This window comes from Betta splendens, chromosome 22 (assembly GCF_900634795.4).
Source record: "Betta splendens chromosome 22, fBetSpl5.4, whole genome shotgun sequence".
Classification (NCBI taxonomy): domain Eukaryota; kingdom Metazoa; phylum Chordata; class Actinopteri; order Anabantiformes; family Osphronemidae; genus Betta; species Betta splendens.
The window spans coordinates 1,660,676-1,786,798 of NC_040900.2; the positions used below are offsets into that span (position 1 = coordinate 1,660,676).

The 126,123-nt window shown below is 50.9% G+C and overlaps 12 protein-coding genes, 1 long non-coding RNA gene and 1 pseudogene across 20 annotated transcripts; 2 read left to right on the top strand and 12 right to left on the bottom strand.

Annotated features, from left to right (window-relative positions):
* Positions 1 to 83: 83 nt before the first annotated feature.
* Positions 84 to 13,567, bottom strand: cep170ba (centrosomal protein 170Ba). The gene is given in 19 exon segments (XM_055505945.1): positions 84 to 1,606; positions 1,679 to 1,730; positions 1,802 to 1,895; positions 2,212 to 2,300; positions 2,384 to 2,509; positions 2,593 to 2,725; positions 2,822 to 3,065; positions 3,506 to 5,074; positions 5,191 to 5,329; positions 5,933 to 6,413; positions 6,415 to 6,841; positions 6,920 to 7,405; positions 8,011 to 8,139; positions 10,230 to 10,374; positions 10,544 to 10,600; positions 10,916 to 10,996; positions 11,651 to 11,740; positions 12,515 to 12,652; positions 13,204 to 13,567. Coding segments are annotated over 18 exon segments (4,674 nt in total). The 5' UTR covers positions 12,620 to 12,652; positions 13,204 to 13,567; the 3' UTR covers positions 84 to 1,379.
* A 3,412-nt stretch (positions 13,568 to 16,979) lies between these two features.
* Positions 16,980 to 36,905, bottom strand: akt1 (v-akt murine thymoma viral oncogene homolog 1). Of its 3 annotated transcripts, none has more exons than XM_055505950.1 (14): positions 36,766 to 36,905; positions 33,821 to 33,981; positions 25,618 to 25,746; positions 24,207 to 24,318; positions 23,784 to 23,910; positions 23,358 to 23,489; positions 23,118 to 23,183; positions 22,717 to 22,785; positions 22,475 to 22,600; positions 21,113 to 21,241; positions 18,459 to 18,673; positions 18,301 to 18,388; positions 17,983 to 18,085; positions 16,980 to 17,200 (listed from the first exon to the last, which is right to left on the bottom strand). In XM_055505950.1, the coding sequence occupies exons 2-14, from the start codon at positions 33,864 to 33,866 to the stop codon at positions 17,118 to 17,120; spliced, it is 1,425 nt and encodes a 474-aa protein (XP_055361925.1). In that variant the 5' UTR covers positions 33,867 to 33,981; positions 36,766 to 36,905; the 3' UTR covers positions 16,980 to 17,117. The 3 variants fall into 3 exon arrangements, with proteins under 3 accessions (XP_055361925.1, XP_028995692.1, XP_028995693.1); XM_029139859.3 differs by having other exon boundaries at positions 36,647 to 36,784; XM_029139860.3 differs by lacking the exon at positions 36,766 to 36,905 and adding an exon at positions 36,590 to 36,728.
* A 1,453-nt stretch (positions 36,906 to 38,358) lies between these two features.
* zbtb42 (zinc finger and BTB domain containing 42) lies at positions 38,359 to 46,294 on the top strand. 2 transcript variants are annotated; one of them, XM_029139852.3, is made up of 2 exons: positions 38,359 to 39,956; positions 41,006 to 46,294. In XM_029139852.3, exon 2 carries the CDS (start codon positions 41,020 to 41,022, stop codon positions 42,613 to 42,615), a length of 1,596 nt encoding a protein of 531 aa, XP_028995685.1. In that variant the 5' UTR covers positions 38,359 to 39,956; positions 41,006 to 41,019; the 3' UTR covers positions 42,616 to 46,294. The 2 variants fall into 2 exon arrangements, with proteins under 2 accessions (XP_028995685.1, XP_028995686.1); XM_029139853.3 differs by lacking the exon at positions 38,359 to 39,956 and adding an exon at positions 40,470 to 40,762.
* Positions 46,295 to 49,353: 3,059 nt separating this feature from the next.
* Positions 49,354 to 50,906, bottom strand: siva1 (SIVA1, apoptosis-inducing factor). Of its 2 annotated transcripts, none has more exons than XM_029139873.3 (4): positions 50,703 to 50,906; positions 50,247 to 50,432; positions 49,838 to 50,045; positions 49,354 to 49,527 (listed from the first exon to the last, which is right to left on the bottom strand). In XM_029139873.3, exons 1-4 carry the CDS (start codon positions 50,821 to 50,823, stop codon positions 49,479 to 49,481), a joined length of 564 nt encoding a protein of 187 aa, XP_028995706.1. In that variant the 5' UTR covers positions 50,824 to 50,906; the 3' UTR covers positions 49,354 to 49,478. The 2 variants fall into 2 exon arrangements, with proteins under 2 accessions (XP_028995706.1, XP_028995707.1); XM_029139874.3 differs by having other exon boundaries at positions 49,838 to 49,991; positions 50,703 to 50,904.
* Positions 50,907 to 51,219: 313 nt separating this feature from the next.
* Positions 51,220 to 54,487, bottom strand: adss1 (adenylosuccinate synthase 1). Its single transcript, XM_029139861.3, has 13 exons — positions 54,253 to 54,487; positions 53,670 to 53,772; positions 53,541 to 53,603; positions 53,424 to 53,474; positions 53,287 to 53,353; positions 53,051 to 53,158; positions 52,901 to 52,982; positions 52,707 to 52,833; positions 52,483 to 52,637; positions 51,961 to 52,085; positions 51,769 to 51,866; positions 51,528 to 51,677; positions 51,220 to 51,436 (listed from the first exon to the last, which is right to left on the bottom strand). The coding sequence occupies exons 1-13, from the start codon at positions 54,439 to 54,441 to the stop codon at positions 51,384 to 51,386; spliced, it is 1,371 nt and encodes a 456-aa protein (XP_028995694.1). The 5' UTR covers positions 54,442 to 54,487; the 3' UTR covers positions 51,220 to 51,383.
* Positions 54,488 to 55,744: 1,257 nt separating this feature from the next.
* LOC114848924 (inverted formin-2-like) lies at positions 55,745 to 61,631 on the bottom strand. Its single transcript, XM_041069275.2, is given in 18 exon segments — positions 55,745 to 55,861; positions 55,863 to 56,679; positions 56,840 to 56,992; positions 57,078 to 57,180; positions 57,331 to 57,495; positions 57,571 to 57,691; positions 57,773 to 57,843; positions 57,919 to 58,026; positions 58,093 to 58,163; positions 58,231 to 58,331; positions 58,783 to 58,868; positions 58,939 to 59,041; positions 59,119 to 59,180; positions 59,262 to 59,407; positions 59,473 to 60,006; positions 60,078 to 60,210; positions 60,550 to 60,691; positions 60,893 to 61,631. Coding segments are annotated over 17 exon segments (2,916 nt in total). The 5' UTR covers positions 60,640 to 60,691; positions 60,893 to 61,631; the 3' UTR covers positions 55,745 to 55,809.
* On the bottom strand, positions 60,889 to 65,761 carry inf2 (inverted formin 2). Its single transcript, XM_029139867.3, has 5 exons — positions 65,547 to 65,761; positions 62,546 to 62,947; positions 62,010 to 62,125; positions 61,680 to 61,839; positions 60,889 to 60,926 (listed from the first exon to the last, which is right to left on the bottom strand). The coding sequence occupies exons 2-5, from the start codon at positions 62,940 to 62,942 to the stop codon at positions 60,889 to 60,891; spliced, it is 711 nt and encodes a 236-aa protein (XP_028995700.1). The 5' UTR covers positions 62,943 to 62,947; positions 65,547 to 65,761.
* A 248-nt stretch (positions 65,762 to 66,009) lies between these two features.
* LOC114848948 (uncharacterized) lies at positions 66,010 to 69,525 on the bottom strand. 4 transcript variants are annotated; one of them, XR_003784521.3, is made up of 4 exons: positions 67,903 to 69,525; positions 67,543 to 67,637; positions 67,416 to 67,433; positions 66,010 to 67,128 (listed from the first exon to the last, which is right to left on the bottom strand). It is a non-coding gene; the product is annotated as an uncharacterized LOC114848948 (long non-coding RNA). The 4 variants fall into 4 exon arrangements; XR_008693728.1 differs by lacking the exon at positions 67,416 to 67,433 and having other exon boundaries at positions 67,903 to 69,509; XR_003784520.3 differs by lacking the exon at positions 67,903 to 69,525 and having other exon boundaries at positions 67,543 to 67,654.
* Positions 67,674 to 89,022, top strand: dnajc17 (DnaJ (Hsp40) homolog, subfamily C, member 17). The gene is made up of 11 exons (XM_029139866.3): positions 67,674 to 67,815; positions 71,712 to 71,781; positions 73,026 to 73,084; positions 73,173 to 73,260; positions 73,476 to 73,552; positions 74,189 to 74,309; positions 74,560 to 74,606; positions 75,808 to 75,885; positions 77,297 to 77,377; positions 77,914 to 78,033; positions 88,777 to 89,022. Exons 1-11 carry the CDS (start codon positions 67,735 to 67,737, stop codon positions 88,900 to 88,902), a joined length of 948 nt encoding a protein of 315 aa, XP_028995699.1. The 5' UTR covers positions 67,674 to 67,734; the 3' UTR covers positions 88,903 to 89,022.
* LOC114848941 (cdc42 effector protein 3) lies at positions 80,598 to 88,384 on the bottom strand. The gene is made up of 3 exons (XM_029139868.3): positions 83,972 to 88,384; positions 83,746 to 83,872; positions 80,598 to 82,524 (listed from the first exon to the last, which is right to left on the bottom strand). The coding sequence occupies exon 3, from the start codon at positions 82,404 to 82,406 to the stop codon at positions 81,807 to 81,809; it is 600 nt and encodes a 199-aa protein (XP_028995701.1). The 5' UTR covers positions 82,407 to 82,524; positions 83,746 to 83,872; positions 83,972 to 88,384; the 3' UTR covers positions 80,598 to 81,806.
* A 1,410-nt stretch (positions 89,023 to 90,432) lies between the features above and the next one.
* Positions 90,433 to 91,860, bottom strand: gchfr (GTP cyclohydrolase I feedback regulator). The gene is made up of 3 exons (XM_029139877.3): positions 91,532 to 91,860; positions 91,080 to 91,174; positions 90,433 to 90,730 (listed from the first exon to the last, which is right to left on the bottom strand). Exons 1-3 carry the CDS (start codon positions 91,565 to 91,567, stop codon positions 90,601 to 90,603), a joined length of 261 nt encoding a protein of 86 aa, XP_028995710.1. The 5' UTR covers positions 91,568 to 91,860; the 3' UTR covers positions 90,433 to 90,600.
* Positions 91,861 to 102,322: 10,462 nt separating this feature from the next.
* LOC114848721 (cytochrome P450 1B1-like) lies at positions 102,323 to 104,536 on the bottom strand (annotated as a pseudogene).
* On the bottom strand, positions 103,979 to 106,577 carry LOC114848931 (cytochrome P450 1B1-like). The gene is made up of 2 exons (XM_041069280.2): positions 104,710 to 106,577; positions 103,979 to 104,637 (listed from the first exon to the last, which is right to left on the bottom strand). Exon 1 carries the CDS (start codon positions 106,313 to 106,315, stop codon positions 104,735 to 104,737), a length of 1,581 nt encoding a protein of 526 aa, XP_040925214.1. The 5' UTR covers positions 106,316 to 106,577; the 3' UTR covers positions 103,979 to 104,637; positions 104,710 to 104,734.
* An 8,939-nt stretch (positions 106,578 to 115,516) lies between these two features.
* LOC114848929 (adhesion G-protein coupled receptor G5) lies at positions 115,517 to 120,554 on the bottom strand. The gene is made up of 17 exons (XM_029139850.3): positions 120,198 to 120,554; positions 119,983 to 120,057; positions 119,858 to 119,899; positions 119,613 to 119,771; positions 119,419 to 119,436; positions 119,266 to 119,331; positions 119,066 to 119,153; positions 118,837 to 118,990; positions 118,632 to 118,760; positions 118,454 to 118,564; positions 118,340 to 118,379; positions 118,165 to 118,262; positions 117,962 to 118,080; positions 117,632 to 117,897; positions 117,444 to 117,534; positions 117,094 to 117,374; positions 115,517 to 117,014 (listed from the first exon to the last, which is right to left on the bottom strand). Exons 1-17 carry the CDS (start codon positions 120,265 to 120,267, stop codon positions 116,896 to 116,898), a joined length of 1,926 nt encoding a protein of 641 aa, XP_028995683.1. The 5' UTR covers positions 120,268 to 120,554; the 3' UTR covers positions 115,517 to 116,895.
* Positions 120,555 to 126,123: the final 5,569 nt, after the last annotated feature.

Here is a 126,123-nt window from a genome sequence, read left to right on the forward strand (position 1 = left end):
GTTTTTGAGTTTCATTTCAGGTTAAATCTGCTCTAAAAACACACTACAGTCTGTGAGCAAAACAGACGAGACGCAAACAGCAGTAGTCTTTATTTAGTTTTATTTTAAAGTGGAATCATCATCTACAAATCATACATGTCAGCTAACATTACAACAAATCATTGTGTGAGGGGCGCAGGTTAAAGCTCAGCTCCTGAAGGACTCCAGCTTCAACTTAATGCTCCCAAAAAGATGAACAGCAGCAACAAACAAAAAATAAACTAAAACATTCATTTAATGCTCAACTTTGTAAACCACCGCTGCGCTCGGCTGCAGGAAACCTCCCAATAAAGTACGAGTGGACAATCTACAGCAGGAAGGAGGGAAACTGACAGCGGCGGGTGGACTGGAGGGGCAGTTTCCCTGCTTCGACCTCAGCAGCATCAGATACGTTTACTACATTAGTGCAAAGACACAGTTGAGAGGTACTTGGTAGCATATATATATATATATATACACACACTGGACAGAACTCGGATTACATGGTCGGATTACATTACACACCACACAATCTACTGTCATGTGAGCGTCTGTGGCGACCTTGTGACTCGAGTGGCTGAAGAAATGTAAGCGTCGCCTTTAGTGCAGATCAACAAACAAGCGTGTGCTGAGCTCAGTACAAACTGATAAAAGGAGCCTCATGATTGTCTTTGGCCAGATCCTCAGAGGGAAGTGTTCTCCAACACCACCCAGCGCAGGTTTCAAGCCTGAACCCTAGTGTTTTACAAGGAGCCGAGCTGGTGGTTGCCAGGTTGGAACAAGGATTTAACACTTGGGCGTGTTCCTACCATGGGAAATACCTGAATAAATACTGTACACAGGAAATGGCTGCAACCGTGTGATAGAAAGAGGATTTGACCCATGACTAAGGTACCAAATCTCTCCTAATGCCACCAGTGTCTCAGAGCTTCATATAAATACGTTTACATTCATCTATAAAGCAGGAGAGACAAGGGATCAGCAGTAACTAGATGCTAAGGATTTGCCGTACACCAGGAAGTCAAAAGAATCCTTTGCCTGAAATGAATAAAACACAAATATTTCCTCAAACACACGTCTGATTCATTATAATAATCCCTGAGTTCTTTAAGCTCAGGCTGGTTTTCATTTAAACCAAGTAATTAGAGTGAGCTTTTAAAATGAACAGCGTTGGTCACATCATTGGCAAACAGAGAGGAAGTGAATCAAGTAAAGCTCTGAGGCCTGTCAGAGGTGAGACGACTCGTCTGTGGGCTCCCGGTCAGCACAGGTTCAAAAAGCACAGCAGGGAACAGTTCAGTCTCGCTTCCCCTCCACCTCGGTTCCTTTTTGCGTGCAGTGGTCCGTGTTCGTGTCACACCTCAGACTAAATATCCCTCCCTGAGGTCGTCAGGTGTCACAGCTGCTCTCCTGACGCCATCTCCGGGCCTCAGGCCGCCGCCGCCGCGCTTGGACACAGAGTGGACGGTGCGCCAGTCTCTGGAGGAAGGAGTCCTGTTCGGCCGAGCTCCAGGCCCCGCGGGCGAAGCGGAGGCTGAGGGTCTGGAGGCCTGAGGCTGAGCTCCGGGCTCCATCACCGTGTTGATGACTGGACAGGAAACATCGGCTGTGAGCTCAGAGTTCAGGTTCAGCTTATTCTACTTCTCTAGTCTGGACTCACCTTCAAGTTGGTGCTGAACTCTCTTCAGTTCTTTCAAAATGGTCATGATTTCCTGGAACACAGAAGTCTGATTTAGCTTCAACACAAACCTTCAGTCTGAACATCTGCTAAATATTCACGAACCTTGTTTGACGTTTTGACAACAGGAGGATCAACGTCACATTTAACCTTCTCCTCCACTTCATCCCAGACATCCAGTCGGTCCTGGAACAGAACCCTGTGAACAGAAGGCGGTGCTTTATCCTGAACCACTGACACCACTGGTTCCTCTGGACCTTTCATTTCTGACAGTAACTCGTGCTTGTTTTTGTTTACAGCTGGAGGGCGATGTCATAAAACTAAACTTATTGTGCATCTAATCCACTGAAAACATTCTGTTGTCTCAGCCCCACAGTCACAGAATACGGGCTCTGTTTTAATGGGATTATGGGCTCAGTGCAGTCTGGCCGTCAGACAGGATCAATAGGTTTGTTCATCAAACCCAGATTAGACGTGGGAACAGAGACTGCTCCAGTGTTTGCTCAACATCTTACTTGATTTTTTCAGCAAGCTGCTCCGTGTTTTCCCTGATGGTCACGATGATCTCAGACACAGGGTTCAGCAGGAGATTGTCCTTCAAGACCTGGAGGAAACAGAATCAGGATCTCATGAAGACATCTTGTGTTCAGCTAAAGAAATCTTACCATGAGGTGAATTATTACAGACCTCGTCTTTGCTCTGGGAGTGTTTCTGTTCTGGGTCGTTCGAGCTCTGATCAGCTTCATTTGGAGACGTGGAACTTGGTGGGACTCTCTGATAGTTTAATCCAGCCTCTGGAATACGCTGAACCAGCTGAGACACCATCACAAATAGAGTTAGTGCATACAGTCTGCATGGCTGCTGTACAGCAGGACGGCAGATTCTCACTGACGTACCTGCTCATGGGCGGTCACGGTGGACACGGGTGAGCTGCTCTCCAGGCCCGGGTTCTGAGCATCACCATCACCTGCTACGTCGTGGATTTCTCTGGCCAGGATAGCGAGGTCCTTGGCCAGGTCCTGGCTCAACCTAGTTATTGGAGGGACGGGTTAGGAAGACGTCGGGCACAGATGTGTGCGTCTGGATGGACTGTGGGGGATGGACCCCTCGCCTCCCCCGCCTCACCGTGCAATCTCGGCGCTGTGCGTGGACCAGTTGTGGTACGTGTCCCGCTCCGGGTTCTCGTCCTCGGAGTCTCGGTGGCCTTTGAGGCGCAGCGCCACCACGGGCTGCGGCCGGGCCTGGATGCGGGGGCTCTGCGTGGCTGAGGAGGGTTGGGAGCGTTTGTGTTTAGGGGTGCTCTGGTTTGAGTCGTACTCCTCGTCGGAGGTAGAGGTATAGTCAGAGGCTTTCTGTCGTCTCCTGGAGCCTTAGCGCCGTGAATTGGTTTGAGTTATGAAGAAGTGAGGGTGAAAGAGAGAGAAAACCGCTAAGAAAAACACCACAGGCTGTTCAGACGTGAACCCTTCCCAGGAGAAAGGCAGATCAAGTGCTGTAGAAGTCATCAACAACACGTTTCAACTGAGCCGATGACTTCCACAGCACAACAAGGAAATCATTTCAGGGTTGTGTCCCCACAGATTACACTTCACAGGATCTGTACCTGAAGGTGTGTGGTTTCATGTTAGTGGAAACCTGATTCAAGTTACCCGCGTGTTACTTCAGGAAACGTAATCAAACCGATTCACCGCTTTGACGGATCCAGATGATCCTGATTCCAGTCCAGACCAAAACTCCTATTCTAACTTTCTACAAGCTGCTGAGTGAACGGCAGTACGTGCTTCATGTGCGTGGCCGTGTTGTACTCACTTGCGGTGCTGCTGGCGTATTTGGCGCTTCCCGAGCGCATGCGAGTGACTGGCAGCTTGTTGAGCGCTGCTTTCTGGGGCCGCTCCGCGGGCTTTGGTGCCGGGGCCGAGGCCCTGCGAGCGTGGCCGCCGCCCAGCTCGCCGCTGAGGCTGGAGAATCCCCGCGGGGCGGAGGGGGCGGGGGGGGCGGAGGCCTCGCAGTCGCTGGGCGTGTGGAAGGAGCTGGTCCTCTTGCGGGGCATGGCCAGCAGGTCCAGCCGGGACAGCTTCCTGGGCTCCTGAGGCTTGGCCGCGGCGCCGGCGCCGTCCTGCAGACGCTCCCGCTCCGCTCCTTCGTTGTCCGAGGCCTCTTCCAGGCGAGCGCGGCGCAGCATGGACGCCCTGGTGGGCCTCGGAGCAGACAGGCTGCTGGTGCGGCTCAAGGCCTGGGGCGTTCGCGGCGTGCGCCCATCCTCCTTCTGAAGGGGCACGGTGAACTTCCTGCGGCCGTTGGACTCCTGGTCAGAGTAGGGGAGGCTGTGGGGGTCATCGCTCAGGTCTGTGGAGGCGCCTTTTCCGGCTCCAGGCCGGTGTCCTGCTGGTCTCCGGACTGACTCGGGCTTATTGCTGTCCGTTCTCTGAGAACGGTGGTTCGAGTCCTGACTGGCTAAACTCCCAGAGGACCTCTCCCTGTTGATGCCGCTGGCAAACGTCTTCTTGTTCAGCGTGCTGGGCTTGGTCTTACTGCTTTGCTGGCTCACTGTACTGGAGGTGTCCACGTCAGACTCCCCAGACAGGGAGTCCATTATGGGAGATGGAGTCGTTTCTGGATGAGCTTGGAGTTTGGCCTCCAAAGCAGCCAGGACATCCTCCGTCTGCTTGAGGTATGAATGCGTGTCCTGGTTGAAGGTTCCCTGGAACAAGTCGGGGTTTGGCTGTTTTAGAGCAGGGAGGCTGGAGATGTTGGGCAGTCGGTCGTTGCTGGGCCGCTCCTTAGTGAAGCTCTCCTGTCTAATCAGGGACGCTGTCATCTCTCTGGACTCGGGGCTCTGGGTGATGGTAGGAGCCGACACGTTGGGCCTGACCCGTCCGGAGTCCTGGTTGCCTCTGGGTTTGGTGAGGGTGGCGCTTGAGAAGGTTTTGGCTACAGGCACCGTCGCCGCCTCGGCTGCGCTGGGTTTGGAGACGGGCCGCTCTGCTTTGGGTGCAGCCCCTTCGGACCCGATGTAGAACGCTGTGGACTTGGCTGAGGATCTGGGCTTTCTCTGCCTCTCCTTCTCCTCGGTGTCCGACAGCGGCCGCCTCCTTTGCTCTACGACGGAACCGTCGTCCGACTTGCTGGCGTCGCTCAAGCTGTCGGGCTCCACGTCGTCCTGCACCGACAACCTGTGAACGGCGTCCTGGGAGCTGGGGTCCACCGGGCTATTCTCTTCTACGTCAAATGTAGAGTGTGGGTCATAATGAACATGGATGCAGGGGGTGGATACGCTGTCCCCCGTTGGTGCCTGGGGCAGGACGCGCTGAGCTCCAGGGGCGTCCATGCTGTCGTGGCTGTGGCTCAGACTGGCCTTGTGGGTGGTTGGGCCTCGTGCTGAAGTGAAACAGGTTTAATGCATATTAACCACACATACCAAACAGAAAATCATTCATATTCATCAGGACTCTCATTATCATTTCAAATAAACGGTGTCTCGTCAGGTGGCTCACCCCCTGCTGACAGCTCCATCTGCGACGGCATGTCATAGAGTTCAGACGAAGGGCCGGACTCCGTGTAGCTGTCTGCCAGGCTGGCCCAGCAAGACATCCACCTAGGGGCCCCCTGTAACACTGCACCTGCCGAGTGAACCTGCACCAAACACCAGGCAACACATTTAACATCCTCAAGATCTTCCATCTGCAGCTTTTAGAAGATTCAGGTCATTTCCTTGGTAGGAAACCGAATTAGTTCAATCAGCATAATGTCTATTTAATTATTCAGTAAGTTAATAATACAACAGACACATTAATTTCTTGCATTTGGTTAAAATAGAAAACTAGAACCCAGAGCCTGCGAGGAGAGATAAAGATAAATCAGTTTCACAGAGAAGAGTGAAAAGCAGAGCTTTAATGAGCCAACGCACTAGTTCACTGTCTTTAGTGATTCAGTTAAAACTATCCATCACTACACAATCACTGATCCAGGAACATTTACCTTGAGCAGACCCTGTGCCTGCTCCCCACTGCTACCCTGCCTACGCTGAGCCCTGCCCTCAACAACAAGCGGCCTAAACGCTGATGAGGTCCCTGCTTCACTGTGGTTCACGCGCTCTGGGCCCTCGACACCAAACACCTGTCAGGACAAAGTGTGTAAGACCACGCAGCGTGCCAGTGTAGTGGAGCAGCAACCGAGGACCCGCTCCCTCAAAGCCACACCCCGGGGTTTGAAGCCGTAGCACCATTTGATACTTGCCTGGTCGATTTTGCTCCTTGCCTCCTCCAGCTCCTTATCCTGCACATCTGCTTCAATGGTGTAGGTTCCTGCATCACTCAGACTGTCATCCTCTTCATTTCTACCTGCAGGGGGGCTCTTCACTGCTAAGCTGTGAGACAGAGGCATCACAGGGGCCTTAAGGGGAACAGGCCTGTGGATGGGAGAGGACGTCTGTGGCTGGAAGGACGCAGTAAATGGGGGAGAAACACACTGTGATGCAACCACTGCCTCCGTTTTAGCCGCTGTAGGGGGACTGTGTGCATTTGTGTCCCGGGATGAGGAGGTGACCTGCTTTGACTGTTTCAGATACTCAGCAGTAAATTCCTGGGCCAGCTTGGACCTTCGGCCCACGCTGCTAAAGGGTCGTACAGAAACAGAAGTGGAGGAGCGTGAGGAGAAGCTGGTGCTGATTCGGTCCTCGGTCTTCTCTCGTCGCAGGGAGCCGGCTCTCTGGGGGCCTGTGGGCGGCGGGGTCCTTTAGGGGGATGGTGTATCGTTGAGTTGCGGGAGTGGTGGAGGCCTGTCTCTCCCCAGAGGGGCTGGAGCTTTTCTTCATCTTTTCCAGCTGAACCTTGAGGCTCGAAGGTTCAGACGGAGCAGTGTTATTGGTGAAGGACTGGGAGCGCTTCTTTCTTGGGTTGTCATCATAGAATTCAATGACAAAGGCCTGTTGAGGGTCAGACTTGGCAAAACTAGGGAGCGACTGGAACTCTGTGGTGGAGGAGGACAGGTGCTCCTCAGAGTCTGGGGAGGCAAAGCGCTGTGGAGGGGAGTCTCTGATCGGCTGTGGACTCCCTCGGGCCCCAATCTGAGAGTCTGACTGGAGAAAAGCATTCCCACAGATCACAGGATCTTCTGAATCGCTGTGGCTGCCATCTTGATGGTTAGCTAGCAAGAAAAAACATCAAGTTAGTCTGTCTGTCAGTACATTTCATTACGCAGACAGTGTTTGACTGAGTGTCTCACCCTTCATCTTCAGAAACGTCGGGTCACTGTTGGTGCTGAGCATGTCTTCAGCCTGTGGCCTCCTACTCATCATGCTGGCGTTGCTTTGGACCAGCCAATCAGCAACCTTGCTCTCCGCTGACATCACCTCAGCAGGTGCGGTCACAACCTCTGTGGACGGGAACTTGCGCTGCTGGCGGAAGGAGAACTTGGTCACGTGATCCTTGATCTTCATTTTTCCCGGCGTGCAGTCGTCAAACTCGATGGTGAAGGAGGCGTGGCTTTGCACCACGGGGGGCGTGGGGGTGGCGGGGAGGGAGGGATCCGGCACGTCCTTGGTTGGAGCCTCGTGAACCTGTGGCTGGTGCTTTTTAACAGGCCGCTGCTGAAGCTCCTTTGTTGGGATCTCAAAGTAACTGGCCTCCCGTCTGTAGGAGGAGATGGACTTTGACTGAGCGTTGGTGGGCGAACCGTTGACGTCATATCTGGACACGTCTTTACCAGGTTCTATTAAGAATACGAGGGCAGAGGAAAGTGAGACATACAGTCACAGTCGTTTGAGTATTAATGATCAAAAGTATACGAACAAAAAGGAAAATCCTTCAAAACCAGCATTTATACAGTAGCTACACAGGATGCACACCATGTTATAATAAGGGACTTTTAGATAAACATGAACGCTAGCAGGATAAAATGAAAATTATTCCAGCTGTTAAACAGGAAAACCACATCATTCCACCATCACTGCCCAGCAGAGGGCAGCTGAGCAGGAGTAATCTGCATCAGCCTGGGTAACATGAGACACACAATCCCTCTCCTCCCCCTCCAGCAGCTTAGAGAGTCATAATCCATCACAAGGCAGACCAACACTAGCCCGGCCCGGCCCAGCTTGGCCCGGCCTGGCTGTCAGTCCACAGCTAGCAGCCAGAAACCTGCCTCAGGCTTAACAACATCTATCTCTGACCCACAAAGGGCATCATGTGGCACAGACCATGTCATTACAAATCAGGACCTAATCCACACACATGGGAAAATACAAATAACACAATGACAGTACACATAACATGGCCTGTGAACGTAGTACGGAGGCGGAACAGCAGACATGTTCTGACCTGGAGACTCCTGCTGTGACGGCTTTTCGTCCGCGCTCCGCTTTTTGTTGGCAGACTCCTCATCCTCCCCCCACCAGGACGGCTGGCCGTACAGAGGAGTGGGCTTGGAGATGGGCGCATCTGTGGCACCTAGCAGATAAACGCACAAACACAAGCACCACCACAGACACACACACACCATCAGACACATGGACCTACGCTAGAGCAGGGAGAAATGAGAGGAAAGGCGCTGAGCTCAAACAGCCTGCTGTATTTATGAGGCAATAAGTCTATGTAAGCCACGGGAAAAAACTTTGTTGTGTCTGGGTTTAGTCTCGCAACACGTTGCACAACGCTGCAGTGTTACGATTGCAGAGAGTAGTGAGGGTATTACACAGAACACCAGAATAGAACTCAGGAGTCCAGACAATCAATAATAGAAATGAAACAGAACCTCTGTATAGAAAGCACCACATAAAGAGTCTAATGCTGTTTTTGATGTTTGCAGCCAGCTTCATGACACTAATCAGATCATCTAGATGCTGCTTGATCCTGATGACAGAGCTGCATCAACACAACTTCACTCCTGTTGCCTGGACACACACACAATGAGACATCAACACAGCGACGGAACCAGAGGGCCACGCTACCAATTCCTTTCCCTTTAGTCAAGCCTCTGGGTTTAGCTACGACAACATGGGTGAGTGTGAGGAAGACGTGGATGGAGAGCAGGGCTCAGTTATGATAAGTTAAATATCCTGTGATAAGTTGAATATCCTGTGATAAGTTAAATATCCTGTGATAAGTTAAAGATCCTGTGATAAGTTAAATATCCTGACCTCCCAAAGCAAACCTTAAGATGAATCAGACGTTGGTGGAACCTGTTTACACGAGACATTAGTGTTTTGTTTTGTCTCAATACGAAAAAGTGATAATACGAACTGTAACCTTGTGGTTTTCACTGTAGTGAGGCCTGTGAAACCATCCATTTAATGCCCTTTTAGTACATTGTTCATAGGCAGAGTTTGTGGCCTGCAGACAGCTGAGGCTGACACACTCCACATCCTCTACAGCTGCAGGAACACACACACACACACACGCAGAGTTTCCACAGGTTCTGGGGTAAAAGGGCTCCATATGAAGGCCTCTAGTCAAACAACTTCAGCCAAAGAGAATCTATTTGCATGAAGTCACCAGAGCCCGTGTGTGGACTGAATCAGGCTGTGAGGAAACAATCATTTTGCTTAAACAAACTAATCGCAGGAGAATAAAGTCTACTGTTGTGAAGAACGTCTATGTTTGGCTCCAACTTTTGCAAGAGTGACAGTGAGGCAACACGTTCTCCAACAATCTATTAGTGTGGGTAGTTGAGTTATTATGACATATGTAAACACACACACACACACACACACACACACACACACACACACACACACACACACACACACACACACACACACACACACACACACACACACACACACACACACACACACACACACACACACACACACACACACACACACACACACACACACACACACACACACACACAGCAGCTCTACGGCCTATTTGACTGGAGGTTTCCTTCATCACTTGGTTTAGTTTAGAAACAACTAACTTTTCCAAACTTCTGCAGCTGAATGAGAGGTTTCTCGGGCTCCGTGAAGGATTCCAGTCCTATTTTAAGCAGTAGCTCACAGGGACAATTACAGAGTAGAAAGCAGCTGGGACGTGTCTGGCTACTTTGAAAGCGCTTCCTGCTTCCTTCCAAGGGTTTATTTACAGCGTTCACGGGAAACACGGGCGAAAACAAATGCACCACCGCAGCACAGACACACAAACGCCGTCAGTGACGTCATCGCCTCCAGCACGTGCGCGTGGCAGCACCGCACCTCCTCAGCTGTCACGCGTGGCTGACGGAGATAAGGCTGCTTGACCTCAACCTCGCGCCTGTCAAACCCTTTCTAATGCACCTTCATTCTGCCAAAGCTCTGCGTTTAGCGGCGCCGCAGCTCGGCCCCACAGCTCACATGGCATCCTAATCCCCCACCAGGGGAGCGCTCCATCAAAGCGCTACAGCCGCCTTATCCAGGATCAATATCCAAAGTCATGCAGCAGATGCAGACACAAAGGCTTCCTCTTCCTCGTGTGTGAAAGGGTATTCAAATCCTCCCAGGCCTCAACAACAACACCCCCGCGTCCCTGCTAATGTCTGATGATGGAGTGATGTCGTTCACCTGTGAGAGAGCTGGATCTTTGCTCAGCCTTGTCCTGCACTTTGACACCGGAGAGAGAGTCTTTGCTCGGACTCTGGAGCTGCGGTTTGTCCTTGGCCTCCAGGGACTTTATGCTGAGCTGTAACTGGCTGGTGTACTTCTCATGCTGCAGACAGAGGGAAAGAGAGATTAACTAAAGGTCTGCACAACGTGACCAGAAACATTTGTTTAAAGCCCGTTCAGCTCATTAAAATCTACAAATGTTAATAAAACTGCAGGAAATCCTCCTAAAACCCACTCAACACATGGAAAAAAGGGAAACAGGCATTTCTTACTTTCAGAGCTTCCTCTGGGACCTTGTGTTGACTCTTTTCCAGGACGTAAACATGAGCATGTGCAGGAAGAGTTAAAGTCCACGTCCACAGTGAAACAAACTGCTCTAATATTCACCGACGCATACAACATCTCACACATTCCTCAGTATTTCTGTACTCGACATAGTTTTCCCTTCTTATCCGCCATTCGTGTGTTTTCTGGTCTTGGGGTTAAAGGGTGCAGGAGATTTGAGCTGAGCCTAATCTGAAAACAGTAGAGGATTAACATGCCAGTGGAATGAACAGACCACAGAGGGAAACGAAAACACTGGTCACAACCGGCCCGTCTCACTGCGGGACACGCTGTGATCCAATCAGAGCCACAAAAAGGATATCGTAACCAAATCGAATGACGTCAGACAGCTTCAGGGTGATGTACGTCTGGTCGGGGATTCGCAGGTCATTCACAAACGTCTGCAAAACAAAGAGAGGCCCGTCAGGCTCCCTGTGTTTGTCCATCAGAGTGAAAGTGTTGAGTCACAGGTGACCGGATCCTCAGCTCCTTCTGGCTCAAACCCAGACACCTAAGGTGCTTTGCAAACGGCCCTTTTCCAATTGAAAGTTAATCCACCGGGACATTAAAACTCTGATGAGATTACGTTGCGTAAAAGCGGCGCGGTCACAGGTGGGAACACGCGTCCATCAGTGTCTCATCTGCTCCCAGATCAGTAAACGTGACGAGGTTCTACTCGACTGAGGGACGACTTCAGCTCCAGGTCTCTGCTCTGTTCTGCTCCAATTACTTTGGAAACCAAGGCCGAAAGAAACACCCCGAGAACAATGAACGGCCTCTTCCACTGCTTAACTCTGCATTTTACTGGGATAACGGTGCAATGAGGTGCAACAGAGTAGTGAAGGGAGGGAGGGGGAGTGAAGAGGGATGAAAGAAGGGGGTCCGGAGGAGACGGGTCCACTACCCGGCTCCCGTCTGGGCCTAAGGAGCCGGGCCTGGAGCCGGGCCTGGAGCCGGGCCTGGAGCCGGGCCTGGAGGCAGCAGCCTTCAGCGAGCCGGGCCTCCGACCCCTGTGGGTCCGGCAGGTATTCTGGCGCTGGACGGGTCTCACTCACCCCGTTCAAACTGCCCAGGTCCTTCACCATGTGCTCGTCAGCGCGCGGGTCGTAGTTGATGACGGCGTGTTGTTTGTCCACACTGCGAGACTGCGATGGAGCAAAAGCAAAAGTTAGAAGAGCTGAAACAACAACAACTGCTGGAGGACTTTCATTCAACAATGAGCTGGGCTCTAAATGTGCCTTCATCAGTTCAGCACAAACAGTGGTTCACACGCTCCCGCTCATTAGCGACTGGGCCTCGTCGTCAGAACCACAGCGCGCGGAGATGAGGCCAAACTCAATTAGCAGCGTCGTTGTTGTGAACTGTTGTAAAGTGAACACACATCTGAACCAGCGGTAAAACACAGTCAGTGTAATTAGAGGAGGTCCATGTTCTGATTACGGGTCGTAGAGGAGACGCTGATCGAAGGACCTCAACTTCCACTTCTCTCATCAGACGCTGGTCTTAAGTTACAAACATTCACCTGATGTCTGAATGCAAGTGAACAATAAACGGCTTCAGACATTAGAGGTTTGTTGGCTTTGCCCACTCAGGGACGCGTGACTGTGGCGTCTGCATCGTTCCACGGAGGGAAGATGCTGAGGTTCGACGCCCAAAAACAGCCACGAGCCACTGCTCAGTGTAACCGGGCTGCGGTTGGCTGCGATTCTGTGTCTCAGGCCACTGGACTGCAGAAAGTGCAGAGGGCGGAGGAACGGACGGCTCTGCGGCGCGGAGCAACAACACGCTGGAATGTGTCCTTTCTGAGCGGCCGCTCCAGCGGTCGGACACAGCCAGACGGGCGCGCGCACGCGCACGCGCACGCAGCCTCTGGCTCTTGCTGGTGTTTGCCGTGTAAACGCGCGCGCCGGGTCACGCACCTGCAGCATCAGCTCGCAGTCGTCCCGCCCCACGAAGATCATCTCCCGGGGCAACCGGTGGCGCGTGCCCGAGCTGCTGACCAGGAACCATGACGTCACGCTCATGTTGGGGCCGCGAGTCAGGATCTTCTTCGCATCCTGAAAAACACAGCAACGTCACACAACAGAACGATGAGGGACCGAACGGGAGGCTTGAAGAGAAGTCAGTGATGAGAGGAGATCAAAGCCTGCGTTAATGCACAGATTACACGCTGCCCACGTTGGACCTGTTCATCCGAACCCGCCCGGTCCGGATGCGTTCCACCGCACCTGGCGGCCAGGTTAATACAGGAAACAGTCCTCACTAATACAGATTTACCCATTAGCTTTGAACACGTCCATTAGCCGCTCGTGTTTGATTAGCAAGCGGCGAAACCTGTTGCAGCGGAGCGCGTGAGCCGTGAGTTTGGCCAACAAACCGCACTTCCAGCCGCCAGGTCTTCACTTCCTGTTGCCACCAAACATCAGCAGCGCAGAAACAGCAGCAACGCGTCTCCGGGGCTTCGACCCCCAGTTCGTTACTGGCTATAACTACTCTGAATATTGACTCCAGTGTCACACGCGCGTTCGCAGGTAGTTTGTCCCCCAGCGGTGACCGGAACCCGCCCGTCGCCGTGACCCGCTCCCGGGCGGGACGCGGCGGTGCTCACCTTTAGCGCCTTCTCCGTCTTACGCCTGAGTGAAGCCAGCGTTTGACGAAATGAAACTCGAGCGACGGGTTCGGACCGGACCAGCAGCAGGTGACACCGGACAGGTAGCTGTCGGTCACACCCTCTTCTTCGTGCGGGAGTGACAACAGAGTGAAACTCCTCGCGACTCGTCTCCTGCCGACACGGTGACGTAGCCCGACGAGTCCAGTCCAGGGCTTTAGGGGTTGGAGCAGAGATGGGCGGCAGCGGAGGGAGGGCTCACTCTGTCTGTTTTAAACGAGCGGAAAACGCTGAGGTCAGAAATATAGCCACGCCCATCTCCACTTTCACGCTTCAACGTTTTTGGGGGATATTTATTTTCTTTTTGATGACCATCATGTCTCTCTTGACGATTCTTTTGTTTGTGTTTCCTTTTTGTATATTTCATGTTGTTGTGGGTTATGCAATTATTAATTGTAAACGCTAGTCCAAGGTTTAATATATGGTTGTTATATTAAAAAGTAATGAATGGGGTATAACACAACAATGACATCAAAAGCACCATGAAAATGCAAGTGTACAGAGCATGCGTGGCAAAAGTTAGACAAAAGTTTTAAAAAAAAACTAGTGGTGGTGCATCGTCTGTTTATAAGATCTTTGTCTCTATTCATTGTCGGACAGGAATGGGCTTATGCTGTATTTCAGGTTGACGCCGTTGAGCGGGTCAACGTATTCCTGATGTAAATTGGTAAGAATAATTGGTTTCGTAGCAAATAGTTAAAATAGAAGGTTATATTTATATTAACAATATCTAGTTAGTTTATGACCCAGTAAAGTGCAGTGACAATCTGAAAATATGATTGTTTATTTAAATATAATTGGCATGAGAACGTTCATCAGAGTCTCTGATCAAAATAATAATAAATTAATTCACTACTATAGTATGGAGCATTAATCCCAACAGCAACACTTTGTATAGTGTCAATAGACGCTAGATGGCGCTACAGGTCCAGTTATTACCTGCAGATGTGGACCTGTCATGACAGTAGCTATGGTTATCAGGCAAAATACGTTAATGTGTTGTCATTTATTATCATTCAGTAATACATACCTTACAGTTAGTAAATCAGAAGTTGACAAATGAGAGCGCAACGCCATAAAAGGTCATCACATTAATCTGATTATTTGCTGCTAATCAATCATGTGTGCAGTGATTGTGTGGCCTAATTGCGCCGTTCTAAAATAACTTCATTTAACATATGAAAAGTTCATCATAGAGAGTGAGCACGTCTGCTCTGATGAAGGAGCTCAGTCACAGGTTGGTTTGATTCCATGCATCTTAAAACGCTGAGCATCCTCCACCAGGATCACTTAATCAGCAGCGTGATCAAGAGAGCATTAATCATCTATCGCCACAATCCTTTGTGATAAGATTGGATTAAAATGAAAGAAAAGCATTGAAAGGCCCTGTTTATCATGTGACTTTGATGTCAAGGTTAATATTTTAAACAGGGCTTTTTTCATCAGGAATTTTTAACTTCAAAATTAATGAAAGCCCTGGGTCAGACTGCATCCATCCTCTTTAGCATAATACTATGAACCTTTGCTCTGATCGTTAGCTATCGACAAGACAGCAGGAACAGTAGGAAGCATACATTAACATTTCTAAGTAATGCTAAAAATAAGTAGTCTTATAATGATATGAGTACTGTATATTCAGTTTAGTACAATAACAGAGCATATTGTTGCAGCTAGTACACACAGTGGAGACGCGCTGGCTTGCAGGCTAAGTGTGAATGACACCTTTTCCACACAGCACAGCACCACTCGCCCAGGGGAGGCCAGTGGCAGAGCTGCAGCAGCAGCAGCAGCCCTGCAGCTGGAGCCAGGTGAGGAACAGTTGTCAGGTGAGCAGCGCTGGTCCAAACCTCAGTGTCTCTGTGGCACTGCGCGCCGCAGCTGGCCCAAACACAGGCGGAGAGACCTGGCTGTCAACATCTGCTCCAGAGACGTCCCATCTGGCCGGGGGCCCGGGGGGAGCGTCTCTTCCCGTCTCCGAGCAGCTGCAGAACCGCAGACGTGGACCTGAGCAGACCTGCAGAGGAGTCAGTGAGGCCGCTGAGCGCCGCAGCATCTGTCCCAAACGCTTAGCTTTATTCTGTCTGCAGGGTGTGATGTAGGGGGCTCTACAGAACCCCCCGCCCCTCCACTCGCTGGGGAGCGTAAGGGCACAATTACTGCAACTTAAAGAAAATGAGCTGAAAATCCTGGATGCACTTTTGTTTTTTCAGTTAAAATGATGTCAAATTCAAGTATAACATTCAAACAGATCAGTTATAACGCTACAATAATCACGATCCTAGAGTACTGCTCACTAGGCCTCAGCAGTGACTTTGAACTCACTCGTTTTTCAGTTTTCAAAAAAAAAAGATGTTCCGCCACAGTTTTTTGTTAAGACCTTTTATTTCATCAATTTGAAAGAAACAAGTAAAAACAGTGTACAAAGTTTATATTAATTGTTTACTAAAGCTGGTGTCCTCAGTCTCAGGAATATGGGAAGGCAGGTAAAAAAAAAACAAAAAACGATGAAATTAACAATAAAAGGTATAAAATAAATTTCCCTATTTTCAGAAGAAGACAGCAAAGATGCGAGTGTGCATAGAAACAAGCAACAATCAGATTCAAAAACCGAAAAAAAGATTTGCTGAAGTGAAAACATGATAAAAACCATTACATTCAATAAGGTATGATGCACGTTTGAGAAATGATTATTATCTTAAAAACACTGAAATGCTTCTGGGAACCTCATAGTACACTTTGAAATAGAAATCTTTAGTTCCCAGGAGACGTTTCAGTCGAAGGGTTGAACAAATTCAAACAAGCAAATCCTGCTTCATCGGTTACAAAAGGAAGCTTCAGTCTTCAACCCTAATAACAAAACAAGAAGCCAAATATAATATGTCTGGACAGCAAAGTGCTTGTCATTGGCACAGTCAAACTCATTTTAGTCATTATTGGTCTCATAAATAAGTCAGAAGCGTGTGAATGGATAGAAGTTCCCTGAAGAAGGAAACCAGAGGACTGCACGTCCTCCCCTGAAGCCCAAGTCCTAAATAAGTATTATGTGACCTCACTGAGGCAGCAGTGACTGCACCGGGTGGAAAACACCCAATACTCAACTGTACATGGAGGAAAAACCCAGAGAGAGAAGAGCTTCTGACGGGTCGGTGCCGACCCTGCTCAGAGGGAAACCGGGAGGTGTTGGCAGCACAGCATCGAGATAAGAAGGCATCAGGAATGAAAAGCACTTATATCGGTTGGGAGCGCGGGCGGGATTCATGATCCTGACAGGAACCTGGGGTCCGTCAGTGCCTCTGGTGCAAACAGCAACAGCAGGAATCTGAGCCGACCAGCTTCGACTGGAATGATTAATCCCTGTTAATCACTATTGATTAATCAGAACCATCGCGGTGTGACGTGATAAACACTGATTGAGGATCAGCCACGCGCTGCGACTGTTAGAAACATTGACTTGATCCATTCAGGGTTTGGGTTGAATGTTGGACTTTAGGATTGTTCTGAGAGGAGACACTGTTTACACCCACTCATCAAACAACACACTCACAAGATGTTTTGGTCCAAAGTTTGTAATATTGGAAATGATTGGTTGATGTTTAATTGCTTATGTTGAATACAAAGTGACCCTCATTCATGGTATGGCTGCATTTCCCCATTCGTTACGGCGTACGGATGCCTGCTCTGGATACAACATAACAAGCAGGAAATGCAGGCTAGTGTTAGCGCTCTGTCCGTCGGTCCTCTGAGCGCCCGTCTTCGTTTGGTCTCACGTTTGCTTCCTCTGCAGCCGGCGCCGAGAGGACGGGCCGCGGCCCGCTCTGTTTGAGAGTGCAGTCAGGTGGTGGGGGGGCGGCGGCTTAGGCCGTCCCACTGGCAGAGTAGGAGAACTGGGGGAAATGGGGCCTCCGCTCGCTGTCGAAGGACTCCATGCTGTCGTCGGCTGAAAAGAGCAAAGCCAGAGGTTAGTTCTGCTTGAAGCTGGTGGAAAATGAGCAGATGAGCCTCAACTACGACAGCAGTGCACAGATAAACAGGCTTTCTCAGGGAGGTCCTTGGTCTCAGCAGCTGCACCAGTGGCAGGAAATGATGCTGGTGATTTTATGGACTCATTAGATTGTTTTGAAGGAAACAGACTTCAGAATTATGAATTAGCGTTAGCGTTCATGTTCTTCCAGAGGACTTTTTGAATCTCACCATCACTAAGCAAACGCATCAACGCTGGTGTTTGCTTAATGTCACAGCTTTTTGCTTTGTAGATGCAGCTGATGACTTCGTGAGGCGTATTTTATGGCGCTGGATCTCCAGGAGATGGCAGACTGCTCCTAAGGGAGCCGCTGCCTGCCTCCAAAACCACCTCTAGTCTCCCTACACTGCTCCAAGTTCTGTCCAGAGGCAAACACACAGTGATTCCTTTCGAAGCTTGAAGCTCCACGCCTCACGGTTGAACCTAAACGGTGGCACCAACCCTTAACTTTAGAGACTTAGCATTTCAGTATCGTGGCTTGTTTTCCTCTTCAAAGTGTAATTTCTCATTCTTAATAACGTCTCACAGGAGGCGGAGGGGAATTCATCATACAGTAGTAGTTAGGAGGTAATTCATCTTCACAGTCCACCAGGCTGCTCAGCATCACGGTCACGTTCCGAACACGGCTACAAAGCATCACGTCATCGCTCAGGCCGTCGTGGACCGTGGATTTGATACGACGCAATACGTGTCCTTACCTTGTCCAGGCGGTGTAATAGTGATGGTTTGCGCTGTGAACTCCTCGTCGAAATATCGAGTGTCAATCTCCGAGGTAACTTGGGGCTTAAACGGTGGGACCAGCTGTTAAAGCAGAGCACACAAACGTATCAGTACACTCGGCCCATTTGGTACCAGTTGTCATTCTGATGACAATCTGCAGTGTTTGCGGCGGCGCTTCATCCCACGTGGCTTCACTGATCCTTCAGAGGAGCTGCTATCTGAGACGGGCGCTCTGTCACCGACAACAAACACAAGACGATGAGGGAGAAACACAAACGTGAGCCGTACACACTCACCTTCTTCTCATAAACATCCTGCCATTCAATCGCAGCGAAGAACTTGTGCTGCATGATCTCCTTGGCATCATCGGGTCCGCCGCCTAACCTGCAGGGCAACACAGGAGCATGAGTCACGCGGCTCAGGGCGTCAAGGCCTCCACCCACAGGCTGCTCACCTCTGCATGGGGTCTTTCTTCAGGAGGCCGGAGAGCAGCGAGCGGGCCTCCGGGCCCAGCGTGCGGGGGAAGCGGATGTCCTCCATGAGGATCAGCTCGAACAGCTTCTCGTGGTCCTGGTTGTAGAACGGCAGTCTGCCGCACATCATCTCGTACATGACCACCCCCAGGCCCCACCAGTCCACGGCGCGGCCGTAGTCGTTGTCCTCCAGCACCTGGGAGATCACACACACGCTGTGGTCTGGCTCATTTCAGGACCCGACAACGCCACCGTTTTACGTGCACACACGTCTTTTGAGCAAATAAAAAGTTGAATTCTCATGGAGAAGCCATAGTTACTGTATATGAAGTCAGACATTAGACACTTCTTTAAGATGAATACACAGCCCCGACAGAACCAGCGCTCCTCCCTCTGCGCCGGGTTCCGAGGCAGCCCCAGCCAGCACCGACTCTCATCTCACATTAGGAGCAGGGATAGAGTTTCCCCTGGAGCCCTGCATATTTAATCACCAGAGGCCCGTCCACACATACAGAGCCACAGGCTGCAGAGGTGTCGACCACCAAAACCAGCAAACGGGGGCAAAGCAGCGTCCAGCTGAAATAAAGCTGGAGACGCCAACGGGAAAATATTTCTCTAATCTCATCAAAGACAGTTGTTAATGAGACAAACTCCCCCAGAGTGGAGCTCACTGGACACCGCAACCTGTTGCATGACTAATGTGCTGCTGAGCAGAGTTGTTCCTCTCGGGGCTCTGGGGACATGTACTGGATTCTACCTCGCCAGGCGGATGTTGAAGGTGAAATCAAGACAAGGAGAACAGTCTGTTCTTTTAAACTGCCAGCAGCGTGATGCTCGGCGATTCAGACCCAAGAATAGAAGCTTAGCAAAAAGCCACGGGTGGATTAATAGACTTAGATATGGACACAACGGAGCGCGGGCTGAGGAAGAGGCTCCGGGAAAACAGACGGGCCGACGTGTCCGTAAAAGGAACAAAACGCCGGCGTGTGCGTGCGCACGCAGACGCTCATGTGTCGGCGGGCAGCGGGCCGGGTGCTGCGGTGGAGGACTGCGAGGGAGTAACGTGAAGCCGGCGCGCGGCTAGGATTACTGGGCCGTCTCTATTTCCAGCGCTGCTGTCGTGTGATTCACACCGTGCGACAGCTGGGCCAGCAGCTGCCCCATATATGTAGAAGAGCGCCACAGCTGTGAAGCTGCCAGGAGCGCAGGAGCCAAGCTCATCCCTCACACACGTAACCAGGACCGCTGCCTGCCTGCGTGGGCCCCCGCCCCAGACTAATACTGTTACACTGCCCCCGAGGAGCCCAGCTAGACGGACGAGAGAGACCCTCGCGCTCTGGAGCCCGCGTGGCGCACTTTTCTGGATCCTCGCATCAGCTTTTAGGCTTCTGAATGAAGAATGAACCTTAGTTGCAACATCAAACCTGTCCCCACTCCTCTGCACAGGTCGCCTCAAAGCCCGTAATAGCTTTGTACCTAATAAAAGTGACAAAGTAGATTTGTCCCACTGCTTCCTCCAGAGACCATCAGCCAGGTCTTTGCAGATTCGGGCTCCCTCCCTCTCGACCCCCTTCGCTCTGGGTGGAATATTCCCAGACGTTACAGCATTCCTGTGCAGCACACACAACAAGGTCATTGTTTACTGCAGAACAACCTGTAACACTGCCTGGCCCGCGCTCCGCAGAGACGCTTGCCAGCGACCTCGTTGCCATGGCAGCGCCCCCTGATGTCTCGCTGCTCTTCGTTGCCGAGGCCGGTGCTGTCAGAGACCGGGTTTCTTTGTGGGGAAGCGACGTGAGCTGTGAAGCCTGCGTGACTGACAGATTGAGGACTCGCAAGGAGAAAAATTCCAAACGCTCAGCCAGCGAAGCGTTCAGTCCAGGTGTGAGGAGGTAAACAGTCAGCTGCGAGGGCAGCTGATGCTTATGGAGGAATGTGCTCTGTTGGGCTCTGACTCTACCCAGGTCAGGAGAGGCATCCTTCTTGTGCCACACGACAGCTGGAGCCAGGGTGATTCTTTTCCCATTACCACAAGCGGAAGCTCACGTTTCCTGAGGTGCTGCCAACCAATCGCTCCTGCTCCTCCCCGAAACAGAAAATTCCAACCAGAGGCTAAAAACAACGATACGGCAACTGTGTCAACACGGACACCCTTCTCCCGGAAAACATTTTTATGGCACCAGGCGAGGGGCTTGTGCAAACAGCCTCACACACACACATACACACACACACACACACACACACACACACACACACACACACACACACACACACACACACACACACACACACACACACACACACACACACAGGCCGCCCACGCTAACAATGCGAGATCGGGTTACGCCGTCCACTCCAACACTTGTCATACCTGCACGCAGCGGGCGGCGGCCACACCCGTCCACTTGCAAATAGCAAACATGAGAACGGCTGCCCTGCCCTGGGCACACTCATTAACTCCACTTCAGCTGGAGATTAGCAAGGCATTTCAGACAGATGCGCCATCTTCCACATGCTTCTCATTCACAGAGTAGACAGCAGTCATTACCAGGCACCACATTAGCTCCAAGTAGAAAGAATCTCCTGACACGATCTGGGACTGAAGGCGCCTTCACTGTGTTGTGACTGTGCTTACCTCAGGTGCCAGATACTCTGGAGTCCCACAGAAGGTTTTCATGGTGGCGCCATCTTTGATTCCTTCCTTACACAGGCCGAAATCCGTGATTTTTATGTGTCCGTCTTCATCCAGCAGCAGGTTTTCCAGCTGAGGGAATAAAAATAAAATACCCACAATTTAGAAGCAAAACTTCATATAATATATAGACAAGCAGAAGAGCTTTAATGAATTTGTTCGTAGCAAATATCTGAGACTCTGAATCTCTCAGCATCTGAAACACGAGCCCAACATTCACACAAATATACTGAAATAAACAAAATACCAAAAACCAGAAGGATGAGGAACAAGGCTGCTATTTAATCTTGCCTTTCACGGAAATTAGCATCTGCATGTGTTGTTTATAGCGAGAAAGGGAAGTAACATGTAGAGTGTGAGTGTCCCAACAACATGAATGTCTTTTCTGTACAGCAGAGTAAGGTGGCGAGTACCGTGACAGCACCATTACTTTAGCTCCTCTTTTTAATATGCCAACATTTCCATCTCAACTGGGACTCAGAATGATCAGAGATTCTCTGTTATGCTCAAGTTTTAACCACACACACCGTATGTCATGACAACAGTTACCATCAACATGCCCAAAGACGTCAGGATGAGCGCGGTGCATTGTCACGGCCGGATCTCGCCCGGCCTTTCAGTTTCAGCCTGTCCTCCCTCCCTCTCTCTCTCCGTTAAAGTCACCTGGCAGCTGTAGCTCACACGTGGCCAGCAGCACCCGGCCAGAGTCAGCACATCCTCCAATCCTGCTACCCTGGCATTTTCTGGAGAATCCTAGCAGGCTGGGAGGCTGCTTCATAAACCCAAGGGAGGAGGAGGGGAGGGAGAGAGTGCAGTGCTGACCTGGCTGCTATAGTTCTATCAGCTGGAAGTAGCCGGACTGCAACACGCACAGCCCCCTGCAGGCAGCACGTCCTGTCGGCCTGCAGCATCCACCCGTCCAAGGGTTTTCTTGCAGATTCATTCCAGGACCAGGAGATTTGCTTGTGTAATTGTAGTGTGTGCACTAATATCACTCACTGGGACGCTGTATGACGCTATAACGGGAGCAGCCAGTCCGCTCACAGATGACTGGTGGTTATTTCGGTCTAGCTGCAGTACACAGTGACTCTCTCTACAGCTGCAGTGAGGTCTGGAGACTTATCCGGGGGAGGCGAATCAATAAGCTCTAGCCACTGCCACTGCTCTGGATGGAGACAAACCCTATTTATATCCTGCCAGCAGAGGAATGAAGGGAAGGAAGGAAAAGACGGGCTCGAGGGGGAAAGAGACGATCGCAGCAAGTGTGTGTGCTGAGTAAACGCGTGGACGCCTTCGCGCTCCTACCTTTAAGTCTCGATAGACCACGTTCCTCTCGGCGTGCAGGTAGTCCAGCGCCGACACGATCTCTGCACCGTAGAAACGCGCCCGCTCCTCTGAGAAAACCCGGTCCCTTGACAGATGGAAGAAAAGCTGATGGGGAAAGACGGGAGGCGGACGAGGAGACAGAGGACAAACGACTCAGTCGATATTTAAGAATTCTGCTTTAATCAGAGAACTGGAGGCTGAGTGATGCTAACGCCGCTTACCTCACCACCATTTGCATACTCCATGACAAAGCACAGGCGGTCATGTGTCTGGAAAGAGTACTTCAACCCCTGCAGACAGAAAACACAACACGTAAAGCAGAACTTGGTGTTTCCAAGTGAGTGAGGAGGAAGCTGGCATTTAAAAAGCAAGAACTGTGGCTAAACACATGTCCAATGCAAAGACACTGAGGACGACTGCAGCACGGCTGAGTGGAGCTGCTGGAGAGGCTGTTCAACACAACCCACCGCAGCTGATGGGAAAGTTTACTGATGTAAAAGTTGCTATAGGACATCAACTGGAGCTTCTGTAAGGACATTCCTGGTGAGATGGTGAGATGCCCAGTGTTCTGAATGGGCCTGAATGGGCCACTACGCGTCCATCTCACATAACACAAACTCACCGTCAGGAACGGATGCTTTGAGTTCTGGAGGACTCTGTTCTCTGTGAGTGTGTGCGCCACTTCATCCTGGAAAGACACACACACACACACACACACACACACACACACACACACACACACACACACACACACACACACACACACACACACACACACACACACACACACACACACACACAGTGTTACACTGGCCAACCACTCAGGTATCAGTCAGAGCTCCACTCACCAGCCTCCACTCACTTTTGCTACGATCACCTCCTTCTTCAGGATCTTCATGGCATAGTAGTGTCCTGTGGCCTTCTCCTTTACCAGGATAACTTTGCCAAAAGTGCCTTTTCCCAGGAGTTTGAGGTATTCAAAGTCGTGCATAGTCTGCAGAGCCAGAGGAAAGAAAGCGGCATCTGGTTACAAACACGCTTTAAGAAGCCAGAGCTCCAACAAGGCAGGACACACAATCCCCTCACAACAACACACACCTACTGTAATGCTTTATTCTATATTTGGTTGTGTCTCTGTTGACCTTTGACCCCTGACCCTAGGATCAGTGCCAAAAGTGGTAGTGTGAGGGACTTGAACCTTTATATCACAGCATGCAGGACATGCTGCAGCTGGCGAGAGGCGAGGACTGCGGCGTTGCTGCTGAGTTTGTGTGTGACTGGGTCGTACCACTTTGTGTCTGGGTTTGGTCAGGTAAACCTCCATGTCCATGGGGTCCGGGGACGAGTCCATCCTCTCCTCCTCCTGCTTCTGCAGGCGGTCGGCCACTGCTTGGATGGCTTTCGTCCACTCTGCCCTGAGGGAGGCAGTGAGATTACATCAGCCCTTTCAGCATCAGCAAGCCCAGCAGCTCAATCACCGAAATGTCTCATCAACAGGAAGGCGATTGAAGTGTGACTTCTGCCAGTAGCGAACGACTTTCTAGTCGTACGGCAATGATGAAATGTGGACGTCTGTGTGTGAACGCAACCTTGTAAATACTAGCAAACAGAATGACGCCTAAAGTGAGAAACTGCCTCCAAACAAACTCTGCATGTGGATGATTTGTGTTTTGCCGCTCAGTGAGTCGGGAGGTGTGCTCCTCTCGCTTGCCTCTCCTCGGGGGTCTCCACGTGAAAGGTCCGCTCGATGACAGTGGTCCACTGCAGGCAGCGGATGATGAATGTGTTGGGCTTGGGCCGTTCCGTCTTCATCAGCTGGCACTCTGACCACAGCCAGGGAAACGGGGAGAGAGGGAGCAGAGGGGAGGGACAGACCACCGTTACAGCCATTTGTCTTTATCGTCACCCGCACAGACAACATTTAGACAGCGATTTGGAGGAGAACAGGTGCACATGGGGAGGAAGCACCTCTGATCCTAACCTGCCACATCCTTTTACAACATGCACTGTATGTTGGTGGTGGAAAATTAAAAACAACGAATGGAATGACCTCATTTATGCTTTTTTTAAACGGCCCAACTCAAAATGCTAGCGTTAAAGTCTTCCTTTTTATTATTGCACCATTACTAAAAGTCTTTTACATCTTTAATTCTCTTTCCTTTCATTCCTCCTCTTTCCAGGCAAACAGTTGCCTTGTAAGCAGTTTGCAAATCAATTACTCACAACAGTCTGAAAAGTGAATTTAGAAAGCTGAGATTTCCATCTGCACCTCCTTCGCATTAACATCTGTTTCCAAATGAAACATGTCAGCAAATATGTCAGAACGCGACACAAAATGGCCCCTGTCTGATAGATGGCGGACAGGGGAGTGGACCACCACTGAGATCCAACATGGCTCCATCAGGGTGGATGTGGAATCCAGCTGCAGCGGTCCCGTCAGCAGGGACGCACCATTTGTCCTCTGAGGCGGGGTCGCCGTGGTGACGAAAACCCGGAGCCGCCACTGATGGAGACAAAGCCTCAGAGCGGCGCCCAGATGAATACATGAGATCAGGCGGCTAATAGCCACGATAACTCAAGAGTGTCGCAGAGAAGCATTTTGTTAAACAAACAGTATGCTGTCTAATTGCTGTGTTCAGTCATCTGCACAGCTTATCACAGCAACTTTCTCCGGTGTGGAGACGGCGCGTGCAGGGTTTGGAGGCGGCTCTGGGCATTTCTTGTTGTTATTTTGTGTCAGTGAAGAAGACGTGTGGGGGGACGTGACATCTGATTTATTAACGCCAGGAAGGCGACATCTTGCGTGTGTGTTGAGCAGCAGAGCCTGCTTTGCCTCGGAGCAGTGGCCCCAGTCGCGCTGCTGTGATGACACCACGGCTAATTTGCAAATGTGTCTTCATAACTATTTAAAACTTGTGACAATCGAGAAGACGTTCAGACATTTAGACGTTCAGACGTTCGCGTCTGAGGCACGCGGGTGCGGTCAGACGACGCTTTTTCCAGATCCACAGTTGGGACGGATGCACAATCCAAACAAGTTTGTGAATGAACACAAGTTAATACAAGTTAGCAACAAAGAGACTCCTCTGCCAGGAACCAGCTTGTCTGAAGTTGATACTCACGCGCTACAGAGAAGTTGTTTAAGGGGGTTTCCAGCTGGTCAACATCTTGCGGTCGCTCCTTGTAGCCGATGAACGTACCGTCACTCTTGAGGAGAAAATACCTCGGCCTCCAGGTCTTGATGTACTCACCTGAGGAGAGAGAGCCCAAGGGTCAAACAACTCGTGACATGATGGAGGGTTTGTGTTCACGAGGAAACCTGAATTCACAAAACGCTGATCGGTGCACAACTACTGTGTTGTGGTTTACATTGTGGTGTCATGATTAATGCAGACCACCCTAATCCTTTCTCTTCCCTCCGGTCTAATTACCATGTTGTTGGCCATTGCTCCTTACGTCGACCACTGGGTCTTTCTTTTAGTGCAGGTCAACTGCAGGACAAACGGTGGCTCCAGTAAGAGTCAGGACACGTTGCTGATCTGTCTGTGCTTCCTGCCTTCAACCAACATTTGATCCATCTGGTACTAAACGTACCAACTTTAACTCAACTGCCAGGTTCAGATTAGCAGCAGCACGTGGCCTTGTTCCTGGGAGGACGGGGTCAGAGGTCAGAGGTCAGGTAGGCTTCCATCCAACTACTCCCCCAGTTTACCACCATCACGTTTCCCATGAAACTTCCCACTTTCCCCATTTTCTAGACAACAGCCATAACCTCACTCCATGCATGTCCATCTCATTCACTTAGACACACCAGCGTCACACAAATGAATCTCTCGCAGGCCAACGAAACCTAATTTATTCCGGTGATGCTCCAGGAAATGTCGCGCCAGATGTTGTGCAGCCGAAGAAAAAATAGCTTACATACCATAACAAGGCAGTGGCACACAGCGGAGTGGGACTTGAATATTTATACAGGAAAAGTGTAATTTATTTTTAATTACGGAGCTGCATATTAACCCCATGCAGAGCTGCAGCAAGCTGTCCTTAATTGCCCCATTTCCTCCAACACAGAAGTCTGGCGTACGCGCGTGTGAGCGAGTGTGTGTCTGTGGAGGAGAGGTAGGAGATCTGTCAATATGAGCTTCTGTTACTCTTCTTCAAACACACACCACTGACTGATGAAACCTAGAATATATCCGTCTGAGTCACACAAGACCGAACAACAGCGACTAACGTCTCCTCTGCTTAGCATGCGCAATAAAAAATATTTAAAGAGATGGAAAAAATGCGTTTCCCAGATCAATCACTTTTGACAACAAACGACTATGAACTTCCTCTTTCTACTTCATCTCAGTGAACTCTAATGGGCCGACCTCCATATGGCTTCCCTCCATCAGGACAAAGAGCGAGGAGGAGAGGAAGCGGACACTCCAGCGGAGGCCCACTGGCTCTGGCAGCGCTGACGACGCGGAGCAGGATGGAGCGATGTGGAGTCTTCGGATCCAAAGACAAAGGCCAAAACCCAAAACCCAGAACCACCTGATTTACTGTGACGGCAAGGTGCTGCTCCAGAGGAAACATCTGCCCAACAACACAATATACGTTGTCTACAATCCGCAGCAGATGTCCCATATGTTATTACATTTTTCATCATGGCACAGGAGGAGACGTCTCACCGTGTTTTCTGCAGACTAAGTGTTTTCACACCAAACATAGCTCATTTAGAAATTAGCTCCACTTTGTCAGCTGTCAGCCATTCTCACCGCTCTCCAATAAAGAGGAAGGAGTCGCTTTGGTGGATTTCCCTTATGTCAGGTTCAGTGATGAGCTGTTTGTCAGGTTTCAACTACAAGCCAACTTCCACATCAGTCACCCACACACACGCACGCTGGCACTGAGAGAATCCACAGACACAGGGCCGCTACCTGTCGTAGGACAGAATGAATGGATGAATCCTGCGGAATGACTGCATGAATGGCGGAGACGTTTAGGTTTGCAGTAAATCACCTCCATGTTTGGGAGTCTTGATGTGGGCAGAAATAAATGTGTTCCACTAATGCACAGCCCCAGGAGCAGAGGTAACGCAGGTGCTCACAGGTGAGACACGGACGCTGAGGTCTGACTGGTTTATTACCGTGAGAAGAAAGAAACCCGTTACTCTGACAAAAACAGCCACATCTGCAGCTCAGCCCTAAGTAGCACACGCTCTCTAGACAGGAGGACATCTACAACCACAAGCCGGGTCACGTGACAACCTGTGGAAGCAGCAGCATCCGGCTGTCTGCGCCTCCACCGCCGTGCAGCGCAGCCGTGCAAACAGTCAGAGTAAACAACACAGATGACCCTTGTCAGCTTCCTATTTTCACCCACTTCCCCTTCTACTTTTATTCTCTTCTACTTTTCACCCTGTGAGCTGCCGATCAGCTCGGAGGTGACGGTAAAGTGAAACTGGCAGCTGCGTGTTTTTAATTGTTGAGAGGAAACGCAAACAGAAGACGTTATTACTACAGCAATGAGGAGCCTGTGATGCTGAAAACCTGCAAAACTAAAACTCAATCTAGTTTCAGATTTCAGATGATTTGTCTTCAGTCTGTTGCAGGTTAGACCCCAAAGGCATCCTGTGCACGCTGAAAGACAATGGGCCCTGCAGCAACATCACTGCAGCGTTCAGAGAGCTCAGCCCTTTTGATGTCTACAAGTTCTCCAAAACAGGAAACTGGCCAACAGACAGACTGACCACGAAGCAGATTAGACCTGCACCGAGGTTCTAACTGTCACTGACACGACACACTTTGCTGTCAAATCACTAAAACCGCCAGTGTCCCAGAATCGGAGCCTTTCTAATAAAAGTGAAGTGTGACAGCAGACATGTGGCTCAACTCAGCTCAATTAGAGGAGGGACGGCGGAGAAGGAAGACTGATTCCACAGCAGATGAGCGAACTGGAGGGGATGCACAGTGTGCGAGGCTGCGATGAGCCGAGTGGTAGTGAGACAGATCACTACATATGTTCCCCACATATGCACGGCTGCAGGTGGGGGGTGTGAGCGCAAGCCAAGTGTGTACGAGCCATGCGAACTGCGTGCGTGCATGGGAGGAGCTGTCAGGGCCTGATAGAGTGTCTTTACATGACAAGCAGCTGCTGAGGTCTGGGACGCGAGCTGGGCAAAGTGGAAAATAATGAACGGCGAACCGCTGCCAAGCACAACAGAATTCATCTTTATTTGCCAACTGCTGCACGGCCCCGCGCGTGGACGGCTCAGGCGCCCGGCGCCGCGCCCTCCGGACCCTCGGCGCGAGAAATGCAGCGGAGAACGGGTTCGGCCGAACGCGGTGCAACGACGCCGCGTCCATTTGCATGATGTGAAGACGCGGAGGAAATGAAGCAAATAAAAGCATTTGCTGTGGAGCCCGAGGACGAGTCAGTCGCACAGAAGGCTGCAGAGCATCCTGTTCGCTCTGCATCTACCTGACGACCACAGGATACGACGTATGGGGCAGAAGCCGCCCGGACCGCGTGTCCACACTGAGCCTGGCACGTCCTGACCGCCGTCATCTGGCACCACACAAACCGTGCACACACGCTCACATTGAGCAGAAGCAGTGGTGGACTTCCTGAGGGGGCTGCTGTTGGGTTTTGTCCCTGTCTGGCCATTCATGGCTCGGGGATGAGAGGAAGGGAGCCAGTGGTAACTGGATGAACTGTGCATGTGTGTGAGCGGTGAGAATCGGATGAGAAGGGGGGTGGGCGGAGGTTGAGGATTAGGGAATTAGAAGTCCAAAGCGAGGGAGGAGGAGGCAGGGGGTGGCGCCTTTGTTGGTTTTTCCTGGGCCGCCCCCGCCGTCCCTTCGGCCCTTTTCTGCTGGGCTCTGCCTGTAGGCTGCAGCTGCGGCCTGCCACCCTGTGCCCTGCATCTCAATGAGCCAGGGGCCACCGCTCCAGAGGAGGGGGCCTTACTGCTGCAGAGGTCACCAGCGAGGCCCACCAACCACACACCCTGCCCAGCTCCGGCTCCGGCTCCAAGCCGGGCTCCTGGTGGCAGCCTGGACCCAATCTGCCCACTGTTCTGACATAAAGTAGCGCCAGGCTCGTTTGCTGAGTGCTGCTGAACGGTCGAGGAGTTCAGGCGCCTTTCTCTCTTTTCTTTCCCTGCCCTCCTGTCGTCCTCCCTCCTCTCCAGACCTCTTTTGTTGGCTCCAGTCGCTCCCATGCAGCTGGATGGGGGTCTCCATTGCCAGGGCTTTGGCAGCAGCACCAACAGGTTGTGGGGAAGGGCCGCCCCAGCCTCTAATGCAGCCCTCTCTGTCCCTGCTGTTGCTGCTGCTTCCCCAACAGGAAAAAAGCAAGGGGTGGGGGGGCACGACAGAGGCTGCCCCTCTTTCTCACGCTCGTAAGAAAGCCCTCACTTCTTCTCTGTGGTGAGTGACACCTGCTGATTACCATAGAGACACTGTGGGAAGTTCCCCCCTACCACAGTGGGGCTGAGATTTGCCCCCTCTCCCTGGCTAAACAAGCAGTCCATGGATTAGTTAACTAGGTTGCTGCACGGCAAACAAATAAACACACATTATTTAGAGCAAATTAGTGCCAGCGAGCTATGCAAGATCCAGCAAAGAATAAAGCCTTTATTTCTAGAAGGAGGGATTGTCCAGCTGTGAAACCCTCCGCAGGACACTTTCCTCCCAAAGGTATAAAAAAAGCATCACGCTCAAAATTAGATCCAGAATAAAGCGTGACACATATGCGCTCAGAGTCAAGTCTCCATGTGCAGACAGGTGAGCATCCCCTCGTCTCCGTCTCCCCCTGAAGACGTGCCAGTCATGTGATTGATGTCAGAGAATGGGAGCTTGTCGAGGGTCCATGGCCACTTCCGCCCCGGCTCCGAGTTGTTAGGGTCGTTATCCTAGCAACGGGCCAGTGGGAGCGGAGGGGAGAGAGAGCGGAGCAACGGAGGAGAACAAGGAGGAGGCCAACGCTGGAGGTGCCACCTCCCCGAGCTCCTGGCCCCCACCTCACACCCCCCCACAACGCCAGCCTGCCTGCCTGCCGACAGCTGCACCCCAGTCATTTACTTCTCTCCACCACATTTAGCAGGAAGACTTCCTCCCATTACCCGGAGCAGGGGGTCTGCGCTGACGGCCAGACACCCGACCAGAGCGCAGGCTTCCCGGGGAGACACCCTCTGCTGCTGGACCTGCCCACAGGGGCTCCACTCCCAGAGCCGCCTGCTGCTCCCGCTTCCAGTCCAAGCCCCGACCGCCGAAGTTGGGTTCTTTGAAATAACTAGTTAGTGGCATATGTTACATTTACTAACCTGTTAATGTAGAGTTCTATCCAGTAGATTCATGTTCTAGCCATAAAACCAGCATCATGGGACAGTTAATCAGGTGGGTCTGCACCTCTGAAGATCATTCACCAAAGCGCACATTCACCACATTCTCTGCCTGAGCTCAGTGCTGGCAGACTTGATGGAGGCCTGTTCACCAGATGCACAACTCATAGATATTAATACCGCGAGGAAACGCTTCATCGCCACGTCTCCCGCGTTTGAAGTTCCTAAAAGCCCACACATGCTTCACCCCCTCTGGTTCCCACCCTGAGCCTCATGTGCTTCGCCGGACCACCAACACCGGTGTCCTTCAGCCGCATGACCTGCAAAAAAGCCAATCAGCTGATGAGCTCCCAGCAAACCACGAGAGGCTCCGTGTGGCACGTCGCACACAGCATCCACCCACTGTGATGTCTGAGGCGGACCGGGTCACTGAACAATGTTCTGGGAACGTCACAGAGACACTGCTCAACTTCTGTGTCTCTCTGCTGCCCCTTTATCTCTGCCACTATCTGCACTGGTGTGATCCTGGCGCTGTGTCCCTCCTCCCCCTCATGAGCCGGAGCCAGCTGAGCGTGCCACCCCAAGCCCACAGTTGTTGCGGCCTTCGTTAGCCTAACGAGGGGGCCGGCTCTTTATACGAGACAGGGAGCAAATGAGTCAAACAAACAAGGGCTGGGGAAGAGAAGAGGACGGGCGAGCGTTGAGCTTCACTGGGTTCTTGGCCACAGCACTTCCCTGGAAACTAGGGAAGCCACAATCTGCCTCTTTGATGTCGGATGATGCTCTGGCTTTGATGGAAACTTTGGAAAAACACACTTGCAAAAAGAAATAACATGCTACTCGGTGTCTGTGGCCACTAGAGGCCGTAGGCACATGCAGTGTGTGGGTGCAGTGTGTAGGATCTGAAGGGACAAGTAACAACTGGTTATGATGGCAACAACAGAGTTACAGTGTTTCTGCAGCGTGGCCTGTGAATGGAGGCAGAGGCAAGAACTGCTGAATAAATAAATACCCTCACACTCAGCTGCTTTGTCCTGCACACCAGCGCCGATAAGCCGAGTTAACCGCCACAACAACACAAATTACAGCCGCGCATGAAGGTGTGTCCTTCAGAATGAGATCACTGCAGCGAGCGCAGATGTCTGCAGCCGCGTCCAGAGCGCTTCAAGGCTGAGAGCCGGCAGCGCTAATGACAGATTAGCTTTTAGCAGCACAATGCTAACACTGGGTTCTGAACGTGACTAATCAGACAAGTATCAAAGAGTGAGAGTGAGAGACGTGAGTGTGTTCAGCTGACGCACTAGAGCTGCTCTGTGACTGGGCCACCATGAAATCCACTCATAATGAATAGCCATTAGTCCAGAGCCACACTCTGACTTGACTTTCCTTTGTTAAAGACGGTTTGATGCTAGAGCAGGTCGAGGAAACACCCGCAAAACATCAAATTAGCGTTCTGACTGCACACATGGGAGTAATGAGCATGAGGGACACACTTGGAAGCCGTACAAACCATTTATTATTTTGCCCACATGGCGTTGTGAGTCACTTGGGTGGCGCCACCACACACACACACACGCGCACACGCACACGCACACGCACACACACACACACACACACACACACACACACACACACACACACACACACACACACACACACACACACAGGTGATGGATGGACCACGGCCTGGCTGCAGGTTCACCGTCTGTGCTGTGGCTCTGGGGCGAACGCTGTGTGACAGTGACGCGACACCGAAGCCGTCGTGTCGGAGAAGCAGGAGACGTCCTCCGACCGCGACGCAGGAGCTCTGGGTGACATTTCACAGGGCACAGCTGCTGAGCTGTGTGTGTGTGTGTGTGTGTGTGTGTGTGTGTGTGTGTGTGTGTGTGTGTGTGTGTGTGTGTGTGTGTGTGTGTGTGATGTTGAAGTTGTGGGAAACAGAGGACACTTCTCTGTCAAACACCACAACAATAGGTGGGAGGACAGATTCACAGAGGTTCCTGTTTTCACTTTTCACCAAATACCCAGAGTCAGAGTCCTATAGAGAATAATATAAGACAGCAAACGCTTAATCCTCACACTCTGAGGCGATCAGGGCGTGTCTGCCCAGGTCCAAGTGGAACCGGGCTGAACCTGGAACACAGCAGCTTGTTGTGCTCCTTGCCTGGACGAGGGGAGAGCGGGTCCCACCACAGCAGCACACTGTTCCCCCTCCAGTCCCACAGCGCCTACGAGCTGCTCCCATCACCTCATCCTGAGTCAGTTCCAGTAAAGCCTGCTCCTCTGGCACTGGGCCCAGCGGGCGCCACTGGTTTTGGGGGAGTTTCTCATCCTGTTTCACCCTCGGTGGAACGGCTCTGAGGCAGCCCCAGTTTGAGCAGAGCTGCTCGCGCACGTAAAGCTGCTCAAAGCCCGCGGGTATGTGAGGAATGCCTCCTGGTCCAAACAGCAGGACTCACAGGCCCGGGGACCGCCTTCACGGCCAGAACCAGCCCATTACCTCATGACGAGCACAGCGCAGACAAGTCAGGGTCGCGTCAGCGCTGCAGTAAACGCTTCCTGATCCAACAATCTCAAGTATGAAGCAGGAGTGAACTTCGTCAAGAAGAATCTGAACCACTGAAACGAGCCGAGGACAAAACCACCGTGCGCCGTCCTTCACTGTGAACCTGTACTGAGACGCCTGCATATTGAACATCTGTTTATAGCGAGGTTTGTGCCAGACGACTGGCACAGGTGACTGACTTTACCAAACCAGCACATGAACAAGCAACACATGAACAAGCAACACATGAACAAGCAGCACATGAACAAGCAGCACATGAACAAGCAGCACATGAACAAGCAACACATGAACAAGCAACACATGAACAAGCAGCACATGAACAAGCAACACATGAACAAGCAGCACATGAACAAGCAGCACATGAACAAGCAGCACATGGCACCGGTCTGGTCCAATCGGCTTCACAGGAAACGCCCAGGTCTCTTACCGCGTTTATGCAGCCATCCCTCCTTGACAATCACCACGCTGGTCATGTTGGAGGGTGTGTGGAGGATCCAGGTTTCCCACAGGCACAGACGCACTCAGCCCTGAGCAGGAGCCTGGAGATGGGTTCCCGCCGGTCACAGCCGCCTTCTCAATGGTGGTTACCTATTAGATGAAACCAGTAAAAATTAGCCTGTTACTGCAGAAGACTTTTATCCAGTGGCTAAAGATTAACCCTTTGTTGCACTGTTTATGTTCTATGTAAGTTGGTCTCCTCACGTGGAGACTCTGAAGCAGCGCAAAGTTCAAAAGTGTGTGTAGAGACACAGCCTCCTTCAGCTGGAAGATCATTCAATCACATCACATGTGGATGATTCTTTTTCCTGGTTCAAAGCAGCTCCAACGCCTTCTGCTGATGATCGTGATCAAATCTACAGAACCGCTACGCGGTTCTACCCTGTGAGTGAACACATTGACATAGACTGTGTCTGTGCAGGTTCACTGTTGGTTCATTTTAGAAAGGCCTTTCCACGCACGCGTTCATTCACACCCAGCGTTTGATGTGAGCGTTACGAAAACGCTGGGTCCTGACATGTGACACAGTCACCGCTGTTTACTGAAAAACACACACAAAAACACGCTGCGGCTGCAGACGTGTGAAGGGGTCTTCGTGAGCGCTAGACATGCATAACGATAAGCTATAAAAAGCTCAAACTACACAACATGTGACCCGTTGAAACCCAAGTCAAGATGAAACCGTGGCGACGGTGGTGGAAGAAAAGCGCACGGGCTGAATTCCACCACGGATTTATTGGTTATTCATCAACAGCACAGTGGAAACCTGCAGGCGATCACAACCAAAACACTTGACCTTTCCATTCATTTCATACCCCTTCTTCATATAAAGACAGCTTTGAATGCAGAGCAGCAGCAGAGGATGATCAATCGCTACGCTTGTTCACACAAATGTCACATCCGGCAGCAAGTGGAATCGATGCGCCTGCTGCTGCTCAGTGGAGCCATTACCAGGCTGCGTCTGCGCGGCCCGTCCAGCTCATTGGGGGAACAGGAAGTGGATGTGGCTATCGACAGGCGAGCGGTCGCATCAGCTGAGCCCGGGGCCGGCGCGCGTGCGATCAACGCGGCGCCGCTCGCTCGCCTCCATCAATGAACGCGAGTGATTTTATGAAAGCAGGGTTTATTTTCGCCCCGTGTTTCTGTTTATTGCTCTGAGGTTGCGGTTCTTGTGTTACAGTCGATGCCGGACGGGACCCGGCGATGGATCCGAAAAAGCAAAGCAGCAGCGCCGGCCGGAGCCGTAAGTTACACAAGCTGCTGGATGCCCCGCTGTGGACCCGTCACACACACTGGGAACCGACAAACAAACAGAGCGGGCCGGGCCGGGCCGGGCCGACAGCACGTACACAGGCCCGGTCCACACAGCCACAACACAGAGCGGCTGTTTAGTGGGAGCGACCTGTTGCTAATGCGGCCGGTGTGGAAGCGCTGGGCGGCTGCCAGCAGCCACTGGATGAACCCAGTACCCTGACAGCGGGTCACGTGGTCCCGGCCTCCGAGCCGCCGGCTCCGCTGGCGGAGAAGCTCCCAGCGGAACGCTGCATCCCGTGAATGGGGAGAAGCAGTGAGTGGCGTCAGAGGAGCATCGGGACAGACAGGAAGCAAAACAAACAGAAAAATGGGGTCAACGTCACCACTTCCTTGATGACAGATCAATACACACGAGTCTGTTCTGCTGCCGTCGGGGTGAAGAACTGCAGGGTCACAGCAGGGGACCAGCAGCGACCTGGTACCAACAGAACACTGGACCTCACTCACTGTGACCTTGAACGCGCTGAGAACGTTTCTCACCCGTCCTGCAGACTCAACCTCCGTCTCCGTCTCCTGCTCAGGAGCAGCTTCCAGCGTGTGATAATGTCACCGCACGCGTGACCTTCTGGGCGCTAACGCAGGGACGACAGCAACAGCTCCGCCTGCGTTGTTGGTGGAACTTTTAAACAGCATTCCTCACATTCTGCGTTCAACTGGTGGCACATTTGCGTCAGCGGGGCTGGGGGTGGAGGGGGGGGGCCGGGGGGGGCCGGGGGGAGCCCCGGCTCGTGCGTCTCTTCCTGGGTCACACGCCACAGCAGGCGCTCACGCGCTGGACAGATGTGATGTCACGGCTCTGACACACAAAGGCTTCTGCGTCCAGAAGCGCGGACACACAACACAATAACATGAGTATTATGGGGTGTCTGTAGATGAACACTGACGCTGGGACTTGTTTACACATGTGTACAGAGCCAGCTGATTACAACCTGTGGACTGATGGGACGTCCTCTGTGCAGCTAACACACTTTGCATCAGTGCTACAGCAACAAGCTAACGCGGCTCGTGGCTAAAACGGCCCCGCAGCCAAACGGTGTGCCGCCACGCCGGTAAACAAACGCCGCGCGAGCCGCTCCGCCGCCGAGCTCGTCCGAACTCGTTTGCCTCCTGGGCCACAAAGCACGCGCTTGTGATACGGCCGGAACCGGGACCGGCGGCTCCGCACCAGCGGCCCGGCGCTCATTGGCAAAAGTGGATGTTAACGTGTTCGGAGACTCGCTGCTGTTGGTGGAAAACTACCAGCGCGTGCGGACGCGCGTGTCTCCGGCCGCCAACAAGTTGGAAAGTACCGCGCGACCCGGGCTCGCGCGGCGCCGCAGACAGGATCTGGGCCTAGCGGGGAGCGAGAAGCGCCGCATCCCACGGACGCACAATGGGGACCTACCCCGTCGAGCTGCCGACCTCTCGTCGCGAGCCGCGCGAAGGAACCGCGGACGTTTACCTGGGCAGGAATTCAACAGTGTGTCCGTCTCATTCTACTGGGCTGAGCGGCGGGATATTAAGTTGATAAGTCCTTCACCAATCTGGGCCGAGTGCTCTCATTTACTCCGTTTCTCTCGCCTTTCTTCCACTACGCCTCCCAGCGCGGCGTCTGCGGCGCCTCCGCTCTCCCGGGTCCTAGCGCCGCCCGGCCGAGCGGCGGCGGCCCGCTGCGCCTCTGGCGTCCCGGGAAAAGAGCAGAAACCCTGCGTGGCCCTGGTGAACCCGGAGCTGCTCTCTGCGCCGCTGGGATCCAAGGTGAGGCCCGGGGACCCGCAAAGGGCCCCCCGGAAGCCGCCAGGGGACCCTCGCTGGACTGGGCTTCACTTCCTGGAACTGCCACAGACAGACAGTACAGAAGCCTCATGGGTGATTTCACTTTGGTACTTTGCCACCTGCTGTACAATGAGTTGTAGTAGAATTACAACCTGTGGTAACACCTTTAACATAATATCTGATGTCTGATGTCAGCTGCAGATTCTTGCATTATGAACTGTAAGGCTTTAGTACAATGGTGTGAAGTTTAATGAATCAATCAGTTAACCGTCAATCTTTTTGAGGGAACAGCACGATGTCAAACACTACCTACGAGGACCTGACCTGCATGATGTCATCCCAGAGAGACACCAGACTACACAAAAAGGCAATAAAGACAGAAACAAGATGAGCATAATGTGAACACAAGGAGAGAAGAAGAGGCCGTGGCTCCTGGTGCGTGAAAATCCAGACCCAGAACATCTGGAGCGAGGCAAGAACAGCCAGGAGAGAAGTAAAGGTCCTGCACAGAGACACAGGCTGCGTTCATGTGCTCGAGGAAACAGCCTTGAGAGGTTATCGGGTTTGGTGCGACCACTATCTGATACAAAGGTGCAAGATAACAATAAAAAAGTGGCCCGGCAACAGAAAAGAGCAGCTGCCAGCGCTGCTTGTGTGATGGAGAACTCACTGGCCTCCGCGTGGTCGTTGAGCCGTTTCCTCTCTTTGTCACTGACACTGTAATGTGTTCTTCTCTGCTCGCATGCATCAGCCGTGCCAAGCTGTTCCTGTCATACAAACAGCGCTGATGGAGGGGGATCCCGTGTTCTCTGCTATTGTTGTGGCGCCCCCTCCTCCGGTGCAACGGTGGGAGCGCCTGCTCTGCCGTTTAATGGGCCCAAAGCAAGAGGTCCTGGTTTAGTGATGTCTCTGCTGTCAAACACGCGTCTGATTCTTCCAATCGGTCGACAAAGAAACAGTGTGGAAGGAGAAGGTAACGAGCAGGAGTCATAATTAGTCACAAATAGCAGGAAGGAGGGGGCGGCGCAGGAGGCTCCCAGCCACTGCAGCGCAATGATGTAATTACCACCTATTAGCTTTTATTATTGATACAGTCAAAGTCACACAACTTTCAACGACAAGAGAAAACCGATGAGGGAAAAGGGGTGACATTTAAGGAGACACTCGTGTGTCAGCTACTTAGGTTGTTTGTTAAAGGGGGAAATGAAGCTCAGCAAGTAACTTATTATCTCATATCCAAGTTGAGGCTTTTATGGCTCTTTTTGTGTCAGACTCTTTATTGTTCAATGGGGAACTTCTGCAGAGGCCAGTCAGTCTCTAAGAACCCCCCCCCCCCCCCCTCGCCACACATGCAAGCTGCCACCTTACACTCAGTAATTAGACATCGACTCATCTGTGTGAGAGCAACCAAGCAAAGATAAGGTTTTTAGCAGGGAAATATTCGATGTAAATGTGCTCCATAACACGAGCAAAGACCTTTTTATGGAAAGACCCTTAAAGTGCATAGAACTGGATGGATCAGCAGGCAGACAGGCAGGCAGGCAGGCAGGCGCTGTGATGTGGCGGAGCGGTGGCTGGTGTCTGCTGCTTGGCCGCTCAGGCTACACTGGAATGCTGGCTCTTTTGTTTGCCTGAGAGAGGAGTGGGTCAGGGGGAGAATGCCATTGATGATCGCAGAGAGGAAGAATGAACCTCCAGGAAGCGTCCTCTCTCTCCCCCACTCCGCTCTCATTCTCGCTCTCTATCTCTTTCTGTGTGTGAGAACCTTGGCCGGGCCGAGCCTCTTTCTCTCGGAGGCCACGGTCCCCGGGCACAACCGCTGCTTTGTCCTGCCCCGTGAACACCCCCCTCCTCTGCCGCGGCCGCGTTGGCCAGCGCCGACACGGGGCCGCGGCTCCGTCCTCATCCACATCACTGCTCAGCAGCGCTGAATGCTAAGAGGGCCTTTACGCGGCTCACGATGGAATACTTCAGTATAAACACTCAGCGTTTGGGTTCACGGCGTCAGCAGATTATTAATGTCCTATTAAACCTACAGGAAAGAATTACACTTTTTATTTGAAGAGTGTGACGCGAAACGTCCAGCTGCCGTAACAAACTTATTCCACTAAAAAGTGGAGTAAGTTGATGTAACGTCGCCGCTGCAGCTTCCGGCCCAGTAGCTGCCGCGTCCCATCACGCCGCTCGGTCCCCTCGGTGTCAGAGGAGCTGCAAATGGCCCTTTCAAAACACACGACAGCTGGAACACAGGGCAAAGGTGAGGGAGGCAGTTGGGAGGAGGAGGAGGAGGAGAGGCTGCTGGGGGGGGAGCAGCTGCAACCTCCAGCCCCCGTTTCTGCAACCAGCCACTATTTCTGGCTTTGAGGATCACAAAACACGCTGCGTCTTCACGATGTTAACAAAGCACGGATTCTGTGAAATAAAAGTGATCCGAAAAAGCAAAGCAAAGGAGCCACACGCTCTAAACAGTCTTTAAACGTCCGTTTACGACCCCATTCTCTAAATCACGAGGCAGAATAAAACATTTCATTCAAATTTTACAACACGATTGATGGGAATAAGTAAACGTTTACATTTGAAATGAGCCAATAAATCTGCTTTCGAACGTCTGGCTTCCTATGAGACAGAAGCGATGGAGCGTTATTTTTATCTCGAACAAAGTCGCGTTCCCACTTCCTTCCCAGCCCTAAAAGCCCTCCCGTCCGTGGGACAGGTGTTCCACGGGGAGCCAATAGATGCGGCCCGTGCGCCACGCCGCTCGCTGCCGCTGCGCGAAGCCACGGAGTAGCGCACAACTTATTGTCGGCGGCGGAATATCGCGAGACTTGTGCCATTATCAACCTGCTTGACTCACAGCAGCGCTGAGTGCAGCCTGCCTCGCACGGGTCGGAGCGGAGCTCAAGGAACGACGGCGAGAAGCGAACATCTGGCCGCACATCATGAGCGGACGCCGCGGCTTGTAGCGCGACAAGACGACGAGCTGCGCGGGGATCAAGGTGAGGCTTTTCGTGCCTCGCGACGGGGGAAAGCGAAAGTTAAGGAGTCCGGCGGCCGCAGTTGGCGCTGCCGTGACTTCGTCCGCCGCTTAAAGGCTCCGAGCAATGCGTTTCCCGACGCGGACGCGGACGTGGAGCTCGTCTCGCGGCGCCCTCGTTCACGACACGCATCCAACTTCCGCGCGCACAGACACCGCGAGGCGACACCGTCAAACTTTAACGCTCATTTCGTCCGAGTTCCTTTTTTACGCCTCCGCCGGCTTTTTCTGTTTGTCGTGAATGTTTTTAGGCAAATGTCACAGTTGTGTGCGTAAAACCGCCTTGAAGCGGCTTATTCCCGGCGCAGGCTTATTGTCGCCCGCAGGTTTTACGGCGATAAACGGCCCGATGGAAAACGGAGTGGACGCGCGCGCGCGCGCGTGCGCGCGTGTGTGTGCTGCTCTGAGTTGTGGGTCTTTTCGGACTGCGTAGTGGTAACATATGGCATAAAGGAGAGCACAGCTGGAGGTAGCGTTTCCATTGCGGTGATGTCAGAGCAGCTGACTCCACAGCTTGCAGTGTAATTAGCAAACAGAGCGGCAGTTTACTCACTCTGCGCTGCTCTTATTTTTTCCGCCGCTGCTCTCGCTCCTGTCCCACTTGCTTGTCCTGTAAACAGCGCTGTTTTGTGTGCGTTTGGACGCGCACCGGTGCGTCGCTTTTCGCCAAAATAATTCCTAGCGCAGGAACTGGACGGGCCGCTCCGGACCGGGACGGACCGGGACGCAGGCTCCGGGACCGTGGATCCGCTGGTGCCGCGGTACACGGTGGGTGAGCGCAGCGCAGCGCAGCGCAGCGTGTCCTGCACCACTGGAAGGAATGCGGGACTCTCAAGTTGGGCAAAGTTGTGGATTTTGGCCAAAACCGCTCTGCGTTCAGTTTGGAATTTGCAAATGATCCCGTGAACTTGTGTTTAGACTCGCAGCAGGTTCTCGGGGACTTGGAGTGATCCGCTCCGTTTGCTCAGCTCTGCGCTCCAACACTGTCCTGTTTTTCTCGTTTTCCATCAGGTTATGAAGGAAGAATGGAGTTCCCAGACCATAGCCGCCAGTTGCTGCAGTGTCTGAGTCAGCAGCGTCACCAAGGCTTCCTCTGTGACTGCACTGTTCTGGTCGGAGAGGCTCGATTCCAGGCGCACAGAGCCGTGCTGGCCTCCTGCAGCATGTACTTCCACCTCTTCTACAGGGACCAGTTGGACAAAAGGGACGTTGTGCATCTCAACAGTGACATTGTGACGGCCCCGGCTTTCAGTCTGCTGCTTGAATTTATGTATGAGGGGAAGCTGGAGTTCGGCTCTCTGCCGGTGGAGGACGTCCTGGCGGCCGCCAGCTACCTCCACATGTACGACATCGTCAAAGTGTGCAAAGGGCGGCTGAAGGAGAAGGAGCTGTCGTGTCCGGACGAGGCTTTGGGGCTCGGCTGCGTGGACAAGGAGAGCTCCTCGGACGGCGAGCTGCACAGCCAGCGGCCCGTCCGGCGACAGCCGCTCGCGCCGCCGCAGGGGCCCCGCGGGGCCCCTGCGGCCGAGGAGCTGGACGCGGACAGCGGCGACGTCAGGCCGGCTGTCACCGAGGGCGACGGCTGTGCGCCGAGCCGGCAGAAGGCCAACGGTCACGCCGGCAGGTCCCCGGACCTTGTAGGTGTCAATTATGTGTCAGCAGAGGCCGAGCCCTGCGTCCAAACAGCTGGAAAAACAAAAGCTGATGTCAGTAGTTCCACCGCATCGCTGTCCCAGAGGTCCCGCGCTTCAGATGACATGGACTGTGCGCTGGATTTGTCTTTCAAGCCTCTGTCTAGCAGAGATCCCTTACACCCCTCCTACATCGCGGGACAGCTGGCCCTCGACAGCCAGCAGCAGGGCACTGAGCCACTTGTTAAAGACGAACACGACTTGCTGTCAGAGCAGGAGGACAGTGAGCCGATGAGCCCTGAGAGCCAGCGCTTTGGGAATAGCGCCAGGAGCTCAGTGGTGACAGGGTTCGCTGCCCTCTTCCCAGGCAACAACAGCTCCACAGCCGCCCTGCTCTCCCAGGAGGAGGACCTGATGGACGAGGAGGGGGAGGCCTGCGGGGGGAGGGGGAGGGGGAGGGGGGGCGCCCCGGGCCGCGAGCTGGAGGAGCGGCGGGGGAGGCTGCTGGGGGACAGCGAGGAGGAGGAGGAGGACGACCTGGCGTCCTCAGACATCTCCACGTCCAGCGGGGTGCTGCTGCCGCCGGGCCAGCAGGTGTGCGTGTGCCCGCTCTGCAGCAAGGTCTTCCCCAGCCCCCACGTGCTGCAGCTGCACCTCAGCTCCCACTTCCGCGAGAAGGACGGCGCGCGCTCCAAGCTGTCGCCCGACGGCTCGGTGCCCACGTGCCTGCAGTGCAACAAGACCTTCTCCTGCATGTACACGCTCAAGCGGCACGAGCGCACGCACTCCGGCGAGAAGCCCTACACCTGCGGCCAGTGCGGCAAGAGCTTCCAGTACTCGCACAACCTGAGCCGGCACGCCGTGGTTCACACGCGGGAGAAACCGCACGCCTGCAAGTGGTGCGAGCGGCGCTTCACGCAGTCCGGGGACCTGTACCGGCACATCAGGAAGTTCCACTGCGGCCTCGTCAAGACGCTGGCCATCGGATAAGGAGGGCGGAGCGGCGGGAGCGAGTCTGCTGCTGGGCGCGCACGCACATACGCACGCACGCACGCACACACATACGCACGCACATACGCACGCACGCACGCACGCACACACATACGCAACCACGCATACACACGCACGCACGCACATGCACATACACGCACGCACGCACGCACACACATACGCACGCACATGCACACACATACGCACGCACATGCACACACATACGCACGCACATGCACACACATACGCACGCACACACATACACGCACGCACACACATACGCACGCACATGCACACACATACGCACGCACTTACACGCACATACACGCACGCACATGCACATACGCATGCACGCACACACACGCGCACGCACATACACGCACGCACATACACGCACGCACGCACGCACGCACACACACACGCACACGCGCGTCCTCCCGATTCCACCCCGTTTCTCCCCTTCAACACGTAGCACGTTCAGACCCGGAGCCGCTCCTGCCTCTGGCGCGGGCCGGGCCGGGCCGACAGCTGCCGCGAGGGTGAAACCCAAGCTGGACCCGTGCCCACCAAGGTGAACACATCGGATGATGCACTTGTTTATTTCTGTCCTGTTTATGTCAGTCTGCTTATTTCAGGAGTATGTTTGCAAAAAGAAACGGCATCTGACGATCAGACCCCGTCGGCTCCGAGCTCGTTCTAATGCTCTGTTTATACAATCGTCAGTGGGTGAAGTTTTATTTGTGCAAATGCGAGATCAGACCGTCCGTGATTAGCAATATATGATTTTAAAACTCCATTATTATTATTATTATTATTATTAATATTATTATTATTATTTATTTGGGGTATTTTTTGTAGTTGCTAACAAGTAAAGTATCACAAGGCAGCAGAAGTAATGAAGTCTGGGTTTTCATTGAAGTTAGCTTGATTGAATGAAGCTGGTTCCAGTTCATCACACCATCGGTTATTTATTTTTAATTTTTTTATTTTTTATTTGGAGAGTCACCAGCTCTTCGGTCGCTAATGTGGGTGAGCGCGTAGAATGGCCTTGGAGGAGGAACGCCAAGTAGTGAGAAGCTAATGCCTGTAACTGTCACCTAGTGTACTTACTGAAACCAGAACCACGCTCGGTTCGGGTCCGAGTCCGGGGTCAGAACCTCGGACTTTCAGGCCTCTGCATCACACTCCACATACCAGGCGGTAACGGAGGTAATCTGGACTCTGGAATGCCAACTGATCCATGAGTGTCCTTAATTAAATCCTTTACAAGAATGTAATAAAAGTATGTAAATCAGCTCTGGTCAATAAAACGTTTATTGACCCGTTTGGGTTCAACTCTGACAGTTGCCAGTAAATTACCTCGTTATTTCCTGGTGTGGCTCCGAGTTCGGGCCGAGCCGAGCCTCAGCGGGTGGAGGTTCTGTGCTCGTTCAGTGCCGTTCAGCCGGACCCACTGATTTCTATTAACCTCTTCACGTGATCGTATCTTCTCACTGTATGCGTCTGCGTTGCTACTGATCAGCCTTCAGTGGTGCCGTCCTCTGGGGAGTCTGGACCGACCCTCAGCCGGAGCGCAGCACTGAAGGTCGGCCATTTGTCTAATCTGTCCTGAAAAGACTTGATCAGAGTTTATTTATTAGTTTGACTTGGTTCAGGGTTTACTGTAGGTGTACTTCTCGTTTCTGTGATCTTGGTACTCATTAACTGGTGTCGGGCTGTCTGTTCATTTTGTTTCTGTGCAAATCTCGTTACTGTAATTACTTTAATACACAGCGTAGAAACCTCTGGAGTATTAAGATTTGTCACAACGTAGAGAAGCACTTGTTTTTAGCATGCGTATGTTTTCAACACTATTGTCTAGGCTGCTATTTCTTACTGTTTGTATATTTAATGTAAATACATATCCTATTTATCAAACTGTGGGTTTTCCCGTGTTACGACGCACGCGAGGTCGTCAGAGCCACGTGTCTTAATAGGACTGCGTCTCTTAACGTCGCTTTCTTTTTCACATCCAACGCGATTGGACCCTGCGTCGCTAAGAATCCGAGCGCTTGAAGCGGCTCCGGCTGCTGCTCCGCCGCAGGAAACAGTTGTTGAGCATCACAGCCACAATGATGTGGCATCGGACACCTATAGAACGCAGACAATACGGGCATTGTTCCCCCGCGAGGCCCAGGTAGTTCTCAAGGGATCATTGTGTCTCTGCGAGCTGTGGGGAGACTTGACTGAATTGAATGGAGCCGCTGGAATGTGACAAATACATTTAGCGAAGGGAGACCAAGCAAAGTGTAAACAGGTGCATTGTTAGCAGGCATCAGAGAGCAGCGTGCTCTGACTCCTCATCTCCACAGAATAAGAGTTATTACTGAGTGTTGAAGTGTAGAAGTTGACATCCATGATGTCAGATGTAGGTGCTGACTCGCTGCCGCCCCAGCGCAGACCCCAGGGGGCCAACGCGTGTGAGGGCCGCAGCCTGCGCTCGCTGCTGCAGCTGAAGGCTTCCCGAACCCACGGGCTCCGTGTTTACCTGCTGTCAGCGTCATCAGAACAACAGGGACGTTTCACACGGGCTGCAGCTGTGTACTGTTAATATTGTATATTTCAATAAGAATCCAAGGAATGTAGATTTTGTGACTGTTTCAGTTTTTTAAAGAAACATTTCTTATGTGGTGCAAGTTAAAAAAGCTGGATGTACGGAGGCGCTAGAACTAACGACGTGTAAAGAATAATTTCTTCTGATTGTTTGCGGTCTTTATTTATACCTCCACGATCATCACCACATGTGCCTTGTAGACACACAAATGGGTGTTGCATCTGGAGAAGCCCTTTTTCTACCTTGTGCGTGAGTTCACATCGCGGCCAACAAGGACGGGAAACCATTCAAAACCTGTTGTTCCTGTTTTTCTATCATATCAAAATGGTAAATCGGACAAACTCCGAGTTTGGGATCCGTTTGTTTTTGCTGCTTTTGCAAGAGATTACGTTTGAGGTTTATCTGAGCATTTTTGTTCATGTGAATAAATCTGTTGTGGACGTGTTCAACTGAAGACAAGCATTTTCTGTGTTCTGGCGTTTGTTCAAAAAGCGTCTGTCCCTTTAGTTGATGTCACTGTTGAATGTGAAACACTGAGATTTTGATTGTTGACTTCCATGAAGGCAGTGGCGCTGCTTTCCCCACTTCATGCTGTATGATCCTTAAAGTCTGATACTGGAATTCTGTCCTCTGCAGGTTACAACTGTGAAATTGTGTATAATCATGAAAAATATTTATTATTGATTTAGCTTCTTGTGCAACATTTGACTGTCTCCGTTTGAATTTGGTAAAACACAGAAAAAGCTTCTAAATGTCAAACAAAAATCTTTTTAATAGGATTTGTAGAAGTGCCATTAGAATTTAATATAATTTTTTAATAAGAGGTATATTTTATAGTAATCAATTGCTTCAGTATTAGTGGTATAGAGATTAGAGGACAATCCTGACATTGCAGAACTGACATTGCTTAGATGAAGACAATTTACTTTGATCTGTAAATGTGCATTTTCCTTGTTTGCGCTTTTGGAGTGTTTGTGTATGTGTGTGCGTGTATGTGTGTGTGCGCGCGCGTGTGCTGTGGACATGTGACAATCTTGATTTAGGTCTTTATTGAGATTATGCATAGAATTAAATGGAACAACTTTCTGTATTTGTCTCGGTTTCATTCATTTACGCACTCACATCGCCTCATCTTCAGGAGGTGCAGAACTGTGGACTGAACTGTAACACATTTAGGTCTCGGAGCGTTGTAGGAGAGCCCTCGTGATCTGCAGCGGGCAGCGTGTGTACAGACACAACAGAAGCTGATGCTGCTGGTCTCATCGCTGAAAGCAGGAACAAGGACGGAGCAGGTCCACGGCTCCCGCTGCTCCGGACCTGTTGCCAGTGCTCTCGGTGCCGAGGAGATAAGCCCGGGTCAACACAGCCTGTTGACTTTGTGGTGTAATTATGCGTCTGATTGTATCTGCTACACCAACCCAACTACACACATGCATTTGTTTGTGTGTAAACAAACGCACAACCGCTGTTGGTCTCTGAGCGACCTCAGGCCCATTTACTGGACATTTTCAATGGTGAGAACTTTTAATTATTTCCCCGCTGCACCATGAAAGAAATCCAGCTGCTCCGCGACGTGATCCCAATAGGGATGTGCTCGGGTTCCCACCACCCTCCCCCAAATCCCTGCTCGCCTGTTCTGGGAACGCCATATAGACAAGGGCCACATCCAACTGTCCCTGCCCCCATCTGCCCCACCTCCAGCCCCACAGCCCCCCCGCCCCCGAACCCGGCCCCAAACGAGGCCTCATCCCACCGCTCCATTGTGTGCGTGGGTAGTAGCTCAGCCAGCTATTGTCTGGCCCAGCTCCCCAGCACGTACTTTATGCACAAACAGACGACACAGCGGCGCTGGCCGGGCAGCTCCACCATAAAGACAACAATGTCCTCCCAAGATCATTCAGACGCCCTGAACGGCACCACTCGGCCCACGGTAAATAAGGGCCCGCAGCCTCGCTTCGGTCACTGCACACTGTAAACATCCACCACCACATCTGCCCGGCCGCATCCAGGACCAGAACCCTCACATGGAGCCAGGGGCATGTGATCGGGCTTAGCCGCGCGGGTGACGGGCCGGGACCTGTGCGGCTAGAAAACATTCCTCTGAGTCCTAAAGCCCGGCTCAGTCGGCCATCAGATGCGGTGTGTGTGTGTGTAAGTGTGTGTGTTCAGATACTTGAGAGAAGTTGAGAGGAAAGTTGTAAGTGTCCAGCAGCTCAACAAGGCCAGCGGTGGGAGCCCTTGACCTCTGAGGGAACACGCTGCCAGGGACAGCTGGTGGGGCCGTGTTTATTTATTTATTTCTTAACAAAAGACAGGTGGTCACACTTGAAAAGGGCAGACAAAACACACACACACGCACACACACACTGGTAGTTCCCTCCTTCTTCCATATTAACACACCCGCATATTGTTATCATCCACTTAATTCTGGAGGATGCTTTCTTTTGACTTTCAGAAAATCACAGCTCCTAAAAATAAACTATAGCAATTAACTACATAAAAATCAGGTGTTTCAAATGACAACAAGTGAATCCACATTGGTTCGTCCACCAGCTCCAACTCAAACGTGCTCATAAACAGACGAGCCACTGCTCCTTTTTTGGACGGTGCCGAGGCAGCGTGTCCTTGTCCAGTTACAGCTGTCACTTACTCACGCTCGTTGACACATATTTATAGCAGCAGCATCACTGGACCTGACGCTCGCACTCACACCACAGCTGGTCCCCTGAAGAATGGGTGAGAGACAAAGCCACGTGCTCCCAACTGCAGGCGGCCGGCGGTCCAGAGGAACACACGGCAGGACTGCTCTTTGGGCCCAAAAGCCACAGAAACACGTCACATCGTTACCAGCGAGGCAGAGAAGCTGCAGCATCACTTGTTTGTGCTGCGTCCAGGTTGTAATTTTTCAGGCTTAGAGGAACGACAGCAGGAGCTGCTGGGATTAGACAGGATGGTGAGGTGTGTTCTCATCTGCTGGCCCACAGTCAATTATACTTTCCCTCTATATTGTCCTGAAGTGCAACCTAAAGCATCTGTGGATCACTAGGAAGTGGACACGGATATTTCTTTTAGGGGATTAAATTCCACACGTCGCTCAGCTAATTACTGAAAGCGTCTCCTTGGTCATAAGACAGACCAGACGTGGCAGAGTGAACAGATGCGACTGGGATCAACTGTATGTTTGTGCACTGAATATAAACTCACAATAAAAATATAAACTACATCCAATCATCAGACCTCGACTCGCAGCAGTTTTGCATTTATGTAAATCCGTGCAGGACGCTCTCAGTGAATCACTCTGCTCCGCGCCCACCTCAGAGTTCCTTAAAGCCTTATCAAGAAATGTGCAGACAACTTGACGCCTCGCTTGCCACCAGCTGTCTGTTCACTCAGCCAGAAATCAAGCGGTGCCCTCGGACACCAACTGCAGCGCTCCCAGCAGAGCAGAGCCACAACTGGCCCGCTGAGCAGGGGATGTGACTCAACAGCTCATAGGCACATTTGGAATAAGCTCCAGGAAGTGCACTCATCCACACTAATATCTACAACACCAGCCATGTGACTGTTTTCTGCACAGCGCCACAGAGGACTTCTGCCACCAAGAACAATTACTCTCAGTGTACAATACTTGACCCCGAAACCAGTCATCGTCAGCAAGCAGCGACGGCCGAGAGCAGGCGATGACGGCGAGTCAAGGTTACGTCCGGCAGGAATAATCGGAGCCAAATTGTCTGGTACAAAAGCCACATTTCTGTTCCACCTCTGGGTCTGGTTGTAATAAATGAACTCGATGGCGCATTCGCAAGGTCAGCGCACGACGGCTGGACTGGAATCTCATTATCGCTGCAAAGACACAAACTCTGACAATTAAACTAAAAGGCTAAAAATGAGCTTCATGAAAAGTGAACTCAATGGAGTGGAGCAAAGACTCTGTTCGGTCCGATGTGCGTGTGCTGCCACCTGCTGCCACAAGCAGAGCACCAGAAAATAGAACCAAGACCAAGTCACTTATTTAAATACAGGGAGAGAGAAAAACAGGAACTTTACACAGAATACAACACATTCCCATTTTTCCTGTATATACCCAAATACAAGCGCTACCACTGAAATTTTAAATACAATATATTAAATGAATAACAGCTAGCTATATATGAAAGTGTTCAAGTTTATTTCAGTTAATTTTATAATGCAACACATATATACAAGAAACCATTTACATCACATAAAAAAAAGGTATAAAATGCCGTCTCCGTAAGATCCAGGTTTGTTCTCAGGTTGAACAACTGCAACACAGAACTTCATCGTATCGACCGCTGTAACTGTGGAGGCAAAAACACACATTTAATTAGCTACAGAACGCATCAGAACTGACTCCACACCACTTGGACGCTATAAAGAGGAAGGCGTTAAATTACAGGCATAAAATATGACCCACAACAAAAGTAAACAACTCTCTGCACCAGTGCAAACGTGGAGCAGCTTCCTGCTTCACGGTCCTTAGAGACATGAGCGTCAGCAGGTGGAAAAGGAGGTTAACTGAAATCTGAATGTCTTCATGCAAAAATGACCCTCAGATCATTTATTTTACAGACAAATCCCATATAGGTTAATGGAAGAGAAGCCACTCACTCTATGATGGTGCAGACTGAGCAGCAGAAGCTGCAGCAGCTGGAGCACTGACGGACGCAGGAGGCGCACGCTGAGCGGTCACATTGGGAACACGGCGTCCTGGATCCCTGACTCTTCTGACAAACACAGCAGCCCGCAGCGGCCGCGGGAGCGTCTGGAAACCAGATGTGAGCACACACAGCGATCAGCTCAGCGTCAACGCTGCCATCTGCTGGTGAAAAGCAAGGGTAACGCTTCATCTGCGGCCCCAGAGCGAAGGGAACGTTGGAAAGCGCGACAGGAGGTCTGTCTTGTCTTCTGAAGCAACGCCCGAGTGTGAGGACTTTGGACAAGACACGTGACTGCGTCATAGGAATAAACGAGGCAGCATTTGGCACTCAGCGCTTCCGCTGCTCCTCCGATCACTCACCTCGCGCAGCGTTTGCTCTCGTCAGTCTCCCGTCGTGTCCAATCAGCGTCTGTCCCCTCAGCAGCGTCTGGCTGCACGGCGGCGTCTCGGCTCGTGTAACGGGCTGCAGGTCTGTGCACGTCTCCGCTCCCCACAGTTTGTCCATCACATCCTTCGCACCGTTAAAGAGCAGGTTCTTTGTTTTCTCTATGGCGTAAAAAAAGAGCAAATAACACGTGACTAACTACGATCTACCAGCGTTGAGTCCGGAATGATGGGGAGTCTGGAGGGTTATCAGTTTAACAGGTGTTACACACTAATCCAACTAATAACATAACATTAGTCCTGTCACCAGTATCTTACTGAACAAGATAAAAGCAACCGAGGAAAGTAAAGCAGCGGTTTAAGGTGACGCTGTGCAAAGTCAACAACTGGCACACAGGCGAAGCTAGCGTTAGCCACTGATAAGAAACCCACCGTAGATCTGTTGTCGGTATTTGTTCCCAAACACGCTGTAGTTATTCAGCTCCTGTTGTCCTATGTGGACTTTGTACTGAGAGGAAAATGTCTCAGGAAAAGGACAAGTCCGCTTCGGCATTTTTACCTAAAAGTGCTCCCGTGCTCCGACGCACTTTTCTCCAGTTGCGGGAAAAATATGAGAGCGTCTGCAAAGAACCAATCACAGTCCAACTTTATGGTCATGTGAAATCCCAGAGCCAATCCGATGCAAACACTGCTACCACGTGATGTCTAGTGCTTCCTTAGATGTTTTTCTAATTATGGTGCCTTTAGGGACTTTTGCGACGGTTGTATTTTAGAAACGTTGATCTCAGTTTATAAATAGACATTTCTTTATACAAATACACAATAAATGCTGTAACGCAGTAACCGAGAAAACTACTGTTCTCGAGGCAAATGTAATAACATGGGATTTATGAATTTTGCATCAACAGATCATGTTTACTTTGCAGACAGAAATCAAAGAGCCCCCAGCATGGATTTATTGCTTTATTTTTTTTGAAGTTGTGCCGGTTAAATTGTTGACACAGTCACATAACGATCATTGCCAACACCACACAGATGTTACTTAGTTTTGTTTATTAACTTAATTAGTTAAAAGATGCCACCTTGTCCATTTGTCATTAGGAAAGAGTCCCTTTAGAACATCTGGATCATGCACTCTCTGGACTTTCCAACCCCGACCCACTTGACTGAAAGAGAAGAACAAACGGAGTATCATCTAAAAGTCCAGTGTTTTTGTTGCAAGGACAAAGTTAACAGGTTATTCAGTACAAAACATACTTGGAACTCCAACATGGTTCTCGATAAAGCGGATGTAATTCTGCGCCTTGGCTGGAAGGTCGTTCCACTTCCTCGCTGCCGCTGTGTCGGTTTTCCAACCTGGGAAAGTCTCATACTCAACTTCCACTTTGTGCAAAACGTCCATGTTGGCTATGAATAAAAAAAATCTAAAGGTCAGGGATCTGTGGTGACAATGCAATCCATGCAAAGTTTCTGAAAGTCGTTTCCAGGATTATTTCACCTGGGAAATGAGGAATTCTTTTTCCATTGAGTTTGTAGGCAACTCCAACTTTAATTTCATCCAGCACGTCCAGAATGTCGAGTTTTGTCAAAGCGATGCTGTAGAAAAACATAGTGTTTGCTACTTTTTTAATCTATTTCAATAAATGACTGTAGGCTTGTACGTGACTATTTAACAGCTCCATCCACTCACGCAGTGAAGCCGTTAATCATATGAGCGTATCTGACAATGACGAGATCCAACCAGCCACAGCGTCGCTTCCGTCCTGTGGTGACACCCACCTCGTGACCCCTCGTCTGCAGCAGCTCTCCTGTCGCCTGCAGTAAACACAACGTTACCACTTTACTAGTTGTAGCATCTGGCGTTGCATTGGTCCTACAGATACACACATACAATCATTATATAAAGTACAATAAGGCACAGTATGAAACCTCAACCTCTTGACTTGTGTCTCTACGGTCGGTTCCTGTGACAAGAAACACAATCCGACTCACAGTAAATATATCCTCAACCCAGACTCTGGTCCTAAATTTGTCTGTGAACATGTGACGGAGTAAAGACAGTGTTTAAGTTCATCGCTTTCAAAATTTGACAGCTGCACTTGAACAGTAAACACACGCCCCCACGGACTCAGGCACACGATCACAGACTGACTGTCGTATCGGCAGTTACAGAGCGCCGCCTGAACCAGGTGACGCCGGCGCGAGCCCTCACGTTGAGCTGCTCTGTGGGGAAGGCTCCGATCCCCACTCTGGTGGTGTAGGCCTTCGCTACGCCGAACACCTCCCCGATGTTGAGCGGCGGGATGCCGAGGCCGGTGCAGGCGCCGCCCACGGTGCAGTTGGACGACGTCACAAAGGGATAGGTGCCTGAAGACAACAACGTCGCAGGTCAGCGCGGCACCGACGCTGGAACATGTGCGTCGCTGCTGACAGTACCGAAGTCGATGTCGAGCAGGGCGGCGTTGGCCCCTTCAACCAGGATCTTCTTGGGGGGTCCGTGGAGCGCTTCGTACATGTAATAGACCCCGTCTCTCACCATCGGCCGCAGCCTCTCGGCGAATTCCTGCGTGAAACACGAACGTGAGAACCCGACACGCTGACAGGAGCAGCCACAGCTTCATCAGTCCCACCTTCAGCTTCTTCAGTTGGTCCTCGGTGTCGACGGTCAAGGTCGGGTACATGGACTGGTACTGGTGGATGAGGTTTTTGAATCTGAAAGGAAACCAGACGTGAGACTGGCTGTTCACGTGACACCGCGCGGAACCTGTCCTCATCTCCACCTGGTGGAAAAGTCCTTGAAGTCGCCCAGGAGGTCGCAGACGCGCAGGCCGGTGCGGGACGCTTTGCTGGAATACGCAGGTCCGATCCCCTTCTTGGTGGTTCCGATGCTTTTGGATGAAAAAGGAAGGAACGCGATGTGAAACGGACCCCGGCAGTGCTGGTTTTAGTATATGTGGAGTAACACATGCATCAGCCTCTGGCTCCCTCGTCTCCTCCTCTCGTTTCCTACCCTTACTTCTTTCCTTCCTGCGCTTGTCTCTCCGTTTCCTGTAAACCATCGACAACCTGGTGGAAATCAAACACTGAGGAGAGACGGCAGACGGGTCAGCTCCCCGTTCACACATCTGGATGGTGGAGTCTGCAGGTACCTACCGAGGTGGGCTCTGTCTGAGACAATGAGCCTCTTCTCCCAGCCTTTTAAGCCTAGGCAGAGGAGAAGTCATCAGAGCCCGTTGGAGCACTTGGAGGCTGCGTAAACGGAAGTCCTACCTTTCTTCTCGTTTTTGTCGCCCTCCTCGAACAGGCCGGGCAGATGAATGACCACCCCGTTCCCTGCAGCAGAAAGCGTGCGTTCAGACGTCTGACGCAGACAGCGGTACCTATGAGTGCAGCACTCACCGATGAGCGACGTGCTTTTGGGGTTGATGATTCCACTGGGGAGGAGGTGGAAGTCGTACTCTTTTCCGTCCACGACCACCGTGTGCCCTGCGTTGTTTCCGCCCTGTCGGTCACAGATGAGACCATGACGTCACGGAGCCCACGGCCGCCCTGATCCGTCCAGCTGCCCGCGCCCTCTCCAGCTCCTATTTAAACAGACTTGGACCTTCACTCTGCCCCTGCCCTTCTCACATGTCAGGCCACCCTGAGAATGTGACCTTGCTCCAGGCAGGTGGGAGGGGCTCGCGCCTCCAGAACACAGGCTCCCGGAGCTGGAGAAGGCGCCGCACAGCAACTGTTGACAACTTTCACCGAGTCCCAGTCACGGAGAGACCTGTGATTTCTATGTGGTGACCAGAGGTTGACCCGGCACCGGCGATTCTGTTATGAACCCGATCTGAAACTCAATCTCGTGAGATTTTATAGTTGGGTAAACGCGCTGATAGACTTTCTGGCCCCTGGTGCCACGACGTTGAATCACGTCGCAGCGGTTCCACCGACTTCGTGGGCTCATGCAGCGTGAAGGCACCAACACGCCCCGTACCTGGCATCTGCACACCACGTCCGCCTCGGTCGCCAGCAGGTCCACCACCTTCCCCTTGCCCTCGTCGCCCCACTGCGCGCCGAGCACCACCGTCACCTTGTTCCCGCAGTCGCTGCGCGGCCGCTTGTGGCCCGCGGCGGCGGCCGGGTTCGTGGGCTTGTGGTCTTTCGCCGACCAGCTGAGCGACATGGTGTCGGTGGCTCCGGCTCGTCCGTCTCAGGGAGAATGGGCCGTGTCCAGGAGCGGCGTGGCCAAATGCAGCTCGCAGTGATGTCACAGCCGCGCGCACGGCGGCTCCGTGCGTGGGTCACACTGATTATTATCACATCGATGGTAAATGGTAGATTATTTCCATCATAGTGAGAGACAAATGAACTGAACGTTAAATTCACTTTTATTAAAATATATTTAACCTTAAAAGATACAGTTAATCTTTCATGTGGGCCATTTGGATAATATATATAAAGGAATTGAGACTTTACTCTAATTAGTTCCGTTTCCATAACAAGTTAAATTAAATATCTGGCACCAAACACTTATTTTTTTCGAAAGTTGCAGAAAAGTAAACAAAGCTCATTATAGCAAAACACATTCACCGCATATTACAACAATGATACAAAACATATAAAGCGTATCGTGTTGGAATAAGTCGGCATCAAAACCACTCGTAAACACAAAACGACTCTTTTACATAAAGTGACCCGTCGTCCGCTCCGTGGAGACGCGTCTCCTCCTCTTGGAGCGTAAACACAAATAAACAGACGTGTGATTCCTCCAGTTCACAACTCCAGCGTCCGCTAACATTTCCTTTTCCCTCGTGACTTCCTTTTCCTGGGATCATCTGCGGAAACAAAGGCGCAGGTGAATGGACACAGTCAAGTCTTTTCATAACGCTTAGTTTTCAAACGTGAATATCTGTGTCCGTTTCGCCCAGTTTGAATCTTTTTTAATGCATTAATATGAAAGAACATTTATAGAACATATGTCAGCGCTGTTAGTAGATTAAACCCAGTCCCAGTTGCAGATTTAGACAATGGACAAGAAAATATGGACAGAAAGGACACGAGTGACAGCTTTTATGAGAACCACGTCCACGATGACGCCATGATGATGTCACACACGGCAGAGCTGCTCGAGACCCGAAGCCGTCATGTTAGAGTACCGAGCATTAGTTTCCCCAGTTGTCATTAGACCCAGCTGGTTTTAACCTTTGACCTGAACGTGTTAGGGAGCGTGTTGGAAGCTGTAGACAACACAGACACATGAAGCCAGAGTCCCGTTAGACCAACAGACGGCGAGTTATTGGAAGGATGACGGCGTCGCCGGGGTGACGTCCTGCTCCCATCGGTTTGACCTACCTCACTGCAACACACAGCCTGTTTTATGTCTAGAGTGTCCTTTCCCACTGTCGCCTTGTGTTTCAGAGAGTCAAAACGAGAAACAGAGCATTCAACAAACCGGCCACAGATCACATCCATTCAGTATCAAAATCTGCAAATCAAGGGCCGCGCAGCGCAGCCGCACTCTTTAATAAAAGCTCATGAGCATGCAACATAGTCACCAACATAAACTAAAGTAGCTCGTACATAAAAGATAAAAAGCAAAATGCAAATACAACAAGCAGGGCTTTGCCTCTAAGACGCGGCAGCAGGCCGGCGTTACTGAGCTTAAGGGCTGGATTACCTTGGTTACTCTTCTTTTTGTTCCGTTTAAAGAGAGACTGCCGCTTCTTTGGTTGGTTGGAGACCGACGGCGGGTCCTCTACTTTGCTTCCGTCGGTCACGTCCCACCCTTCGACGCCCTCACTGAGCGCGCTCACAAGGCTCCCAGGGTCCGACCGGTACTCAGGCACCACCTCATCGGGGCCGGAGGTGGCTCTAACGTGTGGCGGCTCCTCGCAGCCCTCGTCTCGTCCTGCAGTCTCCTCTAGGAGACTTGCGTTCCTACTCGTCTCGTCTACTAAATGACTTTCTTCAGTCTGTGTCGCATGCATGTCTTTATTGGGTACAGGATTTTCTGTGATCTGAACATTAACAGTGACATCTGAGGGCTTTTCGGGCGCCAGCCCGGGAGACGCCTCCAGCAGCTCGCAATCCGAGAGGGAGGAGGGGCTGAAGACGCTGGTCTCCGTTGAGTCCTGCGAGAAGCCGTCCGTGGGGAGACGCCCCCCGTCGGCCTCAGGCTGAGCCGTCGCAGGTTTCTCCAGGTGTCGCCCCACCTGCAGCGACGCAGGCCGTTCCGGGGGCGCTTCTTCTGGGGGTGTGCTGGGAGGCGGAGCTGCCTGAGCGGGCGGAGCCTTGTCTGACGGGCTGATGAATCCGTTCACTTCGCCTGTGGAGGCCTGATGACCCTGCGTCTGACGCTTGGTGGGAGTTGAGAGCGTGGCTGCTCCTGCGGCTTCGTCGCTTACAGACTTGACACTTGAACCTAAGAGGGAGACGAGTCAGAACCAATGACCTGGACGTGCAGTGAAACACGTATTGCTTGTCTGAGCAGCATCAAAGCAATGGAGCTGTGATCTAAATGGCTGGAAAAGCAGCAAGGCTGTGCTGTGGCTCGCGGGTGGAGGCCACACACTCGTCCTTACCAGGCGGGCAGATATCCCTACGCATTTCACTAGAAGGGAGGCTTTCCGAATCGCACCTGGGCCTGGTCTTTCTCAGGCTGAAACCTTTCCTGATATCTGCCAGGAGGTGTTCAATGATGCAGCCATCGTTCTGAGGGACGATGCCTTTCTTGACTAATTGGAGGAAGACAAACAGAAGGTTTAAACAAACGACCTGCGGATCTGGACTTTGTTCTGGATGTCCCGTCTTCAAACTTACTGATTTTCCCATTCTCTCCCTTCTGTCTCTTGGACTCTTCCTCTGCCAGCTGCTGCTTTCTCTTCTCAGCTTTGGCCGCCTGCTCTTTCCTGGTTTTGTTTTCCTGATGTCATGAAGCAAAGCACGTCATTTACCACCAAGTACAGCATGTACATAGCAGTTCATCTCCATCATTCAGTGACATGTTAACCTCTTCTTCCTCCCCTATTAGGACACAGATTATTAAAGGACCACAGGACGGATCCTCCCTGACCTTCAGTGACTTGATGAAAAGTTGTCGGAAAGTCCCGATGGTTCCAAAGAGTTCCTGCAGCGACAGCTGATTAGCGTCTTCACATAAATAGACAGCCAGCTCACTCCTCTTCTTCTCGATCTCAGCGAACCTTTCGGTTAAAGCTTTACACGCCTCCAAACATTCCTGAAACAGAGACATGGGAGGAACTAGGACTGTGGCTGCTACACGTGCGATGCTTCAGGCAGAAAAGCCTCCTACCTCCAGCACCTCTGTGTACTGCTCCTTCACCTCAGCCACAGAGCCGGACACCTTCCTGGACGTGTCGTTGAGCCGCTTCAGCAAAGCGCTGGCCTCCGACTGAACAGAGTCCAGATTAACTCTGTAACAAAGTAAAAAACCTTTGTTATGGATCTGCTGCAGGTTCATGGCGAGCGTGAGCAGATGAAGGAGGTTACGCTACCCCGCAGCTTTCTCACAGATCTCGATGTCGTCTGGCAGCACCAGCAGCTCGGTGTGATTCGCCTCCGCTTCCTTCACAGATCAAGCCACACAGTTAGGTCGCTGCCTGTAAACGGGGCCTACGGCGGCCGTGAGCCGGCGTCGTACCTCCAGGATGTGATGGAGCAGCGTGATGCGGCTCTTGTTGGCCTTGGTCTCGGTAAGCTTCAGCAGGGAGCTGATCCTGAAGCCCTCTGCGTTCCCCGTGTGACTCCCCTGGAAGCGGAGCGGCCATTAGAAGCAGCCGACGCAAAATGGAAGACAAACAGCAGAGGTCCTTACGTAGTTGAGGAAGTTCCCCACGTCGAGAATGAGCCTGCAGAAGCTGGGCAGCAGCGAGCTGGTCCTGAGAGCTGAGGAACGGGTCACAGCGTCAGCACAGACGACGGCAGCACAAACACACCGTCAGCACATACTCACACTGACAGGCCTCCTCTACCAGCGCCACCTTGGGCCTGAGCATGTCCAGCACCGATGACGACTCCTCGCACAACAACATGCACTCGATCCTCAGCTGGTAACTGGAGAAAGAAGCCAGGAAGGAGGGTGAACAGGAGGCTCGCAGCATCAGCATCACACGCAGCATCAGCATCACACGCAGCATCAGCATCACACGCAGCATCAGCATCACACGCAGCATCAGATGCAGCATCAGCATCAGATGCAGCATCAGCATCACATGCAGCATCAGCATCACACGCAGCATCAGACGCAGCATCAGCATCAGACGCAGCATCAGCATCACATGCAGCATCAGCATCACACGCAGCATCAGCATCAGACGCAGCATCAGACGCAGCATCAGCATCACACGCAGCATCAGCATCACACGCAGCATCAGCATCACACGTAGCATCAGACGCAGCATCAGCATCACACGCAGCATCAGCATCACACGCAGCATCAGCATCACACGCAGCATCAGCATCACATGCAGCATCAGCATCACACGCAGCAGCAGCGGGAGCTCACCATGGCACAGACAGCAGGGAGGTGTAGAAGCGGTCAACGTTGGCCAGCTTGACCTTCTCCCCTTGGAAGGACTTGAGATTTTCGATCTGAAGCGACACAGGAAGCGTGACTTTCATGTGGAGGACGCGGTTGATGTGAACCGAGACGGATGCAAACCTCGTGCTTCTCCGGCAGCAGCTTCAGAAGCTGTTTCAGCACCTCCACGTCGAAGCGGCTGCGGTCTCCGCTCTGGATCATGGCCACGAAGTCCTCATTCGTGCTGGAAGGAGAAGACACACTGCCTGTTACGCGCTGAAGACAGACCTACACACCCACACACCTGACCTTTGACCTCACCATTTGAACTGCTTCAAGAATATATTCACATTCAGGTTCTTCTTTGGATCAATAAAGGTAATCTGTGAACAGACCACATCGATCGTTCAGCTTTGAGGAGACGCTTCCTGTGTGGGAGGACGGAGGGCGCTGACCGGGCTCACCTCTTTAGGCTCCTTCTTGACAGGAGCAGCTGCCCCCTTGTCTTTGGGCTCCGTCACCGGCAGACAGAACAGCTGCTCGATGCTGCTGTAGTCCGGCTCCCGAGGAGGCGGCTCCTTCTGCACCGAGGCCCACATGGACTGACCATCTGTGGAGGACAGCCACCGCTCACAGGCTCATCCTCAACGAGGTGAAGGAGCTTCAGCTACTCACCTGTGACGGCTCGGAGTTTCTGCCAGTTGAGCTTCTTCATCCGCAGGGTGGGACACCGGCTCGCCTTGGAGGGTGCGCCGCACCCGAGGGTCTGGCTGCTCTGAGCCACTATCATGCCTGGCGGAGGGGGAGGCGGAGGCGGCATGCCGGGTAAGGGAGGAGGCGGTGGAGGCCCCCCGCCCACCCCGGGCAGGGGCGGAGGTGGAGGAGGCACACCTGGGCCACCGGGAAGGGGCGGAGGGGGAGGAGGCACACCTGGGCCACCGGGAAGGGGCGGAGGGGGAGGAATTCCAGGCAAAGGGGGAGGTGGGGGAGGACCCCCCAGCATGCCAGGCGGCGGTGGAGGAGGGGGAGGGGGAGGGGAGGCACACAGGGGCTTCTGACAGGACACAGGCTCCGCCTCCTCGTTGTCCAGTTGATCCAGCCGGGTCTGCACAGACTTATCCACCTTCCGTCGCTGCCCGTCCACCTCACAGCTCCGGCCCTTGGAGAACAGCAGCCGCTGCATGATCCGCTCACACGACTCCATCTGAGCTGAAGCACAAACGCACGGACGTTAGTGGCGCCGCACAAGCAGCCGGTCGCACGGAGACTGCGCCACTTACTGTCCTGTGCCAGCAGAATGGCCCTGTTGGTGATGGTCTCCAGAGCCAGCCAGATGTCGGAGCGGTTGGGGCCCAGAATCAGCAGCGTCTGCAGGATGGACAGCAGCTGGAGGGAGGCCGGGTAGCTGCTCACCTGAGCACACGGGACAACGACGGGACAAGGAGGGGACAAAGACAGGGGGAAAAGACAGGGACAACGACAACGACGGGACAAGGAGGGGACAACGACAGGACAAGGAGGGGACAACAACGGGACAAAGACAGGGGGAAAAGACAGGGACAACGACAGGGACAACGACAGGGACAACGACGGGAACAAGGAGGGGACAAAGGGGGAAAAGACAGGACAAAGACGGGGAAACAAGTGTAAGCAGGCACTCACGTTGGAACGTCTGCCTGTGTATGAGTCTGTCTGCCTGCCTGCCTGTCTGTCTGTGTCTGCCTGCCTGCCTGCCTGCCTGTCTGCTGTCACCTTGTTGAAGAGCGCGCTGAAGACGTCCAGGTGATTGCTCATGTCGATGCCTCCGTACAGTTTGAGCAGCTCCTCTTCATCCTCAGCCATCGCTTCTTCAAAGGCTTCACATTGGATGATCAAGTCTTCATCCTCCTGCTCCCTGTGCGTCGCACATCACATTTAAATGTCATTTTCATTTTTATTGGCAGCAACAACAGGAGTCTGTGCTTAAATCAGCCGTTAATGGACACAAAGTGCAGTTACAGTTTTTACTAAAAGCCTCATTTTACTTTAATTTACTACAGAGAATCAGCTTTGAGAATGACAACAAGATCACATGAACAACAGGAGGAGGGTTTACCTTAACTTTGGCAAAATGTCAAGTAACTGAAGTCCTGCAAAACAATAAGAGAAGACAGTCCTGAGAATCGTAACAGCACTCGATTAACAGATTTGGAAAAAGTCGACCTTAAACAAGGGCCACACGTCTCTGCACAGCAGCACATGTTAGTTTTTAGGACTCAGGAAGTCCCAGGTGAGCAATTACAAAGGAGGCGTGGCCAATCAGCCGCGTGATTGGCAGCTCAGAATCCCTGACACGCGAGTGGGAAACAGGGGTCGTGAATCGTAGTAAAGGAAAGGTTTTCATGGTTCATCCATTCTTTTCTGTCTGTTTTTTGCTGTGACTCCGAATTTAAATTTTAAAATTAAAAACTTACTGCAAGTAAGAAAAAGAGGGAACGATGTGTGGAAAAACCACTGTTTAATTTGCTGGATGCTTCTCCTTCACTCACCATAAACACATACGCTGCAACTGACTCCACAGAAGGAAATAATACAGTAGAAGGCAGAGATGACTGATGACTAATGTGCCTCATTGTCAGTGTGACTTAATAAATGTAGTCGTCATGACTGCAGTCATATTGTAAAATGCATGAATGCACAATGCTTCCGTCGCCTCCGTCGTTCTCAGGCATTTTGTCAAAGCCAGAACGAGGCCATTAGAACTATTCTTAGTCGGACCCAGTGACAGAGATATTTGCTCCCCAGCTCCTGCTGATGTCCTGCTTCCCTGCTGACAGTCTGCCACTGATGGGACTCTAGACTCCTGAGCAGCTGCTAGAAACCAAACAAAACAGAGCACCTACCAATAAATTCCTTTCTCATCTTATCTCTGTGCCTGAGGTCATCGGTTCCAAAGATGAGCGCGTTGATGACGCTCAGGAGCGTGACCATGTAGGGGACGTTATCTGTGGCCTGCAGCTCATTCATGATCACGCTGAAGCGATACTGCTGCGTCTTCACGCCCTGCAGCGGAAATCAGAGTCAAAAGTGGGATTCTGTGAAACATAAATGCTGCTAGAGCTCAGGTCGCGCCACCAGATGGCGCTGTTGGGGCCTTTGATTCACAGCTGATATAAGAAGACGAGGCAAAGCCCAGCGCCTCCCTAAAAACGCCTGCGTGTCCGGCTACTTGCCTTGTAGTGATCCAGAGCATCCAGAGCCAGACGATGTCCATCTGCAGAGAACATGCTGAGGGCGGCCAGGAGCTCAAACACCTGCTTCTTCACCATGGTGTTGGAGGTGTCCAAGGCTGCGGGGCACAACGAGCAAACACGTGAATACTCATGTTCCCCATGTGCTCCTCTCAGCTCTGAGCCTCGCTCTGCACTGACGGCTGTGCTTCTCCACCTTTACACAGCGCGGGTTGAACTTTGGCCTCTGGAGATGTGGTGTTGGGCTGCAGATAAAGGAGTTTGAAGAAGGGGGGGGGTCCAATATTCTTAACTCAATGTGGCAACACAGATTTAAGAACTCAAAGCAACACTTATGACTCATCCCTGTTGAAAATGAGACACTCAATGAAGTGACAGGTCTTATGTTATATTACAATTAAGTGTAAGGAGTGAGTGAGGCCTCAGGTTTATGTCCCTACGGTTTATTTCCCCACTCTCACTAATCCCAGAATAACCTGATGAGCAGCGTGTGAGTGCTTCACAAACATGGAGTCAACCTTGGGAGAGCTTCCGGATGTATCCCTCGTTCTCTATGATGAAGTGGATCCCGGCGGAGGCGTTCATCACGGCCCGCACGCAGCTCACGCAGGTGAGCTGCAGCAGAGCGTCCGCGATGCGGGAGCAGCCGCGGCCGGACAGCCGGTCCAGCGCCTCCAGCAGCAGGTCCAGCCCGCTCAGCTCCAGGAACTGGACCATCCACGTCTGGTCGCTGCCTTCCAGGCGCCGCTTCAGCCCCGAGTAGTTGACCACGGTGGGGACCTGCAGCAGGCGGATGCAGAGCTCCGGGTCGGCGCTCTCCAGGTTGGCCTCCTGCTGGGTGTCCGAGTCCTGCGAGGAGCCCAGGCGCCCGCGGACGGCCGCCCACTTCTTCTTCCCCTCCGATTTCCCCGACATGATGGCTGCGGAGACAGGACAGCAAGCGAGGTCACGGCTCTGTCAGCGCTGCTGGGCTGTGAAGAGACCACATTCTACATGTTGTGTGCCCGGCTCGCGTGGAACTGCAGATGGCGTCTGTTTGCAGCATCCAGTGATGTCATCGCCATCCAGAGCAGAGGAACGGCGCGGCCCGGTCTTATCAGAGAGACAACAAAAGGGGAAACGACAGCGCTGCACTTTGTGCGTGAGTAAAAGACATGTCAGCAGTCCAGTGCACAGCAGCACAGCCAAACATTCCACTTTAATCCGGCTGAAAGACGAGAGAGCTCATCAAAACTATGTGCAGGGCTCAGACGCACCACAATAAATGCATGCAGAGGAATGTTTTCACTGGAAGCACAAACATCATGACATCAATGCCCACGCCGACCCACTGACATGTTCCCAGCATGGAGGGAAAATGATCCACTGCAGAACGTGGATCCAACAAGAGCAACGCTAGAACCAACAGGATCAGGAACCGGCAGCAAAGCTTCTGAAACAGCGACTCTGTGCTCAGGTTGTGTCATCGGTCGCTCCAGCTCAAATGAACAGCGTGCGTCTGCTGCTGACGACTTCACACTCGACAAACGCAGGATATAAAGCGCTCCGCGAGTCACAGCGCTCCGCGAGTCACAGCGCTCCGCGAGTCACAGCGCTCCGCGAGTCACAGCGACGGGAATCTGGCTGCTACCGTTGGGAAAGACGGCGCTGCTGCACGTTCCTGCACGGCTCCGCTCCCACGCGAGGACCCGGTGGACCGAAGGCCCTGTTAAGCGCTGGTTCCGAGTGGTCCGGTGATGGATGCGCGCAGATTTGCAGGGAGCAGAAGTAATGACTCGTGAAAAATCAGACAAACTGGATTTCTATTCGCTCGGCAGAGTCAAGGTACAACAGCGCGTTCCTTTTCTCACATATTCTGGCAAGACATTCGTCAGCTGTGACTGCAGCATTTCAGCCCTGCTGCCAGAGGGAGAGTGTTACCGTGGCAGCAGCGAGCGCGCACACAATGGGTTTTTTCAAAGGGCTCCTCAATAGAACTGTGCTTCTTGGCCACAGAACGCGTCCAGTGCTCTCTGCCCCTTTCACACTCATAAGAGCGAAGCCTAAAACTGTTAGAACACGAAGAAGGCCCTCCTGTCACCGTGCGCAGGACTTACAAGCTGGTGCTTGTATGTGGAGAACTCTCGCAGTCATGAGCCCTGAGCAGAACACACCACAAGCTTTGTTAATCGGACTCTAATTCCTGCAAAGCCGTAGTAACAGCATTACTAAGACTCACAGCAGAAGCAGCTGACTGTGTGGGCTCCGCGGGTACTTCACGGCTCGGGAACTTTTCACAGGGAAGGAAAGGACTTTCCCACATCAGGAAACTTGGCTCAGGAATAAACATGCTGACGTTTCCCCTGTTTGAATTTCAGTTTCGCTGCTGAGGATGTTGCGTGTAACATGTGGATCAGCCGCAACCAAAACACAGCGCCGACATGTAAAGGCGACTGGTCTGACGACCTCGTCTACCAGGGCTCCCACATGTACCAGTAATAGCCTGCTGATTCACTGCACACAGGACAAGCCCACTCATCTCTCCTTTGGTGAATCCACCCACGCCGCAGCCCACTGCTGCTGCACAGACTCAGCGCTGGCACAAACATCCACCCGTTTATTTCCTCAGAGACATATGCAACGCTTACACGGGAGCATAAATTACTTTCCTACTAATACTTCTGAAGGTCACCACTAATATATGTATAATAGTACAGTATAATACGAAGCAAAGCTTATACACCAGCGTGGACTGATTTCATTCAGATTCAGCAGATTGATGTGGGGGCTTAAAAATGAGGCCTTTTACCATTTTCAAACATGAAAAATAGGCCAAATAAAAAATAAATGATGTTGCCTGTTTGTTAAGTAGTTCTACGCAATTACTGAAGTTTTACCCACATTCAAACATCACTTACAGTGTGAAAAGGGCGATTGTTACAACAAAACACATCTGGTGCTGCTCCGAACCTCCTCCCGGCCTCTCTGCTGTTCAGGGAGTGACTGAGCGCCTGCCAAGTCCACGGGCACATTTAGGAGTTGACAACGATCTTAAAGCTGTAGCTGATCTCCCTTTATTCGCTGTCTGTCTGTCTGAGCGGTGATTGACACTTCCCGAGTGACAGCTCATATGGCTGCAGGTCTCAGTTCAAGTGGGTTTGTCATCACCCGCTTCCCTTCATCCTGTCCAACGCGAGGAGGTTCGGGGGGGACGTGGTGCTGGTGGTGTGTGTGTGTGTGTGTGTGTGTGTGTGTGTGTGGGAGGGGGGCGGACTTGCCACGTCCGGGATGCTTCGACAAGAATGTGACAATGGTCAGTTTCCCAATTTGCATTATCCATCGTTTCCCAATCAGCAGCAATAAACAGAAACAGCACATTAACATTGCAACACGGCGCAGCGGGGTTCCTCCGCATCAGGACACATAACGGGAGCAGCCGCCAATAACAGAAGCAGGGAACGCGAAGCGACGCGGCCGAAGGCTGCACGTCAGGTCTAAGCGCAGTGTCACGTTGGAAAGAGTGTGAAGCCCTGACGTTACCTGCTTTATTCCATGAATTCACACTTGGAGAATCGCGTCCTCTGAGGTGTCCCGGCGCCACGCAGTCATCCACGCACGGCTCGGTTCTGCCAGCACAGAAACGTGGATCCCTGACGATGACTGTTCAGCAAGTCCGACCCTGAGATGGCACCGCTTTCAAATTTCTCCAGCCCGAGCTTTCACTTACTTAAGACTGGCTGACCGTCAAGAAAGCATCGTGATGAAACCACGAGTTCTGGTCCGCACTTTCACAATAAAAGAACAGGAACGGAGAGCGCAGACGCAACATTGACCTACATTCATTTATTTTATTTTGAAGGGAAAAAGGCTAGACTTCCGGTATCAAGGCGGCTGTTTTCGCAGCTTGTGATGCTGAATCCAGCCGGTGGTGGGCCCTCCTGCCCCCACTGCTGCCCATCCAGCTGTTGTCCTGGCGTGGCTTGTTCTTCACGTCATTCATCAGTACAGGCTGTCTCTACAGTATAATGCAATCGTATTATATTATTGAGTTGATGATAACAAGACACAGTCCAGCCTTCAGGATGTGTATAAGAGCCAGACAGGCAGTCAACAGCAAGATATCTCCTCCATGGCTCATTTATCTACATAAAAAACATATTTTACATTTATTAAAAGCATGAAAAAGTTCAAGTCTGGACATTTTCTTTGGGATTGAAGAGTCACATCAACATTTAATCAGCAAAATATTCAAGTAAATAAAAAAAACATGACAGCCTTGAGGCGACTGCATAGCTCCCTGAGGGCAGCGAAGATAAGCAAGTTGGAATTCCACTTGGAATTTCATTAAAGTGAATGCTGTTGTGCCCTCTGAGGCTGTTTTACTTGCTCAGGTTTCACTGTGGAGATGGAGAGGCAGTACATGTTAACTGTACTGCTGCTAGTTTCTGTCCCCTGAGCCTCAACACAAGAGGTTTTGTTGATCTAATTGAATATGTGGCTTCTTCGGTATCAAGGATAAATCAGCAGCATGAGTAATCAGGTTACGGCGCTGAGGAATATGCGTGATACAGCAGCAAACAATGTCAGCTGGTCACACACACACACACACACACACACACACACACACACACACACACACACACACACACACACACACACACACACACACACACACAGGACTGCTTCACATGAAGGGAGCATCAAAAGCTATTGAGTAAGGTTTCCCATTATTAGTTCACACCCGGATCTGGTTAAACAGGATCATGTACGAGCTGGAATCAAATGCCACAGAGTGGAGACCTCGCCCATTTTCATAACTTGTTTTTTATGTATATCAACATACATTATACTGAACTTTAACCTTAATGTTCACTATAACGTTTGCATCTTGTTTCTTTTCATTTATATTTCTCCAGGTTGTCAAAATTAAGAGTTTCCACTTTAACATGCAGTCTTTATGTAACCTTTTTATAGAACCCAATATTCTTCTAGACTGGGAGAGAAGAGGAGAGGAGATTCTCAACACGTCACGTCATGTTCCGGCTTCTTCATCACATGGATCCTACTCCACCCGACAGGAAGCGCTGCAACAATGGATAACAGACACGCCAGTTCCTCTGTCCTAAGGAAACACAGATATGACTAATACAGAAGTCAATTCTACACAGATGTCACACTTTTTTTCCAAGCACCCACATGTGGAATACCAGATGTACTTCTAATATGCTCCCAGTGCTGTTGTGTGTAGGAGAGAGTGGGTAACACGCGTGTGTTGTGTTGTGTGGTTATTTCTTTAAACATATTAAGGTATCTAAATATTCCATGATTGTAGAGGACCATATGAGTCTTACTGTTGATTTAACCGATGTGAAGAAAAAGATACATTTATTTCATTCAACCTAAACTCACCATTGAATGTAAATTTACCTAAAATAAAACAGAAAATATAATAAATGTGACAAGTTCAATTTGGCAGCGCTTAAATTTCTAACTCAAAGATTATAAAACTGAATTTAAAAATGCTATGGTTATTTACAGGATTACGTGGTACGTTCGAAAGACTCCATTTCCCATACTGCATTGCACATCCGAGGTGAAAGGTTGAAGACGTCACGCTCGTGCTCCTTTGAACTGGAACCATAACAAACATTTGAATTAGCTTAACGGGACCGTTTCGTTTCTCTTTCTGCGTTTTCTGTATTAGACTTGAAGTCGTTCGTTAACAACCATGTCTGGAAAGGCGAAGGACATCCTGAACATGGACCTGTACGGGTTACTCGGCATCGAAAGCTCTGCTACAGCGAAAGAGGTGCGTGAACGAGCTAGCAGCTAATAACTGGCCACAACGCAGAGCACCAGCTGCCCTTAAACGAGCTAGTGGCGTTAGCGGACGCACCCGGAGGAGACACGCGCTCCTAAAAGCAGTGTTAACGACAGGAGCTGGCGTTTGGCTCCAGCCTCCACGTGTGCGGTGACATCGAGGTCCTCAGCGGCGAAAAGCCCTGCTCTGCGCTTCTAGCAGTGTGTAGAAACACGGTGACCCCCGTGTCACGGCGTCAACGGGGAACAGCAGTTATCTTTTCTGTGAGGAAAATAATGATCGCTTAGACAAGACTCCATTAAGAACCGGCTGCGATGCCACCAAACGGCCGAGCGGGGGCGACATCGCACCGCTTACGGTTTCATTATCATCCACTATTTGTAGTTAAACACTGGAGAGATGCAATTGATATTAAATCACTAAAAAGGCCAAATTCATCAGCAATTCTTTTGGAATTGTCCAATTTAATTCGTATTTTTAATCTAAACCCTGCAACTCCCCCAAACGCCATTCACATAATAAAATTGGTAAAAAACATGTAAAACATGTAAAAACATCTAAAAAGAACCAGGCAAAATATCAACTTTGTGGCAGTTTTGCTTGCTCTTAACTTTGACACCTTGGTATTAATATTAATTTAACAGTTAACAACAGTACTGCAGTTACAAACACACACACACACACACACACACACACACACACACACACACACACAGACTCAACCTATTTGCCAACCATCCTAAATATAAAGACTGATAAAAACTAATATAAAACATTAATCAACAGCATTATATGTATTATTTATATACTTCTCTTGAAAAAGCAAAATTGTCCATCAAAATATGACATTCCGCTTAATACATCCTACTTGTTAACTGCCGGACAGAAAACAAATTAACCCAAAAAAAAACAAAAAAAACATTGACACCTTTATGTTTAAGCTCTCATTTTGCATTGCAAGAAAAATATAGTAAATGCATCAATTAATGTAGGAAAATGGACGTGGTTACTGGTGGTCTCAGAGGTTTAGACCACTCTGTTATCAGTTAAAATGTGATCACACTACATTGCTGCTCTTCTACTCATAGTTAGGACCATCACTTTCCACCGTTTGTCTACTCGATGACATTTTAGCATGCTTGGATCGTTGGGAAGCTCCATCAGCTCTCTACATTTCATTTCCCAGCCTACAGCGGTTCACCATGATGTCCTAAATCCATCCCTATAACCACCTCTTCTCACAGTTTCCATCATCTAAAATCCACAAGCCCAGAGGGAAATTACAATCACTGCCAAAATGAGGGAAGAAGTTAATTTCTTAATTGGATTTCAAAGTCCTGCCTTCCCCAGAGGATTATCCTTGAGGAAGTTAGCGGTTGTGGCTTGGGCAAAATTGAAACTCCAAGATGCACAAGTCTTTTTCTGTGGGGTCTCGTGATGTTCGACAGAGATAGCAAGGGTTTATGTGCGTATGTGTAGTGCACGAAGTCTGTGGAGCTCCAAAATCAATCAAGTGTGTGAAGACAAATGTCATTAAATTGGCTACTTATAACAGTGTCCTGGCCCACACTTCACCGCCGCTATCAAGCTTGTTGTTTATGTTATTTATAAGAAAGCGGAAGAAGCTCTTCCAGAGCCTGTTTATGTGGGATGAGCCACAGCTTGTAGAACACTGTACTGATTCAGGGAATTCGCATTCTGCATTTTCTCTGGCTTCTATTTAGTGTTATTTTCTATGATTGCTGCTGTTGACCTTGGTGTATGATTAACTGGTAATAAATGCTGGTCAGACTGGAATGTCACAGCCTGTGATTGACTGACTATGAATGGAACTACAGGACTGTAGACTAGACTCATTTATTATTTCAGGTCTTTTACATCAGACAGAATAAATACATGTTTGATATTTAATTCAGGGATCTGCGTTTCAGATTATCTCTTTCAAACTAGAATCCTCTTTAGCTTCTAGTTTGTGTGTCCAAGTCTGTGCTTTCTCAAATCAATTAAATCTTGTGTGTTACAGCATTTAGGAGGATAATCCTGTTATTTAACAAAACAGCAGTGTATGTCTAGTAGAGAACATGTTGTAAATGATACTTGAGGGAGTGGAGAAATGATGAAAGTAGTGGGAGATGGAGAGAAAAGGAAAAGTTTAAATAATTAAGTGAAATCTAGAGACATGTGTGTTGACTGGATATATAAATCAGAGGAAGACGAAGATGTGCAACATGGCTGTTCTCCTCTCCACCATGAACGCATCCACGATGACACGTTGTCCAATATTTGATCTGGCCAGAGATTTCCCCAAACGCTGTCAAACATATGCTACATTTACAGCAGATCCAAAGGCTTGTTTATCTTGTCAGCAGGTGATGAATTGCATGAGAGCAGAGTGAGTGTGAGCTGAGGACACGGCTCCCACTGTATTTCAGTACGTACATACTTCTCAGTCACAAAGACATGCATTTAAATAGCATAACCCTGTGTGCCAGGCAGCAAGGGTAAACATGCAGTAATGATGTCTGGTCTCCTAGTCTTCCCTTGAACCAGGTTCTCATTTACTATTGGAACTGCAACCAGGGATAAATGGGATGCTGACTGTTGGATGAAAGAAAGGACTTGTGACATGTAGGAACTAGTTGAGCCATGATAATCTCTAGAGGGTTCACTAAAGGAATGCAGATTTCATCTTATTATGTAGAGGACTTGCTCTTGTCCCTTGGACATAGGACATCCATCCTGATGTGTCTAAAATGTCTGTCATGGGCATTTGTAGGAGTTGCTGTTAAACAGGCTCAGACACTGATGGATTACACCATTCTGCTCAGCTCCCTCAGAGTATAGTTGCCTCAACCCTCACATTCTAAGTATAAAACGGTGCATAACCTTCACAAGGGGGAAAATTGCATTTGCCAAAGGACAAGGTGTTCAGTGCAGACATTTCCCAGACACAAAGAAATAAGCTCCCAGATTCAGTGGCCTGCAGTGTACAGGCAGGAGATTGATTTGCACCAAGGGGCTCCATGAAAACATGCAGGAGGTTGGCGTGTTTGATTACGACTGGTGAGAAAGCGTAGGTCAGTGTGTGTTTGTGTCTGAGGTGGAAGTATGGGCGGCGCATGTGCCAAGTCCTTAGCATGCGATGCATACGTTGAGAAGGCTTGCGTGGCGCGCTCCACTTTCTCTAATAAAAACCACCTTGTCATTAGCGGATCCCTACTAGGGCCAGTGAATGGTTAACATTCCACCAAGTGACCCAAAGTAAAAAAAAGCAACTATAACTAAAACTTCATACGATGCTTCAATACTCAGAGGTATCATTTAGTTTTTCCACTTTGGTTTTTCAGCCCCCTGAACGTTTGGCTACCAGCCTAAAATATTAATGGCAGCCTTTTCAAATTTGTTTTAGACAACGGCACTTTGTTTGTGTGTGTTATTGTAACAGATTTTTAAGTTTGGACAAATATGGACTAATATTAGGCTGCACCTCGGGCCACATTTCTCTAGCAAACTGGCAGCGGGCCTGAGAATAGTTTGATATTTTTCTGTGTGTAATTCACTTCCCACTATGTGTTGTCGTGGCTGGATTCCATGAACAATATGTCAAAATTATATGTCAAAAGGACACGAAGCACAGGACCAACTCAGGTGCTGCTTTCAGCCAACAAAACACCAGACCAGCATCGCTTGTCCAGACTGTTACAAGGTGGAGCGTTTATTTCAGTGGGACAACGTATTATTCAGATTTGGGTATTCTGAGCCAAGGGCGACTGGCTAAAGATACCAGAGAAAGAAGACTCACATGGACAAAGTGTGCGCTTATGTGGATGATTAGCATTTTCCAGTCTCTCTAACCCCGTGGTTTTTTTCTGCTTCCCTCATAGATCAAGAAGGCTTATCGACAGAAAGCCTTGACGTGCCATCCAGACAAGAACCCAGACAACCCCAAAGCAGGTAGGTGATCAGTCACACAGCAACCTTACTGTTTACAGTTTATTGTTTAATGATAATTAGGCTCAATCAAATTATCAATCAGCCATAAGGCTCCAGAGAATCCGCACCACAGCGTCTTGTAGAGAAGCTCTTTTAACTCAGACAGACAACCTAGAATCAGTATCCCTGTAGGAAGTCCGACCAAAGCCTCTGTTCCCTGCTGGCTTTCTAGCAGGACCAGTCTAACACCACATCACCATCCACGCTCCAGGCCCCTTGGTTCTGAGTCCTTCTGTGGCCTGTCGCTCACCAGCATGTCAATAATTAGACCAGGAAATCTCAATGTAGCTTTGAAAAAAAGCGGCTCGGACAAAAGTCTGGTCATGAGGCATGTTTTAACGGGAGGTTTATGTGGTTGCTGGATGGTTCAGACAAGATTATGTAAGGAAGAAAAAAATCTTGGAAGTTGGTGGTGTTGGGGAGTTGGGAGGGATAATACAAAGGCAGGGGGTCGGTTTCCAAGAAATGGAAACGAAGTGGTTTGGAGGGCCTCTACACTTGAACCCACACACCGACGGACCTCTGCGTGCTGCACGAGAGCGGAGCCATTCTTAGGACTGGCTGCCCCTCAGGGGAAGCTCTATGCATGTAAGAGGTAACGCTGGGGTCAGGGCCTCTCACAGAATGAAGACCCCACCCACCGTGCTGACTCCACAGCCCCCCACATATAGCGGCACTCGGAGCGGCTCCGTGGGCACGCCAGGCGCCCCCACTCGGTTGCATTCCGCTCCATTATATGCGTGTAGGTAATCTGACCACCTCCGCTGGCAGCGTGATCTCCAGAGCCCCCATTTAGCGTGCACTGCCAGTCCCCACAGGCAGTAACTGGATCGGTGCTCTAGGCCTCCCATAAGTGAATGATTAAGCCTGACTAGTGCAGTGCAAGAGTTGTGTGTGACGCGTGTATGAATGGGAGCCGGATTGTTGTCCCCTGGGTGCGTTTCTGTGTGTTTGCGTGCGTGTATGTCTGAGTTTTGTGTGTGTGTGTGTGTGTGTGTGTGTGTGTGTGTGTGTGTGTGTGTGTGTGTGTGGCTGTGTCATTCAAGAATCTAATGCTTCTTTCACTCAGCAGTCTTGTCCTCCACATATCAGCATCGCTATCACTATTTTAATCTCTATTACTATCTATTATATATTTTTTGCTCACAGCAGTGGTGCTCGCATGAAAACCCAAATCCTTTCAACTGTCCTTCACTTTCTTCTAGCGGAGCTCTTCCACCAGTTGTCCCAGGCTCTCGAGGTGCTAACGGACGCCGCTGCTAGGGTAAGATCACACACACACACACACACACACACACACACACACACACACACTCTAACACAATGCATGTCGGTCTCTGTTCTGTTTTCAGGCTGCCTATGACAAGGTTTGTGCTGCCAAGAAACAAGCAGAAGAAAGAAACAGGAAACTAGATGATAAGCGAAAAAAAATTAAGCTTGGTGAGTCCTTTTTGGTTTCTCACAGCATCTTAAGACTATCGATTTCCTGATTTTATTTTTAAATTTGCCCTAGAACTAACCTTACAAAGGTTGGCTTATTTAAGTGAGGGGGAAACCGGCATTGACTGTAATAATCTTTGTTAGTTAGAAGGTACATTTTTAGATGATCAGTAGTGAATGAGGACATTACAGAACCTTGTGTGTTGCTGTAACAGACTTGGAAGCCAGAGAGCGACAAGCAGAAGCTCAGAGCCAGAGCGTGGTGCAGATTACAAGAACTCTTGAAGAAGAGGTAAGACGTTTATAGGAAGGATCTGAGGGACGGTACTGAACCACACACTGAGTAAAAAAAATTAAAAACAACAACAAGGAATAAGGTATTTCATCGCATCCAGGAAACTCTCAATCACCCAGGTGCTTTTATCCTGGTCTTTGTCAAATGCTCCCCTCTGCTTGGCTTGAACTCTGCCTAAGACTTGGGTCAAGAACAAAGGCTCTTTTAAAGAGAAGTTGTTTTCTCATTGCCATCTCATAATTATCAGTAAACCCATTAGGTGATTGCATGACTTAGTGCACTTTCTTCAGAATAAAAATGGTGCGCATGCTTTCAGTGTGAGTCATGGCGTGCGGTAAAAGTACTTAATACATATAAATACGTGGCCAGGTGCCATGGGGGAGCAGCTAACAAGGAGGTGGCTGGGTTCCATTTTCAGTCTCGTGTCAAGGTGTTATTGCCTTAATTGATAAAATAAGGTGGCCTGTACACTGTCCTGGAAAAAGAGGACATTAACATAGCTGTTTGGAAACGACTAGCGCATGCAGATGTTGAATTACATCAGCGCACGATGAAGAGTCAAGATTATGACTATGCTGTCAGTACATCTGCTCAGTGTACATCACATGTGTCTTGGTTGTCTGTTTTCACCAGATCGCCCGTTTGAGGGAGGAGGGATCCAGGCAGCTTGAGGAGGAACAACGGCTGGTCAGAGAGCAAATCCAAAAAGAAAGAGAAGCGCAGCTGCAGCAAACGGGGGACTGCCCTCAGAGAAGTATGTAAGCTATGGAACTGTGTATTTAACAGAACAGGCTACTTGTGAGGTTGTGTTTGCATGCAGTCAGCTCCTCCCTACATGACGCTAGGTCTGCTCTTACACGCACTTCAGTGGCTCATCACACCACAGCATAAGCCATACATTTACAATGTGACAGCAAAGTCATCAGCATGAGCTGCCCTGAGCTCCTTATTTCTCTGCGGCACAAAGTCAATTGTTTCTTTGTCTGCCCACTGTTTTTCCACAGGATCAGACAGATGCTCCAATAACAGCGGAGTCACCCCAAAACTGAAGGTAGGTTCCTTAAAGAACCATGCAGAGAGAAGCAACTGCTACATCTGAGTGAAAATGCAGACAGAACCTCAGCAGAGACTGGGATAAAATCGTAGACATTTGTGATTTATTATTTGGAGACCACATATGCTGTCTCACCGCTGAGTGCACAGGCTGTTCTAATGGCCATTCCTCCAGAGCAGGCCCGGTATCGTCAGAAGACCTGTAGCCGTGCCAAAAACGGGCTTATTGCATTTCCTCCTGGAAACGGCCAAGCCTGAGCGTATTACCGGACACTTGGGATGTTAGCTAATGTGTTTAGATATTAAATCTGGTTTTAAAATATGATAGCTATCTAATGCAGAAGCATATTCCCCAATGTTTGTGTGCTCAGTTAAAGATACAAACAACATCTGTGGGACTGAGAGGGACACAGACTGCATCATGGACATGGGAACAGCATAGAGTGGTCTGTCTTTGCTGCTGAGTCCTGACCGAGCTACAGAATAGAACACACACAGCAAACCACAGGCTTCACATCATACAACTGTGTCAACGCAACAGTGTAGGAGTGGGCGAGAAGGTTATCGGTGGTTGCATGAGTCTGTTCTTGGAAGAAGAAGGTACATTTTAAACTGTAATTGTTGGTAAAAAAAGAAATGGAAATTCCCAGAAATGTTTTTTTCTCTGACAATGAGCAGAATGCTGGAGCTGAGTCAACGCTCGCTGCTTGCCATTTATACTACTAATCCAGTGTTTGGTGCGCTCCTGGCTAGACTAGATGGGCTGTTAATAGATGTGAGAAGTGGTCCAATATCGCTCCTACAGGAATTCACATTAGACATTATTTAATGACAGGACACAAGATAAGAGAAATTATTAAAAGTCTAAAAATATTAGGCAAAAATAGGACTTTCAAGAGCAAAAAATATAAAGTGCAGTATGACAGCTATCAAGAATCAGAAACAAGCAAATGGGTTAATGAAGGACCTCAGACACCTTTGAATCACTTCATTCTGGGTATCAAATAAGTCACTCTGGTCCAGTGGTTCATGTTTTAAGATTTGCCCTTTCTGTGTGTCTGACAACCTCAGCATGAATGGAGAGTTCTCGGTGCCAGGGTGATGCTGAGCTTCAGTGTTTACTTCTTATCATGCAGTTCTTATTTCCATAAAGTTCTCATGAATAACCTCTTTCTCTTCTCTCCACTTTCTGTTTCTAGTTGAAGTGGAAGTGTAAGAAAGATGACGAATCAAACGGAGGCTATGCTCAGGATGTTCTGCTGAGACTTCTACAGAAGGTGCTGTTAATTCTGTGTAATGTACTAATAATTAAAGCCAGATTTATCAGGACTTGTAGGCAGTGCTGCTTGCAACAGTGTGTGGTACTGACCCAAATAAAAATAAATATGTTAGGTTTTGTGTTTCTACTTGCAACATCTCTTGTGTCCAAACTAACAAAGCTGCCTGCATCAGGCCATGAGGTCTGCATGACATCAGTGCTGCAGAGGCTTTTATTTTTTCCCTTAAACAAGGCTCATTAAGTTTTGTTGCAGTGAAAGTGCTGAGGGCAATGTTGTAGTGCCCTTTTAAAGCCATGCACAACACTGTGTGTGCCCTGCTTACCAGGTGATTAATCAGTGCCCAGGGAGCATTTGGAAATTCGCTCTTCTCATGCAAACTTACGCTGCGATCCGTCACGCAGGCTTTTGGTGGGGCACAGGTCGGCCTCCGCCGAGGACGGGCCGAGTGTCACTGACGTCAAGCTGTTTGGAAAAAGGCGTCTGAGGTTCCGCTCTGCACGCACTCAATCAATACGGTCGAGGCAGGAGGGCTGAGGAGCGCCTGGAAAAGATGATTATTACTTTTTAAGATTCATAAGCACTTGATTTTTAGGGAAATAAAAACATTTTAAATGGCACAGTCCAGTGAGTGACAGCTAACGGTGTGGGAAAGCAGTACACTATGTGTGTACTTGTATACGTGAGGGAGCTTGGCTGGCTGAAATAATATATCTTCATTTAAGGGGAAAAACATGTTAATATATTTATGTTCCATGAAACAGAGGGCTCCTTTGTCAGTGTTGGCGTGCTCCACAGTGTCCTTACCAAGCGTACGCATTCCTGGACCAGCGTTCTCAGAGAGATACATTTTCACAGTCACATTCTCAAAGCTTGTAGTTATAGTGGAGACAAACTTCAGGGAATTTTTAAAAATGTTGGTTTTGCTGAAGGAATCTGGTTCAACCTTCCTTCCTAAAATGTGCTTCTGACCCTGATTTTACTCGCTCTTCACTCAGCTTTTTCTTCCCATTCTAATGTTGGGGATGAGGTTAATCCAATCGCAGCATTATTGCCCAAAATGCTGTTAAACACTGACCTACCTTAAATGATCACATCCAGTCCCGCTGTCTTTTTCTTTTACATAGTCACAGTGAATTTACTTTTGTACATCAGTGATTATTGCATTCAAAGTGGCGTAGTCCCAAACACATGAACCGTATCAATAGAGATTTAATAACTAAACACAGATTGAATCCTTTTATTCCAGAAGTTGGTCGCATTCACCAGTGTTCTCAGCCTTTGAGTCGGCATGTGCTTTGTGTTTTCATGGTTTTGGTTTGTGCTGTGAAAGGAAATACTAATTTGAATGTTCTGCATACTCTTCCTCTATTTGACTTGTCTTTTATTTTGCCTCTTTTTTTACTTCTAGTATGGAGATGTTTTGAATGTGATTGTATCTAATAAGAAGAAAGGAAGTGCTGTGGTTGAATTTGCAACTGTTAGAGCAGCTGTAAGTATCTTACTCATCTCCATTCTGTTTCCTCTCTTTACTCTGTGTTCATCCATGAAAATCTCCTCCCCAGCAGACATTTGCATGGAGCCACATTTGTTTACCATGACCCTGCCTCTAAGTGATTACTCCAGAGAGTGGCACCTGTCGTGGGCTTCCCAGCCTCAGGACAGTCTGTTTGCTCACTTGGTGAAGTGGGTTCCTCTCTGTCTGGATCCTCAGGCCCTGCATTTCTCTTGTGGCTTCCTCAGCACATGTGGTTTCTGCCAGTGGAGCTTGTCTGTCAGTTTACCAGGACCTGGGCACGTTGTCCGTTCGGTCGTCTCACATTGTTGCTTCCAGTGTTGCACCAATTAAAGGCAAAGTTTGTCCGTGTCCACGTGTGTTTTTCATACGTGCACTGTACAAAACTGTATAAAACAACGTCACTGTATAAAAATGCTGGCTTGGAACTTATTTAACATATGCCAGAAGGTGGAATACATTTAAATTGTCCTTGTATTTTAAGTGACTAATGGATTATCTTGTGTGTTTAGGAGCTTGCAATTAAGAATGAAAGCGGCCTGAGTGGAAACCCGTTGAAGATTTCGTGGCTAGAAGGAGAACCTGAGGTCACGGCTCCAGCGTCTCAGCCCGGCCACTTCGTGCCTTCACAGGTATCGTATGACTGACAGTGTTGCAGCTCTCCCCATGCTCTTCACTTCCAGCACAAATTACTGTTGCCTAAACACTGTTCTGCAGAGATACATAAATCCTCTGAGGTTTTTCTTTTTGCATCAGATGCGTGAAGATTGCCCCACTGCTTGCATTCTCCTCATCTGGCCTAGAACAATGTGTTTGGTTAAACGGACCACAGTTTATTTGCTTTGCAGCGTTGAGGCATTGGCCCAAAAGCTCTGATGGACCACAAATTTATGTGCCTGACCCGAGACACCCCAGGAATGCTGCGCTTCTCTTCTGAGCGCAGGAGAAGCCGAGTGCACTAATGGCAGCCTGGCACGTGAGGGGGATTAAATGCCCTCGCTGGTGCCAGGTGAGTGTGTGTCCATATGAGGAAGTTACAGGTTTGTGCCTGCAGAAGGTTTGTGCATTCTTTCTGCACAAACCCACAAGGTTTTATTGAGGAAATGTACTTTCCCTGTGATGTGTTTCCTCTGGTGACTTAGAAATCACAGTAGTCTCTATCGCAATCTCTACTTTTTAATGGATTTTACATGCCTCGTATTTCATCTTCGCTGCCAGAGCATTATCTCCATTCCCTGAGTATAACCTCATTCCAGCTAGAGAATCTACAGTTTTCTGTCTCATTACATTTAGATGAGGGGATGTTTTGTTTCTGCCGTGTCTGTGTCTCCTACGCTGCTGTGATCTTTACGTGTGATCGGGTCATTAAACCCCCAGCTTAACTGGCTTTCACCCCGCTCTCCCGTCTAAAGCCCTTGTCAGGACCAGCATGTGAGACGCGGCTGCCCTGTGAGACTTGTCACACTAATCTTGTTAAATGTTATTCTAGTAACCCTGTTTGCCTTAGAGATAGCTGAGTCGATTGTTATCCTGTGTTCTGCCTCTACGTATGAAAACACTGCTGCAGTGGCGTAATTTTCACATTGGTCCTCAGTGAGAATGCTCCTCACTGAGGAGGCCCCTCATGACATAACCAGTGTAGATATTAATAATGTTGATCCACATCTGGCCTGGTTCAGTGGATGCGGGTACCTTCTGAGTGAGAGCATTAAAGAGAAGCCAGAACCTTGGAGGTCCTACAGCAGGAATCTGAAAGTCAGACCCCTCTCGGGTCGACTAACTCCTACGCTCCGGCCAGCTGCAATCACACCGGAGCAGCCTGGGTGAGGACGTGCTCCTTTAACCTCATCAATCCAAACACGGCGCTCACAGTCGCTCTCAGTGCAGGGAGCTTGTAGACACACATGAATGACTTCAGCCCTGGCTCCGGTTCCAGCTATTCTGGCTTTGATAAATGAATCTGAGGCCTGTGCGAGGCACTTAATGGAGCGTCCTCAACCTGAGACCGCCCCCTGATCCTTCTGACACCTTGAACTGCGCTGCACCGTGATTTTCAGTCAGAGGGGAAACCTGCCGAACCGCTGTCCGTGTAGAACATGTAAGTAACTAAATGGACTTTTAGTAGTTTCTGCCGCTCCCACACCATCTTGGATAATTATGTGCCTTTTTACTGGCAGATGGAATGTTTGCGCCATCATTAATCACTGTTACTTGATTAATGGTTTATTGTTGAGTTAACGTACCATATTATGACTGCGAATCCTCCCAATGGCTGCTGCTTTGATCTAGAGCTGGAAAGCCATTATAGGCTTCCTGCAACATTAAACAGATGCACTAGGATTGTTTTTACAGCCTAGTGATTGAAAAGTGCACTGTCACCGAACATTGGCCTCAAGTCTGCAGAAAAGGGCCCGAATGTGGCGGTTCATACGCATCTATACCTGTTCTGACCCACTGTCTGATTCTGATACAGTGTGAGTCTGTGTTACAGTCATTACTACTGAATGACAGTTTAGGACTTCACTTAAATAGAAATTAAAAGAACACACTCCGCTTGAGGAAGCTTCACATTCTTTGTCATGCTGCCAAAGGACATGCGTCCTATTTGCCGCAATAATATTTTTAGTTTTTCACTCAGTACCTGACAAAACAAAGAGCTTCTCCTTGGCAAGACGACAGCGTTTCTTGGTTTTCTGTATGAGTGCTCCCAGATGTGATGGGATTCTTCACAGCTTGGCCAATACGTACAGCGCAGACAAGATAATTTGCCTTCAATTATGGGCTCTTTCTTCTCACATCAGTCTTGTGGCCGAACACTTGTTGAACTTAGGTTTATGTGCGATTCTTTATGCTGAGTCCTTGAAGCTTCTTCCCCGTAAGAATCCATATGTGACTTTTTGAAAGAGTATTATATGATTCTACTGCACCCTGGTTATCAACTGAATGATTTACAGCAGGTGCTGTAGAGGCTCGATTACTGGGTTTCATCACATTTCGTGACTATACATAAAACCTGCTTGACGTGTCTAATTCAGGCTCGTGTGGCTGTTTGCCTTGGAATCACACTGTGCTGCTTGTCCAGTTCTATAATTTCTCGAGGAGCTGTTATGATAGTGATAGACACAGTTTATTGCCTCCTCGGTAGCTCATGATAATTGACAAGCCAAAGAAACGTCAGTCCATCAGAGCGCGTGAATAATCTCACACAAGATTTACTTTAATGTTGACACCCAGCACAGCTATGCACAAAACCACCAGTCCTGGAGCTGAACACAGGCTTTTTGTTGCTTCCCATAGTATCAAACAGTGTATTTTAAATGCAACATGTTATTATCATTTGAATGTATAAGAAGTTGGATCAATGGTATTCAATTTAAAACAGATACACACGCATGCACATGCACACACAAACCTGTGGCAAACGAGCATAGACACTCTACAAGTACCAGTTTGACCACACACACACACACACACACACACACACACACACACACACACACACACACACACACACACTGTGCCAGCATGTGTGAGATGTATGTTTCTCATGTCTGGGCCTATTTGGTCAGACGGTAGTGTTTAAATCCTCATCAGACTTATTCAGCAGTAATGGATGTCTCTGGTCCTGCTCCCTCGACGCCCCCTGCATATGTGGAAGTATCACATAACCTTTTACCGCTTCCCTCCTTCTGTGCCACTCGCAAGTGCATCAGACTCTGATTTGCAGCTAGGAAAACCGCCTTCTGTGCCGCTTGTGGAGGTCCTGGACCTGTGGCCTGCTTGGTCTGCCGCCCAACCTGCCACCACTGCTTGGCTTTTATTGGAAGCAGAGCGGCGTGTTTGTTTTCACTGCGTTGCTTGGAATGACAGATGGGGGGTACGGTACCTTGTCCACCTTTGAGTGGGGCCTCTGGGATGCGTGCGGAGGAAAAATTGCCGTCTGCACTCGGTGGATTGGCAAGCACGCCGAGAGCCAAGACATCGCAGCTCGAGGACCTTGGCTTCTCGCCGCAGCTTTTTTTCTTTTTTAAAAACACAATAGCGTTAAGTCTTAACAGCCGTCTTCGGTGCTGTGTCGTTTGGGAGCTTATATTTGCAAAAGAAGGAAAATTGAAGCTCTAAAAGTCTTTTTCAATTAAAGATTTGTTATTAACCTGTTGCACTGTATGTACAACTGTGCATCACAGTGTAATATACACACAGTACCTGGGTCTCCTTGAACGTCTCTTTCATTATTGCTTTTACAAATTAACATTTTATCTTGAAATGGCACTTCCCATTTCATTTGTCTCTGCATCGTCCTGGGTTAATACACAAGGATATATTCATCGTTATTTGAACAGTTACCACTAGAATATTGATTTGTCCAAAGTATCATTGTTTAAGTCAATAAGTTGCCGTCCATCTAGTTGTGGAGTTTGTCCATTACCTGAAGAACATCATCCAAGATGGATGGACCCAGGTCAAGGCTGAACGAGAAGCCGCTGTCGTCCTCTGTCTTCTGTCCAGTTTTGTCACAGGTCTCTGTTGAGAGTTTATTTTTGCCTGAAGCTACGCTTTCAGGTCCAAGACTGAGTGGCTGCTTGGCCGCGTTATTCCCAGTTTGACACCCGTCCTCCTCCTCCTCCTCGTTGTCCAGCAGGGGCAAAGAGGTGCATTTCTTTCTCTTCTGGCAGATGCTGCGTTGGGGCTCGACGGAGCCGTCCGAGGATTCCGAGCCATTGGTCTCGACCACGTTGAGCCGAGGGGGCTTTGGTGGCGGAGCGCAGGCCATGAAGAGGTTCTGCTCGCTCCGAGAGCTATGTAGGAGCAGACTGTGGCCCATCTTTAGGAAGGACAGGTCCCCGAAGCTGTCTCTGTGGGCATTGTTGCCAATATGTGTGATGTGTCTGAAATCGGCCAGCGGTAAACTGATCATGTTGACGGACAGCACCTCGCGCCGCTTGGAGCTCCTGGGCCAGCGGCCGGAGGACGGCTTTGTGTGGAATGAAGTTCTGAGCGGCATCTTGGCAGATCAGGCTGAGAACGACAGAGATTTCTTTGTCCTTGTATAGATCCCTCCTGGCTTCCTTTGACAGGCAGTCCTTATAAATCCTCCGTAAAGGGTGAAGATTAAAAGTCACCTGCAGCAAAACAGACAGGAGAGAATTTGACGTCACCAAACAGCGATGCCTCATTTCCTGTGAAGATAATTTGTGGTTATCGGTGTCTGATAATCCAGGTCTCCCTCTCATCACGCTGTAACGTTGAGGTCTGAGCCGGTGCCTGCCCTCTAATTCTGCTCCAGATGTAAATATTGGATTATGTCCGTCTGCTCCATGTGAATCAGCAGCTTCATGCACCTGCTGGACTTGACTCTGCTGTGGAGCTTTTCTTGCTAAACTGAACAGGTTTAGGCAGATGTGCTCTGCTGCATGTCCTTCAGAGGACGTTTAATCTAAGACTTCCAGCAACACAAGCTACAAAGTATACTTCTCCTATTAGCACTTATCTTGCTGTGAGCTGTTGTGTCTCTTCACATGTTTGTTTTGGAGGATCGTGAGGATTTACTGTAAGTTGTGCCAGAAACAATGAGGGCAGAATCATGTACAGACAGTTATTAGTAGCTTGGCTCGCAGTCAGTTTATTTAGACGTGGTATGAAGGTTACACACCCTGGCTCTGGAAGGTAGGAAATATTTCATGAATCACGCGAATATTTAGTTTATTTTATGTTATCAAAATTTCTCTTCCACCAAAAGAACATTCAAGCGAAATGATACAATAACTAAAAACCTGGATTAAAAGTCAATAGTGTTTTTTGTTCCGTGACCTGTAGAGATTTAGAGTAAAACAGAGCTCAGTTCATCAGCGCTTCCATGGCGATTAGATAATCCACTCAGTGTCTGTGATTTTACAGTCTCCTCTGCCCACATTAGATCTGTGTTCGTGACTTGAAACACTCACTCTGTAAATTTGTAAATCACTGCAGCAAACAGGTTTTGTTGGCCTGTAAAGGTTTTATCGGCACTTTAGTAGCAGCGGGAGACTGGAGCGCATCGACACAACAGCATTCCTTTCCCAACTCGTCAGTTTGGCCGAGGTGGAGGCTCAGGATTCCAGCCACGACTATCGTGTCGAGGAAACACTTCATGGCCAAGTAATCTTAAAGAAGCCCAATAAACCGGGGTCGTTTGAATGATCCACCTCCGCGTTGGCGTAAATGATTCGTCTTTACGGCGGATCACGAGTCATTCTGATGAAAGCGTCTTGAGATAAAAGCGGTAATTTTTACATTTTTCCTTTCACACAGTCACTGACGCAAGTAAAACCTGAGGAGACAAAGATTTGTTATTTGATTCTTACCGTTATTGAGGATCAAAAGCAGGACATTTGAGCCCCTCACATGTCTGTCAGGAAACGAGGTTGTTTCTACCTGTGCAACCTGAGAAACTCTTCTTTGACATGACTGGGCTTGTTGAGCCGTTACAGCCTGAAACACAACAACAGGCGGTTTGAATGATGGACTCATCCACACGCAGGCCAGCTTTCACTTTGAACGCTGCTGCATCAGAACCGAGGAGGGTCCTACCTTCAGCCGCCTGCTTCCTGAATGGAGCCCTCACAGTCTGAGCTCCAGGATCCTACAGGTGTGCTGCTGGTGAAAGTCTAATTTGCCTAAGAGATAAGCAGGTGAGGTCATAGTGCAGGCGTGATGATGCATTCAGGCACAGTTTCTATTCTTCCGTTCCTTCAGTTTCTATCCGCAGTCGGCCGCTTTAGAGGATTTCCAGCCGTCGGGTGATGTCGTCCTGGTTGCAGTGAGTCAGAAGCGTCAGTCAGTCCTGGTGGGTGTTCGGCTGCACCGTCACCTGCACAACATGCAGGTGCTGCTGACGTCACCCCTGAGGTATTAAAGGCGCAAACTATGGAGCTCAGCTCATGTTTAACATGAGGACGATGCGTGAGAGAGGGTTAGTGTGAATCGCTGTGCGTGCGTGCGTGCGTTAGAAGGGACCAGGAGTGAGCAAACAGGTCAGTGACTCAGAGGAGGTCAGACCTCTAATCTCCGTGTCATTGTCTGCCTCTGCTGTCCTGGTTTCCTGCCGCCGTTGGGCCCTTGTGCCTGACTGGAGGCTGGAGCTCCCCTGTGGAATCAGCAGACATGCATGAACAGGCACGCTAGGTTTCACAACACGCACGACGGGTTGCGTTCCCATCTTCACGCCCCCAGCGTGTTGTCTCTGCCGTTGGAATGCTGGAGCAGCGCGGCCGCGGAGGTCGTGCCGGAGCGTTGTTTTTGCGCTCCGTGGAATTTGTTTGTGTTAAAAACAGCAGCGTCAGAGCATTTTGTTGTGCCCTCACAGACAGTAATTATCATTCACTGTGATAATTCACTTCTGGTTTGGAGGATTCTTCTCAACCTGTGTCGTTGTTACAATCGCCATCACAGGAGGCCGCTCAGATTCTCCAGTTCCACCCTGAAATGGGGACATTGCTATTAATCTCTTTGTCCACAGTCCTTTTATTGTTCTCCAAACATAAACACGCATGGTGGGAAGGAAATAGACAAATCATGTCTTACACCACTCCTCCAGCGCTTTCAAACGGATCCAATAAACAATGGGCGTGTCTCCTGCTCCTCACTCCAGTGGACACCAGACGCAATTACTCACTCAGATCGAATGATCATAACATTTACTCACGGCATTTTTGAACATTTCTGTTGGGACGATCCCACTTCCTCTTACAAATCCGACCACTTCCAGGCTGATTTCACGCTACAGGACGATCAGCGCGAGGAGCTGGTGAATTCCAGTCGTCTCTGCTGTGCAGCCTCTGGGCTCAGGTTTAGGCCTGGCTGCATCTCTGCTCAAGCCTCTCTTTCTAAGGCCTGACCATAGCGGCCAGTGCGGTTGCATGTAGCTATGCTGGGCCTGAAATCTGGGATGCTGCATGTTTTCTGTTGCTCTAGGATAAAAAACTGTTTCCAGATATTGCTTTGACTGGCGCTAGAAGGCCAAACTGAGGCTTTGGTGGATTTTCTTCTGGCCCTTTGTTGTGTGTTCTCCAGCTTCCGCTGCATCGAGCCCCAGAAGAAACTAGATTTACAGCAAGCACAGTTTGATTGTTTTATATGTAAAAAACGAAACCACTGTGGTTCTGATACAAATGAACGTGGAGATGCGTGGTTTCCCCACAGTCTGATAAGCTTTAAAGCAGTCAGTCTGTCGTTCATTGCTGCTACTCTTTGTGAGTTTGTCATTGTCGTCACTGTTGTCCTCACAGTTTGTCTCCAAAGTTATGACTCAGTGATGAGTTGAGTTTCTTTGACGGCGTTCCAGCAGAAACTTGTTGTCTGGCTGCTGAGAGGAAGTTTAGACAGACTTCTCAACTGACAGCAGTCGCAGCCCAGGCGTCGTTCTACACAAAGGCAGACTCATCAGCGCGTGACAGCGCAGAAACAATATGATACAGACTCCAGTGTAGTCGGCACAAGTGCTGTAGATACCAAACGTTAATGTTTGTGTGTGTCATTCAGACAAAATGATCTCTGTCCGTTCTAATGCCTGAGCTCTGACATTACTACATTCTTACAGCCCTCTGGACCCTTGTGTTTTATTGGGAAGTATTTTGAAATCAGACAACTTTCCCAGAAGCCTAGAATGTGAAAGCCATAATTTTGCCATAAAAGCAAAATTATGTCTTGGACACCAAGGAGACAACCCCCCGAGTCCCCACTGCTCGGCTGCCTGATCGTCTATCATAAACGGAGCGGAGTTCAGGGCGCTGCTGGCACGTCTCCTCGGCTTTGTTTTTTTCTAAAGGCTCTGCCTCCGTGCAACTGCTTTCTGTTCTGTCCAATAGCATGACCATGTCCAACCACAAGCATGCTTTCATATAGAAAAACACACACTTACAGGACATGGCACCTCACTTTGACGTCCCAGCATTGAACGCTACTTGCTGACTCTGCACTTCACGCAGCTCCACTCAGTCGGTCCAGGATTTATATTGTTGTCGGGGACAGTTTAATACAGTGCTCATTCCTTCAGTTGGTGAAAATGAGTAAATACACATTTAGATTTATTTTCTGTACGTTAAATTTGTCTCCCATGTTGCCTTCAAGGGCGTCTGTAAGTTGTGAAGCTTGCGTTTAAAAATAATTGACCTGTGTAATTGTGCTTGTCACAGTCAATAACCTGTAGACGGACTCACTTTGCATCTGCAGAGGTTTCCTCCTCAGACACATGGCTCTCGCTGTCAAATCAAAGAAGTCTTGTGCCAGAGTTTTATTCAGGATCCAGATGTTTGCAGGTTCTGTGCATTTAAGGGTTAAGTTCAGGAAGTAGAATTGGGCCTTAATCTCTGCGGAGTGTTTGTTCTTCACTAACAAAAACAGTGTAATAGGCCAGACTTTGGGGTTTTATGTCTGCCTCATCTATTAATGAATGATGATTAATCCTCCACCACACTTGAGTTCTGCTCAGAGGAATTTCACCTTGGCCTCGTGCTGCGTGTACGGTACCCCGCTCGCTGGCTGTTTGTTTGAGTTAGCAGGAGGACTCGGGCACCCACACACTCACACATAGTTTCACGCAAATGCTCTCCAAAGAAGTCTTCGCCTCTCATAAATCACACCACCAGTGTAGTGACACACACAGAACCCAGCCCGCGCTTCCACACACCCCACATAAATAGTTCCTTGATTAACTTCACCCCAGAACATTAGAGGGAGAAATGTCAGCCCTGACCGGGGAGCGGGTCGGGGGAGAAGCCCGGACCGGGGAGCGGGTCGGGGGAGAAGCCTGGACCGGGGAGCGGGTCGGTGGGAAGAAGCCTGGACCGGGGAGCGGGTCGGGGGAGAAGCCCTCTGTGCCATTCGAGGCACTGCCGGCCTCTGGATCAGTGTATCTGACACCTATACTGTCTGTATCTGAAGTAATCCACTTGTCAGATACAGATTTGTTGTGAGTCCTCGGCGCAAAGTTAAGTAGCAGCAATCATGGAATGGTTGTAGTTTGGAGTCAGAGAAGGAGCCGGAGGCTCTCGTTAAACCATGTTCTGGTATCTGGTATCTGTATAACCAACAAAACAAAACAAAAGCCTTTGATGATTCCACATTTATCCAGTTACTGCCCAAGCACATGTCCGTCACATGTCTCTGTTGATCATTTACGCTCATGTACTGATCCCCGGCTCCAAACACAAAGTCCAGCCCACACGTATCTGGACCTGAGCTCAGCAGAGCAGCAGTGTGTGTGAAGTACCTGCAGGAGGAGCGACCGCCGTTTGGAGTTCGGCCGAAGCAGCGTCTTCCTGCGTCCGTATTAATAGTGTCAGTCTCACAGTGCCCACATTTTACTCACCCCAAGCGTTGGAGCGAGGTGCAGCTCGTCTGAGAGCTGGTGCCGGCAGCACAGCGGCCACCTGTGCTGCGAGAGGCCTCCTGCTGGGAGGGAGTGTGAGAGTGTGCGCTGCGTCGGTCCTGGTGGGATCCATGGCGTCACGGCTGGCGCAGGGTCAGACTGGGCTGTGGCGCTGATGCTGTGGCGCTGATGCTGTGGCGCTGATGCTGTGGCGCTGATGCTGAGCTGACGTCACAGCCGCGCGCTGCCTCCGCGGTGGCGTGCGCTCGCTGTGTTGTCGGGGGCTTCTTGTTTGTGTTCCGTGGTTTCCTACTCACCCCGGGCCCCAGTCTTACTCACATACGTCCGCAGCGGGTTACACGGTGATACACCAGCAAAACATGCACATGCTAGTGAGCACCGCAGGCGAGGAACGCGGCCTCATCCTGAGAGAGATGCATCACTTCACCCGTGAAGCACCTGCTAACGCTCACAAATCCCCCGAGCGTCTGAGCAGCAGAGCAGCTCGGACCAGTTCAGGCTCGGGTGCACTTCAGCGTAGCGGCCAGTAGAGGTCAGGCTGGAGCGCTTGTTGTTTCATTTAAAGATGCTGACTTGTTTATTTACCTAATGGCGTTTGCGTGATATTTCATGGTTACTCATCAGACGGGTGAGCTCACATTACTGGAATGATAATAGCAGCTTTCCTCAATCCAGAAGCGGCGTGGGGGTGGGGGTGGGGGGGCGACTTCCCTCCGCCCACCCTCCTCTCCCTTCCACTCTTACCCTCAGCGTGTGGATGCTGGAGTCCCCGTGATGCGTTCCAGATGCATCCACGAGGCCTCACCTCTCAGCCCTTCACGCACACATGTGTTGCTCTCTGCGCCAGCTCTCTGTGTTGTTAAGGAGACACTTCCTTGGCTCCGCAGACTTCCTGAACATAATCCAATAAAACAGTGGCTCACTCTATCTCCTGCCGCTCCGAATGGCAAAAGCGCCTCAGCGCACGCATCGTCTGAATGGCTGCAATCACCGTTGTCTCCCGCAGGGCTCCCTGACGAACGAGCGGGACTACGAGAGCGTGGTGATGATGAGGATGAGGCAGGCTGCCGAGCGACAGAGACTCATAGAGCAGATGCTGAGGGAGGATGAGGAGGACACGGCCAGGTCATAACACAGGAGACTGTTTCAGGCTTTAGTTTCATAAAGCCTCGTACTGTATGTGTGTGCTTATTGTTTGTGTATCTACAACATTATGTGGTGAAATAAATGCTTTTTAATCATTTTAAAGTCATCATTTTAGTCAGTGTCTTGTGTTTTTGAAGGATGATTCAGAGAGGAGAGTCCAGAAGAATGACGACCGTTATTAGTGGTTTATTTGAGGCAATAATATACCAGAGAGCTTGAAGACATGCAGTGGCTGGATGATAATCAGGTAACAGATAACTGTCAGTGTCGACATTACATCATTGCTGCAGCCGAATGAGTTTAGTGTAAAAAGCTGGACTTTGCTCTTTTTGGCAAACTGTTTCAGAACCTGAAATTAGTGTTGCAGCAGTGAAATCCAAACCACAGACCCTCGATGTGACTGTGGAAATAATTCCTTGTGAGCGGCACGTGATGAAAAGCGAGCAGCCTGGAGGCCGTCCATTAGGATCTGGTGGTCTGGATGATTGTTCCCCTGCTCTGTGTACACTACATCCACGGAACGTGCTGCTTCAAACTCTAACTTTCCCACGTTGAGCGGAGCTCGAAGTCGTTTCACAGTGGCTTTATGTAACGCTCACCTACTGAGTTGTGCTCGTTCATGGTCTCTGCAGACCGTGCCCACTTTAGGTCACACTTCATCTCTTGTTGTGTCTGTGGAGCATCAAACACGCTTAGGTTCCTTCCTCGGGGGCGATGGCGTCATGCTGTGTCTGTGTTTGGGGGCGTGTGTGTGGTGTTTGCTCTTGTCACTCTGTTATTTAGGAGCCACATGACGGCGCGTCCACATCGGACCCAGTCTTCTGCCTCGTCCGCGGCTCCGTTACACAACGTCCAGCTGTGGAGCGGACTCGTGTGGTGGAAGACATCTGCTCCTCTCCTGCAAAATCCCCTCATCACATGGCTTTGTTTATGCAAAGCCTTTTTCATATCCCGGCCATGTGAAGGGAAAAAACAGTCCACAAACACACAAACTATCTAAATGACAGCAGAGGAAATATAATTACAGGAAACATACTGACCACCGACCCAGCCCTGAGCCCACCGTGGCTCCGGCTGCATGCGAAGCGGGACAGAGGGAGGATGAACCTGCTGCAACAATTAAAACACAGCCGTGACCTCATCGGATCCTCTTTCTCTGCTTTCATTGAATTATTTGTTTCAAAGCTATCGTGTTTTCAAACAGCATCTGGAGCCTCTGTGATCACAGGACTGGGAAGCACCAGCACATTGTGATCCCTGCTGCATGGGCGGGGGGGGGGTCATGTGAGAGGCAGCAGATCTGGCTGCGAGCGGCTGGACCCAGGCGTGCACCAGCAGAACCGGGCCAGCAGTGGAACCACCTGAGCTCCTGGCTCTCGGTGCGCATGCATCGTCCCCCTAGGGCGCCATAGAGCTGTGTGCACGTGTTAATCTGGGATTATTACACAACATGTTCAACATGGTCGGCGTCAGAGTCGGGCAAATGGTTGTCTTCAATTAACAAGTACACAGACAATCAGCATAGTCGCAGAATTTAATCACTTGCAAAAGCAGCGTTGTAGGATCATGTAGGTACATATGCGTCAATGCAAACAATCCTTTGCTGCAGCGTCGCACAAACTCAAACAACACAAAGCTGGACAGAGACTCTGGACTGCGGCTCACGTGCGACGCGGCGGCGGCGTCACTCCTTGTCCTTGTGAAGGCACCACACCAGCGTCTGTCCCACGCCCGTCATCGTCAGCACGCGGAAGCCGATCCGCTCCAGCTTGTCCAGAACCAGGCGCGGCGGCTCGTCCACGTGGTACTCGGAGCTGGAGGAGCAGAGGCAGAGGGTGAAGCAGCTTCCAGGCCCAGTGAGCAGCCAGAACGCTGCTAATTGTTCTGGTGCCTGTTCACTTCCTTCCACACCTTGGTCCGTTTCCCAGCAGCAGTGACAACACTGATCTGTGCTCCGTCGGCCTGAACAGTTTATTCTAAAGCTGCAGGAGCCTCCCTGAACCACAGTCACAGCTCTGCTACACGTGTTCTGGTCTCAGCTGACAGCAACATGTACAGATGAACGATGTGTCCTTAAACGCAACACTAGACTGAGCTGCTGCTGCTGCGGGGCGGCGGCTCTACGTCACTTTTAACGTGCACGCGCACTTTTTCAACACTTACAAGTTGTTTCCCAGCATGGTGGTTTTCCTTGCTCCCAGGTAATTCATGACCACGGGGTCGGAGTATTCATCCCCCACGTTGGTTGGACCCGTCTCCTGCAAACAGACACCAGGTCGTTAATCTGACTAATCTGCAGCGTGTTGCGTGCGCAGCTCTGTCTGCACCTGCAGCTCTCCGGCATCTGGACAGTCCAAGAATAGATCATCTAATAGTCTGAGGCTTCAGAACGAGGTCGCCGCTGACGCTGCCGTGGTGTGCGCGACCTGTTGCGCGCAAAACGAGCACGCGCACTCAGACACATGCGGCGCATTGAACGTTCCCAGCGTTTCTAACATAAAGCAGTGCCCGTCAAATTGTTGGCCTTAAAGCGACGTGAACCGATCACCAGTGTCGGAGGCCGTGGAGCGTCTCCTAAAAGCAGCACGAGCCGCTCGCGCGCTGCGCGGACGCACCAGTCGGATCTGCGTGCTGATCAGCATGTAGGGCATCCTGCTGCCTGCCTGGCGTCGCACCGCTGCTCCCCTGGAATCACCGACCAGCTTCTTGGCGGACGCGACACAGCCTCCGAGTTGCGCTCCCGTCGCCAGCGCTTCGCGGAATGCGGAAACGCCCACCGACACGGACCAATCACAGCGCTCCAATCAGCATCTGTCCGCCCGCCGGCGCTGCAGCGCCTGACCCGCAGTTTGTTGACAGGAGACTGGAGTCCGTCAGCGCCTGATCTGCGGTCAGCGCCGTCACAAGGAAATGAATCATTCATATCAAAATGGTTTGGTGCAAATCACCCAGGTTTGAACCTAATGTTTCAGTGCATGCATTTTATACAGTGCTTTTATTTGCTTGTATGTATTAAATTGCAGCTACACTGGATCTTAAATTTCCTTCTCAGAGCTTTATTCATTTCCCTTTTCAGTGAGTATTATTCATTCTCTGTGACTGAGAGGGAAATTAAAGCCTGAACAAAGCAAATCTGAAATAGTGGCGACTGAGATAAAATCAGCAATATCCATGTGATGTCCCACCGATGCCAGAGAAGCCTGACGGCCCTGAATCGGGCCTTGCAGTGAGAAGAGCAAGTCACAGCTGATCTGATGTAAACACGAACACACGCAGCTTCTCTCTTTGTGTCCTTGCTTCTTTGTTCTTCATTGAATTTTCATGCAGTATCACATTTTGCTGCCTTTGATATGGATGAGGCTCCCCAGTCTGCATCAACCTGACGCCAACTTCAGGAAGGAAAACAGGAAAGCAGCGGGGTTTTCAGGAACAAAGCAGCGAAGAAGAGCGGCCGCGCTCCACTTCCTGTGCGCCTGCAGCGTCTTCCTGCGTCCGCTCGTCGGGCTGGTTTCTGCCGCTCAGGCTGTGGGGACGGTGGAGCTCGGAGCTGGTGCGTCCACAGGTCCGATCTGTGACGGCCTCCACCAGGCTCCTCTCTGGTTTAATAACCATCGTGCAGAGCAACACATTTAAAGGACAACATTCACATTCTTCACTCGTCACAATGCGTCAGGCTGATTCAGATTTACTCACAGTGAGTGTGTGTGGACAGGAATGAATTATCCGTCAGGCAGCCGCTGATATGAAGATTCACTGTCTGTGTGTTAGAGTGATTGAAGGAGCCGTGGAGCATTGGGTGTTTGAGCAGAAATGACCACAAGCTGAGATGTGTCTGATGGTGATGAATCATCGCGTTGCTCGTGTGAGAGTTCATGCGTGTGGTTCCCCCTGAGCTGCAGCATCACTGACCTGCCTCCTACATAAACTGTCTCCAAGCTGCACAGACCTCCTCCAGCTGCCTCATGTTAAGACCCCGTTCTTCTTCCCTTTGTCACCAGGTTGACGTTCTGTTGTGTAATGTGGCTCAGCAGTGCGGTCATGTCCTACATGGGGTTTAGTGGGTTTAGTGGCTGTTTAGCGGGACTTTCTCTTCATTTGGAGAAAATGAAAAGTACAACAGAATTAGGAAGAAATAATAGTTCACACGGTCTGGAGATGACACACGGGTTCATGATGTTTGTGGGAAAACCCTTAGAGGCAGTCAGAATAATGATGAAGAGGAGATGAGGGCTCTCAGATGATGAAGGCCACCTGTCTGATAGAACGTCACATCATGTGTGACTTGGACTGAAAGTTCCTGAAAGTGCAGGTGTCTCCTACAAACCAGTAGTTGTTGTTCAGAGAACAAGTAAACTGGCGTCTTGGCTTCGAGTCAGTGAAGGAAATGCATCTGGATTCAGACCATTTGACACGTTGAGGTTTAAAAGCAGCTGCAATTATGGAGTGGAAATTCTTCGAAAATCTGAGATGATGAATGAATCTGAAAGTCACATTTCTAAATGTAGTGTGGTTGTGACACACCAACAGCTCAGACGCTTATCTAATTCCTCATTATGAGCTTCAAAAGCACGAGATCCACACACACGCACAAAATGTCAAAATGACCCGACTTTGGTGGGAAAATACGTTTTTTTGGTTCTCACTTTGATGCAAGTACAAGTAAACACACACGCACACACGCACACACGCACACACGCACACACAAACACACACACACACACACACACACACACACGCCCCCACTTCTTCACCTTCCTCCCGTTGCCTTAGTTTAGTCCACGCAGCATTCCACCTAAGTCAAAACGTCCTCATCTTGATTCAAGGCGTCATCTTCATTTTAGCAAAGGATCGGAGCATTATTTACTAGTGTTATTGTAATATGTATGTAATATTCATCAATAGCATAATAATACTAATCTTCATTTTTGGCTTAAAACTGTTGAAATGTATGTGTTTCATATCAAGGATTGTGCAGCTGTTCAACATCGATCTCCACCCAAACACGGAGGATGACGGAGGTCAAAGGTCAGGAAACCAGGGACCGCCGTGGGACGGACGCGTTAGCAACCAGATTCCTGATGACAAATCAACAAGGCGCTCGAGAAAGAAGCTGTAAATGTCATGCGGTTCCATATCTGCTCCGGTTTATTCCTAAACGGAACCACAGTGAAGCGATGTGAGCGGAGACAAGACGCTGCAGCGACGCACAGAAATGTGTTCAAGATGACCTGCGATCACTGTGTTCCAGGAAGGATGAGCTTGTCTGGGAGCAGTTGTGCCGTTGACTCGGAGCCACAGAGCCTCCCCCCCCCCCCCCCCCCCCCTCCCCCTCCTCCCTCAGCCTCCCTCATTCCAGGCGTCTTCCCGTCCTCCCTCGGTGCGGATCCAAAGGAGGAGCGGCTGCTGCTCGTTCCCTGTGAGAGCGATCCTGGGCCGCGGCCTGATGAATCATTTCCTCCCAGAAACGGGGAGAAAGTCAGTGCGTTTGCAGGGAGCGCGAGGCCGGTGGCGCCTCGTCCTCTGTGGCTTGGAGCCAGCGAGCGTTCGTGTCCGACACTCAGACATCAGGGACGGATGCGTCTCTATGGGACCGGCGGCTACTTGGGCCCGCGAAGCCGCACATCCAAACGGGTTTAGCTGCGTGAACACGTGCATGTCAGATGCTGCGACTCTTCTGGACACATTTGTGATGTGATGTCAGCGTTCTGCTCTTAGCGTTTGGGTCCGCTCGCCGGACCTGCTCTCTGTTACGGAACCGCTCCCTCCGTGACCTCCGTGACCTCCAGCAGGTCCAGGAGGTCCAGGAGGTCGTGAGCTTGTGGACGTTGAGCTCCATTAAACAGGTGGCTCTGTGCTGCTGTGGGACCAGAACCGGACCAGAACCTGACCGGCCCCGGCTCCGCTCTGGGCCGTTGGCCCGCCCTCGTCAGGACCTACTGCCTCCCCTCGCTTTGAACCCGTGGGCCGTTGGTTTTGGCCGTTTCCCAGCTCTGCACAGACTGTGTCGTCCGGTCGCTCTGGAGTCTCAGTGCTTCACACTGTGCGTTCATCACTGTCGCTGCCCCTGAGGTTCCTCCGTTCAGTCCTGAGCCGAGGTCTCAGAACGTGACACGTGGGAGCTTATCTGCTTCCTGTCCCGTCACAATGAATGAGACTCATCCGCAGCAACTTCGTGAAGACGAGCTTCTGTTTTGACCGATAATACGTATGATGAGCAGCAGCACTTGCTGAGGAGCTGTTTGGGCTCAGAGTCGGGCCTGAGGCCAGCCTCCCGTCAGCGGCGTCCACGTCGGCCTCCGTTTGGGATGTTTTGACGTGCAGTGATGAATGTCCGGGCCCTTCGCGACTCCATCGGTGCCGCGCGGGCTTTTCCCATGCGTGCTGGACTTGGCTTGCTGAGAAACGAGCTCTGCTTACATGCAATTTGCACTCTGACAAATTAACACTCCCGGTGCTAAACAAATGTCTTCCTCATTTCCAATCACAGCACGAGCGTGTGCGATTCCCAGAAATGTGCTGCTCAGGATGAATCTGGTTCTCCTCACACCCCACATCGCCTCACTCCACTCCAGCTGAAGTCCAGTTAGCGCCGGTTAGAGGGGTTTCTGCTTTATTACTGGGGATATGAAGTAAAACCTGAAACCACAGAAATCTCACTTTGATTACATATAAAATTAAACCTAAAATCTGTGAGCTGTTAATCGTTTGAATCGTAACAAAAGCTTTTTATGTTGACTTCTAAGCGTTAGCAAATGTGAGCTTTGGCTGCTGGATCCACTCAGCAGAACATTTACCGTAACACTGTTTACCATCAGCTTCTCCTCACGCCGCTCTTCCTGCATTCGGTCTCTGTCGGTAACGATACTAATTGTTGCAGCTTTTATTTGTGCAGGGCTTCAGCTGCTCCTCACGATGCAGCAGTTCTAATTAGAGATGTGGCTGCAGACGCAGCGTTGGCCTCCTGTTTTACGCCCTGTTGCAGCTTCACGGAGCCTCAGTCGCTCCTTGAGGCTGAGCTTCACCTGAAGCTGCTGATCTCCGTCCGTCCTGGTGGTCTGACTGTCAACTCAGTGTCAGACTGAGGTTCTAGAGGAAGGTCCAAACTCCTCTGCACTCGTGGTTTGTGTTTCATGGGAACCTGAGCGTCTCTTATTTGACTTGATGCGTGTGTGAGTGAGAACACGATGAGTGTTTCATAAAAGTCGTTGCTCTTGTTTTTAATAAGGCCACAGGACGATGGTTAACATCACTATCATGCTATTCAAACCACCCAGACCACACATGCTTCATGATTCGGCTGCCGCAGCCAGAGAGCCGGATGCATTATGGGACGAAAGCTTTTGCTCTATGTTGATTTAACTGTTTTCTCCATTTAAGTGACATTCGACCACGTCTGAGTGATCGAGCGGTGAAAAGCCTCTCCTGTTATCATTCTGTCATCATCGTCCGCCATAAGTATCAGAGAATGACATTTGTTTATGTATTTAATGACATTGTATTGTGTGTCATTGATGCTGTTCTTTCCTGGCCTTGTGTTTATTTCTCCTCTCTCCGGTCCCCGGGTCCGGCTCGGGTCTGGTGCTGGTGGAGGAGGACGCGGCTGCAGGGTGAGCGGGACCGGCCCACTGTCTGTCCACTGTGTGTGGGCCTGTGATAAACGGCCGGTCCAGTCCATCCGGACCCAGACGAGGTTAAACGTGAGTAAAGACAAGTGACTGAGATCTTCAGCTAAAAGGTACAAAACAACTACAAAGGGACCACAAAGAGATGCAAACAACAACAAACTAAAATAAGACAACCACAACGACACAGAAGACGCCAGAAAGATAAATGTACAAAACAACTAGAGACGCACAACAACCACAAAGTCACTCTGACTCTGACAGGAAATGGGGCTGATAAGAATAGTTCTGGCACCGTCCCGTTTGTGCAGGTGATTCTAGCCGCTGACGCCGTGTTTTCTCCGCTGCTGCTCTCACGACACGGACCTGACGGCAGATGGATCATTACATCACTGAGCACCCAGATCTGTCCACGACTCAGAATCTGCTCCATAGCTGACGCTCGTTCGCTGTAGAAGGTAACGCTGAGCTGGTCACAGTGGAGGAGGTTCAATGCCAGCAGACGCGTGGACGTCTCATTACGATCGCAGCCATAATCAGTTTTTAAGACTCGATCTCCACGATGGTCACATTCTCCAAAAACAATAAACTAATATCATCTAAAATTAGCAAGGGTCATCATTTTGAAAAGTGTTAAGTCGGACTCGGGTTTGGACTGGAGTTCATTTCATTGTTATGGTTCCAGTTCCTGCCAGAATTTTGAATTTGTGTGTGTGTGTGTGTGTGTGTGTGTGTGTGTGTGTGTGTGTGTGTGTGTGTGTGTGTGTGTGTGTGTGTCTATCTGCATGTCGTTGGCCGTCAGTGTTTGTCAGATCTGAACTCAGGCCTCTGGCTGCATCTTTAACATTTCAGTCCAGCTGCTCACAACCAATGCGTCCGGTGGTCTGTCTCTGCTCCCTCAGACCCAGAGCAGCAGGAGGACACGGCAGTGTAGCTGTTGGCGGCGGCTCCTGGCAGCTCCGTGTCCAGGGCGATGCAGAGGGACGGGGACGGGGGGTCGATGGGGGCGGTGGGGGGCGTCTTATTGTTGCTGGCAGAGGCAGAAGCGCTACCTTGGAAACCTCTCTGCAGCGAGCGCATACGTCTTGGTTCCTGGCAGCCGAGGGAGCGGGGGGGGGGGGGGGGGTGGGGGGGGGGGGGGGGGTGAGTGAGTGTCTGTGTGTGTGTGTGTGTGTGTGTGTGAGTGTGTGTGTGAGTGTGAGTGTGTGTGTGTGTGTGTGGGGGGGGGGGGGGGGGGGGGGGCTGTGAAGGTGGGGGAGTCAGCCAAAGTCCAGGACTAGCTTAATGGCTTCTCCTCCGCTGTGTGATTCCATTCTGCAGAGTTGGAGCAGACACCCCCCCCTCCCCCTCTCCCGTGGACGCTGACTGGGGGCTTCTTCCTCACGACGGCGCAGTCCTCGTCACAGGAGAAGGTGAGGCCTGACGAAGGCAAGTCCGACTCCGAGCGCAAGGAGAAACCCGATGCTGGCAGTCGTTTATGGCAGAGCTCCTTCTCCTGATTCCACAAATGCCAGGTTACTGACAGAAGACAAACGCCCCCTGAATCTGCTGTTTCCCAAAGATCAGACTCAAAGCAGAGACATGTTGAAGCTGTTTTGATCAGAAACTTCCTGTCATTTATCTCCGCTCTTCGTCAATCAGCTTCTTGGACTCTGGTCTGAACGCGTTCGGGTATAAGGTTTCTCACTGTCACCAGATGTCTTCCTTTATTTGAGCAATATACTCTCCTTCAGCAAAGCCATAATTAATCCTCCATCAACTCATTCATCTTCATCTAACGAAATCAGGATCCCATATTTTGAAAGCCATTTCGCTGGTAGGAGCTTTGTGCAGGAGGCAAGGATTTGCACGAACATCTAATTGTATTTGAAGTCCGATGTGGTTCCACAGATGGAGTGGTGTCGTCGGCTGTCGTCAGCTCTCCTGCGGCTGAACATTTGTGTTGCTGGCGGTGGCGGGCACCTGAATGCAGCCCGTCTGGTTCTGGCACGGCTCCGCTGCCTTACGTAACGCCATGAGCTCACCAGGCTGAGGCGCAGCATGAAGTCAGGCTCTGCACCTCTTCCTCCACGCATTCGCTCTGCTGAAAACCCCTGGAAGCAGCTCAGATGAATTTATTTGTGGAAGCTGAGTGGACGCGACTCCATGACCCCTCGTGAGCTCTCTAAACGTGACCTCTGTTGTTCCTGGTGTGGGTCTGAGTCTCCATAAGTGCCGTAATCCCCCGTGTGTTATTGTGTGTGAGCCCAACCTCCGCTCCGGCTCACGCCGTCTTCCGGGGCCTCGTTCTGTTTGCTGGTGGATTCCCCGACAGGATCCACCGGATGTGTTGTCCTGCAGAGCAGCTGATGGTGATGAAAAAAACAAGCCGCGCTGACGGAGCTCCAGCTCGCACACACTTGACATCCTGTGGACATCTGCTTTGTGGGAACTGTTGGATGCGCATCTGACTGAATGTCAGTGAAGCCTGTGTGTGTCCCAGCCGGTGAAGTGAATGGATCCTGTTTGCCCCTGATCAAAGTGCTGGGCTTCACTTCCAGCTTCATGTGTTGCAGGAAGAGGCGCTTATGCAACGTTTGGCCGTCTGACACTCGAAGATCAAAAGAGTTAAAGCAAGAGAAGCCCCAGAGGGAACGGATTCAGAGCAACACTCTGTTAGTGGGACGGAAAGCGTGCGTCTGCGCAGGTAAAATGCACCATCAACCAAAACCATCGTCTCAGCTTTAAAAAAGCACAGAGAGGGAGTCCTGCGTTAAAACACGCACGCGGCCTGAAATATTCTCATCTTGATATGATGCACAACACAAAATATGTGTCTGGTCATTTAGGAACTGAAACTCCTTCGCTCCAGTGGATGGTTCCAAGTCTTCACAGGGTTTGGGTTTCTGCAGAGGGTCAGCTGCAGCTCTGACAGGCAATCAGAGCCCACTACAAAACCAGAACGCAAAAACAACTGAAAGCCAATCCCTACCAACACAAATAACTTACTGCTGAATTGTTTTGGTCTGGCGTGAAGCGCTGCCAAGACGAGGGCTTGAAGTGGGATGGCGTGAAAACACAGGATGGAAGGAGAGACGGGAGGAGGGATGGAAGAAAGGATGGAGGAGGTATGAAAGATAGGGTGAAAGGAGGGATGGAAGAATGAATGGAAGGAGAGATGGAAAGAAGGAAGAAGGAGGTATGAAAGGAGGTATGAAAGGAAGGAAGGAGGAGGTATGAAAGGAGGGATGGAAGGAAGGATGGAGGAGGTATGAAAGGAGGTATGAAAGGAAGGCTGGAGGAGGTATGAAAGGAGGGATGGAAGGAAGGATGGAGGAGGTATGAAAGATAGGGTGGGTGGAAGGAGGGATGGAAGAAGGAATGGAAGGAGAGATGGAAAGACGGAAGGAGGAGGTATGAAAGGAGGTATGAAAGGAAGGAAGGAGGAGGTATGAAAGGAGGTATGAAAGGAAGGCTGGAGGAGGTATGAAAGGAGGTATGAAAGGAAGGATGGAGGAGGTATGAAAGGAGGGATGGAAGGAAGGATGGAGAAGGTATGAAAGGAGGGATGGAAGGAAGGATAGAGGAGGTATGAAAGGAGGGATGGAAGGAAGGATAGAGGAGGTATGAAAGGAGGGATGGACGAGAGGATGGAAGGAGAGGGCCTCTGCTCGTTTGACAGGAGGTTCCAGCGTTTTTAGGCAGAGCACGGCGAACAGTACAAGGATAATTCACAGCTGACTACATTTGCTTCAGACAGAAAACTGGAGGCAGGTTGTGAAGAACACATTGATGCTTTGTCTGTCCGACGCTTCTATTTGGCTGCAGAGAAGATCTCCATCTTCTCCTCAGAGCAGATCGTTGCTCTCTGTGCTTCTTGCTTCCAGTCTGGGTTGCGCTGCAGTGGTGCCAGTGGTTGGTTCCCACTGGAGAAGACGCTGACAGAACTCCAGCAGAACGGATCCACGATCATGAGCAGTTTGTGGACAAACTATTGTAGTTAGATTTGCTTTCTAGGTTCTGGCAAATGAAGAGGGAGCTTTTGCCAAATTCATAATAAAACGTGAGGAAGTGCAGCTGTTGAGACGCTGGAGAACGAGGCTGGTGAGAACACGTTCTGCTGCCACTTCACAGCGTCTCAGTTCCCTGGAGAACGTCACCGTTTAATAAGTCAAGTCAGAGCTGCCTGGTTTTTATATTTCAGCGTGACTGTTTCCAGGCATCAGGTTAATACGACTGCAAATAATCCCAATAATTGTGCGCTGTAGGAAAAGCAGCTGATGGAGCTGCGCGTTGTGTCGGTTTAAATCAATCCCAGCGCAGACAAAACAGGGAGCGCCGGCCATGAATTGGGTCATTGTTTATTGGGAAAGGTCAGTTCACACGCGTGGACCGGTCACTGGCGTCTGCAGCAGGATGCTCCGCTCTAAGGTTGCACGTCTTGATTATAATGTCAATTGGAACATTATTACAAGTGCTGCTCAGTGTTTATGTCTGTGACATAATTGTGCATAGGAAATATTCTCAAGCTAACAAACAGATCATCACAAAACCTTTGGAATGAATTAGACCCAATCCCAATGATCCCTGACAGACGTGGTGGTGATTATTAAAGCTCCAGTCACGAATTGGAGTGAAATGACCTGAGAGGCTGTGAATGAACTGGAGATGAGCTCGGTTTTTCCACAAGCTGCCGTTCAGAGGAAGACGTTCGCTCCTGCTCTTCATTCTGAGCTCAGTTAGTGGTGATTGTGGCGTTACAGGAAAGACTGAGTGAGGCCGTTCCAAGCCAGCGCTCGGACAGAATGCCTCGCTGTGTTCCACTGGATGATGCTAGCGAACAGGAAAGCGTTTGCCTGATTCAGTGATTCAGCCTCACTGTGTCTGACTGTGTGGTCACCTGAGCCGTGACTGCAGGTCCGGCTGCAGGTCCGGCTGCAGGTCCGGCTGCAGTCGGCTGCAGGTCCGGCTGCAGTCGGCTGCAGGTCCGGCTGCAGTCGGCTGCAGGTCCGTCTGCAGAGTCGGCTGCAGTCGGCTGCAGGTCTGGCTGCAGGTCCGTCTGCAGGCCTGTCTCCGGCTCCGTACGTGCAGCCTGTGAACTGTTTACTTTACAGGAGTGACCCGAGGCCGGAGACCGTGGAGCGGCGAGCTGGTGTCTCTAGGTCAAAGGAGTGGATGGAAACGGGGCAGATCGCTGGGTCGGTCCTCCCTCCGGGTGAGCAGACAAAAGTATGCAGCTCTCCCATGGGTGAGGAGGGGCTGGAAGTGTTACAGCCTGTTAACTTACATTTAAAATAATATTTATGTGCTGAACACTTGTGGGTTTGAGCCTGATGTAAACAAGTCACACAGAAAAAAGAAATTCCTTTAAAAGCTGCTTAAAAGCTTGAAACCTGCGTATTATGACAAACTTATATTAAAACGTCTCCCAGTGAAGAAGTGAAGAAACAGTTTAACAGACGAGTGTTGGAGGCGGTACAACGAGATAACGCTGACTCGGCTGAATGTGAAAAACAAACACGCCGCAGTCAAAGGTTCGGCTCAGCCTACGTTAAATATTGATGAGGGAGAGATTAAATATGGATCTGAGACCTGAGCTGAATTAATGTTTCACAGCCACAGAGACGACATCACAGTCTATTGTTGTCGCTTTGACCTCGGTGAACTGATACCGACTCAGTAGAGGTCAGACTGCGTGTTATTCATTATTAAACGGGAGCCAGCTTCATTAACATCATTATCACAATGATGGGTTAACAGTTAATAAGCAGACAGATTTATTGAACTGTGGCTTCTTGCCGCTTTAATGGAGTCCGTTCATTGTTCTTACATGTGGAGTCAGTACAGATGTGTTGAGGCTTAGTTGACTTTACATATGACTCACATCCTCCCCATTGACGTGATCAGGATGCTGCTAATGAATGGACATTTAGAACACAAACCAGTCCTGTAATTCAAATGTCAGCAGAGGTTCAAACCTCATGATTTACAGTCGACCCCATTCCTCGCTCTCATTCTCTCCTGCGTTTGTTAAATCCTTAAATCCTACAGGCGTCAGTGTCGCTCCGTAAGAGGAGTTTAAGGAGAGTTCTTTTACCCGCTGTCCGGCTCGCTCCTGTCGGCGCTGGAGGGCAGCCTGTCGGGCCCGACCACCCGGTCCAGCAGCTGCTGGAGCTCGCTCTGGATCTGGGGGTGTTTCACCAGTAGGAGGATGATCCAGTGGAGCGCCGTCGCCACGTTGTCCAGCCCGGCGCCGAGCAGGGTGGGTTCTGGCTGGGTCTGCGGTCAACCCAGGTCTCGTGTCACGTCGGGGTCAAAGGTCGCTCTGTGCTCCTCCACTTTGCTCTGGACAAACCTAAAGTAGTCTTGGCTGAGGCCTGGGTTTGGGAAGAACTGGAGCCACGGCATCACGTCCACCAAGCTGCCGGCGCCGACCGTCACCTGGTGTTTTTTATCAGGGCTCGGAACCCGGCGTCGTCGTACGCGTAGCACAGCGCGCAGATCACGTTAGCGGCAGCTGAAGTGGCGTCCGTCAGAGCTGAGCCTGAGGAACGTCTCCACCTGCTCTGCAGCTTCTGCTGCTCGAAGGTCCTCCCGATGCGAACGCTGGCGGAGCAGAAGGTTCTGAGCGTGCACTGGGCCAGCTTCCTGTGCACGTGCACTCCTCGCTGGAGCTGGAGAAGGTCAAACCCCTCCCACCCGACACAATGTGTCTAGGTAACGGTTTGAAAGGGAACGCACCCGATCGGGTCTCACCTAAGCTCCTATTTAACTACAACTGTATAAAATAATATATAAAGCAGCCAAAGCGTAACTCACGCTTCCTCCTCAGACGTGAAGCGGCGCCGTGCGTCTTCAGGTGACTGACTGTGACGCTGGGCTCGTGTGTGTCTGTGCTGTGGGAGGGTTCAGCCTCGCTGGCGTTCTGTTATCGTTCTCCCAGTTCTCCCAGTTTGTCCGCAGGCCTCGCTCCAGGAACGTCCCCTGTGAGTGAACCAGGCCTAGACTGACGCACGCAACCAGTGGAGGGCGTTTGTCATTAAGTCTAATGGACTGGATGTAGAGTGGGTGCTGATGGACACATGGGTGTGGTTTATACTGGGAGTAGTGGGCAGTGGCTGGAGCTGATTGGCTGTTTTTAAACATTTGCATGTGATTGTTTTTTTTAAACAAAACAGACCTTTAAATAATAACTGTTTACAATTTATCATGCTCCATAAAATGTAGTATAAATATTTAGCCCATTATGCTAAGGTCACATATTGTTGAATGCATGAAAATGGTTTGAAACAGTACTCTGGTCTGAATTGAAATATTAATTGAATAGAATCTTTTCTTTCTGCCTCAGCTTTGGTTTTTGTTAAATTCAAAGAGGTTAATGTTTCTATTTTTGATTAATGATTAATGTAATGAGACATTTCAGCATCATACTCTGTTTTTGCATTAAGAATGAAACAGACACTCTGAGGAGTTCACTTTATTCATTTCAAACATACTGTAGCTTATTTTCCAGCGTATGAAGCGTCGGAGGCCGGCTGACTTTCATTTGTTGCCATGACACGCACACGCACACACACACACACACACACACACACACACACACACACACACACACACACACACACACACACACACACACACACACACGCTGTGACATCAGGCTGCAGCGGCGGCCGCGTAGCTTTGAACACGCTACTTTGTAAACAAACATGCTTGGAGAACGTCTCATGAGTGAAGGAAATTTGCTGCACATGTGCGTTGTCGCGCTGGGGACGAGCAGGACGTCTGTGATGCTCCGTGGTCTCACATCAGCTTCATGGTTAATGTGTCCATATGATTGAGTACAGTAGATAGTGAAATACACAGCATTTATTATCGCAGCTGAAATGAGACACTATTAAAATGCATAACTGCTGTACAAAGCAAGGCTTGAATATACTCAGACTTCTCGTTAACTGACCGCGCGTTTCTTCTTCACGTCAGACGGACGTCGGCGTGAACGTGCGCACGTACGTGCATCACTCACTCAGTTATGTACAGAATCAGATCAAGTATTTTTAGTGAAGTCTCAGAACCTGGAACAGTCCACAGGCTCCAGTCCTCTGCCTCCTGCATCCACACTGTTAGTAAAACAGACGGCTACTATATCTGTTAAATATCACTGTTAAATATGTTGTCTTGACGGCACTCACTTTGCTCCGTCACCGCTGAACGCGCTCACGCCGGCGACACCGGGCCGAGCAGCTTCCCCCTCAGCCGGGCGCCCACGCTGATGTGGACCGGCTTCAGGCTCAGCCCGTAGGAGCAGTCCAGGCGCGGCGGCTCGCGCGGGTCGCCCTCCAAGCGGCACTGGTGCAGCAGCACGGCGGTGAACAGGAAGACCATGACGCGGGCCACCTGGTGGCCCGCGCAGCGCCGCCGCCCCGTGGAGAAGATCATCACGCCGCCGGCCGCGTCCCTGTCCAGCGCCCCGCTGGCGTCCAGGAAGCGCGAGGGGTCGAAGACGTGCGGGTCCCTCCACTTGAGCGGGTCGTGGTTGACGGACCACTGGTTGATGAAGACCACGGTGTCCTTGGGGATGCGCAGCCCCTCCACGCTGACGTCGGCGGTGGTGGAGTGGGGGATGGTGACGGGGACGAAGCTGGTGAAGCGCATGGCCTCGTAGATGAAGGCGTCCAGGTACGGCAGGCGGCGCCGGTCCTCCAGCGACGGCAGCCGGTCCGGACCCACCACGCGGTCCAGCAGCTGGTGGAGCTGGGCCTGGACGTCGGGGTGTTTGACCAGCAGCAGGACGATCCACTGCAGGACGGTGGACACGGTGTCCTGCCCGGCGCCGATCAGGTCCGCGACCGTGGCCTCCACGAACTCTGCGCTCAGGCCGCTGTCCTTGTCGTGCTCGATCCGGTGGATGATGGCGTCGCTCATGTCGCGGGTCACGTCTGGGTCGAAGGTCTCGCGGTGCTGCCCCACTTTACTGGACACGAAGGCGAAAAACTCTTCGTTGAGGTTTTTGAAGTTCTCGTAGCCGCTGCGGACCGGGTTGGGGAAGGACTGGAGCCAGGGCATGACGTCCACCAGGCTGCCGGCGCCGACGGTCTCGCCGAACCTCTCGATCCTCTTGAGCAGCGCTCTGAACTCGGCGTCGTCGTGTCCGTAGCGGGCGCCGAAGCACAGCGCGCACATGATGTTGGCGGCCGACACGGTGAAGTCGTGCGCCGGGTTGAAGCAGCGGCCGTCGGCGCCGCGGCGCAGGAACACCTGCACCAGCTCCACGGCCTCGCCGGTGACGTGCTGCTCGAAGGCCCGCTGGGTGCGCGTGTTGGCGGAGGAGAAGGCGCGCAGCGTGGACTGGGCCAGCTTCTTGTGCGCCTTCCACTGCTGGCTGTAACTGGTGAAGGTCAGGCTCCGGCCGCCCGAGATCTGCTGGAAGGAGGCGAAGTCCGGTCTGCCGGCGAAGTCGGCGCCGCGCTCTATGAGCGCCTGGCGGATGGCCCGCTCCCCGTTCAGAACCACGATGTCGCTGCGGCCCAGCCGGATCTGGTACACGCTGCCGTACTTCTTGGCCAGCCGGGCCAGGGTGATGTGGGGCATGTGGCCCAGCTGCATGACGTTGCCCACCAGCGGCCACGCGAAGGGGCCCGGCAGCCGCCGCTTCAGCCGCAGGTTCCGCACCCACAGACACGCCTCCAGGCAGAAGAGGAACACGAAGGTGGCCACCAGCGCCGGCTGGACCTGCCCGCTCCACTCCCTGGAGACGCTGCTGCCCTCCACGGCAAACTCCGAGTCCAGCTGAGCCATGGCCTCAAGGGGGAAAGCTGCTTCTTGAGTCCAGAACAGGGAGAATGTTGAGAAAATGCTGAAAAAAGCTAAAATAGGTGAAATGTGGGTGAAGGTTGGTTCTGAGTCTTTAGTCTTTTCATGAGGATTTGGGACTTAAGGTGTGTGATCGTCCTTCGTCGCAGCGTCTTATATGTTTGCAGCTGGTGGGCAGGGCTCAGGAGAACTCATACTCCTCCCCTCGTGGTCGCCTCGCACCACTTACTACATTATCGCAGCTGAGGCGCAGAAGGAACCGGGCGAGCGGCGAACGGGCGCGCAACTACGATCCTCCGCAACCGCTCGGTTTTATTCAGTGAAGATCGGCAGAGTTTGCGCGTTTTCTGAGTTTGGCCGCAGGAGACTCGACGGGCGTGAGATAAAAAGTGTTTGCACACGGTTTGTCCAACTAAACTGACTTTATAGATTCTGTTTAAACAAGCCGCAACTGTGTTTTCATTTATAGCCGCGACGTAATTGTCTCATTCAGACGCAAAGTCAGTGTATTCCTGCGCGTAAAACTCTGCTTTGCACCAATTAGACGCTTCTCGTGCAGAGACACTGAACGGAACCAGGATCAGGGCGTCCTCGGCGCTTTAATGCAAAAGTTCTATTTATTAAAACCGTGTGTTGCACTTTCAAATAATTCTCCAGTAATTTGTTGTTTTAGTGTTTTTTAAAAAAGTACCTTAACCACAGAATAATCATTTATTGTAAATGTTTTTATTTAATTATCTTTAAATTAATTCAAGGAACGAATGAATTACTTAACACAAAGAGGAGATGAGCTGCAGCTGCGTTTAAGTATTTAATAAACTACTTTTATAATAAAATAAAAAACGACTTCTTTACACCAAAATTATTCATGCAGAACAAGTGGACTCAAAACAAGCAGCACAACATTTTTTGTGTAAGCATCATTAAATATTAAATCTTGCATTAGTTTCTGGGTTATTTGAAACAAAACACAGCAGTTCTCATTTTGTTTTAGAGAAAGATTGATGCATTTAAATATTCCTTTTTCTCTGTGTGAAAGACAAAATCTCTTGTTTTCTCACCAGCTGTGACATTTATTTTTGCAGGGAGGTAATTGAAAGTACTAAAACTTTCTGAACTAATTTAGACAGAATGCAAATAGGCTGCTGTCATCTGCAGCAGCTGCTGGTTCAGAGGAAGAAGAAGTAAAAACGATATTTAAATGATTAGACGTGTGATAAGAGGGCGTTCGTTCGCTCACGTCCAACAGTCTCCGTCCTCGTGTTCCTTCGTGGACGTTTCAGCGACGGCGTCTCTTTAAGGTCTGAACGGAAACGGCTTTATTAAGTTACAGTGGTCACACTCTGCTTTAATCAGCTGATAAATCCCAGGTCTGAACCGGCAGTAAGTGGGACTTCATTAGGTGCTGTGTGTCACTCCTTCACAGCAACGGCCGTTAAACTGCACTTTACAGCTGCCGAGAGCGGAGCCTGAACGCTGTTTGTCTTGAGATTCGTGGTGCGGCTGAGCAGCAAAGCCCAGAATGATTCATGGTTAACCAGAGACATAGCAGCAGTCTGAATACGCTGGGCTGTCTCTTCTCTCCTCCAGTGCTATAGCCCCCCCCCCCCCCCCCCCCCACACACACACACACACACCACCTCCTCTCCCTCCTCGTCCGAGTCCCATCACACACATGTGGCCACTCGCATCCCCATCGCTCTAATTAGAGCCAGGTTCGTGGCTGAGCGAGCGGTGGTGGGAGCTGTGGCGTGTACGTGTGGGGGTGGGGGTGGGGGGCAGCTGGTGGGGTGTCATGTGTGCATTTTGCGTGTGGCTGCCGTGTTTGCCCGTGATTGCCCCTTCGTAGCCGGCTGTGAAGGCTTGGCCCTGACCCCGTGTTGACTCTGGGGGCGGTTCTTGGGGGGGGGGGGCGCTGCCTGTCATGCACTCGCTGTGTGGAGACGGACCAATAGCAGAGAGGCCGCGCCGGCTCTGGAGCTAATCATTGTTTACTAGTCTCATTTCCACTTCTCAGTGAGCTACTGTCACGCACAGCACTGACAGGGAGGAAGGAAGAGGGGTCGGGGGGTGGGGGTCTGGGTGTGAGGCGGGGGGGGGAGGCAGAACCAGGGGTCCAACAGGCAGTGGGGGAGCTGGCGGGACTGCGAGCAGAGCACAGAGAATTAGAGTCCTGGAACAAGGCTTTTAAGGCTTGAAGACGGAGAAGTCAAAAACAACCAACGAGTCCAGTAAACCAACCAGTAAAAGCTCCTCTGGGCTGGTGCCGTCTGGGGAGGTAACCAGTGGACATCGCCAGTCAGACCAGTTAGCTTCACTGGCCAGACCACACAGCACCAAGTATGAGGGGAAATGGCACAAAAAGACGCGTCCGGATCAGAAGGACGAGTTTCAGCCCCACGCCGATCAGATCTGAGGTCAGCGTCAAACAAACGCATTCAGAGGAACAGATCTGGGAAAATGTGCAGTAATTAAAGCATTGTGTTAACAAAAGCTCTAAAAGCTCTGGTGCTCTGTCTTTGCTCGTGGGAGCACGGTTTGCCGTGTCCCTGTGAACAGGCAGGTCACGTGTTGCTGCCCCCAAGTGGACAAAAGTCCCGAAAAGCGCGTTTAATTAACCTACGAGCGAGCGTGTAAATGTGTTCATGCAGATGTGGGTCACACGAAAGAAAACCTGTTTCCAGGAATTGGCGTCTGACGTGTGGGACGTGATGGAGGGTGATTTAGGGCCTCGGTCGAACCACGGAGACGCGGACTCAGACTTTCAACCTTACAACAACATTTCTCGCACGCAGTGCAGCCATCGTGTGGTTGTGTTCCGGGGTCGGGTCTGAGCGCGCGACCACCCACGCTGCACATGCTGCACCCACGGACCCGCAACAGACGCGGAGCGAGCAGAGGCTGCGGCGTCCGCCGGATTCAACGTTAGAAACACGGGCACAAAATCATTTCATTCAGAATCTTGACGTTGTTTATAAAAACAAACTTCCTCATTTGCTGCAGGAGTTTGACTGAGATGCAGTTACGTCACAGGTTTCAGGTCAGAGAAGACGCGGCTCCTGCAGATGAACCCAGGTCTTCTATTTTTAATAAAGCAGCTTCTTAGAATAACGCGTCTCCCTCCCTGCTCCGCTCACACTGGGCGTTTTTCCCCTTCACTGTGCGCGCCCTGCGTGATGGATTTCCACTCAGTGCAGCGCGCAGGAGCGGAGCCATGTATTATGTAGCGTTCAGGCATATTCGGTAGGATTCTCGCATGCGGAGCGGGATGAGCTTGCGTGCCACGCCGGCCTGGCGTGCGCGGAGCTCGGTCAGTGAACTCCGGCTTCCAGGGGGGCGAGGGGGGAGAGGGGGAGAGGGGCTCCACTGGCAGATTAAAATGAGAAGCGGGCGCGCAAATGGCTTCCAGACGACCCCGCGACCGCGTGCGCTCACCGGAGACGCATCTCCACCTCGAAGCGAAGCGCCTTTAAGCAGCGGCGCGTTGCGTAAGCGCCGCGCGCCGCGGCGGCGGCGACGCGGTGCAAACAAAACTGAATGTTCTGAAACATTTCTGCAGACACGCCACGCGCATTTTTACTTTGAACTTTCACTCTCGCTGCGTTTTATGGCCCAACCATCCATGTAATTTTGGAAAATGATGTGGGCTGTGCATGAATCCGCTCTGTTGTTTCGCTCCTTCTCGGCTTTAACTCTGACTCGGTGGAGCGTCGTTGGTGACGGCGGCAGCTCCGGGCCGTTTAATCAGGACGTGAACGCGGCACCAGGTGCGTTAAGGCGCGCGGACGCTGCTCCGTGAACGCCTCATTCCAGCTCGACACCAACGTGTGCTAATTACCTCGTCTGCTTCCATTACCGTAAATGCTGCTGCGAGAAGTTGGCCGCGGTTGGACTTCACATCATTAATTGAGCTGCACTTTTTAAAACGCTCTTGCCGCATGACTTAACGTATTGTTTTTCATGGAGTCCTCAGAAAATAAATGGCTTGCACATGGAGCGAGTCCTTGTGCCGCTGCAAATTGGAAAGACAACTTGAGTCTGTGAACCTTTTCTGCAGCTCATCCAACGACTGAGGAGGCGCGATTGGGTTTCATGTCACTCGTAGATTCCGCAGCGCAACTGTTCTCAATATACAAAAGCCACGAAGCAAACAAACACGCCTGCAGGTGAACGCGCTGTGCCGATGATGATTTCACAGGCTGCAACACAAACCTCACGCCTTCCCTTTTTACTTCCTGTTACAGTTCTCCCCAACGGCCCCAAAGGACGCTTTGTACCGAGTAACGACTGAGGAGCGTTTGATGCCGGAGGCCTGAAGGCTTTGGCCCCTGAATGCAGCACAGTGACCCCGTTTGCCCCGCGTCCCTTGAGCGCCTCACGTATTGATGAGCCCCTCTCTCTCGGGACTCTCTGGACTCGGTCCCGGCCCGGCTCCCTGCGTGTGTTGGGCCGAGGGCACCGGCAGCGCAGCCACAGGCGCGCTGAACATTATGTCCAGGATGGACGCTAGCAGCGGGTTGCTCTTCTCATTGTGTAATTGAGCGGATAATGTTGTGTGATTCCCTCTCGTTTGCACCTCCATAAATTCCACTTGAGCAGTTCAGCGCTTCAGGACCCTGAAAACCCACTGGGTCAGTGAGCGGTCGGGTTCCCCCACGTCGCTGCTCCACTTGTGCTGATGAGCAGTGGGACGGACGAGGTCACGCGTTGTCCTCAGCTCCGCGAGGCTTCACTCAGATCCGCCTAAATGTCTCCAGATCACAGGTGTTGGTCCTGATTAGTCCCGGTTCGTCGGCCTCTGTTCTGGTCCGATGCTGGTTGGTTTTCATGCTCCTGACGCCTCCGTTACCTTTTCCTTTGAATGGTCTCATCTGCCTCCATTCATCTACACCTGCCCTCAAATTGCCAGAAGTTCAGTTAGACTGGAAAACCAGACGTGATGCCTGACGCTTCGAAGCCTCAGACCTTCACTGGATCTGAACGAAAATAATATAAATAATAATAATATAAATGTGTAGCTTCATGGAAGTGGCCTCTTGGTTCCTGGTGCTTTTTGTGGAGGCTGCAGGAAGCGGCTCCGGCCCATAGGAACCGTCTGCGCAGCCGCAGTCGTCTGCACGCGTCGCAGCTGTTTACGTCCTGAAGCTCTGACGTCACCGCGTCTTTAATGTAGCGTCAGGAACGGATGGATGTGTTCCGTTTGTCTCCTGTGTTTACGTGAGGGACAAGTCGCGCTCCGCTCGCTGCACCGTGTCTATATACGGTGGGTTCTGCTGCAGCCGCAGCCATTTACAGGGGAATGTAAACACTTAGAGGACTAATAGACGTCTGGTGTCTAAACTAACACGGACGTAGATTCTACCGACGCGACGCTCACTGAATGTGAGAGAGACTGGATTCTGATGGTGATGATCTTCAGTCACGAAGGCGCCGGGTTCTGGACACAGACTGGTGGAGGTTCCTCCAGCGTCATGTTCTCCACGTTCTCACATCTGCACCACCTGTGCTCCCTCCTGACCAGATGAACAGCTGCCACTAAATAAAGATGAAAACCTGTAATTGTCCAACAGTTTCATTTGTGTCACTTCTCCACATCCTCATGAGTTTAGAGCATTTTCATTTGGAACAAAAGTTCCGTTACAACATCCCAAACGTAAAGTCTGGGATGTGAAGCGGGCGCCGCTCCAACCAGAGTGGGACCGACCCAGCTCTGTCCGCTGAGGCCGGGATTGCTCTGTAAAAGCCTTTTAAGCCTCTGAGGTCCGACGCGCTTCTCTCCTCGGCCGCGGCTGCTCATTCACGTTATTACATCTGTCGGCCCTAATTTGGGGCGACGGGGCGGGTGTTTGCATGACAAGACACATGTCTGGGCCCCTGCGTGAGAAGGCTGGCTGCTCTCGCTGGGCTTGTTTTCTTTGCGTGACAACATCCCTCCCTCTGTCACTCCTGGAGCCTCCCAGACCCCCCCCCCCCCCCCCCCCCCCCCCCAGCCATGTTTATGCCCTCGTTAGCTGCCATGTTGCTGCTTTATTTGCTTTGGCCGGCCGCTTGTGTAAAGGCACATTCAGTGGGAGGACTCGTCCCTCAGAGCTGGAGGTGTTGATGGAGGCGTGGGGGAGGAGGGGGTGGGGGGGCGAGCAGCTCGGCTTTGCGTGCGCCTGGTGTTGTGCTAGCCGCGTACTGGTGTTTGTGACCCCTGTGTCTGGTCAAAGGGAAATATGCCACTGTAACTGCCTTTGAGGAATGACATGCACAGGGTCACGGAGAGTTCACCCTCGCTGTCGCCATGGAGAGACGGGTGGAGGAGAGACGGGTGGAGGAGAGACGGGTGGAGGAGAGACAGAACAGGAGGAACGGGTGAAAGAGAGACGGGTGGAGGAGAGACAGGGTGGAGGAGAGACGGGTGGAGGGGAGACATAACAGGAGAGACGGGTGGAGGAGAGACAGAACAGGAGGGACGGGTGGAGGAGAGACGGGTGGAGGAGAGACAGAACAGGAGGAACGGGTGAAAGAGAGACGGGTGGAGGAGAGACAGGGTGGAGGAGAGACGGGTGGAGGGGAGACATAACAGGAGAGACGGGTGGAGGAGAGACATAACAGGAGAGACGGGTGGAGGTCCAACTGTTCCCACAGATCAACCCAGTGAAAGCTCAGGGGAACAGGGATGCATAGGTTTCGTTTATTTGAGTCCTGATGTGGAGGTCGTAGCTGTGAGTGGAGCCTTTAGGTTCAAATGCACCAACATCTACGTGAACAAACAGATGAAGAACCAGCGTAAACAGCGCCTCACGCATTCTTGCCCTGCATGTGTGTAGTGTGAGCTAATTGAACTCTGCACAGTTTTTAGTGTGCCGTCATTAACACAACTCTACAGCGTCATAAACGACCACAGCACAGCGTTACGGCCAGGAAAGTCATCGGTTTCAGTGAGGACTGAGGAGGAAGCTGCAGGTTCCAGATGAAGCCGCTGGACGAACGTCTGTGTGGAGGTCTGTGTGGACATCTGTAAGGAAGTCTGTGTGGATGTCTGTGTGGACGTCTGTGTGGATGTCTGTAAGGAAGTCTGTGTGGACGTCTGTGTGGACGTCTACCTGTATGTGGAGGTCTGTGTGGACGTCTGTGTGGACGTCTATGTGGACATCTGTGTGGACGTCTACCTGTTTATGGAGGTCTGTGTGGATGTCTGTGTGAAGGTCTGTGTGGACGTCTGTGTGGAGGTCTGTGTGGACATCTGTAAGGAAGTCTGTGTGGACATCTGTGTGGACGTCTACCTGTATGTGGAGGTCTGTGTGGACGTCTGTGTGGACGTCTATGTGGACATCTGTGTGGACGTCTACCTGTTTATGGAGGTCTGTGTGGATGTCTGTGTGAAGGTCTGTGTGGACGTCTGTGTGGAGGTCTGTGTGGACATCTACCTGTATGTGGAGGTCTGTGTAGACATCTGTGTCGAGGTCTGTGTGGACGTCTAAGTGGACATCTGTGTGGATGTCTACCTGTATGTGGAGGTCTGTGTGGAGGTCATTGTGGAAATCTACCTGTATGTGGAGGTCTGTGTGGAGGTCTGTGTGAAGGTCTGTGTGGACGTCTGTGTGGACGTCTGTGTGGACATCTATGTGGACATCTGTGTGGACGTCTACCTGTATGTGGAGGTCTGTGTGGACGTCTATGTGGACATCTGTGTGGACATCTACCTGTTTATGGAGGTCTGTGTGGATGTCTGTGTGAAGGTCTGTGTGGAGCTCTGTGTGGAGGTCTGTGTTGACATCTACCTGTATGTGGAGGTCTGTGTGAACCCGCATGTCCTCCGGCTCCTCGGTCCAAGAGCATTTAACACATTATTACTGATGGATTTCTGTATCCCAGTGGTAAAAGCCTCTTTCATTGCTTTCACTTAATGGACACAATGTTAAGAAAGATATACTGGCTCCAAATGACACCTCATCAAGACCAAACTGTGGTTGGTGAGAGCTCGGCGTCTCCACATATTGAGGAGCCACATCCTGAGACTGAGACTTCCATGAATGACAAACACAAGCAACCTTCCAGGAAACGAGCGCTTCTGGTGGTCTCTGCCATTAAAGCGCCACTAACCCAAATGCAAACAGGTTCTGATGAGGACGGGCTTCAAGCGCTGCTCCTCTATTTACTCACATCAGGGGACGGATGTGCCGCTGCCTGTGGACTCCAACCAGTCACTCCACCAGGCTGAAGTTGAATTGAGTCGGGCCTACGCTTATCAGCTGGATCAGAACCAAGGGCCCATTTCCTCGGCAGCAGTAAATCTGCTGCTGTGAACTCCTGCAGCATTTGTGTGAAGCAAATACCGCAGCGCCGCCGAGTGTGAAGTTTGGGCCCAGCGTGAGTGAATCCAGGCTTCTAAACGGAGCCCGTCCGTCTTTAAAGTGTGCAGACCGACCGGTACTTACGGGATCTAATAAATCCTGCTTGAACGTCGAGAAGCTGCAGCATCACAGACTAGATTAATCACGTCCTTTTAACGTTCTCTAGATTTCAGTCCGCTACAACTGTGAAATACACACTTTTTTTGCTGCGCCTGAACGTTACTTCGCCGGTGCTTTAATTGTTGTTCCACGTGTTCGTCTTCTCCTCTGGAGACAGTCTGTAAATATGGACTTGTGTGTGATGATGAGGAGACAAAGGAGCCCCGTTACGTGACTCCATCCTTCCTGCCTGCGTCACATGTCGTGAGAAGCCTGCGATGGGGGTCGGACCCTCTTCCCCTCTCCTCCATCTGATGACAGACGTAGACGGACCTCCACCAAACCAGGGCTCGTCCCACTCGGCCGCTGAGCCCGCGTCTCCAGCATCTGCTCAGTCAACGCGGCGGCGTGTTGTTTTCAAAGTGGGGGTCATCGACCTCACAGGCACCTGGGGGAGTTCCCCCTTCTGCTCGCTCTGCTCCAGGAAGAGGCCTCGCTGTGCGACTGGCTTCAGCCGGCGTCGTAAATCTCCACACTTAACTGTGGGCCCTCGCCTCCATCAGCGGCACCGCTCAGAGGGGGGGTCCGCGGCGTGACACGCGAGGAAGTGAGGGGGGGGGGGGGCGCATGCCGAGCGCTCCCCCACTCCGCTGTCACGCGAGCGCTGCCTGGACCTGAAACAGCAGACGCTGCAAAGGGCCCGGTCCACATCGGCTTTCACGAGCAGTTAGTGCTGGCAAATAAATCACGCTGAGGATTCATGAAACAGGAGAGCGGAGACTGTGAAGAAGTGCAACTCAACCCACAACGCGGGTGAGCAGAATAAAGCTTGAGCTGCACTTCATTGAGAAGGTATATTTGATCATTCCTCCTGAAGGCTCCAGAACCAAAGCTGTGATTATTAACGTCGCCCTTATTGTTATTAACGTCCTGTTGGGGCCTAACGATCCCCATCGGCAGCAGCCGTGCGCTGATCCAGGGCCTGTTTATTTGCTCGGCTGATGTAACAGCTGATGTAACGGCGCTGGTCTCAGCGTCACAGTGTTTTCAGAAAAATGAGGCGTCGCGGGCCAACGTGTGTGTCCAAGCCACTAATGTACATGTGTTTCAGGGCCGCGAGCAATTAAAAGTGCTTTCTCAGTTTCCCTTGACTAAAGGAAACATCTACACATGTTCAGATTTTATTGGAGCGGCCACATTTTCACAGACAGTTTTATGGGATGGCGTGAAAATTGGACATTCTTCATCCTTCTCATTTTGAAATCATCTAGATTGATGCCGTTCCCGAGGAGCTCCGCACGAACAGCCGACGCTGGGATTTACGCTCTGAGCAAAGCGGGAAACCTCATTCCCAACCATTATCTCTGCGTGGGAAGCTCGCGTGGTGTCAGCGGAACCCTCCACCTCCATCGGCACCGCTTGGATTCGTGTGACGTCACACAGGTAGCGAGGCAGCGATGACGCTGTTCAGACAAACAGGTCTGCAGAGAAAAGGAAGCAGCAGCAACGGCACATCAAGACGTTTATTAGATGAAACCTCACATGAAATGAAGGACAGGAAGTGTTAAACCGCCTCTAACTACAGGTTTGGATGTGATAGCAGCTACTCACACACTGAAGCCTAGAAACACCTGCATACAGACAGACAGACAGACAGACAGACAGACAGACAGACAGACAGACAGACAGACAGACAGACAGACAGACCCTAACACTAACTCATGGGGGCTTCGTGCCCTCGTGACCTCAGGCATCAATGAGCTCATTCCTCCTTCGCTCAGTAATAAGCTGCAGAAACACAGCGCTGACAGTGGAGATGACATGAGGCTGAGATGAACGCAGATGGAGATGACCAACATCCGACCAGAGGCCAGAGACGCTCTGCTGACAGGACCTTGACCTCCATCCTGCTCCTCCTGGTTCTCGACTCGGGTTTTGGAAGAAATAAAAATGAACAACTTCAGGAGCATGAGTCATTTCATGTGGAGGAAAGTCAGAAACAATGAGCAACTTCTTAGAAGAAACGCAGCTCCTGGTTCAACGGAGGCTCTACTTGACGTGTGACGAAATGCTGCCCTCTTGTGTTTGAATGGTGTAAACGCAGGAAGCAGACGTCTCAACGCCTTAAATATGAGGAGTCACGGCTGTTTGGGACGAACACGTGGAGCCGCTCTTCTCTTTCAAGCGCCTGTCGTCCACAATAATCCTGCTGCTCCTGTAATAATAGATGAAGAGGAAGAACCCTGCAAACACAGGGTTCATGATTCACTCACTCACGCTGACTCACAGGCGTCGGATCCCGAGCGTCGGAGCGGCGTCTACCTTGAAAGGAGTTGAGGATGGTGAAGATGTAGTAGGAGGGCACGAGCAGAGGGCCGTAGCTGAAGAAGGCCACGGCCCAGGTGACGCCCAGCAGCAGCAGCAGGCCCAGCACCGACGCCACCCTGGAGCCGATGGAGCGGCGCTGGGGCTCCTCCGCCCGCGTCTGCAAGAGGAGCAGCTGCCGCACGGTGGCCACGAACACGGCCAGCGTGAGGACGAAGACCACGGCGTAGTAGCCCACGTTCACGCCCTGCTGGACGGCGGCGTCGGGGATCCAGCACCTGCGGGTCGGGGGGCACGGAGCTCAGAGCAGAACCTCTCTGGACCGGCAGGCGGCCGAGGCCACTTACAGCTTAGCGGCGGAGCCCCCTTCGACGTCCAGGACCTGCAGGCCGTACTTCTGCATGATGAGCATCAGCAGCACCACCACGGCCGGCGTCCCTGCAGGAAACGCTCAGTTAGCGGGGGCCGAGCGCACGGAGGCGCCGGGGCCCGGCCCGGCCCGGCCCGGCCCGGCCCGGCCCGGCTCGCCGCTCACCCCATCCCAGCGCGCTCAGTCGGACCAGGTAGTGGCTGACGGCGTCGGGCGAGCGCCACATGTTGTAGTAGAGGTGCAGCGCCTGCACCAGGAACCAGGACACGGTGGCCAGCATGGCGTAGTGCATGGCGGCGGCCGCGGCCACGCAGGCGCCGGCGCTGCCCAGGCCCGCCACGCTCTCGTTCACCAGGAAGCACAGGTCCAGCAGGAACATGGCCACGAAGAGCTGCATCAGCACCCGGACGGCGCGGCTCGCCTTCCCCCTCCTGCGGAGCGGCGCCGGGTCAGTGAGGCCTGCGGCGCCGCCACCTGAGGCCAACGTGCACTCACCTGATGAGGCCGTGCATGAAGAGGCCCACGGCCAGGAACAGCATGGACAGGCCGCAGCCCACCGACGTGAGGTAGCTCAGAGACGTGTAGTCTGAGGCGCCGATGCTCTGCGGCGTCGACTGGGGGCGACAGAGGACGAGAGACGTCAGCGCATCAGGCGGGATGAGTGAAAGTGGGTCCTGGACCCATCGGCGCCGACTCACAATGAGAAGAGCGAAGAACGTGAGATGGTGACACTCGCATGTGCTGCTGCCGTTGAGCTCCACCAGGTCGCATCCGTCCCCGGTCCAGTTTGAGCCGGCTACGGAGAAGGCGACGATGATGATGATGACGATGATGATGATGATGTTTACTGTCACTAAAGTGCTGAAGCGTTACCTTCTCCGTTCCATGAAACACAAGACGCGTTTCCTCCCTTCTGTGGTAGAATAAAGCAGTGAGTGCCCTGAGCCTCAGTCTGAGCCCATCACAGTTCATTTGATGCTTCTTTACCTTGTCCACGTCATTGAAATGAACCTTCACAGGTTGTATCAGGTTGCTGATGTTTGCTTCCATCTCTATTGCCAGCATTGTATTGTTGAAATAGACACTGCTGTTGCGAGGCTGCAGAGAACTGAGGTTATTAACGCAGGTTTTTCAGCAAACAGAAATGGTTGAACCTCGTTTTTACCCGTTCGATGTGTGGAAACAGCACGACTGCAGCCACGCTGCTGTTCTGACGTTCTGCCGCTGTCGTGGCTTCTGCTGGGATTTCTACTGACACGAACAAACCTGCAGTGTCGGCGTTGCTCTGGAGAATCTACAGAAAAAACCATAGGAAGAATGTTTAACCTTGATTTGACCACGTTCACTGTTGTTTCCATCAGGTCACACACTTTGGTTGCACCACTTCTTGTAATGCCAACGTTGATATTTGAGGCATTTTGAAGCTGAATCAACACTCCTGTGATGTTTCCTGCTGTGATGTTCACTGCCGTAGTATTAATAAGCTTGTCCTTATAGGAGGTAATGAGGTTATTCAAGGTACTTCTGTAAATGAAACACAAATATAATTACCAGTAGTTTGTCACAGCTACAAAGCTGCCTCTTAACTGAAATACTTACTGTAGAGCATTACTGTTTCCCAAGTCTACGGGCTGACATGTGTTACAACCCGTGGAGTCAAAGGTGAGTGACCTGTCCCCAGTGAAACCTACAAATCAAAACACAAACACAGGACGGACACGCATTTGGTTGTTCTTTGTTCAGTCATGTTATTATGGTAAAGTTATGTTTGAATATTACAAATAACCAAATCATTTTACTTTTGCAAAGAGACGGAGCAGATGAAATATCATTGCACGGGATCTCTGGTGTGGTGAAATTGTCACCTTCAACAGATTTTTAAAAAACAGTCACAATCAGGTTATTGCTGCTTGAAAGTATAAAACACGGAGCATAAGACATCATTTATTTACCCTTTTTCCAGCAGTAACCTGAAACACACGAAAAGATTCATAAGACGACTTGTTCAAAGAAGAAAAATGTCACTGAACCAAACAATTTTGATAAAACGTTGTTTGGTCTCTCCGACCACTAGAGGGCAGCATCTCACTGTGATTCTTCTGCAGCATTTCTGGACTCTAGCCTGATGAGGGTGTGTGAGAAGTACCTGTTCTAGTCGTTGATACACATTGGTAATGCCGGCTTTGTATGTCCAGGAGCACAACAAGGTCGTGGTCAAAAAAGTTCCCCAGAGTGATGCTAGAGAAGTTTGTTTGAGGAAGAATTATCTGGACTCTGTGGTCATGAAGTTCTTTCTGACAGATCACTATAACAGCAAACCAGCAGAACCTCATGTTAATATCTGATGACCAATACAAAACAAGTACAGTATATGTTAATAAATATTTATACCTGCTGTCTCATTATCCTGGACAGTAATTTTGATATTGTAGCCTGAAACATGAAAAATGAAACCAGTGTTTATTCTTAACCTGCTTTACGTTTTCAGACTATTTTGTTTCTTTAGTGATGTTTACCTGAAGGATGAACACAAGTACAGTTTATGCCAATGTATAATGTATTTTCAATGTATTGTATGAATGTTTGATCTCCTGAAATCGAAGCACAAACACTTCATTAGCTAAACCTGTAAAGTCTTATGTAGACTAATTAAGTAATAAAGCATTTGTATTTGGTAAATTACCTACTGTACGTAATGTCTTTTTAACATCTACTTTTAATTCTGACTCACCGTCTGTGTGAGCTTTGAGCCCGAAGAGCAGAAGGAGCTTCACAAACACCAAGAGGAGCTTCGTATCCATCACCGTGAGCAGAAGGAGAAAGCAGAAACAGTCCGTAACCTCCGGAGCTCCTTTGTGTGTCTGTACCTGATGAAGGGGTTTTCTGCACTGACCCACTCGTCACATGTTACTGTCACATAAACCACTGATCCACCTCCTGTGTGATTTTCCTTGCAAATAATCTGCAGCCTCTTCTCACACCATTGTGTGCTTTGTATGTGTTACTGTCCTGTTCCACTGAACAACTGGCAGACGTTCAAATATGAGCTGAAACGTTCTGCTGTTCTGAACAGACACTGACCGACCAGTTTACACAACTAAGCCACATTTACTCAAATATGAGCTTATTAATATGAGTACAGCAGTGTCTGGACTCCGAGCAGATAATCAGATTTTTTATTAAAGGCTGTAAATAACAAAGAGCTGCAGTAAACTGTGTCTGTACAGACACAAAATAATCAGCTGCCACTTAAATGTCATAAAATGACTTTAAAGACTAAAAAGATCTGTTACTGGATATTTATGAGTAAACAGGAAACAAGCTCAAATATGGATCTGTGAGTGCCACCAAACAAGTTTCAGTTTATGACAATTCAAGTTCTAAAATGTTCAGGACTAATTATGACTCAATCAAGTAAATACAGACACAAAGAGTTTGTGTTCATTTAAAAAATCATTAAGAATATTTACAAAATATGTTTTAATCTATCTTATATAAATAATCTGTGTTGTTGGAACTTGGTTCCGAATAAAAATGGCAGCTGGTTAAGATGAAGCTGATTCCTGAATGTGGAGAGGACAAATTCTGTATCATTGAATGTACTAAGCTCAGACCTTTATCTGCAGGAGGTCTAAACCAGTAACAGAGGAGACCAAAGCAGCTGCTTTACTCCAGACGCTCTATGGTTCTTTGGTTCTGGTTGAACCCGGTTTTGAGGCACAGACCATCGATGACGCTGCTGTTACATCCGGGTTTTTGGGCGTCGCAGCGTCTGAGCCAAAGTAGAAGCTGAAGCAGTAAAATAACCTCAGCAAGTCTTTGTGTTGATGATCTTGGCATTAAAACATATTTCACATTATGAGAGGACGTTTCTCCACAGCAACGTTTGCGAGCTGAATGTTTACATGATGCAAATGAAATAAACAAATGACGGCGCTGACCCGCTGAGTGAGGAGCGAAGCCGTGCGGCCGGCGTTTCCGTTTGGACCTGTTACGAAAGCAAAGACCTGAAAGTCTTTGTGTCTGAAGCTGTGACACGACATGCGTGAAAACCTGAAGCTGGAACCATCTGAGTTGAAGCTCCAGGTTCAGCTCATCGGATCCTGGAGCGCCGGTCCCGGCTGCTCTGGACCGGGTCCGGTCGAAGCCAACTTAACGTGTGATGTCATCGTTCATCAATGACCATCGACTGGTTGTTAACACTACAAGTGACAACGTGTTGAGATACGCAGATAAACAGAGTCCGTCTGTATGAAGAGCTTCATCAATAAGTGAAGCGGCTTCCAGCTGTGCGTCCAGGCTAATCACAGCCCCCGTCTTTGTTGAGGCTCCAGCGCTGCAGGACGGAGCCCAGGCTCGGTGCCGCGTGGCGGATGAATATTTGATGCTGGATGGAGCCTTCCCGCGTGCAGCAGCCTGTTTTCCCTCCACGCGGAGCAGAGGACGGTGGTTCTGGAGCGTCAGATAGAACTGAGCTCCAGAGCAGCTGCTGCAGCGACGTCGCCTCGACACCATGCGTCACCTTCACATCTGGAGGACGGGTCAGTGTTTATGTGGGCTGGATGTGAAACATCCGTCCCTCGAGGACATTAGGAGCCACCTCGGCCCAATTAGCAGAGTGACAGTGAGCCGGAGCAGCCACGCCTTGGCTCCATGACCTCATTCTACACAGAACCCTCGGTTCTGACAGAGAGCTGCCTCCACCTCCGCGTCAACGCTTTACAGGCAGAACCTGTAAATGGATCCTGGAATCAAAGATGTGTTTGGACGGAGGAGGAGGCGGCGCAGGCTCGGCCTGCTGGAATGTGGGGCTCCAGTGTGTGTGTGTGTGTGTGTGTGTGTGTGTGTGTGTCTGACACCTGTTTGTGCTGCCTCTGCGTGTCGGAGCCTGTACACACAGAATCAGCTGCCCCTCTCATTGCAGCTATTTGGAGCCGCTCAGCTGACGGCGGAGGAGAGGTCACGGGGGTCAGCGCTCACTTTCTCCACTGCTGAAAAACAGGAACAGACTGAGCTGAGTCACGACCTGATGCGGTGCCACAGCTTTAAAGCACAGCCCAAATACTTCACATCACAGATATAATTCCCTTTAATCACTGGCGCTTTAGTCGCCCGACTGTAAACACAGCTGTGAGCGCGACGCTAGCGCTCTGTTTGTGCTGTTAGCGCTTTGACCACAGCAGCAGCAGGTCACACAGGTGCCATCACCTCGGACGCCTGCGATGATGTGAACACTTCACGTCCACGTCCACGTCCACGGACGGGCGCGACCGCTGGTGACTACGCTGTCATCACAAAGCCGGCACCCACGCTGTGACATCAGTCTGGACCCGTCTCCATGACAACAGGACCCAGTCTGGGGTCGTGACCACCTCAGACCCTCGGGGGCGGAGCTTCGCCCACTCCCAGGTGTCACCGAGGTGTGAAGACCACTGATCACAAACCTGACTCCGGTCACAATGGAGGCGGCGTCCGGTGAGTCTCAGAGGGGTGAGAACCAGCGGGGGACGAAAGGGAGGAATGTGGAGCTCCGTGTGATGATGGGTCACCGGGAGTTTCCCTGGGAGAGGTCAGAGGTCAAAGACCAGCTTTTCAGAAGGATTATGACGATGTTTGAACTTCATCCTGAATCCTCATCGTCGTGTGTCTGTCAAACACAGCTACAGATGCACCTTCACTGAACCGACTGGGTCCGACCCGTGTCGTGTTTCACAGCTGTGCATTTAGGCCCAATCAAAAGCAGTTTGACTGAAAGGCGGTGTTGTGTTTCCTCACTGCGCTCGTATTAGCCAGACTTTGTGGTTTGTCACTAGCCTCCAAATGAGCCGTTCCTTCCACGCGCTTCTGCTAACAGCAGCGGTTCTGAGCGGGAAGCGGCCGCTTTTGTTGTGGTCTGTTGTGGTCCTGACCCGGTGACTGTCTGCTATCTGTCTGAAACGCTGCCGGAGCCTCCGTTTGCCTGTCTGCCTGTCGGCTCCAGGAGTCCCATCCTGGCTCCGGGCCAGCGGCGGCGGGCGGGACGGGTCTAACTGGACCAGCAGCTCGTCATACTGGGCTCAGGGCGAAGCAGGGAAAACTCCAGAACCAATGACTTTACAAAAGGGATCCTGTAAAACAGCAGCCTGTGTCGTGAAGGTGAGTCCTGCTGTGGTCGCAGCCGGCACCAACATCTGTTCCGTCCACGCAGCGGGTTCCCATCAGCCACCACTTCTTGTTTTTTTGTTTGTTTGGTTGCTCGTGGTTTTCTGTGGTGAGCCGTTTACTGGAGCTGACGTCGCTGGCCACAAACCGGCCTCTTTGAAGGCCGACCATGAAAGTTCCATACACTCACCCCCAGTAGAAAACGGATAATGGCAGCAAACGTCCCACTTCCACCTGGGCTACTGGGTCATTGGGTTCCTGGGTTCCTGGGTTCTGGCTCCCTGGATTCCTGAGTTCATGGGTCCCTGGGTTCCTGGGTTCCTAGGTTCCTGGGTTCCTGGGTTCTGGCTCCCTGGATTCCTGAGTTCATGGGTCCCTGGGTTCCTGGGTCCCTGGGTTTCTGGCTCCATTGATTCCTGTGTCCCTTGGGTTCCTGGGTTTCTGGTTCCCTTGATTCCTAGGTTTCTGGGTCCCTTGATTCCTGGGTTTGTGTGTGCCTGGGTTCCTGAGTTCCTGGGTTTCTGGGTCCCTTGATTCCTGAGTTCCTGGGTCCCTGGGTCCCTTGATTCCTATGTACCTTGGTTCCTGGGTCACTGGGTCCCTGGGTTCCTAGGTTCCTGGCTGTCTGGGTTAATGACTTTCTGGGTCCCTGGGTGTCTGGGTTCCTTGGTTCCTTTTTCACTGGGTCTCTGGCTTACTTGGGTCCTTAGGTTCCTGGCTCCCTGGTTCCCTGGGTCCTTAGGTTCTTGGCTCTTTGGGTTCCTGGGTCACTGGGTCTCTGGGCCCCGAGGTTCCTAAGTTCCCGCTCGCTGGGTCAAAGCAGAGGCATTCCTCCTGGCTTCCTCGGCTGCAGGGGGCCAGGAGCTCCCTGCTGAGCGCTGGCGGATCCCAGAGTCAGCACATTAGCCTGTGAAAAGGAAGAGATTAGAAGATTAGCAGAGATCCCTGCTGCCATGACAACCGCTGCCTCACAGCTGTGTGCCTCAACGGCTCCGTACACAAATATGCGGCCGGCTTCGTTTACATATCACTGCATCACCCGGAGGTTTGAGGTCTGCCAGCCGTCGTTAACAGTAGCTGTGCACTGACACATTTAAGCTAAATTCATTTACTGCTGCATTTAGAAGCTGATCTTCCTTCCTGCTGGATGTGAAGCCACCTGAGCCTCCATGGACTGAACAGGGAACCGAGAACGTGACAGCAGGAATCATGTAATGTGGCAGGAGAGGCTGATCCAGATCCGAGAGCCCAGAGCCCAGAGCTCAGGTCCGTCAGCGATGGCTGCTGGAGGGAGGACGCTGCTGCTCGCCGGCGGCCAAGCGAACGGGCAACGACACAGAGGGAAAGTTCTTTAGCTGCGAAGCCTTTGTGCTCCGGAGTGAAGTTCCTCTCTGTGCGGGAACAGCAGCATTAAATATGCATGTGGATCCATATGTTGAGTCTTTGGCTATGAATTTTTAACTCTGTAGTCACAGTGAAGGGTTCACATTGTTTAAAACCACTGGAGATGAAAGGACCAGCACCAGGAGCGGTGCCGAGGGTTCTGGGTCTGGGTCTGGCAGCTGGAGGAGCGGGTCACGTGGAGGTAAAGGTGCAGGTTAATGCTCAGCTGCTGCGTGAGCGGCGTCTGGAGGTCACAGAAAGGTTTGAGGCTAACACGCGTCTGCGTGAAGCTTTTGTTTCACCTGAAGAAGTAAAGTTTCTGAAAGCTCCAAAGTCCTCGGGGATGTTATTTGTAGACGATGGATTTCGTTTGATTTTCATTATCTACATTCTCCTCCACTTGAAAGGGGACCCTTCGCCTCCATTAATAATTGACATATTATTACTTCTCCTCCTCACAGTCGCAGGCTTTGATGTGCGCTGCCTTCTTTTATCAGCACCGCACTAGCTATCGATCCCACAGCAGATAGCAGCGCTATCAAAGGGATTCCTCGTGGGGGAGTCAGCGTGCGGTCACCTCAGACTCCTGGAATGTGGTCAAACATGTCGGAGACGAGCATCTTTTATTTGAGCTCGGCTCGTCTGGCCTGAATATGCACAAAGAATAATGAAGCTGCTGGAATGACATCATCTGAAGGGGAAGAGGGGTTCCGCTGAAGTAGGCCGTTAGCCGGGTCTCGGGTTCCGATGATGAGCTCATCCATAAAGCTCATTACAGTTCACCGGAGGCTGAGTTAGTGCTGCAGGATGTAAACAGAGACAGCTAAAGTGCAGCAGCAGCCAAACACAAACAGCGTGAACTGGATCTGATTGTCTTCATGACAACAACCCAAGAAACCAAGCTCATTAGTCCCACTTAAACCCTGGGAGCTCAAGACGTGGTTGGAATCCTGCTGCACCTGAGACGGATCAGCAGGAGGTTTGATGTGTGATTCATCCCTTTTGGCGAACACATAACTCCTTTTGTTTTCCAGCAGCCTCCTTCTACACACAGTCCACTACGCAGCTATCGCTACACAGCAGACCTGACATTGATTGTTATTCGAACCTTTGAGTCCAGTCACTGAAAGCAC

Excerpts from the sequence above, each read along its gene's own strand:
- LOC114848929 (XM_029139850.3), bottom strand. The coding sequence starts at position 120,267 with ATGGATACGAAGCTCCTCTTGGTGTTTGTGAAGCTCCTTCTGCTCTTC. Across the intron at positions 119,900-119,982 it reads TACTTGTGTTCATCCTTCAG|GCTACAATATCAAAATTACT; the intron begins GTAAACATCACT and ends TTCATGTTTCAG. Across the intron at positions 118,380-118,453 it reads ATTTCAATGACGTGGACAAG|AAGGGAGGAAACGCGTCTTG; the intron begins GTAAAGAAGCAT and ends ATTCTACCACAG.
- adss1 (XM_029139861.3), bottom strand. The coding sequence starts at position 54,441 with ATGTCGCTCAGCTGGTCGGCGAAAGACCACAAGCCCACGAACCCGGCC. Across the intron at positions 53,159-53,286 it reads CAAGCGCAGGAAGGAAAGAA|CATCGGAACCACCAAGAAGG; the intron begins GTAAGGGTAGGA and ends TTCATCCAAAAG. Across the intron at positions 51,867-51,960 it reads ATGATTAACGGCTTCACTGC|CATCGCTTTGACAAAACTCG; the intron begins GTGAGTGGATGG and ends GTTTTTCTACAG.
- gchfr (XM_029139877.3), bottom strand. The coding sequence starts at position 91,567 with ATGCCCTACATGCTGATCAGCACGCAGATCCGACTG. Across the intron at positions 91,175-91,531 it reads TCAGCACGCAGATCCGACTG|GAGACGGGTCCAACCAACGT; the intron begins GTGCGTCCGCGC and ends GTCTGTTTGCAG. Across the intron at positions 90,731-91,079 it reads ACCATGCTGGGAAACAACTT|CTCCGAGTACCACGTGGACG; the intron begins GTAAGTGTTGAA and ends CTGCTCCTCCAG.
- LOC114848931 (XM_041069280.2), bottom strand. The coding sequence starts at position 106,315 with ATGGCTCAGCTGGACTCGGAGTTTGCCGTGGAGGGCAGCAGCGTCTCC.
- akt1 (XM_055505950.1), bottom strand. The coding sequence starts at position 33,866 with ATGACCAGCGTGGTGATTGTCAAGGAGGGATGGCTGCATAAACGCG. Across the intron at positions 22,601-22,716 it reads AGTATGCAAATGGTGGTGAG|CTTTTCTTCCATCTGTCAAG; the intron begins GTAAGCGGCGTT and ends TTTCCCCATCAG. Across the intron at positions 18,086-18,300 it reads AGGATGTTTATGAGAAGAAG|CTGGTCCCACCGTTTAAGCC; the intron begins GTGAGTGTGTAC and ends CTGCTTTAACAG.
- zbtb42 (XM_029139852.3), top strand. The coding sequence starts at position 41,020 with ATGGAGTTCCCAGACCATAGCCGCCAGTTGCTGCAGTGTCTGAGTCAG.
- siva1 (XM_029139873.3), bottom strand. The coding sequence starts at position 50,823 with ATGCCGAAGCGGACTTGTCCTTTTCCTGAGACATTTTCCTCTCAGTAC. Across the intron at positions 50,046-50,246 it reads GAGAGCAAACGCTGCGCGAG|ATGGCAGCGTTGACGCTGAG; the intron begins GTGAGTGATCGG and ends TTTCACCAGCAG. Across the intron at positions 49,528-49,837 it reads TCAGTCTGCACCATCATAGA|TTACAGCGGTCGATACGATG; the intron begins GTGAGTGGCTTC and ends TTGCCTCCACAG.
- dnajc17 (XM_029139866.3), top strand. The coding sequence starts at position 67,735 with ATGTCTGGAAAGGCGAAGGACATCCTGAACATGGACCTGTACGGGTTA. Across the intron at positions 74,310-74,559 it reads GGGGGACTGCCCTCAGAGAA|GATCAGACAGATGCTCCAAT; the intron begins GTATGTAAGCTA and ends GTTTTTCCACAG. Across the intron at positions 78,034-88,776 it reads GCCACTTCGTGCCTTCACAG|GGCTCCCTGACGAACGAGCG; the intron begins GTATCGTATGAC and ends TGTCTCCCGCAG.
- LOC114848941 (XM_029139868.3), bottom strand. The coding sequence starts at position 82,406 with ATGCCGCTCAGAACTTCATTCCACACAAAGCCGTCCTCCGGCCGCTGG.
- inf2 (XM_029139867.3), bottom strand. The coding sequence starts at position 62,942 with ATGTCGGGGAAATCGGAGGGGAAGAAGAAGTGGGCGGCCGTCCGCGGG. Across the intron at positions 62,126-62,545 it reads CATCCGGAAGCTCTCCCAAG|CCTTGGACACCTCCAACACC; the intron begins GTTGACTCCATG and ends TGTGCCCCGCAG. Across the intron at positions 61,840-62,009 it reads ATGCTCTGGATCACTACAAG|GGCGTGAAGACGCAGCAGTA; the intron begins GCAAGTAGCCGG and ends TTTCCGCTGCAG.